This window comes from Oenanthe melanoleuca, chromosome 3 (assembly GCF_029582105.1).
Source record: "Oenanthe melanoleuca isolate GR-GAL-2019-014 chromosome 3, OMel1.0, whole genome shotgun sequence".
In the NCBI taxonomy this organism is placed as follows: domain Eukaryota; kingdom Metazoa; phylum Chordata; class Aves; order Passeriformes; family Muscicapidae; genus Oenanthe; species Oenanthe melanoleuca.
The window spans coordinates 87727805-87871983 of NC_079336.1; the positions used below are offsets into that span (position 1 = coordinate 87727805).

General features: G+C 40.6%; 3 protein-coding genes across 5 annotated transcripts in view; 1 reads left to right on the top strand and 2 right to left on the bottom strand.

Moving 5' to 3' along the window:
- Positions 1-18812: 18812 nt before the first annotated feature.
- On the bottom strand, positions 18813-77327 carry LPGAT1 (lysophosphatidylglycerol acyltransferase 1). Of its 3 annotated transcripts, none has more exons than XM_056486463.1 (9): positions 77247-77327; positions 76807-76960; positions 75711-75978; positions 49467-49585; positions 44669-44764; positions 42305-42578; positions 33636-33762; positions 26301-26407; positions 18813-22870 (listed from the first exon to the last, which is right to left on the bottom strand). In XM_056486463.1, the coding sequence occupies exons 3-9, from the start codon at positions 75946-75948 to the stop codon at positions 22719-22721; spliced, it is 1113 nt and encodes a 370-aa protein (XP_056342438.1). In that variant the 5' UTR covers positions 75949-75978; positions 76807-76960; positions 77247-77327; the 3' UTR covers positions 18813-22718. The 3 variants fall into 3 exon arrangements, with proteins under 3 accessions (XP_056342438.1, XP_056342437.1, XP_056342439.1); XM_056486462.1 differs by lacking the exon at positions 77247-77327 and adding an exon at positions 77123-77206; XM_056486464.1 differs by lacking the exon at positions 77247-77327 and adding an exon at positions 77056-77085.
- A 21184-nt stretch (positions 77328-98511) lies between these two features.
- On the bottom strand, positions 98512-122117 carry INTS7 (integrator complex subunit 7). The gene is made up of 20 exons (XM_056486461.1): positions 122001-122117; positions 121754-121883; positions 120754-120900; positions 118154-118291; positions 117631-117677; positions 116933-117132; positions 115755-115877; positions 113150-113267; positions 112087-112221; positions 111519-111616; positions 110631-110870; positions 109828-109965; positions 108934-109140; positions 105275-105469; positions 104397-104500; positions 103948-104016; positions 102768-102900; positions 101503-101601; positions 100486-100671; positions 98512-99605 (listed from the first exon to the last, which is right to left on the bottom strand). The coding sequence occupies exons 1-20, from the start codon at positions 122089-122091 to the stop codon at positions 99318-99320; spliced, it is 2886 nt and encodes a 961-aa protein (XP_056342436.1). The 5' UTR covers positions 122092-122117; the 3' UTR covers positions 98512-99317.
- A 149-nt stretch (positions 122118-122266) lies between these two features.
- The window catches only part of DTL (denticleless E3 ubiquitin protein ligase homolog), a 22153-nt gene continuing 240 nt past the window's right edge, over positions 122267-144179 (top strand). The window contains exons 1-15 of the mRNA XM_056488273.1: positions 122267-122347; positions 122510-122635; positions 123465-123563; positions 123891-123952; positions 124043-124163; positions 124625-124690; positions 125785-125900; positions 126571-126644; positions 127570-127673; positions 128539-128643; positions 130763-130875; positions 134328-134417; positions 136176-136314; positions 139206-140071; positions 141513-144179. The exon at positions 141513-144179 is cut by the window's right edge and continues 240 nt beyond it. Coding sequence (XP_056344248.1) covers positions 122302-122347; positions 122510-122635; positions 123465-123563; positions 123891-123952; positions 124043-124163; positions 124625-124690; positions 125785-125900; positions 126571-126644; positions 127570-127673; positions 128539-128643; positions 130763-130875; positions 134328-134417; positions 136176-136314; positions 139206-140071; positions 141513-141581 — 2196 coding nt within the window. The 5' untranslated portion in view covers positions 122267-122301 and the 3' untranslated portion in view covers positions 141582-144179. The remainder of the gene's footprint in view (positions 122348-122509; positions 122636-123464; positions 123564-123890; positions 123953-124042; positions 124164-124624; positions 124691-125784; positions 125901-126570; positions 126645-127569; positions 127674-128538; positions 128644-130762; positions 130876-134327; positions 134418-136175; positions 136315-139205; positions 140072-141512) is intronic.

Consider the following 144179-nt stretch of genomic DNA (forward strand, 5'->3'; position numbering starts at 1 on the left):
GTCACTGAAGCTGTTCCTATCATGTTCAAAGGGGAGCTATTCTGGCACTCAGCAAATCCAGCAACAGAAAACGTCCAAAGCTACCTGGAAGTATCTGGGACCAGAGGGAGAATGTGCTGCATGGAAGATCTCTACTCAAGACTTTCCAGGGGAATTACCTGTCAGTTGGATTATTTGCCTTTAGTCCTGTGACAGCCCATAGAGGCTAAAAAAGTCACTGCAATACAGGGTAGTTCTGTATTTTTATCTGGCTGTCTTTTGTCTGGCTTTCCTGGAAAGGCTGGACTACAGAAGCACCTCAGAGTGCTTTAGGAAAATGGCCAGTAGGAACCAGAACTCAGTTGCAGGTTATGGCTGTGCTTCACTTGTCTATGCACAGAGTGGACCTTCAAACAAAGCAAGGGCACCTATAAAATGAGCAGGACTGCCTAAAGAGGCTAAATGCATCAGGAATGACTCTTGTCATTCAAGGCTTAATGTTTGAGAGAGCGTTATGTCAGAATGATATCTGGTTGTTACACCACGTTCCAAACCCACTGCTGAGGATGACTGGGAAACATGAAAAGCAGTTCTGGTCTGGCTGACTGTGCCTTGAGCCAGCAGCACTCTGGGGTATGAACAACCACTTGTTGATAGTTTTGGTCTCATGGTGCTTGCCAAGGCTTTTCCTAAAGGACACCACAGATCTTCCTGTGTCGGACAAACTCCACAGAAGGCCCCTTCTGCAGTTTGCAGGGATACATGACTGCCACTCCATCAGAAGTTGGTTTGATGGGAACTGTGGTTATTGTCACAACCCAAGCTCTTTCCTACAAGGCACTACAGCTTACTCAGAGAGGGCACAGCAAAAAGCTTTTGCAAGACTCTTAAGATATCACTTTTTCCAGGGTAGTAATTTCTGAAAGCTTCTACAAAGCACAAGGAAGGAAGGAAGGAAGGGGAAATTCCTTGGGGGAATTTCTTCCCATTTATGTAGTTTTATTGCTGGAAAAATTGGTAAGTATTTATTTTATCAGGATTATTTTGTGGCCTGGCAGAGTCCCTTTAAATGCTGGCAGAAATTCTTCATTGCCCTTGTGTCTGCCACCTCCAAAATACTCATCAGTAACTGCAGGTACCTATCAGCTATTACACAACCATCTGTGCAGATTTAGATTGTTGCTTTTTGGGTTTTTTTTCTTACACAGTCCATCCTTTTGGAAAAACATAAAGGGACAAAATGTTACAGTGATGCTACACAATCGGGTGAACCATAGTGAGTAGCTACAGTATACATGAAACAGTTTAGGGTAATGGCTGCTGACACCTCAGGCAGTTCACAGTCCCCAAATCTGCAGAACTAGAGTGATAACAATTATTGTGGTATGTGACAAACAAATGCTTAAATCCATTGAGAACTGCTCTTTCTGAATGTGAAATCTGATTTCTGTGATACCTCATTCAGTTTTGGAGGGGCTGAAGCTCAGAGTCTGAAACTATTTTGCTTCCATCTTTGTTATTTCAGTATCATCTTCAATTTATCGTGAATCCTGGAAATTGGTAATAAAAATCCAGATTGGAATTAATTTTATTGATCACATTGATCAGTAATTGTCATCTCCTTTTCTACTTAAAAACAGAAAGAAAACATTTCTTGTATTGTTGGGTAAAACGAATTTCAAACACCCTGATTATTTCTGTCTTTCTATTAGAAGCTTATCTCATAATTAAAAAGGATGAAGAGACATAACAGACTCTGCGAATCAAAATTAAAGAGCAGTCACACAGATCACTGATGAATTAAAGCAGAAGAAATAGGGGGATTCTGTAGAAAATAGATGCAGAGTTTCAGGGAGAAAAAGATGCAACCCTGATGTAGGTTTGCAATGTGAGCTAAAAATAACATTTTTGTGGTCACATGCATGTTTAGTTAATTAGATCATTTGATTCACAGAATATTAGTTTGAATAAATACTGGGCTCCAGAGCTCTCTGGAGCTCATTCCCTTTTGTCCTTAGGGAAGTACCCACATGGTGTAATCCTAGTGAAGACAGCAGCTTTGCCTGGGTCCCTGGGGCATGGTGCTCATCCCTCAGCACACATGAGTGCATGAAGTCCCTTGCTGCCTGCCATCCTGAGAATCTGCTAATTCAATTTCCCAGCGAGTTCCAGCATTCTCTCTGATCCTGTAAGTCCTGAGAGTTCAGGGAGTTAATGTGTTCTCTGCAAGAGGTGATTATTGTATTAATTAGTCATGCTCCAAAGCCTTTTATGGATAAGACTGAAGCGTCTAAAAGTCAGAAGTTACAATGCCATCTCCTAGAACTATGTGTAAGTGACCCCACAAATAAAATCTTCACTGGGATTGCTCGGGAAAAGCAATTCTCCCTCTGGCCACAGGGAGCCACACGGCCACCGCTGTGAGCCCAGGGAAGAAAGCGAGGGAGAGGACAAATCTGTCGAGTCTGTAAAGTCTCTGCCAGAGGAGCTTGCAGCAGGGGTTGTTCTCTCCTTGAGATTACCCCACCAGTTACGCCTGTTTTCTCACCAGCACCTGCTGGGATCTTGCACTGTTGTTAGCCTGGAACACAGAATGCATGGATGGCAAAATACTTGTACACAAACAGAGTAATTAGTGCAGACTGTTATGTAACTTCTAAGTTCCTTTTGGACTGTAATTTTAAGGTCACTTTGCAAGATGGATAACGACCATTAACCTGTGAAGCCTTAAGTGACAACAGCAGTTGCTTGACCCCAGAGAATAATCCAGGCTTTGTGTGATCACCCCAAGTATACAACTCTTAAACATTTAATTCTCTCTACTGTGCCAGTAGCATTCTCATCAGTATCATCACAGATCAGAAGGCCTGGTCATTATTCCACACTCCATACATCTAAGATAGTTCAGGAATTAATGTACAGGTCTAGTAGCACTCAGCTTCATTGTGTTTTCTAGACAAGAGTGTCACATTCAACTCCCTCAGCACCCTCAGTTTCTTTCTCAAGATCTCTACTTGGCTCATAGAGACACACTTGCACTGCACATTCCCAGTGTCTCCTTCAATGTATTTCCACAAAATTTCAATTTGGTAAGCCTGGAGATTCAAGAAAAGCTCCTGTAGGTCTTTTCTTGTGAGGGAAGGAAAAAAAATTAAATGAACCAGCAACTTAACAGAAAAGCATCCAGGGAATTATTTAGGTCCACTGAGGAATCAGTTTCCCTTGTTTTAAGCCTGTCCTTATATTTTCCTTTCTCTAGATACAGTTCGATGCACTACAAAGGTAGAAACAAACTTATTTGGGGATTTAAATTGTAACTAGGCATCTAAATAGACAATCTTTCATTTATTCAGGTCCTTAACACTCGTTGTCATGAAATCTCGCTTATCAGAGTGTGTAAACATAATTTGATGAGATATTGCCCAGTAGTTCAAATGTTGAGATTGGTTTGGACTAGAAGGTCTGCTGCACTGAGTCTCACCATGCCAGATTAGAGGAGTGCTGATAATGCCATGGGCTTGCCTGGTGTCACATGCCAAGTTAACTGTTGATCCAGAAACTGAGCCTGCTAATGCTGAATTTCAGCCTGTTCCATCTGCTGTCCTTTGCTGCTCTCAAGTCAGAAGTTTAGCTGCTTGGAGGTGCAGATTTGGCCTGTGAAATCAAATTACATTGTCTCAGTCCAAATGTAGCCTCAACTCCAAACATCCCCAGCTTTCTCTGGGAGCTGATACTTCCTAAATGAAGAACTCCCTCTGTTTCCTATATCTAGTGGAGATAAAGTGCATGGAGCAAGGACTATTCCTTGGAGGACCTTAGAAATGCTCTCTGACCAAATGATATTTGACATTTCCTTTGCCACTCTTCAAGGTTCCTCAGAGGGCTGAGCTACTCTCATTTCTGCCACAGAGGCAATGCCACCATTTAACTTCCCTCAAGCTAAACAGCGTATGATGGGCAACAATTCAGAATTAATTTGACAGTAATGGAGTTGACAACTATTCCTGTGAGGTATTTCTGTTGTGAACATTGTCATCCTGTCCTTATTTCACACAACCCCACATCCCCCCCTCAAATTTTGGTGTTGCAAGGAATCTCTGAGCAGCAAACAACCCCATACACAATGCACCCACATATACCCTGCTGTCCAGGCACAGCAGCAACTTTGGACTTGGCTTCTTTGGAGACAGCAGCTTTATCTTGGAGGTCCCAAACAGCCCCATCAGCAAGGGGCTTCCAAGTACATAACACACACATGTCCATGGGAAGGGGCAATTCCTCCTAAACAGGAGTTAGGCCTAGAATCATAAACTAATTTTGGCTGAAATGAATTTGTGGAACTCATGAGGTCCAACACCGTTCTAAAATCCTAGAATATCTTAGGCAAAAATGCCTATTCTTTTCTTTCTGGCTCTCTTTCTAATTCAAATGCCCAAAAGATACTGGTAGTGGAAAGATGCATTCTGTGTACATGACTAGAAAAAACAGTGCAGGTTAAATTTAAAATATGCGCAGTTCCTTTCTTTCTAACACAGGTATCAATGCAGAATGAAATGCACTGAGGCCAATATAATTATAAAAACAGACACAGTGACTACAGTCACTACCCAATATCAGAGTGGATCCTCTCCCTATCTGCAGTGATTTGCTGTATTAACACCCACATTGTAATTTAGGTCTTGCAACCCTGAGAATGAGGGCAAAGTCCTGAAATAATGAATGGCATAGGGTGAAGAAAACTGAGCAGCAGTCTCTTTATACTGCCCTCAACTTCTCTTGCCATTTCTCCAATGAAATGTGATTTCAGCCTGCCTTGTGGGAGCTTGGCTCGTGCCATGCTGAGAGCTGCAGTCCCCCCAGCCTGCAGCACTTACCCACAGGAAACACAGCACAGAACTGCTCCAGGCTCACTGCCAGTGATTTGGACAAGGCTTTTCCTTGATCCCAACCTGCTGCACATTATGAGTTTGTGCCCTTCCTGTGGAGAGCCAGGCTAAAGACAGATCCTGGAGCTGCTCACTGAAGAAACCCAAACATGGCAAAAATGCCAAGATGTGTGAGGATAGATATTGCAAGCAAGGACAGGTTCCCATCCAGCTGATGAAAGAAATTTCCTTAACTTTTAATGTCTCAGCAACTGAATTTGTAAAATCAGAACTTAGTTATCTACCAAGTATTAACATGAAGAAGTCTCAGCTCCATTCAGGTCAACAGGAGCCTCTTCTCTGACTTTACTCTGAATAGCTGGTGTTATTTTAGTAACTAGCCCGGTATCACAGCAACTATCATAAAAATATATCATGTATGACAGTCAGGTTTATGATTTGTACCAGCATGATACTTGGAAAGCTTTGGGAAACAAGATGATTCCAGGAGAGTCCTGTAAATGTAATTTCTACAAGAATAACAACACTGCCTACTTGGTCTAATCTCATAAACAATGTTTGCCAGTTCCAGGTAGCAAATATCTCAGTAAGCTCAAACAGAACACAGTCAAGTCCTTCCTTTACTTTAAACACAGACAACAGGAACATCAGTTTTCCCACATGCTGCTGATAAAAATGGGGTGGTTTGTTTTTCCTGAAACCCTCCCTGTTGGTTTCCTGTGTGGCCATGGGCAAGGCAGGCACAGGGGCTGTGTCACTTCTGCTTCTCTGGAATGAAATGAGCTCTGCTCCCAACTTCTCAGGTAATGATGAAGATTTTTATCTTTTGATGAGCTGCAGCATAGAAGAGGAAGATGCTTTCATTATTAATATTCTCATACATTTATCCTGTAGTAATTTATTGCACAAGCCAAGAATTATTCCTCGAAGAAGTGTAGAAGATAAATCCTCTCGAGCTGTTCTATGAGTGACAGAGCCTGGGAATGCTGGATTCCTACAGATTTGTGTTCTTTGTCTCCTGAACTCAGCTTCCTTCTCCCTTAATAGCAGCTCTGGGTGTGGAGAGCTGCAGTCACCACAGCCGTCACAGACTGGCCAGCTGACCAGGTCAAAAAAAAAAGCCTGTATTCTGCCCACTTTTATTCTCACATGGGGGTCGTTAAGCTGGGAAGTCTGCTCATTACTGGTATTATTTTTTTTCAGTAAAAAGCCTTCTTAGGATCACACTTGCAGGATTTAAATGAAGCCCAGGATGGACAGTAGGCCTGAAGTCTGTGGGGCAGAGTAACAACAGAGGAATCAACCACAAAAATCTTCTTTTAGGAAACTGGGCATGTTTCTCCCACCCCTCATGTGTGGGATGGAAATGCAATATTAAGCCTCCCAGACAACCCTCTGTTTCATGGCAATAAAGTGCAATACAATTAGCTTAGGGCATTTTCGTGTTTTAAAGAAAGATAGTTTCCCTACCTTGTCACAACAGGGTTAAATCCTTTTTCATGATCTAGATAACCATTCAACAATCTTATATCTTAATATAACCATTTTAGATTTTCACACTATACAAACTATATATCTACAAACTTCTTGGTTTGGGGATAATTCTTATAGCACATTTTAATAAAATTGCTAGTATGATGGAGCGAATAGAGACTGTAATTTTGTCTAACATTTCAGAAGGGAAAATGTCACATCTGGATAAACTACATTTCTAATGTCATGAAAATATAAAGTATTGACCCTAATTCTAAAGCTGTCCTTTTTACAATTGAATTTAGCTTTTTGGCCTTAAGATCAGTATTCCATTAAGTCACAGGCTGATGAAAGTTGTGTAGGTAATAGGAGCAGTCTGCTCTTTGGCCTGGCTAACTGCAGACAGTCCAAATAGTTATTTTAATACATCTTATTCTGTTAGGAGAATTACAGTGTCATTCATTTGTGCTTACAGCACTAACACTAGCAAGGTTGTAGGTAAGCTCAGTTTTTATTTGAGTGTGGTTTTACCTAAGCTAACAAGAGCACCCAGGAAAGCTGACAGGTTGGTGTGAGGACACCAACTATGTTGCAACTACATGGATATGACTCAACCAAGATTGAATGAGAAGACTGTATATTTTCTTGTTCAGTCCAGAAAATACAGTTCTTTTCCCAAAAAGCCTTCCCTAATGTCTTTAAAGGAAAAACATACTACATAATTATGTGACTCCTAATTAACAAGAGCTGGCTCTGAGTCCTTCTGTTTAAGATATGCTGGCCTGCACAGCTCTAAACTGACAGCTTTAACTCAGTATCTTCAGTAAGGGTGTGACCATGAGCTCTGTGCTTCTCAGTGGTTCAGATCACTGACTCTGCACAGTCCCTGTGATATCCATCAATCCTGTCTCCTGGTGGCTCACACAGACAGCTTAGTCAGCTCCATGAAAGGTTTCATTTTCTAAATGAAAAATTCAGATGAAGACTGCTGCTGTCTGTGATTCAGCTGCCTTTGAAAAATAGCAATGTCCTCTAATATTCATTGTTTGAATAGTGTTGGTGTACTGGATTGATAATCAAAGTAAAATCAATTGTAATTTTGGCTGCAAATACGGTCTCTGTGATTAGATGATCTGAGGACACGATTTGTGGGTGTATGGGACATCCAGAAGAAAAGAGGAAGCTTAGAAGACATACCACAAAGTGCCGGACCCCAATTTAAACCTCATTTGAAGTGGATTTGTTAGTCCTGTGTTTGTGAGGTTAAAGTCATGTTGGTCACATCCAGTGGGAAATGCTGATCCATTACCTAACCTCTGTAGTTTCACTTTAGACAGATCACAGAATTTGGTGTCTCTTTGATCCCACCACAAGCTAATTCAGCATATTGTACTGGCAGAAAATAGCTAGTTTTGGTGTGAGTGGGCATAAGGTTTGTGTCAGTGCTATTCAGTGCAGAACACAAAAGCACAGGGAGGCAAAGTGACTTGGTAGGCCAGAGGGGAACAGCTTCCAAAGCTTTTCCAATGCCAGTCCAGTAGAGTGACCACAAGGCTTCATGTGTTTCTTAAAATATTGGAATGGCCTCCAACATTTCAGTGTCAAAATCAATAGCATTCTGATGAACTGGGACATTCATTTTCTTCTCCCTCCCCCCTTCCCACATTTTTAATCTCTTTCTCTCTGCCGGTAAACTAAATTTGTTTCGAGGTTTCAGACAAATTTGGAACATTTTAGCTTTTCATTTTAATTAGTAGACACGAGAGGACCTGACCCCTTTTATAATAACTGGAAGGGTTGAATAATCAAAGCCTGAGTAGTCAAGGTCAAAATATATTTCTTAATGTACATCTTACAGTTCTCTAATACCAACACCACAGATGTTAATCTACAAAATCCTTAGAACCCAAATATTTGGTTTTTCTCTATGAACAAATTAAGACACAGTTTTTTAATTGAAAATTATTAATGTCACAGTTGCCTAACACTGCATGTAGCAGCAGTGCATCTGCTTGTGTTTGAGTCTGTTCACATCAGCAATAATACTTAGGATAAAGCTGCTTCTGTCTTTAATACAGGATCTGTAATGTCACAGGAGGTTCAGTGTCAGCACCACAAGCACAATTACATAATGATGCATCACCCACAGCATCTATTGGTGTGCATTTGTCAACAAGGACGAGAGGCATATGCTTAGAGGCATCAATGTCCCTGTTAACACATTGCATCAGAGGTATGAGCAGACATCCCTGTGGAAATGGTCCCAGGAGCAGGTAGCCTGGGTTTATTAAGGCTTAATTGTTCTCATTCTTCCTGAAAGTAAGAATGAAATCATCTCTGCTTGGTTATGCTAACCTGTTTTCAAAGCTTGATACAGCTTGTCAGAACAGGCTATTTCACCATTATAAAAACTCTGAACTCAGAGTGCTACTCCTGCAGCAATGGATTAAGGAAAGAAAAGGAGAAATTGGCCTACACACAGAGCTACACAGCATCACCAGTTCAATGCTTACAACACTATAGCTGGTGCACTTGGAGGCCTAGGAGGAAGCTAAATGAGTGTGCTTGCACATGCCTGAGCCAATTAACTAAACCATGGCAAGCCTGTGTGTAAGTACACATCATCTTTTCCAGCCCTAATGATTCTATGATAATTACTTCTACCAAGCTGCTTCCTATGTCTAACATTCAAAATATCTGCTTCAGCCAAGTAATTCTTCAGCTTTTGGACAGAACATCCTAGAAGTAAGGTGCTTATATCAGAAAAGAATAAAAGGCAGGAAGAGACAAATTGTAATAAAAATACTGAGTCCCCTAACAAGGAACTGTTCAGAAAAGGGCAGGGTGGGGCATTTAATTGCTGCTGAATGTACCACCAGCCCCCATCAGGGTGAGTGCTGAGTACTTGTCCCGTAACTTCATTTTCAGTGGCAAGCTCACCAGAGCCTTGTCCTGAAGTCTGTTTCTTTCACTGAACTTTCCTTCCCCTCCTGTATCTGTTTGGAAACCTCCCTGGGCAGTGCTGTGAGATCTAATAAGCAGTTACTCAGCCCTCTGCTACCTTGGTTCTTGGCCTGGTGTTTTCACGCAGACTGGAATCAGAGCCTGTCCAAATCCATAAGACACACTCTGGATGGAACATCTGAGGGCAGAACACCTGCCTACACTTTTTAATGTGGTGGTCACCACTGGCAGAGAAACTGAGAAGTGCAGAAGGTAAGCTCTGCATCTGCCACAAATAAATCAAGAAATGACCATGAAGTAAGACTCCAGTGCTCCCATCCTTTGGGAAGCCTGGGAGAGGCTACACCAGACACTGCAGTGCTGCAGGTAGGAGAGGCACTGCTATGAGCAGGTAGCTCCAGAGGCTGCTTTCCATGGACTGCATGCAGCACTAGGAACTGACTCAGGTTGTGTTTTAAACACTACCCAGCAATGTAGACATGACTGGGTTTGAGATTGTGCTTGAGCAGTTCTCTTCTGCAGGGTATCTCGCTCCAGTGAGGAAATCATCTGGCCCAGCTGTAGCTTCAGGAATTTACTTATATAAAAGTATAAGAATTCATGTTTTATAAAGCTGGAAAAAAAGATTCTCTAGTACAGTGCAGAAATATAATGCATCCCTCTCATCATATTTATTCATCACTATAAATACCACTTCTCTTTTTAATTTTGACACATATGCACTTACTGCCTTTTCTTTCCACTTTTGTCTAAATATTAAAGCAAATTTCAATGTCTAAATATCTTTCTAAGTGTTTCCTGTAGGTCTGTAACTCAGCTGAACAGAAGCACCTTCCACCCTCTTTTATTTTCTGTGTTTTAGGGTACAGTCCTGAGATAAGTAAGAGAGCTTTCCCATCATTTGAGGCTTAAGTGTGAGCCATTACTCAGCTGAAAATCCAGATGGAATGTTGTCATCAGAGTTCTTACCCAGCTTTGGGACAACAGGTGAGCAGGGAAAGAGGCTGAGAAGAGAACAGCATCTCACTGACTATTTAGCCAAAACATTTATTGTAAAATATCTCAGTCACTGCTTGAGCAGAAGCTCATGATTCCACAGATCCTGGCCTGAGAAATTCCTATTTGGGGCAGCACAGCAAGTGATACCAAAGATAAACGAGTGCCACAGAAGCCCAGGCCTTCTTAGTAAATTTCTTTGATATCAGTTTATCAAACACCTGATACCTTCCAGGGATCTAGGAGGATACAGCATGATTAGTAACCTGCTGCATCACCACAGAAAACTGAGGACAGCAACCAGTTTGACAGATCTTACATAACAAACAAGCCAGGTCCAAAAATCTCAGCACAGATGTAATAATCCTCTTATTGATATATCTTCTTTTGGAGGGGATGAAGGACTCTTAACATTTCAGTACTGGGAACTCCCCTGGTGATGCAAGTTGGAGGAAAGAGAGTGTCCTGAAGGACTGAGGTAGCTGAACCTCTGCAGAACCACAGCAGGAGAGGTAACACTGTCCAGCTGCACCACCAGACAAAGAGGCACTGAGCAACCCAGGTGCAGCAGGTGCCTATGGGGTGTTGAGAAATGTTCTCCAGCCTTCAAGTGGAAATTAGATACAGCACAGTTCTCTCTAGCTGTGGCAGATAATTTCTGGAAGGATTTTGCATTTGGGATGTGTTCAACAGATTTATCATCTTAAGGAAACTGGGCCTGTGCAATTCTTTGTGGCAAATCCTTAAACTGCAAAGAACAAAAAAAGTGAGCAGCCTAAAGTCTTGTATAAGCTGAAACATTCATTTTATCCTTTACATTAAACTTTCGTTTCTCCAGGTACTCTTAAACTTGTTTTCAACCTAAAACAGGATCCTGGGCATGAAATAGCAATCCAAAAGTTAAATTGCCCAGTGACTTTTAGTACCATGACAATTTACTTGACTAACAGCAGCACAATTTAAATCAGCCCCAAGTTAAGTTTTTCTGACATTCATACCACATTCTGATATAGGAAAAATCCTGTTCTATGCCCTATCTGAAAAGGTATTATCTAAAAAATTCTAAATTACCAACTGTTAATACAAATTCCTACAAGATACTGTGATTCACCCTACCTTCTCAGTTAAGGTGAATCACCAGAAAATATTTTGTCCACGCAATGTTTGTATTACAAATTGTTCAACCAGCTCATATAGCATAGCAAGGTGCACTTCATTATCTTTTCAGCTCTCTGGAAAATGTGCTGGAATACAGAGACCTACCAGAGTGTGCCAGTTTGTTGAATTACATATCCAAGGAGATGGTATGCTCATGAGATCCAGTCATCCTAAAAATACACATGGCTCTGCTCAGGTGGAGATAAAAGCAGTGGTGAAAAGTGTGAGAAGTTTTACTGCGGTTTGTAAGGACAAGAGAAGAGTCACACTTTACTTTCCTGAACCCCGTGCCTACCTACTCAGCCTGACTGGGCTGCAGGTTCCAGGCTAGGCTGCATTTAGGGGCAGCCCAGTGGGGCTTCCTATCCCCAGACTTTTCTGATTTAATGATGCTTTAAATGCCATGTGTCCCCTTTCCCATCTCCCAAGGTGTAGAAAGTTGTTTTGACTTTCCCACTGATTTGATTTTGTCTGCCTGCAGCATTGCAGCAATGCAAATGTCTTCCTGGCAAGGAGGAGACCCCACCTTTGATGTTTGATTTAACTACCAGCAGCCAGTGCACAAGGCAGGAAAGAGAGTAAGCAAATCCCAGCCTTTGCATACACAGAACATATAATTCACATAAGCATGTAAGTCAACTCCTACTCCTTAGGGAAAGGAGTTTTCCTTATGGAAACCCTGCCCAAACAGCTCCTTTTTGCTGTTTTTTTCCCCCCTTTTAAAAGGTTTAGCCTTCTTAGCCTTCAATGGCAGATGATGCAGCAATTAGAAGAAAAAAGTCTGATAAAACACTAGCAAAATGTCTCTCCCTCCTGACTTGCAAACACCAAAGTGTTAAAAAAATTAAATAATAAGTTTTGTCATACTAATTACTGAGGTGGGTGCCAGACTTATACTTTACCTTGTCACTGTAACACATACAAGTAAGGGTTATTGCCCTAACCTGGAGACTTCCATGCAGTGCTCTAGGTAAGAAATGTTTTGTTCCTGCAGTTTTGATAATTTAGCTGCAGCTCTGGCCTGTCTTACTGTGCAGCTTATTCCTGATTCATCTTCTGAGCTTACAAAATACCAGATAAAAATAGATTATTGTTCTATCTAAATTCCCATAATCCTTGTGCTCATTAAAAATAAAGTCATGTAACTGTTCTTAGTCAGGATTGCACTAATTAGTACAACTGGCACTTCTGACCTTGTGATTTCTACCCTTAATACACTCAGGTTGGCTGTGCTGCCTGCATTAACATACCCAGCATATATAATACCTCCTTACACAACAAAGTGCTGCAAAGAGAAATGCAAACCAGAAGATAAAGGTCAGGAGCCTGTATGGAGTTTCTCCACATCCTTATCCTTTGGCTTCACTGAATATTTTTGTATTTATTTCCATATAACAAATTAGAAATTCACAAATAAAAATCAGGGGCCAACTTTTCATAGATGCATTAGGAGTTAGGGCAGCTCCCCAAAGTGCTCTTGATCAGTGGCTCTGGATCAGGTTAGCAGTTTGTTGGTTTCTGTAACAGCTCCTAGGATCTCAAAAATTTCAGGGAGATACCAGCACAAGCTTATTAAACTTGACGTCATTTGACCGGGTTTTTTTTTAAATTATTTTTAAAAGAAAGATTAATATGAAGGAAGCAACTTCCCTGTTCTCACTTTACTTAGGGAACAGCTTTATCTTTTTAGTCTTCTTCACTGTGCAATAAAATTAAATGTGGATATTTTTGTGTAGGAAATTAAAAACTGTTGGCAGCAGATTTTTGTTCTGTAGCTGCTAACTTATTTATTGTTTGATTTATATGTGTCACTGGAGTCAGGAAATTACTAATCCATTAATAAATCTAATCCGCTCACCATCAAGCTGTATGGATAAGTATTTAAATAAATTATACTGATAGGACAATCAATTCTCTGAATGTTGTAATAAAAAGCAGAAGGAACTTAACTATGCAGGTGATGGATCTACCACAATGAGAACAGAAATTTAAATTGTTCAGAGAAATACTCAGTTGTAGTAGAATGACAGAGGATATAAAAGCAGGAAAGGTAGAGGGAATAAGCTACATCAGGGTTTGGGGGTTTTTAAAAATTTCTCATAACACAAGAGGAAAGGAAGAACCAATGCAAACCTAGAAGATTTATAAAGAATGAAGCTTTTTCTGAAAAAAAGTGGACTTCTGATAGAGTTTCCAAGTGGCTGCAGGACTCATTAACCTTCCCAAGCTCAAAAACCATCAGGTCTACAAAATAAAACCAAAAACTAAACCAACAAACCCTGACAGTGAGGAGGTAAACTAAAAGCAAAACAAAACAGGGATGTAAATTTCAGTGAGCCAGGCCATAAGCCAGTTTCTAGTGGAAGGGTTAGGAAGAAAATTTCTATATATAGCAAGGTTATTTGGTGCTTATCCACTCCAGGGATCCTTTCAGTTTTCTCTGAGGCACTTGTCCTGGCTGTTCTGGGTGTGAAGATAATGGCTCAGACATATCTGGGGCCTGATTCTCTATGCAGCTCCAATCATCTGTGCTTATATAAGAAAGGAAGACGTTTTAATAGTTACTCCACAGATACAAATGATTAATCTGAAAAATTAGCATTGTATCTATTGCTGTTTCTTGCAGAATTGGGGTTTGTAAGGCTGGAGGAGAAAACAGAAGTGTTGCATTGAGAAGGTAAAAGCATAGAAAAAGAATTTGCAATCTAGCTGCCAATAAAGTTCTAAGTTTCACAGACGTTTGGGCCAAAGCCCATGAATTATTTAGTCTTGTTACCTGCATAATGTAGGTCACAACCTCCCTCTGTAATTAGGCTAAACATTACCTACTTCTATTTCAGCTCTGTAATAAAACATTTAAGGCAACAGTTCTGATTTCAGGACTTGAGGGATGGAGAGCTGAACACATGCCCAAGCTGGGGCTTTCCCTCCCTTCCTCATCCTGAGCTCAGCTCATTAGATTCTGCATAGAACTGCTGCTTCTTCAGACTTCTTTTTTCCAGCCTGGAGTCCATGACTGACAGCACCTTGCACAGTGGTATTTTACTTAACTCTTGGAGAAGCTAAGCAGACAAGTTTTCCTTAGTTCTCTAAGTTTTCCCAGATTAACTTTGTAGCTTTAATTGTTTCTGCTTGGGGTCTTTCTTTTAGATGTTGTGTTGGTGCAGCTTCACTTTGTGTGTGTAAGGCTTATTCAATGATTAATTCTAAAAATCAATCTTGACCTAGATCCTTCTCTCAGCACAGCAGAGAGACTTGGCTAAAGGCCTCACTGGAGCAGGTGTTAGAGGCAACCTTTGGTGACTGTTCTCACCTGCAGGTGCTTCTGCCCACTTAGCAAATCCTTAGCTGCCTGTTCTGAACTTCAGGGATCAGCTGTGGTACAAACACAGAATATCAAACTGCATCTTGTGAGTATTTCCCTAGGGGAATAGCTGGAGTAAGAAAACCAGTGACAGTGGAATCAACACTTAATATTGGAATGAACAGAAGTGAGAGAAAATTTTTTTTACAGAAATTAATCCAGTGCTACCTAAGTAACATTGCTTCAGCAAATATTACTGCAGGTCTATGGGCAATTAACAGAGCTTAGTTTTAAGACTCTACTAAATATGAAATATTATTCACACCTGTTTTTGTCATCAGTTTTGGATTAGGAATTTCCTGGAAAAGCAACCCCACCCACCTTACAGGATACAAGGTTCAGCTCTGAAGGCTCTTAAAATTGCTTGTCAGGTGGGGTCCTGTAAATCATTTGGCCATGGCCTAACAGAGCAGAGCATGGCACATAAAATGTTCCACTGGTCTTGCCAGCTGCAAGAGAGTATTTAGTCAGAGCAATGGCAAAAAAACCCAACAAAAAACAAACAAAACAACCAAACAGCCAAACAAATAAAACCCCAAACCAGAAACAAACCAAACCCAAAACCAAAAAGCAAATTAAACCATCAGTTCTGTTCTAACAGATTCAAAGTTTGGCATTTTCAGTGCAGGAAAATCACCATCTCATTCAGTGGAGGGAGTTTTCTCTTTCAGGATGCCTGACATCTTGTGCACTTCAAGGTGCAGCCCCTACCTAACAGATCTAGGTTTCTTCCCTTCAGATCCTTGTGTCTGCCTAAGAGAAATGCAGAGAGAAGGGAACACAAGAACAATATCAGAAATATCTTCAGTGTTGCCAAATGCAACAAAGAGGGAGTAGAAAACCCAACAGCTTCACTTTGGGGTAACACAGTGCCAGGCTCTTCCCTTCCATCTTGCTTTGCCGCTTTGAGTCAATATTCAGTATCTGGTCTCACTAATGTTGCAAAGGGAAGTCCTACTACCCTCTGCTCCTTCTTGCTCAAAGGGTCAAATCTGCCCTTTTATTTACTTCTATGTATTTATTTACAGCAGAAATGCAGCCTTCAGTTGCCAGAATCTCTCAACTCTTGTGTTCTGGGATAATTTCTCTTCCTGGGAGACATCCATTCCTTGTGGCTAGATGACCTTCCTTTTGCTCAGAATCAAACATACACTGCACTGACTTGGACCATTCAGCACCTTGTCCTTGTAAGTAGCAAATTGGTTATAAAAAAATGTGATTTCATATAATTTATGAAAATATTGTACACAGTTGAACAGATCTGCAGAATTATACTAGCCAACTTCAAATGAAAAATTTCCTCTCCAAAGGTAATTCAGTATAAATTGACCTTTTGGGTTTTCTCCATCAGGTTCTCAAGTGAGATTATAAAAAAGCAACTCTATTGTATAATGAGCCACATTTGCCATCTGATTTAGTCCTGTAAGTTTTGTTGAGCAGGACCAGTGCTGATTTTTCCCAAAGCCACACAGGAGAGCTCTACCGAGGTTACTTTATTATTTACTCTTTGTATAGACCCAGAGTTTGATCCCTTTCACAACACCTACTTTTTTGGAACTTCCAGTTTCCCAAGGTAAACTTAAAAATCTGCACATCACCATCCAGCAAGCTCCTTGCCACCTTTAATCCACTATCTATCTGTTCTTATCAGCCTTTAATACTTACACAGTCATGCCATTTACAATGATTTATTTTTAAGCAAAAATATTGGCAGCCTTTATTCAGCTGTACCATATCCCAACACTAGCTGCTCTGAAATTCCTGATGCACCACATCTCCAAGCCCACGGAGAATCTTGGTCAAGCCTGGTACAAAACCAGATTGACACTGGAATGCAAAACCGACCCAAGAGACTTCTTCCTTATTCCACTGGGAGCCCAAGGACATATGGGAAGATTAAGTAAAGTTGAACAGATTCTAGCTATAGAAAGCTATAACAAGAAAACATCTTTTTTTCTCTCCCTCAAGAGATACCTTTTCTTTGCCTTTGATATCTGCAGCACGCAATACCTGCCCACCTCAGCTGCCTGGTTTTTTACCTGTAGCCTTTTATGATTTTTCACAGGATGAATTTTTTTTTTTAAAATCAAAACAGAAATGGGTTTTTGTAAACCTGAGTTAGTACACATGACATTCACACACCTTTTTTATTTGCTGTTTCAGCTGAAATTAGAAGTCTTCAAAATGAAGAGCATCCTTTCAGAAAAGCTGAAAGTTACCAGAACAGCAAAAATACAATTGAGTCCTGAGAGATAAAAATTTATTTATCTGATCAGCATGTCATGATATGGTCACAACTCATACAGCTGACATTCTCATAGCCAAGAGAGATGTTTTTTCTTTTTAAAAATACATTTTTCTTTCCAGCAGGAAGGATTTTTTTTAAACAAACATTTCATACTAGGCAGGAATTAAAAACAATGGCTTTTTCAATATGACAACACAGCTGGTAAGCACTGGATCCCCCACCAGTGTCTTAATATTCAGATTTCAAGTTTTCCCCCCCACTCCCCAATTCCCCCACCCCTGACAGAAAACCACCACACAGAAAAACAAGACAAAACCCAGATGGGAAACAAAGAGGTAGACGGCACTACAACCACGGTGCTGTTTTGGGAATTGTGCGAGATGTCTCATGTAAGGAGTTCCTTTTCCCTTCCTTAGACATTGCAGGACTGGGCCCCAGCAGAACTCAAGAGGTGCCAGGGCCACAGAATGACTGGGGCTGTCCCACCTGGCATTACTCTGCCCAGCTGGAGCTGCTTAAGAACAGATCCCCCTTCAGAACTGTACAGACCTCGCAATGACGACAGCCTGGCTCCCAACCAGGCTGCAGTCACATTCTTGCAGGAGGCCAGCCCGGGTCAAGGGGGCTCAGGTTCTGCTCTTGGCACGCCCTCAGCTCTCAGAAACTTCGAGAAGACTCAGTGCCACAGTGACTTGCAGAGGAACCCTGCAGCCTGGGCACTGGCACAGCTTCTAGTGGGTGCTGGAGCGAGTGAGGGCTGCAGAAGCTGCTGTCCCCTGTTCCCTCTCCCCTCCTGCTCCACTCCTCCTCCTGCCACTTCTGGCACTGAAACGTTTGTCTCTGTCCTTCCTAATAAGCAATGTTATCTATCACAAATTAACACTGCAGCTGTACAGTGAACCAAAGCGTTATTTTACTATTTGCTGTGTTTATGGTAAACACAGTAAAGGCTGTGTAACCATTAGTTATAAGCACAATAAATACAACCATCAAAGAAAATTTCCTTCTCTGTTAAGGATCAGAAGCATATTAAATAATCTTGAAAAAAAAGCAACTCTATTTTTGACATAGAAAAAAAAACAAACCAAAAACAACTCCCAAAAACAGACCAGGGAAAAGAAACAGAAATGCTGCTTCTGGTATCTGTCTACCTTTCTGAAAAACATCTTGGCTGCTGGAAAGATTTTATTTAAAAAGAAAAAAAAAAGAAAGAAAAAGAAAGAAAGAAGAAAGAAAAAAAAAAAAAAAAAAAAAAAAAGAAAAAAAAAAAAAAAAAGTAGAAATAAATTCAGCAAAAAAATTCCAAACATGACCAGCCCTTCACAAAACCACTGACAGTCACTCCAGGCTTCCACATCCACGAAACACAAATGCAGGTAACAGAGAAGGGAAGGAGAAAACTGGAGGTGAAGATAACTGCTATAAAAAAGCCCCTGTTCATTATACAATATGAACATCATGGTGAAGTCATTGTAAGGAACTAACTCATCTTAATAGGACAGTTGTTCAGTGAATAATTACTTCATTATCTCATGATAAAATAAAAGGTCTAACTTTAAAATGCATAGAATCCTTCCAATGACTTCTATCACAGCCAGGCAGTCTACAGCTTTTACAGAAAAAGTAGAGCTGCTCAGAAGCATTTCTAATGTATGCAGACATTTTAAACCACAATATGGTTTCCATTTTGCTCTTCCCACTGTTGCTTTGTATTTTTTAAAAGAACTGTAAAAACTATCAAATATGCAATTTTGCAAAATAACCCTTTATTTCATATGGCTCCATTATTTCCAAAAAATACAGAACCCCAGATGTATAATTATTTTGTGTGATTGTATCAGATCACCACAAAATCTCCAGCTGACTGTCAAGAGAATGCATCCAACCCTGGGCTCGTGATTTGGAAATCCCAGTTTTAGGTACCTTTGGTCCCAAAATTTATGTCAAGGCAAAGCGGAGCAGTTGAATCCTGTCACACACAGTGATCGGTATCTGTTATTATCTTGTACAAACAGGTGAGAAAAGTTAACAGCACTTTATGGCAGTGTCACACAAAGAAAATCATCTGCATCATCTGCAAACCAAGTGAACGAGGAACAGTACCACAGTGATCGCTTTATTTTTACTGCAAGAAGATGCACCTTATTTGTGATGCTGGGGGAGAAGGGAGAAGGAAGCTTTTAATTTTCCAGGAAAGCAAGGTAAACTGAAATTTCACTTTTCAACATCTGGTGACAGCAACTTTAAAAAAAGAGGAGAAAGAAAAGAATGAGAAAAAGAGACACCACAGTTGCAAGACAACAGAACCACACATGGAACCCAAGTGAGACTGAAGTGATGGCACGCTCACCCCAGGACACTGAAGAAACTGCTTGGCGTGGATGGGCAGGTGCTCTTCACATCGTGGGATTCACAGAGCAGCAAAGCTAAACCGTGAGGACTGACAAAACTTCAACTGTAACAACTTCTTTGTGAACAATTAAACATAGAAACCTAGAGATGTTTTGTGGGCAACCCTGGCAGAGAACCATCTTTGTTCTTATTATTCACAATGCACTCAAATTGCTCTGTTCTCCCTTCTGTGTGCAACAGCTTTCAGAACTTTTTGGTGAGTTTTTCTTTTTGATAATTTTACACATTTTTCCACTGTTTTTCCCCAAATATAAATTCAATGTGATACTAATTTGTGATCAACTGTATGGTTCATTAACATCACTTTCTATCAAAACACATTTTGAAGTCTCCAGAGGAGGCAACCCATGGATGGTGCAGCAAAATGCCCACTACATCCAGAACTGCCAGAAGGTAGAACCGAACTGCAGCCAACAGGAATTCATGTTTTACAGACTCACCTGCTAAGCTCCAGACAGTCTGGACCAGCATGGTATTTTTAACACTGAATTTCCTACATGTTGTATCCATTTTACATTTTTCCCTTTGCTATTTCATGAAACAGCATCCAGGATCATGCTGGGAGGGTCCTTTGGAGTTGCTTTCCCATGGTTTCTATTCTGGTGTCACCCACAGCAACTCGGCCGTACGGAGCCACGGTGTCAGGCGCCCCTCGCATGTCCCAGTGCAGGCAGGAGAGAAGCCTGGGACCTGACACTATTTCCTCACCCTACTGAAACCACAACCAGTGCTTGGAAACAAACATCTTGCAAGAGAAAGAACTACAGAAGAACAAAGTGAAAATGAACAGGACCAGATCAATCAAACGCTTGTCTGCAACATTATTGCGCAGTGCTAATTTCTTGAGGCAGCACGTGAACGCTTGCTATTGACTGCAACCCACTGGGAAAAGAAAATAAAAATACCGCATTTAACAAAACAAGATGCTCTTACATGGAGTTCACAGGGTCTATAAGGAACAATCTCCTGATGTGAGTAACTGCTGTGCAATCTGCTTATATAAATTTCCCTTTTTTCATAAGTCCAGTTTGTCCTAGCTCAAAATAAAATGAGCTGTACTCTGGGCATCTCTATGGTTCTGATCAAACTACATGGGGGAGGACAGCACTGAGTAGCTTGCCACTTGCCTTTTGCAGCTATAAGAGTCATTCCCACATTCAGCAGAAACAACCACTTAGAACAGTGCTAGGCTGCCCCAACACCTCCCTGTCAAACGGCAGATTAAATACATTCATTCCATCAGCTGAACTTTAGCAAGAGCAACATGAAATAAAAAATAACTCCACGGGGTCCCTCTCTATCATGGCATACCTGCCTCTTTTTAATGGTTACACCAGAATTCAGGTGCAGAGATGGTATTTATAAACAGTATCTTGCCTCAGACATGAAGCTATTGGCTACCACTGTACTTTGCCTCCAGCCCCCTGTGGAGTCAGGGAGGGAACACACACTTCAGGGGACCTTACCATGGTGTATCATTTTGCATCCATCCCCACTGAGCAACCACTGCTGCATGGGGCGGTGCAGGGATGGCATATTTGACAAGGTATTTTTCCACAAAGTCAGAGAAACTGGCACTGCTTTGTGTTTTGGTACGCTCTTTGTTCCCCCCCCCAAAAGGGAACACTGGCAAGGTTTTGTATTCTGCACACCACCTCCTGTGATTCATGTAGCAGCAGAGGGAGACAGAAGGGGAATCAATATTGCTAGCTCAGAGCCAAAACTACTGAGGGCTTACTTTGTTCTCAACAAAATTACTCTGTAAAAGGCAGTATGCCAACATCTGAAGTTCTGGCTACCCTGCCTGTATTTAGAGAGATTAGTTTTATTTTAGGAACAGTTCTCACAAATCTGTGCATAATCACATAAACACAATGCCAGCCAGACCTGCCAGAAGTACAGCTGTACATCAACATCCTTTCAAAAGAATCCTGCCCTACACATCTGAAAGTGTCTTCTGTTCTCATCTGCCCTTCAGTTCAACCCACCCTTCTTCCAGTAAGATTTTAGTGGTGAGCTAATTAATACTGTCCTCCATGTAGTTATTCAGAATATTTACCATACTTATTTTTTCAGTAGTATCTTCCTACAGACTTATGATAGCAATTAGACCTATTTTTTCTTTTTATGAAACTAGTTTCTTCTATTACTCCTTATCAAAACGTTAAGATGGTTGGCATTGAATTAAACTCTCCCACAAGTATATTTAGCACTCTTGCAACTAGCGGGGAGAAAAAGGCCTCTATAAACCACTCCAAGGTCACCTTGGTTGGACTGCAGTATACAAAATACAAAGGTGGCTAAAAATCATCAGCAGCACCAGCAGACCTTCAGAAACAGCTAGAATTGCTCTGCCTTTCAAGGCATAACAAACAAAGCTTCCCTCTGTTCTCTAAGTTTTATGTCTTTCCTTCACTGACTTTTCATCTTTGAAAGTGCATTTTCAAAACTGATGATGAGGGTTGAGCTGCATTCTGAACTAAAAGGGAATTTAACTGAGTGACTTCGTATTTTCCAAGTTTTCCTATAACACGAGACACTGGTAGCACATGGAACTCGGAGAGCTGATGGCCAGACCACAGCAGGGATGGTCTGATTCATCCCATGTGGACAGCTTTGAATCACACTGTGATGCTGCAATGCTTGTCTGAGGACCAGTTCCTCACAGGACAGACCTGACACTGGATCTTATTTGGGTGTTGGGTTTAGATCAATGTGTCTGGTACAACAACTGCTGACTGTGTAGCCACAGAGACACCTCCACCAGCTCTGTCGAGGATCTCTGACTCCAGCACAATGAGCTGCAATAAAGTACACGTTGTGCAAATGAGGAATCTCTACCACACCAATGCTGTACACACTACTGAAGACACAAGTTGCTGAATTTTCTGAGCTCTAACTACAATGCCAAGAAATACTTGTGGTGACAAAGCTTTCTTGTCACAGACATTCTTCTACGGTGGTTGTACGATTGCACCTTTTGTCCAAATGCTGAATTTGCTTAAGTGTGGGTGAGAGTATACATTTTTAAAAATACAGACAATTCTTAAAATAATACATCATCAGGTCACTATGTTACTGATCTTCACTTTTAGTGGAGTTTAAAATTCCCCCAATGAGAGGTAAAAGTCCATCCAGTATTTTCCTTTACTCTTGAATATTCACATTTGCACATACAACATGATACTCTTTTGCAAGAGCCTGGATTCCCATTGTGTCCTCAGGTCCCATTCCACTTTTAAAATAGGCAATGGTACAAATACTGAAAGAGGCAGTACCACATCCCTCCTGACAAAAATGCAAATGATTGTATGGCAACCAGCCACAGGTTACTGAGGGTCATCTCCCGAGAAATTGCTTTTGTCTGACCCTTGGGTGGTGGAAAAGCTCCTGCAAGAGAAAAGAAAACACATTTAATGCTTTGCACAGGAATGACAGCCTTAATGCACAATTCTTTAGCACCACTGCTTGTCCCAGCAATGGTGCTCACACACAACTGGGTACTCCTCTATGCTCTAATGCTGTCAAATTTATGAAAGATTCTCCAGAAGCCTTCAAGAAAATAAAAAAAACCTCAAACCAAAACACAATCCCTTATCTTAATTAATAAGAACATTTTTAATTTCCTTATAAACTTTAAGCATAACCCTGAAAGCATTCCTTAGAAGCTGCTATCACTGTACTCAACCTTTGCAGAGAGATCCAACTGTCAACTAAGTTTTGTGTTGTTTTGGAAGTTTTATTAGTATCTCCATGATCAAATTGAATGGATTCCATATTAAACTCTACAGTTGCTTGGTGGTGATACTGTATACAGTGAAGAAGCAACACACATACATTCTTGAGGTTCCTCTTGAAAATGTAAATACACACACACACACTTTCTTTAAAGAACAGTTTCCACATATTGTTTGAACACTCAGTCATACTAAGGAAACATTATAATTTGCCATGGAGTTTTCCAGAAATTCTTTACTGACACCCTTGCTTAGATGGGAAAGATTAGAAGAGATTCATCTGACCACAAAATCTCATTTTTCCATGCTTTGACTTTTTCTGACTTGCAACACTAAATTAAATGTGCCTGAATACATCACAGCTTTATGATTATAGGCAAACTATTTGCATATATTTACATCAGCATATTAAATCATCTGTTACACTGTACTGAGAAGCACAATGAGTTGATGACACAAAGCACTTCTGTTTTTTAATCCTGAGCAGGTGATATAAAACTTTGAATATACCAGAAGATGATGTACTTGCTGCAGCATTATGGAGTCTCAACTTCTCTCAGAAGAACATGAAATTAATGATTCAAAGAGTAAAGATGCAGCAATGTCGATTTTTAATCTTAGGAACCACACAATTTGGGCAATTAGATACCATCAGCAGCTTATCTCTGTGCAATCACTGGAAGAACTGCAATCAAGCATTTGAGACAAAGCCTTTCTTCCTGCATGAATGCTCTTAATTAAAAAAAAAAAAAAAGCTTAAAACACCCTTGATGAGCTCTATCCACCTCTCCCTGATAGGTATTTCACACTTGGGCAGATTTGCCACATCATTATTCCCCAGTAACTCACAGCTAAGCTTCTATCTGTCCACTCTACATTGGATTTGCTCTTCCTTGGCCCATCTGTTTTTCTGTACCAACACTGACCTCTGGTTTAAATACCTTTCCTTTTTCCCTGGTAGGTACAGAGAGCTGTCTCCTCCCCCTCTCCCAAGCCATCTTTGACGCTTCCCTCTACAGGCTGAGACAAGCAAAGTACTTTTGGCTCTCCTTCACAGAAACAACTCCAATTTCCTCTTAATCTTAACTCAGATTATCTGTCCCTCTTCCCAGTTCAATTTATATTCTTTGACAGGGATGATGGACCTGCATGGAGCATTTCCAGATGAGATTTCAGATCTGGTTCAACAAAGAATGCTTCCATAGCATTAGGGATGCCATTCCTTACTTTTTTCTCACCTCACACCACTTGACTTCTGAGCACAGAGAATGAGGAGCACAATGACTTCAGTATGCCATCACTCATTTCCAGCTGCTCCTAGTTTGTGGTTGGGGTTTTTTCCTTAATTGGTCCCTGAGTGTTTTTGTCCTGCTAAATGAAATCTCACTTGTGTTACTGTGGGCTTCAAGGTTATTGTGCAGAGTTCAGACAAATCAAGAACTTGCCAATACAAGTTTTCCACTAACTGCCTAAAATAGGAGTCTGTCACCTACCAGATATTAAACTTGAAATGGTTTTAATTTTATAAATGAAGTGCATAAAATGTACCTGTAAAAAATTAGTTTCATGTCAAATTTTAGGCATACTTTTCTTTTGGTCTGATTTCCAGAGGTGTAATATCACAGGTTTTCCCCAGATGATTTGAGTTCTTGACACTTAAGAATACAGCAAAATGGAGAAAGATGCTCTGGGCTTTGTTTCTTTCTCTTCCCAAATATAAATAAGCCAAGAAAATGTATTCTTACCACCGACACTGTCAATGCAAACATTTAAAGCTTCATGCAGCATTAAATGTTACTCCAGCTTTATGAAATAAGCTTTATTAAGAGAGAGAAACTCCTAAGCAGTGTGTATTGTAAAATAATATAATGATGATAATGATAACAGTAGGAATGATTAATAATAATAGAAACAGCCCTGAATCTTAAAACCACACCCACTTGTGATGATGACCAGATGAGTAAAAGCTGGCTCTTGAGCAGCCTCAGGGATTCCCCTCACCCCTAAGCCAACCTCAGGGCCTTTCCAAGGGGTTTCCAAAAACTGCAGCAGCACATTTTCAGCAGGCCAACTAAAGCAACGCCAGCAAGTTCTCAGAAAGTATAAATGGCAGTAACTTTAAATTATGCTAATTTATGCCTAATAAGGTCCTATGTCAAAGCATTTACATTTAAAATATGTCTTTATTAATTCATACTGATTGCACTGGCAAATTATTACCAATTATCCTATTTTGGAAGTGCATTTTAATGAATAAATCTGATTATATTAATTATACACTCAGAAATTCTGGACTAGTCAGATTTTCTGGGTAGAACTTATTTCAATAGCATAAAATAATGGCACAAAATCAGGAATTCTTTACAATCTATTTGCTACACTTGTATTTTTAAATATCTTCACAAAGTTCTTTGTCTAATAATGTCCAATATATGCATTTGGATGTGATTTATACAGCAGAATCTGAACTTCGCCATCAATGATGGCTGAGTGACAGCAACATTTCATAAAATGAAATTCAACTCTGGGTTGTTAAAGAATTCTATTAATCTCTTTAAGCACTTGGATTGATAAATTAAGCACTCAAAACTAAATTAAAGCAGCCTTTGCAATAAATCATCTCTCAGAAGAAGCACCTTCATTTAACACAATCACCCAGAACACTAAACTCAGCTGATTTGAGACACTGAACACTTCCCATCAACAGCTGTGATGCACAGGGCTGTGCATCACGGCTCCAGAGACTGTGTGCCATGTAATCCTCACAGGTCCTTCCAACCATACTTTCAATCATGGATCTTTGCCAAGAAATCCCATAGCAGTATGCTGCAGAGCTGAACTGTGTGTTATTCTTTTCACAGCTTCCAAACACTGCCCTAATTCTAATGTTGCCCAGGTAATTTACCTTTCCTAGATAATTCTTTAGTCACACTTTTTGCCACATAAAAAGCAGTAAAACCAGCAATAATTGTATCTCCTATACCCATGTGAAGAATGCTTACATATTCTTACACCATTCTGAGATCCTTGTAAGGAAAGGATCCTTAGCAAAGCACAGCTCTCTTTGCTGGGTATCACCCTACCTGTTTCATAGAAATGTGTCAAGAGGTCCTCCTTTTCAATGAACCGTTGATAGAGCCAGTTTGTGAGAGCTTCAGGCTCTGCAGGTACATCCTTCACTGGAAAAATCCTATTAGAGAAACACAAATTGAGCCTAGTAAATGCATTCTGCATGTGGAGAACAAAACTCTTCTGTCCCAGCCCACCATGAAACAGAGCGAACAAGACTTTTGTATAAATCTAACTACATGATTTTCACTCTCTCCAGGTCACAGATCACAGAGGCATTAAGCATACAAGACTGGGAAACTCTAGGCTGCCATCCAGAACCACACAGAAAACACTGGCATCATCTCCATCAAATGCTGCACTACAGCTTTTGGTAAAAGTTACTAAGGCACTGTTTTTTGCGTTGGTTTTTTTTGTGGTTTTTTGTGGTTTTGTGGTTTTTTGTTTTGTTTTGTTTTGTTAAATAAAAAATAAATACCACCACACTGTATTACTATCCCTAAAAAGACAAACCAAGCAGGAATGAAAGAAAGAAAAAAATGAGAAAGTTCATTCACAGCTTTGAAGAAACAATTCAGCAAGCAGAAGACACATAATGACATCACTAAGCACCAAAAGGTCTTCCACATCCCAGAAAACAAGCCCTCTGTGCTTTTCAAAGGATGCTGGCAGCTTTGTCTGAAATTTCTAAGGCATGTTTTACACCAAAAACTGACCTGTACTCAAATACTGCTAGCCCTATTTTAAGGACACCAGTGGAAGAATTGCTAGTATTTTGGTACTTCTATGCTGAATATTACGTCTGCTTAGAAAAACAGACACTTCAGGCAGAATTCACTGTAGTACACACACCCTGAAACTCCCAAATAACCCACCATACCTTGTTGGATTACTTTCAAAATAGAATTTCCAATCTTAATGTAACTGTGAAACCTCCTCAGCAGACCCTCAGTGCCTTTTGATATATACAAGAACTCACACATCTACTGTGTTGCAGGCAGGCCAATGCAGAAGAGATTTGTGTATCAGGCTAACCTGAAAAATTCACATGCTCACATGCAAGGCCTTTACTGTAGGTTTCTCTTTCCAGGTGGGCTCCCACTTAGCCTCTCATTTACACCATGCTTCTATTTTCATTAGTGGATTTTCATTTCATTTTCAATACAGTCTTAACTGATCATACTGCAAAGAATTGGAAGTAACACTACAATCATCTGGGCAGTCTCTAGACTGGGAAAGTCAGAATAAGAAAATAAGGCACTTCTGAAGAATGCTTTTGTTCCTGTTACAGTTTTCAACATCTTTGCCAGCTTTGTTCATTTGTCCTTCTTCCTTTCAGTCTGATGCATGAAAAAAAAGCTGTAAGTGGTGGAGTCAAGCAGCAAAGCATTGCTCTAAGGAGTGAATTACACATCACAGTGCTTTGGCATAGAGACAACTTCAATACAAGGAGATGAACAACTTTATTTACATGCTATGGTATCAACATGAACTCAGTATCTCTGTGGCATTTGGAGTAATTCTACCTACATCTGCCTGGCACTGTGGAGGTCTCCATGCTCCAGTAAAGGCAGTCTTGGTAACCAGAAATTAGCAACTGCTATCTCAGATAAAACAGAGTTTGAAGGAAAGTCTTTGGCCAAAGACAAATGTTATGAAATGGTGCTTCAGTAAGCAGCTCAGGTTTCCAGCCTGAATATTAAGAACAAAGACAAACAATAAAGAACTCTTTTATCTTGCAGCCCAGATGCTGTACAGCAGGTTAAAATTAAACCACGTAGCAGCAAGTAAAAAACACACCCACAGAGCAAGGACCATTTTGTTGAGGGTGGAACACTAAGAAAGACTTACTCTGTGTCCCCAAATGCAACTGAGCTGCCAAGCACTATTTTTACTCTCTTCTGCCTATCTGCTGTGAAGAGATAAAAGGCTCAGCAACTGAATATTGTGTTTCACAGAGTATTTTTGAAGGACAGATGCTTGCTTACGCAGGTTTTCAGAGGGTTCACAACTAAGAGAACGTGTGTTGCCGCAGGACAGAAGTGTAGGGTTACCTGGCTTCACATGGTCTCCATTGTAGACTGTAAGATAATCTTCACCTCTGCCTTCACTTCTCCCTGACCTAATGGGTAACAGCTCTGTTCTGTCAAGAACATTCTCCCTAGTCTGAAAACATCACAGGATCTTGCAAGATACCCATTAGAAACAATTTCTGAGCTGGCACTTTGATGGAGCAGTGAAGTAGCACAGGTGATACTGGCACTATGAGAGACTAATGGAACCACTGCACACCACTTCTCTGCTTGAATCCATCCAGTCTCTTGTGTGGATCAATACTGCCAGAATGCTTCAATCTCTGGATATAAACTCTGCTGCTTAGAAGTCTGAGAAGCAGTCACTGCTACATCCAGTTTGAACAAATATTAACAGACTGAAGAACAACTGGTTTTCAAGAAATGCTGCACTGCTGCCACAACTTAGCAATAGCAAGTGCTAGTGTATTTAGAAGCATTTTCAAATGTATTTTTAGATTATGCAGAGTTATTTTTACCAGCAGAACATTCTTACTAATGACTGATTTAAATTAGAGATTAAATATTAAAAAAAAAAAAAAAAATCCTCAAACTCTGGAAAGAAGCCCTATCTGTACTCAATAAGGCAAAGCTAAACCTCCCTATATTTAAACTAAACATACTGCTAATGCCATGGTTCTCTGCCCATCAGATGGCTCAGCTGGCATCTGTGTTTTAAAAGAACACTCTCTTGAAGGAGACTGGGTTCAGAAAGGTGAGTGAGCAAGTCTGCTATTACAAAACTCCCCATACAGGCAATCCAAAACAGCAGCAGAGAGCCATTGCTCCAATGGGAGCAGGGTCATCTCCAACCACTGGATGCTGGCATCTGCCAGGTCCAGCATTAATAGATGCAGAAAACATTTCTTTATTTTCAGTGAGATATGTAAACAGGTGTCCATGTGGTCAGGCATCACCTTTGCTCTACCCCACCTTTGGGTATGCAGGATCAGGAACGCCTTTAGAGGCAAACAGTTTGCTCATCTCCTCAAGAAAATAAAATATCACACAGAACTGCCAAGGCAAGGAGTAGGGTTAACATGTAACACCTGAAGCTCCTGGAGTCTCTGGGGCACCTGGATCTTTCTATCTTTTCGGAAAAACTGACCTCACATTGCATTAAAGTAATAGCATCTTTGTTCCCGGTGTGGCAAACAAGGAATTTAATAGGACTGGTAAGAACTTGGCCAGAAAATTCAAGCAGAATGGAAATACCTTTTTTCCTGCTCATCACAGGAACAGCTGATTTTCTGTCCCCGGGAAAAGTGGGGAAGGGGCTAAAAGCAATGGCAGCACAGGCTGCACTCTGGGAAGTGAAAAGCAGTGATGGAAATAAGGACACAGTTCAGTGGGAATCTGGGAAGAATCCTTTTCCAGTAATGAAGCATTACCCTCCAGCTGGAGGTGCCTCCTGGCAGCTGCACAGTGACAACAGCTGCAGGACACTCAGGTACCTGACTAAGGGACGGCGACTTCTTAAACCACTACAGAGATTTGTCTATGTCCCAAATCAGATTATATTAGAATAAATGACAGTCCAGGAAAGAAGAAAGGATTTTAAAAAACAGGAGATGTAATTGCCAAACACAGGCTGGCATATGTGAGAATAAGCCACTGATACTGTTTCTCAGAAGACACCAAAGGATTTTCAGAAATACAACATATTTAGAAACATTTATCTCATTTAAGTGGGTCTCACTGGAAAAACAAACTCTGATTCTCTGTTTAAATTCTGAAGTTCATGGCTACCACTTTAAGTACTGAATGTCTTTTATCCCCTGCCTTACCCTGAATTGAAGTTCTGTATTACTCGCTACTCCATATAAGTCATGATATTATTTACTGCTTCAATGGCTCTAAATAAATCCAGGACAGTGGAGGCTGTTGGTAGATGTCAGGCATGACCAAAAATAAGTTACTTGCGTAAAAATGTGCATTAAAATACACTGCCAAACGGGATGCCCTTCTGCAACATTCATTCAGCAGCCACAATGCATTTCATCTTATTTATAGCTCGCAGCCTGGCTTATTTCAATAAATCTGTATCAATGCAGACACAAAAATAGAACTTCCTCAGCAGCTGAAAGCTCGTTTCAGCAGCAGCACAGCACGAAGCTGGTAGGGAGAAGGAAGGTGACAGAGCTGGGAGCAGCCTGTGTGGCACTTCATGCACGGCCAGCCCTGCGTCAGCACTGACTGGGGCTGGCTCTGACGTCAGGGCTGCTGCACTACGGGCACTGTCACACAGCCCAGCACTCAAGGGCATCACCCTGCAAGGAAACCAAGGCAAAACACCCAGCCTCACACCATTCCTGACTGAGGGATGCTGAGCACAGCCAACTTCACAGACAGGGTGTTTTGTATTTGCAAGTCTCAGGTTTTGCCAGCAGAACTGCAGCACCCGAGAAATTACTGCTGGAGAAACACCAAGCCAATCAGACTAAACAAGTGCCTGGTCTAAAAGAAAAGAAACAAACCCCAAACTCGACTCATGGCACCAAACTACCCAGCTTACTTCTGCTGAGTGGAATTGTAGCCAGACTGGATTTACAGTCAACACACCACACAATGACCCAAGCATAAACCTAAACCTTTGAGAAAAGCAAACAAACCTTTCCAACAGACTCATCACAAGGCAGGTCTTAGAGTGATGCCTCTTGTCTGACATGCCTTGACATGGATTGACATCTCCCACAAAAATCCCAGTGCCATTTGGCCTGGAAGTTCATTAGATACTTCCTTGAGTCTTATATTTCAGAGAACAAACTGAGTTTTGCAGCGCTTTCCAGTAAGTGAGACAGGTCAGTCAGGGCCACAAAAGTATTCAACAGATGGGTAAAATTCTTACACCTTGTGTTTTTAGATTCAAACTTGGTAACTGTTCTTTTTTCTAGGGAAGTTTCTTTTGACATTCCGAGGAAAATCAGGCCACAGCTTAGCCTAATTATGAACTTCTGAAAATTGTGTCATTTGTACTGAAAATTTAAGTTTGAAAAGCAAGGTTCGACTCATTATCAAAATTGAGCTTTCAAAAAAAATAAGATTACTGGATTAAACCAAGCTTTCTCTGCCATTTCCACCAGCTACAAAAGCACCTAAAATTGATAACGTAAGGCTTCTTGCTGTGTTCTCTTCTGTTGCTCTCTGAGCAGGATGAAAAAGAAATAATCCTGCAGCAAAGACCCAGACTATGAGAAAAGAAAACCATCAGATTTGGAAGTCTGTAAGGCAGAAAGAGACAGGTGGTGATCAAGGGGCACAGCAGAAGGGACTGACTGAGCCACCAGAACAAAAGCAGCTCTGCAGTCTCTTCTGCTCCAGTTTGAGTGGCACAGAAAATGTTCCTTTTCCCCCCACTGCTGTCATACATCAATACCTCTCTCTGGACTACTCTAAAAGGGAATAAGCATGTTTAAATCCTGGTTCTTCTTTCATATAGCACAGATGGCATCTGGACGAAACTATTCTTTGCTTTTTCCAAAGGGGTGCTTCTCCCCCCACCCCCCATAATTCAGTTAAAAGAAATGACATAAGATACTATTGTGCTCTCTTCCCAATTATTTAAAAATTACCCTTAAAATTTATATCTTGGGAGGTAACATTTGGAAATTCTAAATTACAAAAAAATGAGCAAGATTTTATTGCACTAAAGTGAAGTATAATACCAATGCAGACAGACTTGATGTACATTTGAAGAAAATTACAGAGGGCATTCATGTGCCAACTTGCACCCATCTCACAGTGCAGGTGCCATGTGCCTCAAGAACTACCAGGACTGGCAGTCAGACTGAACTCCAGCCAAACCCAACTCACTCTGGTCTCATTTCAGAGCCATCACACCCCATGCTCAGCCAGGCCAAGGTGCTGCATGACTTTCCATCTGGGACACACTTCAACTGCTTTTACTGGGTCAGCCACGACAAATAGAGTTTATTAAAAACATACACGAAGTAGTCAAAGAGAGAAGCTTGCCCCTGTCTAAACCAGTGACTTAGACCCTCTGGAAGAAAATAACAAACTTACACCCAAAAGTAAATAATTTCAAATATTTTTCTTAGAATTTCAGCACTACAAGAACTTAAACATTCAAGCTCAGTGCAAAAAAGGTTGCATCATATTTATGCTTATGATCAAAACTAGCTCTGAATATACACTGAGAAGCAGGAAATGAATTCAACTTACGTTAACTTTCTCTTGTTTTTAAATAAAGCATTTTTGGAAATACTTTTCAGAAGAATTCTAAATACACTCAACTTGCAATCATCCCAGAGATCAGAGAGAGTACTAAAGTGACCTGAATAAAGCACAATAGATATAATGCTATCTTATATAAATCAGGGTGCAAGCATGTTCACCTTCAGGGAAACTTGGAAGGCAGCTTTCTATAAAAAGTAAGGACAGATTTAAACAGGGCTGTGGAAAGGAGCTCCAGTGAGCAGCCTGTACTCTGCATCACACAACACTGACACAGCAGTGATGATGGAGAAGGTCATTCCCATTTAAACTGCCACCCAGGGGATCCACACAAGGATACCTGAAAGCTTTCTGTAAAAGTCTAAAAGCTCTCCAAATCATCAAGAGGGAGTATGACAAAATAATGTGATTTGGGGATAAAATGTAACAACTTATTTAATATAGGGAAAGTGTTAAAATACTCCTGGAGATTTCAGACTTGCAGTTCACTGTAAACTAAAAGCAGAATGCAACTTCTCTCTCCATCAGTTTAGGTCTTGAGACAAAGAACTGCTGAGGAGAAAAACTTTAATAGTCTCCTATCCCAGCTGTCTATGAGAGTTCCAACTTTTTCCAGCTGCTTGTTCCAGTTGCTTTGCTCAACTACTTAAAGTATTCTTAGAGTTAAAAAGCTGGCATTTCTGTGTCAGAAAGTTAAATATAATATTTTATTAGGAAATCTGTTTATTTAACAACAGGGATTTTTAATTAGTTGTCATCACCAAAAAACAAAATTAAAAAAAATTTCAAGTTGGGTTTACCTGCACCTTAACATTAAAGTGAAAAAGATGACCTAGCCTTCAGATATATTCCCCACTACTCTATTCAACCACAGGACATTAGTCCAAAACTTAAATGTAGTCCAAAACTTAAGATACAGAATAGTCACTGAAATTTTAAAAAAAAGATGTACTGTGTTTAAATGAGTTGCTCACCTACGTGGGGCACAAAAAACCCCATTGCTACTGATTTCCCTTACCCTGCAATGACATAACTGATTTGTGAATACTTGAGTTCAGTGTAAGGAGCAGGTTTATTTCCTACCTGTAATGTACATGTGTCACTGTTGGTTGTCGGTAGCCAAGAATCCAGGTTTGGATGTCTATAGGTTCAGCTTTGGGATATGCAATGGTTGTATCTATCACCCACTGGAGGCCTTTGGATTTGCTCTCTAGGAACAAAAAGAAAATTCCATGTCACTTATTTGAGAGTTATTCAAATTTTACATTACTTCATGAGGTATGAGGCACAAATAAGACCATCAAAAATCAAATCCAGATTTTATTACAGAGCACAGAAATATTCTTACAAACTTCAGCTAGACCTAGATTTTATTTCATAGTTATTTTTGTTGTTCTTAGGTACCATGGTACACAGAATAGAACAAGTTCCCTCACCAAGTTTGAATACAGTCACAGGACATCTTTGCCCCAAGGCCAGGTGCTTCCCCCCATTCACCAAAAGGAAAAATCCCAAAATAAACATTCAAGCTCCTTGGTCTGCACTTCAAGAACATTTGTACCTGAGCCTTTCTAAAAGATCACTGATGGAGCAACAGCCATGCAGATCCCTCAAAGGCTCTTAAAAATGTGAGTTGCAGGATGAAGAGGAAAGATTCCACTTTCAGGGTGTACTCAGAATAAGAAAGCAAGAAACAGAAGCTGGTCAGTTTTCACAGTGGGGAAGATACTGCACCCACAAGATTCCAGGAGAGGCTGACACTTGCTCATATGCTGCTCAGCTCACTTAGAAACTGAAAAAAGGATCAAAGGAGGTAAAATATTTGCTATTAAGATGAGTCAAGAGAATCAGATCTGTGGGTCCCTTCCAACTCAGAATATTCCATGACTCTGTATAAAATCTGAATAAAGGTTACAACCAGCAACAGTCCAGGTCATAAATCAACCTAGCCATGAACCCTCTCTGGCATGTCGTCAATTCACAGGTTTGCAGCAGATCTGTAGAGCAAACCAAGAAGGAAGGGCACCTTGCCAAGATGGCACTTTGAGTTTAGCCTGTCCATTTTCTATCTGTTCTGGAGCTGTCTTGTGTTTGAGGTCACATTATGCCCAGGCCAGCAGAGCAGTGCCCACTTACTTCTTGAGACACCAGAACAACAATATGCTCATACCACATCAGGCAGTATCTTAAAGGATTTAAAAAGCTGACTAGCAGAAACAGCAACCTGTGGGCAAGAGCATGTAAGAAGTGTTAGTTTTTAGTACAATACTCTTCAAGCCTGAAGCCAAAAGAGCTACAAAAGAAATGTAACAGAGGCTCACTGGAACACCGTCAGCACTAAGAACATGTACAGGGATTGACTGTTCACCATCCTTCCCAATACAAGAACAGGCACTCAAAATTCAGCCAAGAGGAAAAGTTTTCATAGCAAACAGAAAAATGATTCTTTGTGCAGGGGGGGTGGGAAACACTATAGGGAATCTCCTGCTAAAGGATGTCAAAGATGCCAAGAGGATCAAGAGGAAACTGAGTAAGCACATGGAGGGTTAACTAACCAGGCAAAAATCCCCACTGGCATGGGAAACCCACCACACAGGAAACTGTCAGAAGCTTGAAGAATATGTGGGAGAAGTATGATGCTTATTTGCTGTGTTCACACTCTTCCTCTGGAGTCATGGACAAGATGTTGGGCTAGACAGATGTGTGGCCTTGCCCAGAGTGGCCACTCTAGTTTTACAAAGTATCTACCACAAACCTGAAGAAGTCTGCAGCACTCAGTCTGAGCAGCACCCTGAAAGCCACAGTTACTGACTCCAGCTAGAATGTACTGGCTTGCAAGTTTCTACCTGCATTTAATTCCACTGAATTTGCATTTTATTTAATTAAGTGTGAAAATTACAGTAATGCTACCACATGTATCTATCAATTATTTTAACAAGCAGACAGTGTTTTCTTGGTTCTGCTCATCAGTGGAGCTGTACTGCTTCATTACAAATGCACCTCTCCAAAAGGGCTGGGCAGCATTTCCTAAAATTCAAATTATGAGTCCTTAGCAGCATACAACATGCTACTCCAAAACCTGACCCAGAGCAAGCAGCATAGGTCAAGTTGAAACATTCAATGTTACCTTCTGGAAATACAGTATTTTAAACGCCTGACAGACATGTGAAATGATAACTGGAGGCTGCAGGCTTGCCAGCATCATGACAGAGTGCTTGTCAAGTCTCTCTTAAGAAAAGCACTAACTACAGAGTGCTTCATTTTAAAAGTAGCAATGAATCAGAGAAGAGCCAATATGAAATTAATATTAAATCAACAGAAGTATTAATTTAGAAAAAGATTTTGAAACAAAGTCATTCAAGTTATTATTTTCCCAGATGCAAAGCAAGAATGGAAAAAGACAAGTAAATTGCCAAAGTTAAATTGCCTAAGTGAGTAAGCAACAAAGATCATTAATTGCAATTAAAAAGTGCCAGATGAATATGGGCACATTTTCTTATTATTTACAGTAAAGTGTTTCAAAATAATTTATTCAATATTTAGCTGTATTTAAAGCTGTTCTTTCAGTGGATAATGGTTTGCACTTCATTAAGGGAAGACTCCTGCAGTTCTCTGCTGTGCTGATTTCCTACCTTCTGCTTTTGGGGAGAGAGCTGCTGCAGCACTGGATTCCTCAGTCCAGCTCCAAACTCATCTCTAACCCTTTATAGGGCAGGGTGACCAGCCCACCAGAAACCCCAGGCCAGGAAAAAAACATTCTGACAGTAACATCAGCCTCTACAGACCTCCTTTAGAGCAAGAAGGTGTTATTGCAGCTACCTCCACGTGCTCACAAGTCACAGTATTTGTGCATACTCTGGTTTAAAATAAGCCTTGCATAATCACCCAAGATATTTGACTACATCACCAAGGATTTAGGAAAATTAATTTTGAAATACATAATGGTAATTTTTTTTTTTTTTGGGGGGGGGGGGGGTGTAGTTTATACTATGTTGCAACCTGCTCATAAGCAAATTTATTTTAAAGCCCAGGAGTTCTGACAGATTCTGAAAATGGAAAAGAAACTGACAACTGCACAAAACACAAAGGAGTGGCACCTAAATATCTCCAAGGATGTTGCTTTCAGGTGTCAGCAGACCTTTAACCAAGAATAAACCCTATTATTTTTAAAATGGAGCACATTAACAGGAGCTCAAACCAAAGACTGCTGCTTTAGCTATACCATGGTGTGAATGTCAGTTCTGGCATTTGCACCTGAGAAATCGGGGAGCTGCACATACCTGTGCTCAAGAACTCCTCTCACCCAGCTTGGCTTGGCCAACTCAGCCACACCTTTCTGACAGCCAAACTCTTCCAACTTTCTACCTACCATTAAAAGACACTCTTATCTTTTATTTCTAGTACTTGCTGGAAGACTGAGCAGCCTGACTGTCAGAGACTTGAGCAGAAGAAGCTGCTGCAGAGGCTGTACTTAAGCTGATCTCTCCAACCACTGGTTTTTTTCCTGTGGTTTCAGTCTGCTTGCCACTTCCAGCACAGATAGAAGATATGGATTTCTCAAACTGCTTAAAAATGTTAAGAGTCTGATTCTTTTTAAATAGCACATAAACATTCTGAATGTGCCCACAGGCACCTGGCCTACACAAGAGCACTCAAACCACTCAGCAGTGATGTACCTTAGTGTGAATGGTACATACTTTCCTTATGAGTGCTAAGACAAAACTTAACAATCACATGGAACAACAGCTTTCTGACCTAGACAAACAAAAAAAAAAAAAAAAAAAAAATTCAACAGCTTCCTAACTTGCTCGTTGTTTGGAGTTTTGGAGTTTTTTTTCTCCCAAATCATCAGAAGAGGCAAATCTTCACAACTATTTTCTTTACTGTGAACTCAGTGATATTAAGTTGCTCCCTATTTATTCAAGAAACAAGTCATCATCAGAGTCTTCAAGGTTCTCGAGCTGTCATTCTCTGAAGTCCTTTCACAGCAAATACTTGAGTGTCTACAATCACAAATTTGTGGAGGTTCAGAGCTTCTCTTCATTCCCCCTCTCCGTCCTCCCTGGGGTTGCCTATTTCCTGGGGTCAACTCATGCTAAACACCAGTCCAGATGACGTACAGAACCCCACCAGCAGACTGTCAGTGCCTGCTGCTGAGAAAAAGAACAAGTCAAACCACTGAGAAAAAAACAAATAGATTTCAGCAGGAAATCTTGTCTCCAGCTGAGCTCTGGATGGTGTCCCACTGCCAGACTGGATTCAGAGTGGGAAAGAATGCACCAGCCAGGTGTGCACCTGAGGGCTACAGCTTGCACTTGAAAAAAAAAGTATTTGCTAGTGTTCACCAGTATTCAGGTGTGGCTTCCTGAACACTTGCACTGCTCTGAATGCAGCCAAAGAGGCTCTTGGCTCTCCCTGCACAGCAATCTGCTCTTGTCCCTTGTTCTCTACTTGTCCTTGTGTGATCAAATGGATCACTGACCCTAGAATTAAGTTTTTTCTCCAAAGATTAACTCTCAGACTGAACATCTTACTCATCACTCCAAGATCTTGATGCAACAAACCACCAGGAACAAAACAAGAAGCCTTTTTTCCCGGGGGGAAGAAAAAACAACCATCAAAAGCTTTCTCACATGTTATTCAAGTCACATTCCTCATGTAACAGTGAATCAAAAGGTTTGATTTTTTTTAAAAAATCAATTATGATGTTCAATGTACAACCCAGCAGAACGGAAAATTTAATTTCCCTGAGAAACAGTATCAGAACTGAAGGTACTCTGCTGCATTTGAAAACAGTAAGGTAAGATTTCAGTATGGCTCTAACTAAGCTCATAGCAGTCTCTTACCAGACAAAAAATTACTGCATGATAAAAGAAAACAACTTAAAAAACACATTAGAGCAAGTTTGATCAAAAATAAGCTCTGGAATGTGCATCTTTGAAGAACAGTAACTCCAAATACCTTTGAATTGTCAGTTTTTGGCATTTTGAACATTTTGATAGTTCTAGAACTCACAAAATCAATTCTTATCAACTGAAGAAACAGTGCATTTGCAACCATGTAGAAGACTAAGCGTTGTGCTAAAAAAATTCAAAAAACTGTAAAATACTCCTGTGAACACACACCTGGGTCACTACAGGGCTAGGGTGATGATGGCTATTCATCAAGTATTTTTATCCTGCCCCTATTTCTATTCTGCACTAAAGCCTTCTTCTGGAATGCAGGTGCTGGCAGCAGTGCTGGCCCATCTGTCCCATCTGGAGGCTTTCATCAGACACCAGAAGTACCTTAAACTCTCTTTTCAGGGACAGGCAACACTTAGCTACATTCTCTCCACTATTTAGCTTCAACAGTGATCATGCTATCGAATGACTGTACTACCTTCCCTGTGTTTTTCCACCCTTCTATTAATTTAGGAACACAGTGACATAATTTTGTTAAACAGGAGTTACAAAAGGCAGCAAAGGCAAAAAGTATTTCAGTAGCTTAATTTAATATTTACCAGCAGTAAGATCAATGAAGGCTGGTACTTGAGTTTTTAAATATGAAAGAAAACTGTTAGGAGAAAAAAAATTAAGACAATAGAGGCTACTTATCCTGGAAATGCCACTGATAAAGAACTGATCATTTTAATACAAGAATTATCAAAAAGTATTAATTGTCTAGCTCACGAACATTTGTTCTTCCTGTCACTCTAGAGAGGAAGAATCAGCTACTAAACTGTGGGAAGTTCATTACTACTATAAAAATAAAACTGAAAAGGGGATTGGATATTAAGAATACCAGTATCATAACTAAGACTAATGAATTTTTGGGGTGGTTACTGAACCTTGCACTTCTCAACATAAACTTACCTCTACCAAAAGGATGCCATAAATCAGATTAGAGACCTTATAGCAGGACAGATGATGCAGCACTGAGCTACAATTAGCCCAATTCTTGAACTAGGACTTGAAGGCCACAGCTTCAGTGACATGTGACAGAAATGCCAGCTGGGCTGAGGAGCTGGAGCATGACACAATCAAACAACTGTATCTGCTAGGTTTGTGTCAAACTGTGATAACAGTATACTAAGGATGAACCATCTTTTATTATAGTTGCCTTTGTCATCTTTTCTTTCACCCAGTTTTACACATCACTGTAGCTGAGAGAGCAGAATGGTATCAAATTTACAATGGTATAAAAGCTACAAGGATCATTTAAAATGAATTAAGTACTAATAAAATTACAGCAGTCAAGAACAGAACTGTGTATCATGACTCAACATTAAAATAGCTACCCAGGAAACTCAACAGGACATATTTTTTTATGAGAACTCTTAATTTATAAACCAATTTAACCAAAATCATGTAGGAGAGGAAGGTGAATTCCCATGAGTATCAATAAAGCTTGGTGGAAGCAAAAAGAAGACAGGGAGAATAATAAATAATGGAGCAGAAAGCTTATTATAGTAAGCTGAATAATCTGGCAACCCTGGACTCCAGGAACACTGTTAAGACAGTACAGAGCACAAGAAGTGCTGCAGATGAAAAATGTGTCCAGGAAACCGTGAAGTTCAAGTGTGATGTTTCTGATAAAGAAACCACTTCCCAAGCAGAGTCCTAATGTACAAAAGGTTTATAGGCAGTCTCTATGCAAGCCACTGGCAAAACCTTTACTTTATGCACTTCACCTGGCTCTGGCACCCACAGCTCAACAATGGTCACCTGAACAGGAGGGAAGCTTGATTTCACTGACATGGGTTTGTCATGTGATTAAAAAAAGGGAAAAGACAGAAGAGATTAAAACTAAAGATATTCACTAACTTTCTTAGACTTCTAACTTTACAATATAACCATAGCAATTTATACTACTATATTTCATTCAACTGAACATTTTCTGACATGGCAAGAGACCAGTAAAAGCATTAAGAAAGCAACAGATTAGAGGAAGAATCTTTTATACAAGATACAAACCAAGAACTAAAATTCATACATCTCTGAAAGGGAAGTTTTACAATGCTAGAAACAGTTTTGTGCATAAAATGCCTCAGTGTCACTATTATAAAATACTACTTTTTCCTAGCATGTAAAATTTACTTGCACTGGTCTTTTCCATCCTTTTTAGTACATTTTTAAGCCCATTACTATGAAAGAGTGACAGCTAAACCCACGCATTTCATTCCTATTTTTTCCCAATTATCCTTCCTTGAGTAGGATGGACAATATGGTTTCATTTTATTTCTGAGAGAATTCCTTTATTTTAGTACCCAGTTAGATCAACTACTATAAAATGCTCGTTTCACTACAGTCTGAATGATGCCACTCAAGGAGGAAAAAAAAAAAAAGGAAGCCAGGTTTGATGTTCAGCTAGGCTGGTGGCAACCTAAGAATAGGAAAATATAAAATTGGTATTTGACAAGTACTTTTGGTCTCCCTCCAGAACCAGACAACTTAAATTAATTTGAGGAACTTCTTACTCTTCATACCTTTTTAAGACAGCAAGAAATAGAACATGAACAGGCCAAACTTTTCTTCTCAAAAACCCCAAACTTTTTAACAAGAACTGGAGTATTCAGTTTCTCTCTTTTAAACCAAAATGTTTTATGACAACATCTTCAGCCTTTCTTTTCTGAATGTAGCCTGACAGGAAACACCCTGATGCATTCCACAGCTTGATTTTTCAGCTCATTTTAAATCCTACCTTCACTTCTGCAAGAACATCATCTCAATTTATTTCCAATGTTGACAAGAATAACTTCAAAACTAATAATATGGAAGCAATTTCTGTACAAGGGTTCTTGCTAACCCTGAGATTTGAACTTCAGGCAGAAAATAATCCAAAGTCCTCTGCATACGTGGCCTCATTAGTAAGGATCTTTGTATCAAACTGCTAAATGATTATCAAAATTTGGCTGTGGAAACACCAGCACCACCCATCAATAAACTATGACAACCCCACAATCCATTGTTTCTATAATAAGTAACAGAAATCCACAAGGAAGTTAAGAAAGACCTAACCCTGCTCTTGAACATGCCAAGAAGTTAATTTTAAAAACTGAGAGACTAAAGCACCACGTCCCATAACTACAGACATTATTTATATTCTAGCTATACCCTCCCCTACAACCAAGGCATCCCAGAAAAATATTGCTGCAGGAATATTCTTATTCTCTTGTAACTCTTCTGACATGACAACCAAAACAATCCTTCAAATCTAGTGATCAATGGCAGCTAACTCCAGCAACAATGGGGACAGGCAACACAAAGATCTGTACAGAACAGAAGAACTTGAACTCAGTGGAAAATAGTTCAAAAAAAGCAATATATATATATATATATACAGGAGTGGATGCAAAGAAACTTTTAAAGCCTGGAATAAAAATATGAACATAGCTAGCATATTCCAGAAATACTTTTACTATAGTTCCATGCTGTCACTAACCAGGGCAAACCATCAATCTTGCTGAAAGGAGTAGATCACCTTCGTGCTCACCCTGGGTGTCTACACCAGTATCTGCTTCTCCCATCATGTGAGCCAAGCCAAGCACTCAGGCAGATATGCCACAGACTAAACTAAATTAAAACTAAGGTGGGCTTTTTTGTCTCAACACCAAAAATAAAGTTAGCAGAATTATAACTAATTACGAAAACATTTATATAAGATACATTATAAATGCATTTGACATTTGAAGAGACCAATTCTACACAACGTTTCTCTTAAATCTTTGACATTTAATTTGCTTTGTACCCATATAGTGAAGTGATCTTTACCTTTTCTCACAGCATCTCCACCTGATGGAGTTCCATTTTCTTGTGGCGCTACAAGCGTTTTCAGAATTACTTGTGTTGCCCCAATTCTTGGCAGGGTGACATGTTTAAGAAATGGCAAATTGTTTTTCTTGGCATATGCCTGGCTTGTTTCTCTTCTTTTCCTAAGAAAGCCACCCTCTGGAAATAAAACAATCCATTTCCGATTGCGGCTCCTGTAATATTTTTCTAGATGTTCTTTGAGTAACACAAGCTGCTGGTCACGGTGTGTTCTCCCCTGTAAGGATAAAACATTATCTAAATAAAATGATTGCTTAAAAGTGGTAACATCAAACATAATTATTATATTTCTAAGGTTTCTCTTTTTTCAGAGATAAAAGTAAGCCCCTGAGAAATAAAAAGCAATGTTTTCCTTCAAGTACCTACTGCAGGCCTACAGACCAGGCTTCAGGACATTAACCACAGACCTCACTCAGACCTGCACTGCTCCACTGACTCACCCATTTCTTCTCTTTGATGCACTAGGACAACTTCTTCACTTAAGAACAGTAAGATACATCCTTAATTACTGCAGAAATATCTTCAGGAACAATCTTTCCTCTTCCCATCTCTGCATGCACCAAGCTACCAAATTTTCAAAGGAATGTCTTTACATTAATTAGCATTTTTAAGTGCTACAAAGCGACTTTGTCAAATCACTCAAAAGACATAGGAGGGTAAATTTAAAGCTCTCCTCAGCAGAGGTGATTTCAATTCTCTGAAATGTCTACAAAAATGCCACAGACATTGCACTATTTGGTGGTTAGCTGGGTTTTTTTTGGGCAGAGGAAGGAAGAGAGAAAGGGTGGGGTGGAATAAAAGATTATTTTACGAAAGGTGAGTTTTGTGAAAGTGCTTCAATGTTTAAGTCTCACTATTGCAATTACTTCCGACTTACCACATGACAGGGAAGGAAAAGGCTCTGCCTGCTCATATTAATGCAATTATAAAGCAATATAAAGTTCTCAGTTAAGCCAGTCCTTTCTTATCAGACCCCAGGACTCCAGGATAGCATAGTAGTTAAGGAAAGGGCAAAGAACAATAACCATCCAAATATTACTAGAGCCTTTCTAGAGTTAGGCAAAGGACCATTACTCACCCACATGAAGTATTCTGCCACACCCAAAGGCTAACAGCCCAGAAACATATTATTTTCAACTGGCTTATCTTTAGACTCACAATGACATCATTTTATCTGTGATGCTGTCTATGTCAGCCACTTTACAAAAATGAGGAAAAGCCTTAGTTTTTGCAGCTCAGTGATGGTTTGGTTTGGTGACTGGAATTGCAACCCCACATTCAGAAATCCTAACAAACAAGGTGACAGCCCTTGCCCACCTCAAAATGTGCATACTGTAAATTCTACCTATTGGAACAGATTTATATTTTACAAAGCATCCAACCCTGTTCCTTCCATCCATCCTCTCACAATACACAGTTGTGTGCCTCTAGAGACTTTTGCTTTATCTAATTTTGCCTGATATTTTTCTAACTACTGCTAGTGAGAAATCTCACTTCAGCTGTGTACTGCTGTGATTAGGCATTTCTTTATTTCATTCTGAGTGAATTAACTTCTTTCCTGCAATGTGAAAATTCATTAATTCTCTCTGTCCCTCCACACATTTCATCTCCAGGAATACGGAGAGAAAAGAAACGTGAATGATGAATACTGCAGTTCACAAAACTGGCAACAGGTTCATGCTTTTCATCGACCTCTTGAGTTTCTGCTTTGAGAGTGCAGCTTGATCAACATCCACCAACCAACAAAAAATCCTACCCAAACTGTATGAAATAATTAATATTTGAGATGCTGAGCTCAACAGACATTCTTCCCTACTGCTCTAATAATAATTAACCATCAAGAATCAATTAATTACTATTTACACAGGTTCATCACCTCCTTAAATTGATCCACTACTATGGCACCATCAAAAGGGAGAGTCCTGCCTTTCCTAATCTGAAATTCTGCAACGAGAACAGTGACCTAACCAGACAGACTCTGCATGGCTTCAATGTCATTAAGAAAAGCTGAGAGGTGCCCTTAGAAACAGAGATAAAAAGGACTGCCCATGTATTTTGCTTGTACACCTCTCTCATAATAGGCTCCCTTCACAACTGGACTTCATAATCATTTGTTTCTATGCAAAAAAATAAAAATAGCTTGGAAAATAAAGTAGCTTCAGAACAAAGACCTGCCCAAATAGACACTTTACAGCATTGTTATTTCGTTGTGCAAATCAACCAGGAGGTAATAAGTTTAAGTCTCATAACACCATAATGTTCCAAATATAAGGATAAATCAAAGCACTGTTACATGTTTCCACTTACCTGTCTTATAAAGAAGTCTCCATGGATCAGAGACACAATGCCAAAGTTTGTATACTTAAAAATATGATCCATCAGCCACATCATCTGACGGACAACCTGAAAAGTAAAAACAAATTCTTTAAATTAGTGAATTATCAAGTGCAGAATGAATTATGTATATACTGGTCACATTCTTGTCACTCTTACAACAGCAATAAAACTAGCAAATAAATAGAATAAGGTCCTTTACGCCCAAAATATAAAGCAGCACAGGTGCTATGCTTCTCCCCCGAGAGTAGGATTAAATAGCTGCCTTCTTGTTATGTAACATACAGTTCTACAATATTAGCCATGGCAGAGCAGCCACATGTATCTCTCAGAATTTAACCAAATCCTGCTGCTTGTCCTAGTCAAGCAGGACAGTGGGAAGGCATAAACAGAGGTTGAACCCATCGACTCACTTGACCATTACTTCTTACAAGACAGTGAAGGCAGCTACTTTACCTGTTCAGTCCTTTGGGAATTAAAATAGGAGAATTACTCCCATCAAAGCAAGCAACAGAAGGGAAAAGCTTCTTTTCTCACAAGGTCTTTTTCCTCTATCTCTCCTACATGTAGTTTTTGAGAGGGGTAGGAAATGGTTCTCCAAAACTTGAAAATCCAGTGTTTCTTACATGCTCCCAATCCTAGGCTAGGCTGCCTTTTCCCTGTGTTATGAGGCCACATCACAACTGATACCAGTTCAGTGAACCTGAAGTCATGTAGGACAGTACTCTTCCATTTACCACTATCAAAAAAGAATATGAAGAACTGTGACATTTCCCTGGTGGTCAGATGATCATTCAAGCACCTTCTGCTTTGCATCTTTCTCACGCACTTTTGAGGCAAACAAAAGAAAGCAGCCTAAGAAATAAAGATAACATGCTAGTATCCCTTCCTGTCTGCCAGTGGTATTTCTTACTAGACACTACACATCCAAAGGACCAAAGGCACACTATGCATTTGTAAGTGACAAAAGAAAAATTAGTTCCTAGATACAATTCCTTACTTGAGACTAGTACTGGTGAAATTGTTTATCCTACAGCTATCTCCAGGCTTGTGTCAAACAAAAGTGAGGATCTTAAAGCCAAATTATTCTCTGCAGACATTATCATTCTTTCCATTTCAGTAAACTAAAAAGCTTTATGGAAAAAAAAAAAAAAAACAAGAAAGAAAAGGTGTGCCCTAAGGACAAGAGCTAAAAAAAGCATCACTCAGAGCATCACTCTTCAAGGCACTACAATAAGCTCATGCCCACGCAACACCCAAAGGTGACAGGCTGGTGTGGGGAACCACATCCTTTGATAAAAACATCACCAAAATCTCACTAATGATGACTTAGCCTGCAGCAGTACTCAGGCCTGCCAATGTTCATCTACTGCTTTGGCATTTTGACAACTACAGCTCTATTGTATCAAGCAGAAGTTAAACCAACATAGGCTGTTTTACTGGAGGAGATAAGCAAGCTTAACACACTGCTTTTCCGGAAAGAAAATGTGTCTTTTGAGGAGTCAACACTAGTCCCAGATGTTCTATGGCAATCCTGGATGAGGAACTCTTGCCTAGCAGTGCTACTGCTTCTCCCCTACCACACCACTTGATACTTTTTATTTACTTGATCACTGCTTTTCTGTCTGAAGTCCATCTAACCTTGTTTTAGTTGACACAGGGCTTCTAACTAGCATCCCTGAGCTTCCTCAGTCTTTCTGAAGAGTGATGAGATTTTATCAAAGGTAAGTGTGACACGCAAATTCTAACTAAGACACACACAGTCTGCTGTGTGTGTGCTGCAAAGAGAAACTTCAGAGCCCAGTGATCATAAATCTGCCTGTAAGCCTAAGCAATGGGGTAAGAAAGAGAAAGTATTTTTATGTATGAATTATTATATACACATACTAACACACCAAATCAAAATAGCAGTTCAAAGAATAGGGCACAGTTATCTTGTCTGCAATCAAAAGGCAAACGACATTAATGGATATTCATTTTATTTTGCTACCAAGGGCAGAATAGAGGACATTGCAAAATTTTGTTGGTAACTCATCTATGTAGTGACTCCTCTATTTAGCACCCTCAGGAACGAAACAACACTTAAGAGATAAGCTTATTATCACTTGCATTTCAAGGAGGTTTAAAGAAAGACATTCAGAAGTGTTATGAACACAAATTCATAGTTGTTGATGGCTTCAAAGAGCTTCTGGATGACACTTCAGGTTCTTTATCCTTCATGCTTCCTGGTTAAGTAAGTTCAGAAGCTAGAAAAAGCTTTTATCAACTATATAAAAAAACCTAGATGCCTCCTACTCACAGACTCCCTTTCACTTCAGTCTACACAGATTTCATAAAGCAACATGGATAGACTGATTTTCATGTTTCAAGCATCTCTAACTTAACAATGAAACATGAGAAAGCACGACTTGAAAACTGCAGGCAAACCACTGCAAGCTGCACTTTTGTCTCCACTGCACACTTCCTGGCACTGCTTTCTGTTCCAAATCAGAAAAAAATCCCAATATTTATCAGTCCTAATCCAGTCAGAAAGCAATAATAGCAGCATTTTAACCTACTTCTTTTTGTTAACCACATAGCCTTCAATATTTATGAGACCACAAGTTACTGGGTATTTTTAACTCTTACTTTCCCAAAAAATTGGAACAATTTCTCAAACTTTAATGAAAGTCTAATTAGGTCACTTCTGGTTCACCTGAAACTTCGCTGTTTGGCTTGTATTATGGTATAAAGTATTAGTCAAGCAATGCCAATCCAGTCCTTCCACTGAAATTCTAATTTTTAGCTAAAGTTCCACTTCTCTAATAAGGGATCATTTTTCTCTTATTCATGTAAGTGAATCTAAAAAACCAGAAATATCTCAGCACATGTATTTTATCTTACTGCTTCGTGAGATTAAATTTACTTAAAACAGACAAGCCACACTCTCACTTCTATATAAGTATTTATAAAATGCTAGAAATAAATACCATCATGGTTCCTGACACCACCCTTGGGAAACACTGTCAAGTTGCAAGACTGTCTCATGAGTTTGCCTCGCTACACAGAAAAATCCAGAACTTTAAAGTGAACACTTCTGATGTTTAAACTTTTTTTTTTTTTTTTTTTAAAGCAGCATTAAACTCTAAGCACTTGCAGATGGCATCTGTTTTTTGTCTGTACTGGCTGGCAGAAGCAAGCAAAAGTTCTGGACTGGCACAAGCTTAACCCTCCTAAGCAACAACAAAAAATCTTTACAATTACAATCTTGCTGACAGATGAGTACCAAGCTTGTGAAGGACTCCATGTAAAGTTTAACCTGGATTTAAGGAAAGCTGACTAATTTAAGTATTTGCATACTATATAATGATTATTTTTTGACAGGTAGGCTTATTTTTTTTCCTCCAGTACTTTCACAGTCAAACAAAGTAAAGACTCTTTAGAAATGCAAAGCATGCTATTTAAAAGCACCTGATCCAGCAAGTTCTAGCAAAGATAAACTATCCTGATCTTTCTCATTATTTTCAACCACTTGTACTACTCATGCTGTATTCTGAGCAAATATTGAAGCTCATACTGTTTTATTTCTTTATTAACTAAAAACATCAAAGCCATACTAAGCTCTGGACATGTACATTCCAAGAGTACATGTACATTCCATGACTGCAACTACTTAAGGGAAAAAACAATGATTTTAGGGATTTTCTGCTTTTCTGAAAACATGCAAACTTCATCATTTCCATGAAGATTATTTGTGATCTCAATGTCTTCCTCCATTTTTAGCATCTCCTACATTCACTTACAAAGAAAGGAAAGTCTTTGCTCCATCTTGAGTAGCATTTTCATACTTTGTGAGGCTGGGTTGTTTAAATGGTTTTTTTATTGTTTGAGTTTTTTTAAATCAGCTTTGCTGTCATAAGTAAGATCTAGAAAATTTTCTAAAAAAATGGTAAATCACTGATAAAGGTAACCGTACCTGTAACTATAGTAATTTGCACTAAGAAAAACAGTGTTACAAATTGTGCAGATGGAACAAAAAGCAGTTCTTACTTCTTCGGAGTATGATGAAGGAAACAACACTAAGATACTTCAAGAAAGAAGACAACACTAAGACAGATACAGCTGATGCATTTTTTCAGCTTGACAGGTATGCCTCCCACCTTTGTAGCCTAATCATGCACACATGTCCTTCTTCCTAATTTGTACATAAATTTGATCTCGTTTAGATCCTATGCTCTGGTTTCCACTCCTTCAATATGAATTTTTTGAACAACAATGCATGAAACAATTAACATTAGTTACACCTCTCACCAGGAAGTGCTTAAGGGCTTGTGAAATAAGAGCTCAAGCCATTTTGACCTTAGCTGGTGGCTTAACTTTGGCATGCCCTCACTCCTACCAAAATCCTATACACAGCTTGCTTTAACTTTGAGAATTCCATGCTGCAATGAAGTTATAACCAAGAAGCTAGACCTGTGTTGGTCTGAAAATTTGGCTTGAGTTGCACAAAGGCATGAGGTGAGTACATTATTACTGTGAGGAGATCTGCTTCCCCTTTGCACTAACTGTGGATGCACAGTGATTCAGCTCACACCTGACCTTCTCCAAGGACAGCATTCAGGGTCTGTACCTGCTCCAAGCTACTGGCTGTCACACTGGCCCAAATCCAAACAGAAAGCTCCCAGCTGAGATGATCTGGTGGACTGGCACCTCAAAGTGAGCCACTAGGGCTGAGCAGTCCCAGGGAACCCAGCACACAGAGCAGCCACCCCCTGCCCCAGACGTAGCCTACCGTGCCTTTATCCTGAAGGCACATCATCAGAGTGCAGACGTCACCCGTCGCTTGGTGGTTCACCAGCACCATGGCTTCATCTTCTGACACTGCTTTAACATCATCACCCCATTCCACTACTATTAGAAATAAAATAAAGGTACATTTAATAATGAGCACATGGAAATTTTTCTTATCAACAAAAGAAAACAAAACAACCCCATACCCAGGTTATAATCACAAAGAAATCTAAATGCTACATGTCAATTGAAATTGGCACATAGCATAAGGCAGGAATATTAGCAAGACTGTTTTTCCAAGCAGGGGGTATTCCAGCTTAGTTTGAAATTGCATGCGCAGAGTAAGAACAAAACAAAAATACTCTACCAGAACACGTGCACAGAGATTGATCTTTTTGTGTCATTACACCATTCTATATTTAGGGTCTGAAAATTATATAAGCTTTTTGACCCAGCTTTCGTATTCATCTATCTCACCTCATTAGATGAAAAAGAAAATTATATTGTCAACAGTGGGTTTTGTTGGCTGTTCTTGTTTGTTTTTATTAAACTTAGCAAGTTTTTTTCATTTCTACACTCACTATTATTATTCTACTCCAGTAAAAGCAAAACAAAAAAACTGTACTTGGATCATTAGGTTTAAAATGCTATGTTAAACAAACTCATTTGTTCCCATCTAAATGAGTTAGCTATAGGCAAGGAAGTGGGTTCAGAAAATGCTGCTCAGATAACAAATCTGTTAGTTAATATTCTGTAGACCAGATGCTCCAGTGGCAAGAATGATGTCAGAAGGAAGATACAGTTGTTTATCATCCAACACACTGACCATCAAAACCATGCCGAGATAAGAAGAGGGTTTAAAATTGATAGTTCCATCATCATAAAGTAACTAAGCGGAGAAAGAGAAGATTGCCTCCCAAAGATGGATGGGAAACTAGGAAAAGTGTGCTGTAAATTAAAGACTAGAATATGTCTAATGCTGCTACTGGGGCAAAGAGGCAAGTGAGTACAGTCTGTCTTTCTTCAGTGAGAGGGAAGGACACTACAGTGCAGGGTAAAGGAAGAAGGCAGAGGAGCTCTATGAAGTTCCAAAAGAAAAGCAAGATGCCTGTGCATATAAGATATAGCTTTTTCTGTGTTTGTTCCATACCAAAAGTGGTTCCTACTGGCTATTATTTTCAGTTCTGACAGCAAAGGAAATATTTCACCTGTACTACTAACTTTTGTACTGCTAGAAGTTCTTCAGGCAATGAAAAAACTCTTGGCACAGGCCAATTATTTCACTACCTGTCTTTTTATAGAAGGTTTACTGATGCGAAGGTAATAGGCTACACACTGAAGACAAGAAACAATAATCCATGAATAGCTTCCCTGTCCTTGAAGAAATCATTTAGCATCACACTTCTGAAAACTGCCTCTTTATTACTTTCTAACAGCTCCAAAATTAATATCAAATTGAGACTTGAACACAAAATAAAAAAATAAAATGCTTTATTTGATCACAAGTAGATAAAAATCAGCCTAGAGATATGAAGGTGAAGAGGACTACTCATTCCATTATGTTCAATCTCCTTTCCTTTCCCCAGGAAAGCTAAGCACAGATCTTCCCTTATTTTTTTCACCATGAACTTGGAAGATCTTCTTTATCCTTCCTCCTCACTATGCAAATTCCCTGCGATGCCCTAACTCCATGAAAGTTGGGAAATGCTTGGCACTGCATCATAGTTGATTGCACACCTTCCTTATCAAGTATTTCACATCTCACTATGGCAGCATCTCACAGAGCAAAAGACTAAGATGAAATGAGAATTGTTTTAAAGGGAAATGAATCAACCACATACTGACTTTGAAATTATTACTTCAGTGTTTCTATTAAACAGCCAATATACAATAGTCTTACTGAACTATGGCTTTCTAAAAGTAGTAAAAACAAAGTACTAAATATATCAAGTATCTACAAAATCACTTTTCTCACAAGTAGCTAATTGTTTCCAAATAAAACTACTTGATTTCTAGATCACTCAGAGAAAAGAAATGCATTCCTTTACTACAGATATTTCTTTGGAACACAGCAATTTAATACTAATAATTTAAACTGTAAAATACAGTTCTACGCAGTTCTTCACAGAACTGTAGAACTGTAGAAGATCTCTTAAAAAATGATTCAGAGATCTAACTTTACAATGGATTAAAATAAAGTTCATGACTGAAAAATACAAGCCATGAGAAGCAGCATACAACTGGAAACAACTAAAAAGCACTCATGAAGCTTAATTTGCTATTAAAAAATACATTTTTAACACAGTAGGTGAAGACGAATGTCTGACTTTGGAACTTTGAGACAGGCCCAGTCAAAAAATACGGGGGAAAAAAAACCTTTTCTTGTTACTGATTTTACCTACTGCTGTTAAATACAAGAGGGTATAAAACAAACAAGCAGCTCACAATGCACCAAGAGGTTTCAGCTGAGAAGAAAAAGGTGGGCTCTGTGATCCCACTCCAAATGCAAGGTGAAGAAAAATGAAGTTGCATTTAATGCTTCAACTGATTTGCTCCACTCATTTTATCTATCAACCAGCCAGGCTAACAGCTTAACTTCTGTGGCTCAGCTGACAGGTAGTGGGTTATTAAATCCCAGTGTATCAGCTCTAGCTTCTTCTGTTCTCCCCTCTGTCATTCCTCCTCAGGCAATCAGGCTGTCTCTTGTGCTTAATAACGCTTTATGGTCAATTGATTGACCTGATTATCAAGGAGAAAACAATCACTTGGTGCAAGTCCATCCAAGAGCATTCCTAGACTGAAAAGAGAACAGCAAGCCACAAAATTGTGCAGAAAAAACACTGCCCTTACTGCAGTTTTTTTAAAGAAGAAAAAACCCAAACCCTCAAGTCTCTAGAATTTGAAGTTCACGGTGTCCCTTGAAACTCAGTAGGGGGAAAAAATACTTGTCTTCAATTCCCTCTCCACACAAAGGAGAACCTTTTCCTTTAAGAAATACTTGCACTGTTACATTCCTACACTTCAGTTAGAAACATAGAAATCAAAACCTCAGCTGCATGGCAGGAGAACCAACAACACTGCTTTGCTCCACTTTAAGAAGACAAAAAATAGCCCAAAGAGAAGTATTTGTCACTCGGGGGTCTGAGATCCAGCAAAGTTTCCTCCACAGCTTCTTTCTATTGCCAGAGCACGTTTTCTAAAGACAGCAGTTCTGTGTCTACAGCCTGACAATAGCCAGATTTCTGCAAATGCAGTTTAACATAGTAAAATAACATAAAGAAAGAGCAGGAAATAATTTTAATGTGGCAAGACAGAAATTACTTGGCTGTACGAGAGACTTCACTTGTGACTTCAAGTTATGAGCAAAAGGCTTCACCAGAAAAGGATGAGGACAAGTTTACTTGCAATTACATGAACCCCAAGACAGAAATATTTATCCTTCTCTCATAATAAGAAGTCCAAGATGTAGAACATCAAGAAAATATTTCATCTAATGAGCTGCAGACAGCTTTTTACGAGCTAGTCCTCATAGAGCTTAAAGAAGAGAACAAAAGCAACAAATTTTTTTCCATATTTTTACTGAACTATTACTAGCTGTTGAGAGTTCTCAGAACACTTGGCTACTTTGCAATCATATCTTTAATGTAACTGTCTGCATGCAAGTAATGCTATGAATAAATATTCAAGCACTTCAATTACAGTATGTCACTAGGTTGAGGAAAGGACTACTAACCTAAGAATTCATTAGATTTATTTCATTTATTTATTTTATAGTTTTGAATATACCTGGAAGAATAGCAGTCTACTGGTCTGTGCAACTGCCCAGATATTAATATGAACAACTACATTTTGAATACTGCATTTTAAAACTTTAAAAATGCTCTGAAATTTTCAGCATCTCTTCTTTGTTATAATCAGTAGTTTCACTACAGTGTGTACCCTAAGAATTGGCATAGATCTCCTTGGCCTCATAACGACTTAAGTCCTAATTTACTATTTCAAAAGGCACAGCATTTTAAAAAACTGACATTTCATAGCAAGGTCAGGGAATTGACCTTAAGAATTCTAATCACAACTACTGAAACACAAATCACCTAAAACTTACAGTATATGTAAACGTGATTGATTTGGATATTCACTTTATTTAGACCCGAGTCCACACAATATTCACACCTTTCTCTAGAAATTGCGAGAAGTTAAGAACTTCCACTCCAGAACTTTCCACAGAATCACAGAATGGATGAGGCTGGAAGGCACCACAGTGGCTCATGCAGCCCAACCTCCCTGCTCAAGCAGGATCATCCCAGAGCACACAGCACAGGATTGCACCCACACAGTACATGGGTATTTCCAGTGAGGGAGACTCCACAACCTCTCTGGGCAATCTGTTACAGTGCTTGTCACTGCACAGTAAGGAAATTCTTCCTCAGATTCAGGCGGAAATTCCTGTGCATCATTTTCTGCCCACTGCCTCTTGTCATATTGCCAAGCAGAAGAAGAGCCTGGTCCACCCTCCGACATCTCCCTTCAGACATTTAAGTAGATTGATGAGGCTCCCTCTCAGCCACCTCTCTTATCTTTTCCTCCTCAGAGAGATGCTCCAGCCCCTGCATCATCTTTGCAGACCTCCACTGGACCAGCTCCAGCAGCTCCACATCTCTCTTGTACTAAGGAGCCCAGCACTGTACACAGCACTCCAGATGTGAGCAGAATTGAGAGGCAGGATCATCACCCTCAACCTGCTGGCAATGCTTTCCTAATGCACCCCAGGACACTGCTGGCCTGCCTGGCACAAGGCACTGCTGGCCCAAGGACAGCTTCTTGTCCAGCAGGGCCCCCAGGTCATTCTTGAAAGAGCTGCTTTCCAGCAGGTCAGCTCCCAGACTGTGCTGCTGGTGCACAGGGTTATTCCTCCCCAGGTACAGGACCCTGCCTTTTCAGACCCAGTCTTAGTTTATTTTCCCTTCTGATCACTTGCATCCATGTCACAAGACTTCATGAAAATTTGTTTCAAGAAGTTGCAGACTGGCAGCTCTTAGACCTGATCACCTTTAGTCAATCGCTTGGAAACCTTAGCAACAAATAAAGAGCATTACTGAGGAACAGCCTTCCTCAAAAGCCACCTTGCTATCTAGCAGAAAGAATGTTATTGTTAGGCATTCAGCAGTGACTAATGCTTGACAACCAGGTTTCTATGTTTTAAACATTTCCCCTCTTACTCAAGCATTTATGTCTGGCAAGTTGCAATCCTGCTTTACTGTTATTCATAAATGACCCGTCAAAGCATGTTTCAACTGGAGTAACCATGTACAGTTGTTCAACTCATTTGTCTCTCCTTAATAGATGGGATTCTTTGATAGCTGTCATTACAAAATGCCAAACTGATGCCAGAGGTTAAACACTACTTGGATGTTTTTAACCTTTCACAAAAAGGTTAAGGTATTTATCTCTGGGAATTGGTTGTCTACAGTGAAAAAAACCAAAAACAAACAATAGATTAAGCTAATTATCATACAGTTAGTCTTTTACACTTATTAGGTATGCATTTTAGGGTCAGAAGATATTTAAAAACACCTCCATTAAATCAGATGTACTACTGGAAAGAGAAAAATAGCTCTTCCTATCCCACCCATTCCTTCCAAAATTCCTACTGAGAAGGAAGACTTCATATCTTGTTTTTAATAGCACACAAGAGGTACAGATGATGAATAAAAATACAGCACAGAAAAGGAGGGAAAGAATACACATACAATGTCATATCTCATTAAACATGGCTTCACTTAACGTACTGTCCTTCTTCTACTAAAGAATGTACCCTTCCTAACAGAAGTATTGTTGATTTCAAGGCTATCACAACATCCGTATCTTTAGGTTGTAAACATGTAATTTCAAACCAGATTTTGCTAACAAAAAGAGCATCCTTTACAGAAAACTTGATTCAGAATTTTATGATGATAAAGGGGAAAATTGCTGGTGCAGTCAGTTTATTTCCATGAAAGCACTTGAAATAGAAAATTCAGGGTAGGAGCAGCATCTGGGGAAAGGAAGGCTGCAAATGAAGGGATGCTATTCCTACAATATATGTTAATAAACCAAGGCTGGGTTTAAGATGTCTCAGTCACCATCTTTGTTTTCTTGAGACCAACAGTTTTGCACATCTCTATGCTTCATTGTACAAAACAACAAGCATTTGTTTTTTTGCTCCCAGTTCTTCTTAGCTTCCATTCCCTGCTTCTGCAGTTTAAAGTCAGATCTGCTTCGTAGACAAGAGTACTTTAGTAGTATTTATCCCCTAAGTCAACCCACCCTCTTACTTCAATTAATCAATAGTCAGAAGTATTAAAAACAGGAGACAATTACAACAGAGATGCCCTGGTTCTGTCATCACCTTTCTAACCAACCCAAGAAGCTAAAGCATGGCAGTTTCTTTTGGAAATAGGCTCTAGTAATGACTGCTTTTGAAGACTGACATAATTTTCCTGGAGTGCACATTCAAGATCTCATGGGTACAGTTTACTTGAGTTCTATAATTCACTGGCACAAGAGATGACGCTTGTGGCTGAAGAGAGGACTCCTTTTACCCATACGTGAATAAGAATCAATAATCAGCAAAACCTTAGCTCACCTCCAAGGAAGCAAACTTCTTCCAAGGATTTAAGTAGGCAATACCATTTCAAGAGCTTCAGCGTTTTGCAGTTGTATTAGGCAAGCAGTTTACATGATGAGAAAACTTTTAAAATTAACAAATATGGTCAGAATGCACAAGCTATGATCACAGCAGATATTTAAGGAAGAGCTCCAATATATCTTAAGCATTACAAGGACACATCTTGCACAGGACATACCCTCCACATTTTCTGGAGGTCTCAGTTATTTTATGCTGCTCCCACAACACTGCTTGAAATGTAGAGGCACTCAAGTCCCGCAGCTCATAGTTTTGATCATCCAGATTGGAAGTCCAGCTGCAGATGGTGGTTCCTACTCCCAAGGAGTAGTACAAGCCACTGTGTTCGTAGCCACACAGGTAAATGGGAACTGTGAGATGTGAAGATTGCCATTGATGTCAGCTTTCATGACTACAGTGATGATGAACTGTAGCAGCTGAGAAGGAACTCCACTCTCTGTTTTGCTGCTTCTATTCTTAGAAAAGCAACTGCAAGACTGAAGAAGGAGATGGAGTGCTGAAATCCTTTTGAAGCAGCTCACGCTCATGAGTCAGAGCACTCGCAGAAGGAGCAGGCTGAACAGCACATTCCTCCCCAGTGACAGATAAAATACATTAACCACCCAGAAGAACATCAATGCATTCATGAACTAATATCCTGATGCTCTAAAACCGTACGTACTGCAGATGTTATAATGGCCAGGAGGAAAAAAAAGTTTGTTTGAAGTCTAGAAGACAAAGCAAAACAGTGGGGTAGTCTGGCAAGTTTTTCTCACCATTAAAGAATATTTCAAAATAAAAGATCAGCACAAGTAAAGATTATTAAGGGATACAGCAATCAAATGATCACACCTAAAGGTTGAAAATTATTGTGACAAACTTTAAAGTATGCACACAAGAAATTACCTATTTAGAAGCACACTATCACCAAGGTCCTAAAAAGGCAGCTGAACCTGAGCCAAGAGTAAACACACTTCAGATTAACTGCCACCACTTCAACTTATGTGCAAAGCTGACATCCTGTACCATTTTTGATATTTCCAGTTACAGTGTGGAAAGAAATAATGTCAACCTATGTTCAAAAATGTTTATTTCCAACATGAAACAAAGACTAAATTTACAGGACAGTCTAGAGATTTCCATAAACCAAAAAGAAGGATGTAAGCTGAAGATGAACTTTTGCCTTCTCCTGGTCAAAAGCCACTGGGGATGACCAAAAAGTTGCAACACTGTAAGTGACAGAAGCAAAGAACCATATTTTCATAAAACAATTATCTAAGAGATTCTGAATACAAGGATCGCAGGTAAGTTGTTACATAGTAGAAAGACAAAATTTGCAGCTTACTAAGACTGCACAATGGAAGGAAACCTCATTTAACAATCACCGACCACAAGACCTATAAGTATGAAAAATATGTTCCATAGAATTTTGGTCCAGAGATACTTTATTCCTCCTTAAAGAGAAAGTATAGATTTGAAAATTTTAAGTGACAAGCAAGACATACGATTTTTTTTAACCACTCTGCAGTTTGTGATTCAAGTCCAAGGTCAGAGACAATGATGGAAACACCCCAGACCATCTCTCATCACAGAGGTCAGCACTTGCTTAACTAGACCTGTTGCCAGAGAAGGCTGTGGGTCCTCTATTTTGGTCTCTTTATCCACAAGAATAATTTTAACAAGTGAAAAAGGATTCTCACCAATTAAGCACATGACTTTAAATACTGAATCCACATAATACTCTCCTTTATTTTACAATGCAAGTGTCAAAATTTCAGGGTTTCACCCATAACACTGATGTCTACTTTTAACAAGAGGCAAATTTTACGTTGGACTGCCCTAAGCTGGTATCTTAGAAGTCCTTTTCAGTGCACTGTATATTGAAACTACAGTAATTTAACTATGGTTACAATGCAAAACATATCGTAATCTAAAAGAAAACAGTATCTGTAGGGCTGCTTTATGAAAAACAGCCTGGCTTTTCTAGAATTAAAAAGAAAAGTTACTTTTACAGCAGCAATTCTGGACTACAACACCACCACAACATTTCCAGCATGCTTTTTTACAAAAGGTTAAATACTACAGAGGAGCATGAGAAGAGGAAAGAATGTTGGTTTTCTCTAGTAAAAAAAACATACCAGTGCTGCTGGGTAAGGAAAATATGCTACAAATACAAAGCTTCCCATTATTGTTGCCCTTATCACCCTTTCAAGTAAATAACAGTACCCAGCAGGTTGCTACAGTACTTTATCCATACTCATCTGTCTCATCACTACTGCTGTGCCACTAAGCAAGCAGGAACAGAGCTGACAAACAGGGTCTGACTCAGCAAACACCAACAGGCAGGAAAAAAAGTGCTACAGTGCTTTTGTCTCAATTTTCCCTTTAAAAACTCCTGTTATCTTATAAAAAATACCCATCTGCTATGTGAGCTGGAGAACTTTTTCCCTCCTGGATTCAAGTCAGAAAATACCACGACTTCATGCTCAGTATGTAAAGTGGGGGGAAGAGGCAAGAAGCAGGATATTTGGAATGATGGTGCTTGTCTTCCCGAGCAAACACTTGTGTGATGGAGCCCTGCTTTCCCAGGGATGGCTGAACACCTGCCTGCCATGGGGAAGTGGAGAAAGACTTCCTTGTTTTGCTCTGCTTGTGTGCCCAGCTTTTGCTCTCCCTATTAAACTGCCTTTGCTTCAACCCATGGGTTTTCTTACTTTTACTTTCAATTCTCTGCCAGATCCTGCTCAGGGGGGAGCAACCCAGCAGCTGTGTGGGGCTTGGGGGGTGGCTAGGGTTAACACACAACAAAGGGCCACTCAGATGATTAAGGGACCAGAGCAACTTTCATAGGAGAGGCTGAGGGAACTGGGACTGTTCAGCCTGAAGAACAAAAGGCTTTAGAGGGAAAATCGTACCCATGTGTCAGTACCTGGCAGGGGCACAGAGAGAGGTGTAAAGATGATTTAGCCAGACTCCTCCCTGCAGTGTCCAGTGACAGCCTGAGAGGTAATAGGGACAAATAAAAAAATAAAGGATATCCCACTTCAACACAAGAAAAAAAAAAAAACAAAACATTTTTACTATAGTATGTTTCTAGGTTGCATAATGAGGTTGTGAAATGTCCATCCTTGAAGCCGTTCAAATCTTGACAGGACATGAACCTGTGCAACTTGTTCTAGCTGACCCTGCTTTGAGCTATACGATGAGCTATATGATCCTCAGAAGTACTTTCCAACCTAAACAATTCTGACAGCCTGACACTAGGAAGAAAAACAGTGTTAACAGAACTCTCTTAGTGGATATGTATACAGCTACAACAAAACCTACAACTTCATCCTGCAGCATGAGAAGGAACAGCCTTTACAATCACAAAGCACATGTTCAAATAAAAACTGGCAATGTTTTTCTGTCTTACTGCTGCAGACCTGCAGTAAAGACATAAATCTGAAATACAGTTCAAATCTTAATATGAAAGAAGCAGAGTATGATTCATCTGGAATCATCAAACAGGTAAAAAAGTAGAATCAACCCCAGAAGCTTGAGGCAACAATGCATTTAGCCTGAATAAGTCATTGTGTTCACTGCTAGGAAGTCCTGATATCTTCATCTGAAGATCTTAATTTACATATTTTTATCTTTAACTATATTATGGAAAAGTGAACTCCTCTATTGAAGCTTCTGTTTCTGCATGACAAACATAACACATGTAAGCAGTGAGAGTGAAACTGAGCTACTTTAAGTTACTCAAACACCAAGATATTCAAATTACTACTTAATACTCAGATACAGAATAGTGATACCTACTCAAACACAAAACTTAAGGGTAATAACAAGAAAACAAAAAACCCCAACAGGTAAAGTAGGAAGGCCCCAATTATTTCCCTTATTATCTTCATCTAAGGTATTTATCTTAGTTGCTCTTACACTTGAGAAGCAGAAGAGAGTCACTGCAACATCATGGGACAACCTGTGCTGGTGGACAAAAAAAAAAAAACAAACTAGAAGGGGCAAGACAGCACAATCAGGGCTATCAGAAGATGGCATGATGGGGCAGCAAGCACCAGTTGAATCAGGATGAATCCTTACTGTGGTTTGCTATGCTGAAGACCTGCTGGGCAAGTCTGGTTGGCTGAACAAGAAAAGCATAACCAGTACGAGTCACCCAGGTCACCTTCAAATTTGCTGTGAACTTCTTTTTGAAACAAACTTGTTAGGCATGTTGTGATCTCTAAAACACAGCAAGTGTGGAGTTTTGTTCTTGTAAAGAACACATTTAGAACATGATAAAAACCTGCAACCTCCCCATTCCTTTTTGTAAGCTTTATGCTCTAGAGAGCATTAAACATCCTTGGTACAAAATTTTTGTAGCCATGTCACAGAGTCTACAGAGCCACTATTAAAGCAGGGACAGGGTGACAGCTGCTTAAATTTTAGTGGATTTTGGATTTGTCTGTGGAAAGCAAATAGAAGAAAATATTTTCTCCCTAATAGAGCAGTCTGAAAACACACCCTCTGTCACAGTTAAAGTACTTCATCCTAGCAATAACCTGAGCTGTCTTTGCAGAATCAACTGACTAGACAGTAGAAATTACCCAGAGGCAGAACCAAAAACTACAATACCATTAGTACAGTTTCCTTTTGAGTCACTAGCAATGGTATGCATTACTAATTTGATCCTGCTGCTTGTCTTTCCAGATGTGAAACTCCCTGTGATGCCAAAAAGACTCATTCATAAAGTACTTCACTTGCCTCAATTGTTAAGGTGGCACAAAAAGTACAGCTAACACATCATACAGATTTAAAAAGCTTTTTAAAAGCTTTTTTTAGATACAGGACTAAAGCAGTCAGACAAAGCCCAGTCAGGTTCCAGGGGAGACAATGCCCAGAGAAGAGAGCCAAGGGTTTTGGCCATAAAGCAAAGGGACACATTTCAGATTGTGTCATCAACACCAAAAAACAGTATATCCAAACTAAATGTGTGAAAAATCCCATTAGGATAATGGTCTGTGCAGAACAAATGACTCGTGAAATTGCAGGCCTGCTTCCTCCAGAGAGAGGACTCTCTTTCAAAGTGGAGGAAAGGCTGAAATCTGCTCTGCAGCCTCAGCTGTTCACTCTGAGAATCCTGATGTAAACTGGTCAGCCTAGAACAAGCTGGCCAAAACCAATAATCAACAAGTCACCATACAGGAACACAGCACTCCCACAGCTCCCACTCAAATGTTCAGCTGCTTCTGCAGAGGTGCATACTTCAGGACTCTGTTAGGGATCAAATTTTCTTCTTTGTGTAACATATATGGGGTCTGCACTGTGTAGTCCAGAATAATATAAATAATGGGGAAACTGGACAAAGACTCACTGCACTTGCAAGGAAAAAGCAAGGCTTTAAATAAATAATTGGGGAAAATCTGTAATTAAAAAAAAAAATCTGTTTCAAGAAGAAAATAAAACATGAGCAGAGTCTCATGGCTATAAAGAAATAAAGATAAGAATCATAGATAGGCAAATAGGTGGATGCAATCCACACTAGATTTTCCTGCTTTGAAGTGGACAGATTCGAGTCCTGGTTGCAATACATAAGACTTGAAGGAATTTATTACAGAAATTTTAAGTATATTCACTGATAACTATTGAAGTGCTCAATATCAAATCCTGATAAAAACTACATAAAAATTTTCATTGTTACTTAAGAGGAAGCAACAACCTCTACCACAAAGTTCTGCAAAATAGGTGGCTTACTCCTGGGGGTGGGGGGGGGGGGAGAAGAACTGAGGTTATTTTGAAAGCAACAGTTCCAGCCATACAGAAATTTCTGCTTTCAATTAATCTAGATCCTCCAGTCAGCCCAGCTGAAAGTAGGGCTTTAAAGAGCAAGTAGCTGGTGGCAGACAGCAATGAAACTGCCCAGGAAGAGATGGCCATTTCCTCTCCTTTTATGATTTGCAGATTGCAAGCTTCCAATATAATAACAAGGAAACCAGGGCATCTTGATACTTTTCAGACTGTTTTCCCAAAAAACACCGCTGCAGAAATAATATGACATATGTAGCATATGTCCCAAGCCATGCTATACCAAGTCTTTCTGGGGCAGCAGAACTCAGCCAATTTTATTTATTACATACTGCAAGAGGGACTGGAGAGGGTAGCCAGCAATGAAAAGACACTCACTATAAGTCTCACTGACATTTTTCACAGAAAGTTTTAAGTTACTGTATGATTTAGGACCACAAACTTTTCAGAGCACTACACATGAGGCACTTTGAGGTAAAAGGCAAAATGCAGAAAATTGTCACTGGGTTGCAAGAAGAGAGAAAGCAATTTATCATAGGAAACTGATAAAATACAGCTACTGTAGAGCACTTATATAATAGTTAGGACCAGGTGCAGGCAAGGGCTACAGCAAGAGGGTTCACATCAAGAAAAGCTGCCAGAGTGACAACAGTTAAGGACTAAGACCATGCTTTTCAAAATCTAAGCTATGTTAAAAAAAACCTAATTACAATACTAAGCAAGGAAACCATTTTGTCAGTGCTCAAATCAGCTGGGCTCAGAAAAACATGGTATTTCATACATCCTTTAAACAAGTCATATTGATTAAATACAAACAAACTAAACCAGATCTTTATCTGCTTTTCCTCCTCAGGGAAGCAAACTGCATGGCTTTAATCACTGGCTGAAGGTTCAAATCAAGAAAACAATACTATTACCGGAAGTCAAGATTCTAACTGTAGTAAGACCACTCCTATATCCCAGTTCTGATCATTACCTTCTGTTTACCTAAACCAAGCTGACACCTTGCAGTTATCTCTTCATATTCTTCAGTTTTTGCATTAGTTACCTCAGCAAGACATGATGATGCCTTGTTATACAGCTGATGTTTTTCAGCCCAGCTCACTGTCCAGTAAAAATAATCACCACACAAAAGTAGTGCCAGATGTATTTGGAAAACCCTTTACTTTTAATTTCCTTAATAGGTTAAATAGCCTACATGGGAAAGGCAAAAGGCCCTTCTGTGCATTTATTTGTTGTCTCCTTACAGTGACCTCAGAACTGAGGAGCTTGTCTCCACTTGAAGGACACTGACCATTAAATCTTTACAACTTAGTCAAGTCTGGACAGAACAAAACAGCTACTGAGCGCCTGAATGATCACACAAGCACTGAGAATGCAGATGTAGCATAATCTGAAAATCAATATCCTCAAGCCATAAAACTGGCTACTAATCAACAGCTGCAGCATTACTCTCTTCTCCACCCACACAACCCTGTGCCATCCTCCAGTGTGGCCATATAGTACAGAACACACTCAGGCACTGGACATTCTCCAGCTGCAGAATGGAGGGGGACACTTAAAAACAAAAGCCCTGCAAAGAATCAAAAAATAACTGGATACAGATGCAAGAAAGAAGGATAAACCTTTTAAGAGAAGCTTTAAATGTTTCCACCATTATGTTTCAAGGACTTTAAAAAACTTCTCATTCATGCTAAAAATAACAGTCTATAGAACAAGAAAGTTGTAACATGAACAAGAACTGAGAAAACACTGTCCCTTGGATTTGTTAGATACCAGGTTAATTTTGTCAAAATAATGGATTTTATAAAGGCTGTGAGAAATGATGTACAGTTACCACAAATGTAATGAAACAATCTAATCATAAACCAATTAGAAGCTAACGATGCAAACAAATGTAATAGCAAATTCCTATATTTAGTTTTATGTTTCTGCTTATGCAAATTCCATTATTAAAACAAGAGGCCACAGTAAGATTGAAAAGCATGCTGGAATGTGTATGACACCAATTCTAGCTGGGAACTTAAATATTACTTCTGTTGGTATGACGCAACAAATGATTCAAGAGAACAAAACCTCTTATTACATTTGCCCCAGGTTATCCTATACCAGTTCAGCAACTTTTAAGAATTATGTGTGTGGCCAGGTTTCAGGTTGACAGTAAGCAGAAGTCCATCATAATATCAGAAGTAACACTTTTAATGGCATAGTCAGGCTATCACAAATTAAGTAATTAGCAGGAAAAAACAGACTGTCTCATTGCATTATTCTAGCTGATGTACCTCAATGCAGCAGCAGAAAGTTTACTGTTCCTAAATTTACAAAAAGTTTAGCTCTCTGGCATCTGCTACTATTACAAAACAAATAATCCTCTTACACCTGCTGACAACTGCAAGAAGTACCTTGGATTTGTGGCAGATACTACTTGGAACTTCAGTAGTACTTTTTGCTAACATAAAATGGTCATTCTCTAGAAACAAATTTATTCAAATGTTCTGAGTGGATGAATCCAATACCTATCCTTGGAGCACAGACCAGTAATGCACCTTTCAATGAAATACCCAGGCTCAAATTGTGAAATATGCTGCTGAAATGACAGTAATTGAGGCTTCTCTTTCTCCCTCTCTTTTCACTCCTTGCATTAAAAAAGAATTGCACAGCTCAAATAAAAAGGCAAGTTTCTATAGATTTGGAACAAATGGTGAAAATGACAGCAGAGAAATGTTGGGGAATAAAAAAAGAAGAAGAACAGACTTCAAAGTACTTTAATTAAAAACTACTTTAGTGCAGAGCAGTTTCTCTGCAAAGCACACCCACAAAGGGATTGAACAACAGAGTTGTGAAAGAGACTGTGGAAAGGGGCTTCTCCATTTCAAATATAGAAGGGTGCCACAAAGGAAAGAAGAAATGATGACTTTCAAACTTCTACTTTACAATTAAATGATTAATGTGAATACTCCTAAGTCTGTCAGTAGCAATGGGCACTGTAAGCACTTTAAATGCAACGTGTGCATTGGCTTAGTCTACTCCTGAAACTCTTGCCTAAAGTCTTACAAATTACTTTTTCTTCAAACTAGGCAAAAAATAAAAATAAAAAATAATTTAAAAAAATTTGTCAGGCTACAGAAGTCTAGCACTCCCACAGAGTAAGAGTTTTGGTCAATATCATTCAAACATTGAATTCTACCTATCCAACCAAATCCTCCATACTTTGCTCAAAGAAACTGCCTCAGGTCAAACCCAGTGAGTGACCAGACAGACAGACTTACCACAAGGGTAGTAATGGGACTGGAAAAGAAGGTAGGAGGCCACCTGCTAGGGTTCCTTCCCACAGCAGCCACCCAAAATAACCCTTTGCCTTCCTACACTGATGCACAGTGACACCACTCATGGTTACATGAACTCAGCTCTGCATTTTAAAGTTCAGGAGGGTGTTAAATCAGAAAACTTAAGCAATAAATGAAAAAAAAAAAAAAAAAAGGTATATTTCAGTATTTCCTCCCTCTGAAAGAAAGGATGAACAGAAGTGCTCCTCCAGCCTACAGAAATCTTGTCAAACTCCAGAGCCCAAGACAGGCATCAAATGATCTTGAGTGTTTCAAAGTGTGTTAACCAAGACAGCAGAATTACCTGGGCAAAGACCTTGCTGTTGTCCCATTCCCTTCCCCTGTTACTACATTAGAAGTCAAAAATACTAGGTTTGAGATAGAAACAGAAGAGTTACAAATACAAAAAATATTCATCTGTTCATTTTTGTCATCCACTCCATGCAAGAGGTTTAACAGACATTTGTATTAACCATGCCTGCACCTGGAAACATTTTTACAAATGTAAACTGAGCCTCAGAGGTCCTTCATTCTCTATTAATGTATACACAGGCTATGGTTCTATTTATTTCCAAGTAATGCTGTTGACAGGAGCAACAACAACTGAATTTCATGCCAGAGACAACCACAGGAAATAAAAATGGGTAAGAAAGAAGAATGTATTTGGAAAGCAAACTGGCAGCTATTGGAGTTGGAGATTTGCCAGGCCATCCATATATATTTATGCATATCAAATGAGGACAGGTTCAGATATAAAACTCAAAAGGCCACACTTCTAATGTGATGCCTTCAAGGTGGTGGAACAGTGGTACAGAACCCTTCTTGACAGACTCTCATGCTGCTTACAACCCACACCATTGCTCTCTCTCAGGTTTTCCCAAAAATAATCAAATATACCTTGACCATTTCTACATGTCCCTGGGTCAGATTCACAACCGATTTTTTATTTGACTCTGACCTGCCTACAGTAATTTGAGCATCACTGCTCCTTCTTGAGAATTTGATGTTGTTTTAAGAGGAAATTAACACTACCCTAGTCAAAATCAGGATGGAGTTTCAGTCACGTTGATGTCCTTCCAGTCCTCTTTTTAGGAGGCTACATGAACTTCTGTTTAATATAGGGTAGAAGGTATTAAAAGCTCAATATATTAAGTTTTTTACCAGTTAGCCTTTTTCCTAATATTAAGAGTAAAGAGTTTTCTGCATATGCCTTTTGGATCTAAAAGACTGTGATAAGCAAGGTATATTAAACCCCACAGGGAAGGATGCTGCTTCCAGCACCATCTGCCACTGCCAGGTTAATGTGTTGCTCCAGAAGCACAAGTAACAAATGCTGATTTCCCAAAAACCCACTGTCTAACCTCCTTCTCCCCAACAGGATGGACAAGATATGCTGGCACTGTGGCAAACCCTGAATCACTGATGCACTGTTTGAACAAGCAGCAGATGTCAAACAAGACATACAATGGCTGAGTCTGCCTGCACTACCCTCAGCTGAGGCACAAACTTGGGTCTCTCTCCTCCACTCAGCTGTCAATTTTCACACAACTCATGAGAACACAATTATGCCTGAAATCAGAACCATCTGGTCAATTGCAAACAGATTTGCAAGGAAGCAAATCAGAAGTGTGGGAGAGGTGAGAGAAAGAATAGCTGTTAAACAAGTAGCTTAATCTCATCAGGAAACTATACTTAAACATGGTCTCATTTATCTACATGGGTAATAAATACCCAAGTCATAAAATTACATTAAAATAGTGTTTGATGGCCCACCTTAAACACCACACTCAACATAACTGATGATTAAATTAACCAAAAGTATGTGTTCTTAATACTGATGGGGTTTTCTCTCCCCCAGTTCTGGCAAGCAAACACAGACACTATGAACTTTTCACAGAAACTCTACGTGCTTGTAACTACAGGATACTAGAAAACTAACTAAACAAAATTTTAAGAGAAGTCAGGCAAAGTCTTCCCTTTTGCCACCAAAAAACCCCCAGATCCACAAGCACTCCTGTCACTGCCCTAAAGAGTCAACTTTCCTGAACCCATGTCCTCCCAAACAGCAGCAGCTCTGTCTCTTGGTCTTAGGACACCATTTCTATTTTTAGTTCCATGAGAAGCAGTAATAAAGCTATTAATCTTTCCCCTTTTACTTAAATTACAAAACTGAGGTGAGTCTCTAAGCTATGAGCTATGAAACTCCTTAAAAATGGCTAATTCCTTCCCCTTTAGAACAGTAACATTTAAACAAAAAGTTTTATGGTTATGTTGTATGAATCAAAGGAAGTAACACCATTGGTGTTATCTGGTAAAGCATTTGTGAAAAGGTATAATGGAAGTATTTAAGAAAAAAATTAAATATAACCTCCAGGTACTGCTGTCTTATTAAATCTCATAGACTTGCAATGTTCCACCTTTTAATGGAGAGACTAAAAATTCCCTTCTCTCCTTTACACAGAGTCAAGGAGATTGAATCTTCTCTATTCTGCCCAGAAAATGGAGTCACTGAGTTGTCCAATTTGGTTCTACTTTGAGTTCAGCTGTGAGTGAAATAGTTCTGGTTTGATTTCAGCCTGGACTAATGAGGCTGATGACCTTCTTAGAGAGAGGTCTTAATTCTTGAATAGCTTTAGAACAACTGTGACAAAACTACTAAACTGTGAAGGTGAACCTCTGATATTTTTTTAGTATTATTCGCCATTCTGTTCTTTATATATTTTATAACAGAAGGTATAGTTGTTCATTGGGATGAAACTTTCCCTAAGCTCTCCACCATGATACTCATCTATTTCCTAAACTGCTACTTTACTTTAATGTTTATTACTTTATATTGTTCAACACCAAACAACTTCTGCATTGTGTTGGCTATTCATGCAGCTTAAGTACCTTTGAAGCTTTCTACAATTGTCTCTGTAGCTGACAAATTGAAATTACAGTACATAGTACATACAAAACTTTAGAGAAACCTCATTCATTCAACAGAACCACTGGTCTCCTTATTCCTTTATGAACTGTTTTCAGTTTATCCTAGTTCTTTCTTCTCACCCTAAGCTTAGTTTTCTTCTCAAAAAGAATTTGGCAGAAGACACTTTTCCAGTCTAAACGATATGAACCAGTTAAGAAAATGGTAAGAAAAGATGAAGAAGTCTACTCAGTAACATTCACATACTAAAGCCCTATCCTGCATAGGACTGCTCTCTTGAATTGAGGCCATAAGCAGTAGTCAAAAAATACACCAAAGCTGGTGCTGCCACCAAAAGATGAATTTCCTTCCTCTTTGTCTTTGCTGTTTGTCCCTACCTTCTCTCACCACACCCACAAATGGAACTGGGTTAGGGACTTCTACATCACCCAGCAAAAAAAGGGGTGGATGGGTAGTTTTAGCGTGGGCCAGAGCTGGCTGTGACCCAGATCCCCACACATCATTAAATATCTGACCAATAAAACTGAAACAGTGGTAGGATGAGTCTGAAAGGCTGGGACTGGCTCTCTTCTGTGGCACTCCCTGCTTGAAATGCTTTGTGGGGGGAAAGAACAGCCTCATACACAGAATCCCTTATTGGTGTCATGGAACATTTTTGGGAATGCAAACATATTAACCCTATTTATTTCAGTGAGTGCACACACAAGCAGCTGGACCATTATCTGAGCTGTGCTGGCTGCAAGAGCAGTGCAATTCTGTGCCTGTGCAATCATGCATTTGACATGTCATCTTAAGCATCAGAGTTTACATCCCACTCCAACATGAGCAGATTACATATCTTGGAGCTGTACTTTGGCTCAGTTCACATCGGATAGTTATACCACTAAGATTATATTCCATAAAGGATTTACTAACTACCCTGTCTAATTAAGGTTGCACAACTCTTCCATTTTTCAGCATCTTAAAACCTTGCCAAGCTAACCTTTGGCAAGATTTTTCTGTCCCTCTCACACACGACAGAAAAAGGTAAAGTGATACATTCTGTTAATTTGTTTGAGCCTCATTCTAAAAAAGTAATTTACCCAGAACAAAACTTCAGAGAAAATAAATTTTCTTCTCCACATGAAATATTCATTTTTTTTCTCCAGGTTTCTTGAAAAGCTCTAAAACTTCCATGCTTTAGAACAGTTACATTAAATGAGATTTAGAAATTGCATCTTTGACAAAAAGGCATAATCTCTGACACATTCCAATACACATGATGACACTCAAGTAGAAAAAAATTTCACCACAAAGAATCTGTGGAAAAAGTATTTAACTCTCTGAGATTTTGCTTGTCTAAATCAGTGTTGGACAAAAGCTTTCCTGTAATTATTTCACAAGGTTCCTAAAATCATGGAAAAGAACAGGAAAAGGTAAAGAGAACAGAGACACATCTCTCAGGTATTCTTAGCTTTCAGTAATAAAGAGAGCAGTAAGAAGACTAATATGAACAGATATGCTAAAAACAAAGGTCCAGATGAACTAAGGGGGAGATAAAAACACATGCTAAAAATAGCAAACTCAGCCATAAGGAGGAATGGAATCCAGAATTCCTAAAACTTCATTTTTCTTTGACTCTGAGCATACAAGATAATTTAGAAGCATTCCACAGCCATTGCTGGACTTAAAATTATAGAATTACACCCTTCTGTATATGCATTCATCAATAATTTCACCTTTACTATGCTTTGGTAGGCTTGCAATAGTTCTTGTATTATCCAGAGCAGGTGAAACACGGAACACAGACTAACCTGCTCTAAAAAAGGAAAAAAAAAAAAAAAATAAACCAAAACAAAAAAAAAAAAAAAAAAAAAAAAGGAAAATAAACAAAACAATCAAAAATTTAAAAGGACTTAAATAGCAACAAACAAGAAAAACAATAGTGTATGTTTTTTCTCTAAGCTTTGTGTCAGGAGGCAGCAGCATTCTGAAAAAAAAGCAACTCAGAGAATATTTCATTATCTAATCTTTTGGAATGACCCTTTACAGTGAAATGATACAATAAAAAATGAATTATAAGCTTTACTGCTTTTGACACATTAGATTACATTTGCTGGCATTAGATGAACTATACAAAGAAGTATGGCAATTCTAACCCATGCCTCCAAAAGGAGATATGGGGATTTCCTGATGTGATTTCTCATGCCATTAGAAAAGGACAAGGGTCTTTGGACAGCACTCTGTAAAGACACATCACATGTACACTGAAGTTGACACCAAGTTCACTGCACACCTTCCCTCTCTTACGCAAAGCTGCGCTGGCCCTTTGCTCTGAGGCCATGTTGGAAACAGCTCCAGTGTCCCCAGCTCACTCAACTCTCTGACCTTCTCTTATCAAGACAGCTCAAAAGATAAACACAAACTTCCTCTTACAAGCAGCAAAATGAATGCAAAGAGTCCTGTTTGATCTCAGCATAACCTACACACCAGGCAAAGCTTCACTTAAGTCAGAGATTGCCTAGAAACTCAACGTACGCCCACAGCACAAACCAGAAGTTTATCCGCGGTACCCAAATCTACTGAGTCACATCAGGTATTTTTTTGCACATTCTAAGAAAACATGAACAAGAACAATTTTCCTTCTTCATTTTCATACACTGCCTGACCTCAAAAACAGAAGTTGTTTCCCCATGCTTCTCCCTGCCCAGTCCTTAGAGTAATGACCAGACCCAAAAAGCAAAATACTGCCAGTGAAAAACCATACTGTAGGAACTGAGGAGAATAGAACCAATGGCAGGGTTAGAGGCATAGATAGGCCTCCTGAAATAACACTGCCTGCCTTATATGGGACAAAGAATTTACTTTATCTCATCTGCTATCCTTCAGCTTCTGCTGCACTTCCTGCCCGAGGAGAGGGGCCAACCTGTCACCAGAAGTTGCACAGACAGCAAATGTTGTCTGCACCAAGGAAGTGTTGTCACAGCAACTCCACCTGTATCTTTTACAGCTCTGGAAGACAAAAATATTTGCATTCTTAGAAGACTAGAGGAATTAAGGCTGTTGACTGACAAAATGGAAAAACGATTTTGCATTAGAAGGAAAAAAAAAAAAAGGTATGACTGCTGAAAAAGTTATAGAGCAGTCACATCCTAATCACATGTATAAATCAGCCAATAAAAGCTAAATCACTTGGGAGGAGAGGAGATGGGGACAATTAAAAAATCAAAATCTTGATCTCAGCTTTTCTTTCCTTGGCTGAACAGAGAAGGAAAGAGAAATTCTCCTCACTTGACAAAACCTGACAATTCTTATAGACACTCTTTAAAATTAGTCACCATCCTGGCTGACACACAACAGTAACACCATAGGACTGGTGCACTTTTAATTAAGCACTGCATCATTATACCAACAAGCATAGTCAAGGCACTAAGAGCTTTTAGTGTATGGTAACAGGTGTATTACACTTTTCCACCTGCTCACAGCCCACTGACCTACCCAAAACTCTGTGTATGTCACTGAGAGGCTGAAACACAAGGTTTTGTCAAGGTGTCCTCCTTGCTGCTGCAGTATGAAATACTCCAGGCACAGCTTTGCAGAAACCCCCTCCCCAGGTGCAGACAAGCCTGCAGAGCCCAGGGCCTCTCTGCCCTGGTGCTGAGAGCAGAGCTGATGATTGCTGCAGCCAGAGGCACGGGCTGGGCACAAGCACCACGTCCTACAGTGGGACAGAGCTGCCTGGAGTACAGCATCAGCACCCTGAGTGTCAGCACTGCACTGCCAGCTGATTGCTCTGCTGGCCTAGAGACTCCTCACTGCAATACTGCAACAGCCCCATCACAGGCTCCCACTGACTCCTACACTCAGACAGCAGGAGAGGCAACAAAACAGTTTGTTTATGTGCAATTAAGTGAGCAAGCTTCTCTCCAGCAGTCCTATTTTTGGTGATTTGATTAGGTACACAGATATTACACTTAGTCTGCAATACTTGACTAAAGAAGATGCAACCTGTAAAATGACTGCTTTAAAACCAGTTTTGTAAGTGAGCAAAAGGTCATCAGAAATTCACCACCACAGATAAGCTCCATCTCCCTCCCATCTACTGCACTATTTAGTGCTGTCTGGTGTACTCATATGTTAAATGACAAATTATAGCACAGGGGAAAAGGTACTTGCCAACAAAGGATCAAGCACTCTTGAGTTTGCTTTTTTTAGAATGCATCTTCCAACAAACGGAGGAAAATATTTTGAAGTATTATTCAAAGGTGCCTTTCAAATCACACTAATATTCAGATTCCAAGTGCCTTGGCTGAACAGCTCCTACAAGAGCAATGCATTTATAAAAAAACAGTCCTTACAAAAAGAAAATTTAAAAGAGTTATAAGAAAGCCTTTCTAAAATCATATAAAAATAAAATAACATTACTAGACTGTCTGTACACTCTTCATAAAAAGATACTCAGTTTTCATTTTTGTAAGAAACCCTACGGAGCTCAAGGGAACAACAGAGATATTTATCATGCTCTGCCCTTTAAAAATCAAAGTAGACCAATTATGCACAAGTTCTCTCTCATACTTGCATCTTAAGAAGAAAAAGATTAGGGAGAGGAGAGTGACCTTTACAATTTCTCTGCCTAGTCCTTTCTTTACTTTGCTTGTCCAGTCATATGCTATCTCTTTACATAATATCAAGTGCATCTACAAACAGAAACACCTACATTTATCAAAAAGCACAGATTAGAGCTACTGATACAGACACAGAACAGGTAATTTCTGTACAAAATCCTCTATGATCCTAACAAAAACCCCCAAGTTTCGACAGAAGAGAGGAAGAAAAGGGCAGACATAGTTGTGGAGTTCTTCCTCAGCTCTTCCAGCTATATTCAATAAAATATACCAACAATTATGCAACAGCAGCAAAGCCCAGAAGGATAAGCTAGCACTCACCATATTCTCTTCACTTGCTGTCGAGCTTTCTCCTACACATTACACACAAATTACGGGAGCAAAAAAAATCCGCCCTGAATCTATTCTGCAGGCTGAGTTTAAGTCACTAATTACAAATGATTTATGTCACTTCTTACCCAAGAAATGACCCAAGCTTGGAAAGGGAAAAAATAAATAAACTAAAGAAATAAAATGTACTTGCAACACAACTGAAGCAGACCACTCCCTCTAATTAAAAGGTAAGTAAACTTATTTATCTGGTTACTCTCTTAGAGACGAAGAAACCAGCAACAAAACCCTTCACGTGCTACTCTGCTACTCAAAAGAAAACACTTTAATCTTTTTAATGAACCCATGCATACCTACTATCTTGTATTTACTTTTGCAATGATAGAACATACTGAAGCCTACCTTTGACTTAGTTTTTTGGAATTTAAAACAGAAGAATTCCGGAGAAACGTCTCTTTCAGACACACCACTGAAAGTCCTGGACACCAACTCTATTAAAACAGTATTTCAGCTCTGAGTTAGTTATGTCATACTGTATAAAAAACAGGGGACCTAGTGGCAGCTTTTTTATGAATCTATTAATATGAAAAAAGACACACAGATTACCCTCTCTGCTTATGCTGAAGCCAGATTGAGACACTTCCCAGGTTTGTTCTGCAAGTGGTAGTGAGGTTAAAGAAAGGACAAAGAAATAAGCTGTTCTTGCTAATTAATATAATTTCAGTATAAAATAATTTAACACTTTCATGTCAAATAGAATGCATTTAAACTAAACTCTAATACAGGCATTTGCTCAAAATCCTCCCCAAAAGCCATGCTTCACAGGGAAAAGCAAAAAGAAGGGCCTCCTTACCCGTACACCATCCCATAAAACACTTCTGAATAGCAGTTGTAAATACTTCAAACAAATACACTATGACATTTCAAGACTGTAAAAGAAATTATTTCAGTTTGTCAAGATACATCAGCAACACCAACAAAGAGATGCTTCAGGAAGACTCTAGGATATGCAGATCATGCTAAGACCACCTTCCAAGCAATAGGCAAAAGAAACCACACAGTTCTGCAGTCAGCAGTAAAACTACCCTGAGGAAACAGATTTCAAAAATCGTCATGGGACAATGAATTTTAACCAGCATATTCAGTACACACAATGAATCCTCGGGGTCATGAACTGTATGACTTTAACACCACCATTATGTCCATAAACTTTCCCATTTCCAATTAATAATACACAAGACACCTTGAAAGTCAATCCCTCCTTCTGGAAGGCCTTTGTACTTTATGACATAAAGCAGACTTTTACAAGTGTACCTGCCACTGCAAACACTATGTGGACTTCTTTTAATGAGCAAACATATAAAAAGGTTTTTAAACAGCGTATCTGGATAAGCTTGAGCTGTACCAGGCAAGGCAGTTTTGAAGCAGTGCAACGTTGCAACAGTTCTAGCCCGACAGATCAGAGTCTAGCTTGCTGCTGCTGCTGCCACCATCTCCTCAGGAAGAACGGGAAGCTCACCTAGAATATCCACAGAAACCTTGTGCATCTTGGAAAGGCACACGACAGGGTACCAAAAGCCACACTGGCACAGAGGCGTCAGCTCTCGTTGCCTAACAAGACTCCGTCTGGGTCAACACTGACTTTCTGACTAATCAGGAGTCTGACCAGACTCCAGAGCTGTGTGCTGCCATTCCTTGTTTTTCTTGTTTACACAAGACCTGCAGATGCAGCCTGGGCAGAAGAGAAGGAAAGAACTTTAGGAGGGCTGCTCATACTTTGCACTCAGATTCATTTCTTCCCTTTCTAAAGCACGTACAAAGAACGGATGGCTGCTTTTTTGCACAAAGTGCAGTAGCCAGGATGAAAGTCAGTGCATTCGAGGACAAGACCAGAGCCTTCCTTAATATTTCAGTTCAGTCCATCACCTTGATGAGCCTATGAATACTAAACGAGCAAAAACAAGTTCAGAAATAACCACAAAGCAAGCATGCAGAGGGAAAAACCCCACAGATACTGTAATTAGCTCTGCTAACAGTAAATGAAGAGTCATACGGTTGAGAAATATTCCGTATCACTACTTGAATGAAAGAGGTTCCCTCTGTTTTCCTCCACTCTGAGACGGCAGAAAAGACAGTCGCTGTTGCAAGGAATAGAAGACCTACTCTTCTGACAAGAGCTTTGTGTCAAGCCTCTTTGCCTTGTCTCCTGATATTTCTAAGGGAATATGATTTAAAGATGCACATGCTTAATACAATAAAAGTTTAGCTCTACCAGCTACATGCACAGTATAAATCAACTCTCTTTAGAAGAAATGTATGTTTTTCATGAAACACTATAATAACATGATCAAGATACTAAGAAGTATTATTTCCCATTTTACTAGGACAAAATATTGAATGCAAAACACTTAAAACATTTAAAGTTTCTAGCTATTATTTAAAAAATGTTTCAGTACACAGCATCTCAACCCAAAAACACATCTGTGTAAGACACCTGAAAGAACATCCTGCATATTTACTACATTCAAATATTCCCCTATACATCCCCTTATGAAAACAGTTTTTTTACATATTAGTATGTTTTAAATTAATAAGACTTTCTTACCTGTGTATCCTGCCCACCAGCCCCAGGAAGCCACCATAGCTAAAAGCCATTTAAACAACACTCCTTCGATATACCAGAAGCTTTTACTGTCCAATATTCGGAGAGGCTGCAGCACAATTAAATACAAGACGTAGGACGGAATAGCAACCAGGTTATTGGCGACCATAAAAGCGAACCTGAGGAGTGCTTTCAGGCAGGTATAGCCCACCCTCCGGGCCTGCTCTAGAGTCACGGCCATGCTCTTCGCAGCGGAGGGCTCGGGACCGTCCTGCGGGCAGAGGAGAACAAGGTGGCACAGGGGACAGCCGAAACAAGGTGGCACAGGTAGCGATCCCCGAGCGGGGACAGCCGAAACAGGGTGGCACAGGTAGCGATCCCCGAGCGGGGACAGCCAAAACAGGGTGGCACAGGTAGCGATCCCCGAGCGGGGACAGCCAAAACAGGGTGGCACAGGTAGTGCTCCCCGAGCGGGGACAGCCGAAACAAGGTGGCACAGGTAGTGCTCCCCGAAGGGGACAGCCAAAACAGGGTGGCACAGGTAGTGCTCCCCGAGCGGGGACAGCCGAAACAAGGTGGCACAGGTAGTGCTCCCGGAGAGGGGACAGCTAAAACAGGGTGGCACAGGCAGTGCTCCCGGAGAGGGGACAGCCAAAACAGGGTGGCACAGGTAGTGCTCCCCGAGAGGGGACAGCCAAAACAGGGTGGCACAGGCAGTGCTCCCGGAGAGGGGACAGCTAAAACAAAGTGGCACAGGCAGAGATCCCCGAGAGGGTGAGGCGCCAGCACAGCCCCAGCCGCGGCCCCAGCCCGCTCCGCCTCGGCCGTGAGTCACCGGGCAGGCAGCGACCCCCGCCCCGGCGGCATGAGGGCTCCGGCGGCGCCGCTCCGCGCCCGGGCTCCCGGGGCCGCCTGCCCGCACTCCCGGCGGGGCACACACGCGTGCTCCCGGCCGCTCTCCATCTCCCCCTCCCCGGAAAGGCGGTGGGCGCTCCGGCGGCTGCCGGCGGCCTCTCGCCCGCCCCGGCGCGGCTGACAGCAGCCCGGGCCCGCGGGGCGGGCAGGCAGCGGGCGGCGGCGGCCCGGCCGCGGGACTCACCTCCGGCGGGGCGGCGGAGCGGCGGCGGAAGCGGCGGGGCTGGGGGAGCTGGGCCCGGCGGCGGCGGTCTCGGCTGGCGGCGGAGGCTGGCGGCGGCTCATGGACCCGGAGGTGGCTGGCCCGGCCGCGGCAGCGCTGCTCGCCCTGCGGCTCCCTGCGGAGGGAGAGAGAGAGAGGGGGGCGGGCGGCGTGAGCGCGGGGGAGGCGGGAGCGGCGGGCCGGGCGGGCAGGCGCAGACCGCGGGTTCACCTCGGTTCTCCCGCGCCCGCGGCCGGGCCTGGCACGCTTCGCTTTCCCTTCCCCTCCCTTCTCTTACCCTTCCCCTCCCTGCCGGCTCGGCGCTCCGCGGGCGGGACCGCGCCGAGCCCCGGCCCCGCAAGAGCAGGCGGTGCCGCGGGCGGGGGGAGGACCCTGCACCTGCCGGGGGCGGGGGTTCGTACCTCGGCACCGCCGCCGCCTCCGAGCCCCCGACGCGGGTTCATGCCGGGCACCGGGGCCGCGCTCCCCGCCCCCGCCGCGTCCGCCGTGACCGCCCGGCAGCGGGGCTGGCGCTGCAGCGAGCGCCGCCCCCCCGGGCAGCGCGCAGCTCCCGCACCTCCCGCGCTCTCACACACACAGACAGACAGACAGACACGCAGGCAGACACGCAGAGACACCGGGATGGATGCCGGAGCGCAGCCCTCCCCGCCTCAGCGCACCCCGGGCCGGCCCGCGGCCATCCGCGCCCCGCTGCCCTCAGGGCTTCTGAGCCCGTCCCGAGCCGGGCGGGCCGACACTGGCCTCAAGTCGTGTCAAGGGAGGTGTAAAATGGATATTGGGAAAGGGCTCTTCACCCAGAGGGTGGTTGGCCACCGGAACAGGCTCCTCAGGGAAGATGGTCACAGCACCAGGCTGGTGAAACTCAGGAGCGTTTGGACAATGCTGTCAGGCACAGGGTGTGACTCTGGGGTGTCCTGTGCAGGGCCGGGAGCTGGACTCGATGGCTCCTGTGCATCCCGCAGGACTGTGGGTGTGTGACCAGGGAGCTGCATGGCTCAGCCCCACGACTCCCCCTCGCCCTTGTTTTTTTTTAAAGTTAGGCAATCGGGGAAGGGAGAAGAGGGTGCTGCCGCAGGTTCCCTCAGCACTGCCACAAAGACCCTTTGGGCCCAGACAGCAGCAGTGCATTTTGTCTTGTTCTTGTAGTCTTAAGTTCATTGTGTGTGCTTTTTATAGATCACCTTCTCCAATTTTCCTCCTTCTCTATCATCCCACCACAGCAGCCACAAACATCATCTACCTCCAAACCAGCTCTGTGATGGTCACCAACCTGCAGAGACCCCTGACCCCAGCACAGAAGCAGCTCAGCCCAGAGACTTCACAGCCGCACCCAGAGAACCTGCACATTTACTAAACCACTCCAGGGTGAGGATTCTTTGCCTTCCATGTAACTGCATTGTCCCTTGTGGCAATGCAGGACTGTTGCCTCTTGTCTGTTCGCTGTGCCTGTCAGACACAGGTGTGCTCCTGTCTTCTCTGGAACCGCTGAAGTGGCGATGGAGGAGCACTGCCAGACCTCCTTCAGCCCTCTCTGGCCTCACCAGGCTGTTCTCTCTGCTTACTCGACCTCTTAGAACACTTACACTGAGCAGAATGGCTTTGCAAGTGATTTTAACTGCACTTGTGTTCTTAAGGAAGAGCAGTAGGCGAAACCACCTTAACAAGAAGACATGCTAGAAAGTCTTTTGTGCTGAAAAGAGAAAAATAAATGTTCAGATTGTAATATGTGGACTGAAATACATATCGCTTTCACATACTAACCATGCCATGTGTAAAGCTAGACTACTGTTTCCTAGACAATGAGACTTCAGAGATGACTGTACCATCAACAAAATTAAATCCCAACCTCTATTCCAGGAAGCAAACAAAGTTGTTATTGCAGATAAATTTAATTTGAGAACTTAAAAATGCAAACAACCAAATAATACCATCATGTTCTATTTGAGCAAAACAAAACAACACTAAACTTCTGACCTTTTTGACAAAAAGGACACATCTTGCATAAGTGTTCCCAAGTCTGGGTGGTTTTTTGCCTGTGCTATTTTCATTCCTAGGTTAAACATGACAGTTGTGCTCAGTAATCATTATGCTGTTAGCTTGAGCCATTCTGAAGTGCTACCAGCATTAGTAGAACTTGAGTTTTATGTTGGTTTGGGTTTTTTTTTCCCATATATTTCATACAAACAACTCGGGGTATACACTTGAAGTTATTCTCAGCAAAATTTTGCTCCAAAATCCTCAGGTAGAAGGACAATTTTTAGGCTGTAATTAAGGATACATATTATTTTTTTACATCCAACAGCAAAATGAAGCTTAATTTATGTATCTTTCCAAGATTAAAAATATTAATTCTAATGAATTTTTAGAAAATTTTATGTATATTAATCTTATTCACAATGCAGAGTTTGGAACACTGTTCTGAAATCTGATGCATCCAGTGAGGGACTGCAGAAATGATGTTAGACCAGTAATGAATTAGGCAATTTATCCTGCAGAAAGGAATTGCACATGGGGAAGCAGCTGCACAAAGCATTCATTCTTTGTCAGTGACTGCCTTAGAGTTTAGGAAGCTGTGGTTTAGCATTCTGCTGAATGAGCTTGTAGCAAAGACCCACCCCTATTCCTCATTTCCTGGCCTTCCCATGGACAATCCAGGACCCAGGAAGCAAGCACAATGAAATAACCCTACTGCTGCTGAGAAGCCAGCTGTGCCACCCAGTCTGAGCCTCTGAAGAATCCTCTCTAGTACAAAGTTGCATGTGTGCCATTACTGCAAACAAAAAGGAGGAGACAACTAAAAGCAGCAGTTTTTTATTAGGTCAATAACTCTGAAGCCCAGAAATATCTCAAATTATTTTTTGTTTCGATTTTAAGAAAATAAATTCTGATTTCTGGAAGCCATTCCTCAATCTCTGAGCTTCATGAGCTTTCATTAGATATAGTTTGTCTTTTTGCTACCATAAATGCAAAAAAAGGGCAAAGTATTAATATAAGCAGCTCTCACTTAATGGCCTTTTTCATAATTTCTCTAAAGTTTACATGTTTTTTGACTGTATAACTCCCCTATAACTTCCTCTTTTCAGCCTCACAGAAATGCTGACAGGGATGTCACTATTGATCATTGTAAAAGTGCATTTTAATATTCTTAGCTACAGATATGAACGCTGGTAAAATTTGGTGATTAACCAATGTCAGTGACTGCTGGAGCAGATAAGTAAGTATTGAAGTTGTCTCGCACTTACCTTCATAAAAACACACAGACCAAAAACACAGATGAAGGTTAGGCTTATTCCTGCCAGAAAGAAGGGAAAGTACATTAGAGGTGTGAATGTGACACAGTAATAAACAAACATCTGTTATTTTTGGCTACTTTAACGAGTTATCCTAGGAGTACACAGGTTACTGCATAGGCTGGATCTGAACACTGCATCTGGCTGCGTGATTCCAGTCAGGAGTCAGTCGTAAATTCCTCAAAAGCCTTGAGGAATTTCATGAGGAAGTAACGTTCCTCATGCCTGGGTACACTTCCAGAAGTGATTAAGCCACTGTCATTGTCATACTCTGCCCTTCAATGGCACATCTTTGCATCCCAGCTTTGCATCCCAGCAGTTAGAACTGCCTGCAAGCGAAGCTGCAAGGAGGAAATGCAGCTCAGACATCCAAGCAGTCCACGAGTCACAGCCACAGTGGAATCCAGGCTTGCAGCTGTAAACATCAGCTAGCTGAAGGATTGCTTTCTGGAGTTAGGAAACAGCAAGTCTTGGAATGTTTTTGAACCTTAGTCTGGGTCAAAGATTGGCAAATCAAAAGCTGCTCATTTGTCACGACCAGATTCAATCAGTTCTCTCTGCTTGCTGGCATTGTAGGAAACTGATGCTGCCATGCCATATGGTTGGAGAAAAAGGTTAGGAGGATGCACTTGTGTGCTGATGGCAGTAAACACAAAATGGCCTTTACAAATCATAAGCTCTGTCATACACGGAGCAAGGACAAGAAACTAAATTTTCTGAGAAATCTTGGAAATACTATAGAATAGAAAACAACTGCTTCCAGCCTCTCAGAAAAAAACAACTGGCTATTTGGGGAATTATATAAAATTTTATTTAAAAAAAGAGCATGATAGAAAACATGAAAGTAGACTAAACTGCCATGTGGAACTACAGAGATGGGAATGTGTAGAGCACAGGCTGCTGGAAGATGCATCATAGGAAATAGGGAATATACTCAGGGGAGCATAAATACAGAAAGCATCTCAAGTGAATTAAGTAGTTAGCATTAGATTTGGAAAAAAAAAAAGCATCAAGAACCTGTGTTTGCTATAATCTGCAATAAAGAAAGGGGGAAAAAAAGATAAACACCAAAACACAAAAGGAAGGAAGTTTTAGGATCTGGAAAAAGGAATTACATTTAACCTTCAATTCATAGCTGCTTTACAGCGTTGAATATCCCAGTGTGAAGGATTTTTGCATTACTGTCTTCAGAACACTTAAGATTTTCATTACAACAGTTAAACCTCCAAAATACTCTGTAACAGTAGGTTCTACTCTGTAGAAACCTCTGTAAGAGAAGCAAAATAATTTCAATTCTCCAAATGAATTCTTAAATTTAAAGGACAGTATTAGTTACTCCATCTCCTCCAGCTGCACCTCACGAGAAACCATGCTTCTCAAAATCCCTTGAAGTTAGTGGCAAGCTGATCTCATGTTCTTTCTCCTAGTCATCCAACAGCAGACATGCTTTTATAAAGATCTATTTTCAGTAATCTTTCAGACACACAAGTTCCTTTTGGAGGCTCGCCTTCATTTATCATACACAAAACGTAAAACCCAGGCCACTTGCCTTTTGTCATTTCTCTCCAGGAAGTAAATGTTATCAGCCTATTTGACCTTTTGGTCAAAGATGCTTTTGTCTGCAACTTTAATTTTTTTAAGGACACTTCAGGGTAACATGAAGCAGAAGTTAAAAAGGAAGTAAATTGTGGCATTGACTTTAACACTTGTAACATTCCTGAATTTATTTAAAAAGGCTTTGACTGAGCTGCTGAATCTCAGCCCCCTGACAAGTTCCCTTCCCTTGTTTGCAACTCCAGATCTCTTCACCAAGATCAGCCAGCTGCAGCCTTGCCAGTTCCCTTGGCTCTAGCATACAGGGTTGTCATTTTTGCTCATTTTCTCTAATATTTAAACCCTTGGATGAAAGGCTAAGTTTTTGCACGTTAAAAAATTATATTTCAGGCTCATGATAAATGCACGCTTTTCTTCTTCTTTCTACTAGTTTGAGTTGACATCAGATCTTAGACAGTGCTTGTTTAACAAGACTGCAGGATGCCAAGTTAAGGTCTTGAATTGTTTTAGGGCCATTTTTTTATCACTAGTAAAAGCGATAAGAGTGTAAAAGAGACCGAACAAAATGTATTTTTTCCTGAGTGAATAAAAAGTAGGATTCAAGTAGCAGCATTTGACCTGAAATAGGTTTTGGTTGCTGTTGCTGTTTGTTTTTTATTGACCAGGAATCATTAAATATTATGCAAGTTGTATTGTTACATAGCTCTTTAAGTTAGTATTTCATTCCAAAAATTTTGTAAGCCTAAATGAGACCAAGTAAACATTTTATAACCAGGCATTATTGCATTTGTAATTTTGCCCAAGGGACTTTTATACAGTTAGACACAGACAGAAGAAGAAACTCTGGCTCCAGTGAGGCAACTCCAATACAATGCTTGAAGCTCTGTCCAACAAAAATTAAAAAATAAAGTTTGTCACACAGCTTCTGGGGTGTTCTCAGAGCAAACCAAGGCATAGCCAAGGAGGCTGTGCAACAGGGAAGACACAGCTACGCAAAATCAGTGTAAAAAAATATCAGTGTACAAAAATACTGGGAAGGGAGAGGACAACTCACGTCTAATGCTGGGGCTGGCTATGGTCCCATCACTCCATCTGCTAAGTCCTGCATCAAATTGGGTCTTTATGCAGTGAGATTGTCAAGAATGTATACCGCATCCTCCCTGCTCTCCATTTCAGATGGAGCCCAGCTAGTGGATTGCTGCTGCTCAATTTAATTGGCCAGCACTGTTGGGCTTTCTCTATGGGAAGCCATTTTTGTCCCATTTAATACCTGATTTTTATTTATCATGTGCCTTCCAATTGCTTGCTGAGTCCAAGGCAGTGTCAGAATAGGTTTACTGGGTAGGTCACATAAAAAGTGATAGTTCATAAACTTTTTCAGGTAGAGATTATGCTCTAATGTTTAGAAGTACTCTGTTATTTAGGATTTGTCAAGGGTTTGTTTGTTACTATTTTTGGAAGCATTTTCTTCCTTTGTGGCACAAAAGCAATATGATAAGCAGCATCTGTACTACTGCCACCTCAAAGAACCTAAAGAGACTCTAAGTATAAGCTACAGAGGGGGACAAAGCCATATAATGCTTCACTGACGGGTATACTGATCTCCCAAAAGGATTTGGTACATTAATATCTGAATATACTTATTCTTTCTACAGCATAACAGGAGCAAATCAAGGCATTTTGGAGCTGATTAAGTACAGTACAGTCATCTTGTTCATGACCTTCACCATTTGTAAGACAGGCAAAAATCAGAATATCTCACATTTGAACAACTTGCCAGCTAGTCAAGACTACCAGAAGGTAAGGCAGCTATAGCCATCCCTTTCTTCTACCAGCTGATGCAAATTTCATGATTTTCCACTTAGGCAGAGCTTGTTAACCTTCACACTGCCACTCTTGGATTTTCCATTTCAATCTGTTTTACATAAGATGTACACGTCACATTTATAATTTTTTAGGTTACTCTTGGTCCAGCATATGAGGAATATAAGGCCTCTTATTGCAGCTACATGTTCTGCAACTCTTATGCAGACCTGGTAAGGTTACTCATAATGTATTTCACAGTTGGCCAAATCAATATAATCTTAAAAACCAGAGAGGTGTTCCTGCTGTTACAATGCCTTTTCATACCTAATAAAGTCTCCATACAACCCCTGTAATTGTGAGCTGAATAATTCAGGTGTTTTGAGGTGTCTGATTTCTCATTAAAGCTAAACTGAGGACTTTGACAGAGGCCTCTTATTAAAGATGGGTAACAGATACAGCACAATGCAACCAGGTGGTCAGTGAGCAACATTTGCTTCCACTTGCTGCTGTATGGAATGTGTTTCTGCCATGCTCTGTGTGTCAGTCAATGGGAGCTGACGTAGAGCACAATAAAGCTGGGTTCTCATCTCAGTTACATGGGTGTTTTTTTCACCCCACTGACACTACGGTCACCAAGGTAAGTTTGAACTGAGGGTTTGCTTTTGATTTTTGTGGCATCTTGTTTTGTCTTGGTTTGTTGGCTTTTTTGAAAGAAAGGACCTCTAGAGTTACTCCAGCTAATTAATCTTTAACCTCTTTGTTAGCTTGGTTATGAAATCTTTTTTCCATAACATTGATTTAATTCAGTCCCATCTACAGAATCTTATTACTTCAGGCAATGATATCATGCTGATTATATATAAGCTTGCACTTTGCAAGATTTTTTTGTAAGCCCATTAACTTTGCATAAGGAAGCGTGGAATAAACATGGAGATGAAGCTACCTTTAGGCAGATGGGACTCCTAATATTTTATAGTTACCACACTTTTTTGTGATTAGCCATTTAAAAGTATATATATAGAAAAAACAGGAATTTGACTGCCCTGAATTAATCTCTAATATTTTTCTCCATTTGTACTGGCAAACTAAGCACTACACTGTATGGCCCTGATCATAAAGTTCATAAGTTGCACAAAGATCAGATGAAACTCTTATTTTCATTCAAGTTCACTTCAAGTCAGCATTTACCAGACTGACCTACTTGGGTTTTGGTAAACTCTTAACACCAAGCCAGTGTTTGTAGATCAAACAATAAATACAAGAGAACTAAATAAATACTTATCACTGTTATTAAATGTGATTATCACACTTAAATTGCTAGAGAACAGCTTGTTACAAAATTAAAGAGTTATTCACACTATTTTATCTTTCTTATATTTGTTGAATTCTATAGCCTTTCAATCTAAAATTAATATTGATGTTTCAGGAAAGTGGTTTTCAAGTTCAAAAAGAAAGTAAAGAGTCCAGTGTAACAACGACAGCTGCCTTTGTGGGGGAGTCTGTTTGTCCATGTGCTGAATTCCAGTGAATTTCAAACAGCACTGGTCAAAGTGCAAAGATCCATCCTGTTTGAGCTGACTGAAGACCTGGGAACAAACTAATCGGCTCTGATCCAAGGTCCACTGTTGCATTTCCAGAAAGCAGGTATTGTAAAATAAATACCATCATTGAAATCTGATCAGGACAGAGGTCTATTTAAAAACTCATCTTCCCTCCCCTGGTTTAGCACAGCATGCAACCTCCTTGTCTTATGATGCCATATGCAGCTTTGCAAATGTTTTGCTGAGCTTCCTTGGGACTGTTTAACTTGGTTACCCAAAGAAGGTCATGAACACATCCATGTTGCAAGCTGCTTATGTGGTTTTTGCACAAGCTCAAGCTGACTGAAGAAATAATGTAACACTGAGAAATCCAAAATGAGAAGTCACACCATAATTTGCATTCAAACTACCCACATCCTCTGCAGCCTTGATACCTGGCTGAAAAACGCTGTTGCTGTCTCTACTGAATGAAGAATACTGATGTCCACTGTTAACAGCAATTAACCATTTCTTTGGGAAAACTTCAGTTAAAGATACTGTTGGCACTGGTCAATGAGTAATCATTAATTAAAGTAGACAATACTATGAGTTAGGCATTAAAAGGTATAATGTTTTGGATTTGTTTCCTCCAGGGAAAGATCATGGAATCACAGAATGGCTTTGACAGGAAGGGACCTTAAAAATCAATCAGTCCAACCCCCTCTGCTCTGTGCAGGGACACCTTTGACTAGACCACACTGCTCAAAGCCCCATCCAACCTGGCCTTGAACACTTCCAGGGATGGGACATCCACAGCTTCTCTGGGCAACCTGTGCCAGTGCCTCAACATTATCACAGTAAAGAATTTCTTCCTACTATCTCATCTAAACCTACTCTCAGTTTGAATCCATTCCCCCTTCTCCTGTCACTACATGCCCTTGTTAAAAGCCCCTCTCCATCGTTCTCGTAGGCTCCCTTCAGGTACTGCAAGGCCACAATTTGGTCTTAACTGAAGCCTTCTTTTTTCCATAGATGCAGGAGAAGGCTGTATTCCAGAAAATCCTTATACATCTTACCTGTAGTTTCATATTATCATCCTAAGCCAGGGGCAGGCCCAATGTTCTTAGGAGAAGGGAGGAGGCACCATACCCTGTCCTATGATTTGCATTAAGAATAAAGCCTCTTCCTCTCCTCCCCACAGCCAATCCAAACCACTTTATCCTGATTTACAGCAGCCAACAGCACAGACTTAAGCAACAGTCATCAGTCAAAGAGAAATTTTCATCTACATGATAGTAATGCTGTTATATATATTTTTACCACAGACATCCAAGACCAGTTTCCTTAAGTCGGTGCCACAGCATAAACGTGTTTGTAAGGGACAATTACTCCCTATTTTCATGCCACAGAGTCAAGTGCTGCCCAAAAGCTCCATAGGTTGGCATGTGCAGTAAGAGCTGGAAATTGTTCTTCCTGAAATACCACAATTGTTTATCATTAGTGCTATTGATGCATTTTAACTTAATAAAATGTTGTAAAATCCATTACACCATTGTTAACTGTGGCTAAGAAAAGCAATCCTAATGGCATGGATGAATCCAGCCAGACCACAAGGGATTACATAGTTTGATTTGTTCAGCCTAAGTCTCTTAAAAAAAAGGCAGAAGAAAACTAAAGTAAGATTTCAAAATTATACAGTTTCCTAATGATCAGATATAACTGTAATACTATTTTTGTAATACTATGTATTTAGGAAAAGAAATATTGAAGAAAGCAAAAACAGAAACTCCCTTTGTCAAACAGAAGTGATGCAAGTGGAAGATTCAACCATCTTTCAACCATCTGCTTAGCTCTTATCCCTTTTTCTTCTGATATAGAAATATCAGTAGTCCGAGTTTTACTGAGCTCCTCTGGAGCCATAGGCCCCCTTGTTGATCCAATGTGGCCCAGGCTGAGGCTGATTGACCTACCAGTGTTTTATGCTTCATCTCACAGTCTCAAATGCAAATTTCTCTAAGGTCCCAGCTTTCACCTCCCTGCTCTACAGCCCCAAGGTTTCTAATGGAAGCTGGAGGCTCTGAGCAGGACACTCACTATGTTGTTCAGGTGGGGATCCATCCCCAGTTTTGGGTGCTGAAAAATGGCATTAAATGCAGTTTTGAGATTGATAAATGAAGTCTCATTATTGGTAGAACCTAGATCTTTCCACTTGCTTCCACTTACAATTGTCAAGACTGACAGACATCAGTGGAAGCCACTATAACTAGATTTGGGGAAGGAGAAGACAGAAGAGGCTGATGTGCTAAGGTTCTGAAAAATTATCAAACAAGATGTGCCTTGTGTTAATGCCCAATGATACATCACAGCAAATTCAGTATCATAGAACCATAACTGCTTATCACACTTAGCTGTGAGAATGGTGTACTGACTTAATTGAGGTCAAGAATTAATTGCATGTCTTTCAGATAACACTTCTAAATGGCAGCATCTGTCTGAAGAGAAGACATTAATTCAAACCTTTTAGGCTAAACATTTACAGAGAAGCAGAAAGTCCCAGTTAGAGTAAGAAGGGGAAAAAGTAAGTAAAATGTTATCTTGTCATAAAATGTGTCTTGATTGGCAAACTGTAAGTATGGATCAAAGCAGCAATATGCTGGAGAAAGAGCTAGATACAGCAGAGTGTAGGCTTGAGTATTTAACCTACTATTTAATGTTCTCTTCTCTGTACTTGTGTATTCCAAGGAACTTGCCTCCCAAACCCAACCTTGCATCTTCTTTTCCATTGTTAATACTTAGTGATGACTGAGTTAGATTCTTACCAAGGCAAAGCTACCAAATATGAACACAAAAATAAACAACAGTTGAAGAACAAATTATGTTGCATTTGTGACAGCTTGTCAGTAAGGGTTCTCAAGCTTGACTGGTGAAGAAACAGGACATACCATGGGGTGGTACTTGAATTCCAGACTGTCTTGGTGCCTGAGATTACCAGCTGATAACCTAGCAGGGAGCAGCCCTGGCCAGGGCAAAGTCTCATTCATGAGCATCTCCAGGAGCATCTATCATGCCCAGTGATAAGCTCTTTCTTTTCCTGAAGGCAGGGAGGAATGGAAGCAGAGGCTTGACACCTCCTAGTTCCACACCAGCTATTGCTGTCTCAGGTTGGGGTGGAGGCCAGTAATTTGGAGTATGTAAATTATATTGCACATTCCACTCCCTACAACACACACTCTTATTGTGGTAACTTCTTTCTCCAAGTGGAGGTAGTATAGGAGTTGTTACATTCCTTAAATATTGATCATCTCTCCCCTAAGGATGTGGTGCACATTAAAAAACAAACAACACCCCCAGCCAACCTACCCCAAACCTAAATCAACATCAGTCATTAGATGAGTGCACAAAAACATTCCCTGGGCTCAGTTCTCCTAGACAGCAGCAGCAGCATCTAAGTCTGCGAGCAAACGTGAATTACACGTGTCCAAATCTACAGCAGAAAGGCTCACATTCCAGGTGAGGAATCTCTGCCATTCATTATGCTGCCAGACACCTTCACACTTTCTCCTGGCCACTAAGTTTTCCCTGTGAAAGGTGAGCAAGGAAGGGAGCAGCCCTGAGACATGGGCAGGCAGAGGCTGCCACTGACTGTAAAGCAGCCAAGATGATCTGTACTGCTGCCCCACCACACACATGCACAGCATTGCCCAGCTCATTCTGCTCCTCCTCCTCTCTGACAGAAACTCATAAGCATCACAACTTTTGCAAAGATAACTTCAGGGAGTTACAGAAAGAATCACAAGGTACATTTGGAAGGACTGGGTGCAAGCACTGCAGTGCAGGATGACCTGTTAGAAGCTGTGGATTATGTCTTGAGGAGATGGATGAAAAATGAAGACACAACTGAGTAGAATCCAGTTGTGAATTTGCAGAATCCAGGCAATAAATTGCAGGGAAAAAAAGTTGATCAAGATTGCTCAAATACATTATGTAATACACTCTGAAGAAGCCTTAACCATTGCAAAAAGGAAGATTTGCAAATCACTACTGTAACCAACACACCCAGGAGCAGTCATTCTTCACCAGTATTTGCCAGAGGCCTTAGAAAACACCACTACTTGACTGTATGATCAAAACAAAAAGATAAAAACATTGACTTGCAACTTTAATCTTGCAATGCTGCAACTCAAGAGATCAGCAGCTGCCAAAACCCTACAGAATCTGGTCGCTATCTTTAAAACCAGATGAAAAATGAGATATCCCTACAAAATAAATGGATTAACATTCTGTTCCAGTAGAAAAGCAATGAGTATCACAGAAAAACTCTCTGTACCCTTGTTCACAGAAGCTCTTCACCCCGTGAGCTGTGTTGCTGAGATCCTACCCAGCCTGTAACAGCTGATTGAGTTCACATCGAATTTCAGCTGAACTGTTATAAAAATCCTGCAGGGTTTCCACAGAAGGTCATCACAATGTATGCAAATGCATGATGAAAGGATATAAATGAACATAAAGATAAACAATATGAATTCCTGATTAAAAATAGTTCAGCTGAACCTAGGTATTATATAAACACCAAAGATGACTTTTTATAATCTGATCATGCTAGTCAGTGACTTCATTATGCAGGGAAACATGAGCTGGAATACTCAGATTTTTCAGTGCATTCTACAGTTTCACATATAGGGCCATTTGCATGCATTCAGTTCCAGGCAAAGTCCACTGCTAAATACATCTGTTGTCTGCAAACAGAGCTCAACAGGGCTGCCTATATAAACACAAAAAATTGAATTTTGAATCTGTGATACAATGCATGTAAAATCTAGCTATTGCTACCAGCTGGATTTAAAGGAATGCTCATGGACACGGTTCTTGTTTTAGCAATTCGGAAGCACTAATACTGTTAAATTAGGCCTAATCATCAAGAACATTTAAATCAGTCTTTAATCAGTAGAGCTTCATTACTTAACATGTGCTATTTGAGTGCATTTATTAAATGCACTGTTAGTATTTCCCCCTCCTCAAAACTCAAATACCTCGAGATCTTGTTCAGATTCTCTTTCAGAATTAACCTTTAATCTTTGCTGTTACAGAAGTGTAAGTTTGTCCAGTTTCTCTTATCTTCCACCCTCCTTCAGAGTCACAGTTGCTTACACATGCACAAATACTTTAAAGGCTTATATTCCTGAAGATACAAAGCTTTCATGCATCTCCAAAATACTTTAGTAAGTGGAATGTCCGTGCAACTGCAGCTCCTTCTACTCCTAGGTAGCCAAAATGATTAAAGAAACTAATTAAATAATTAATCACAAGTAGCATTCTTTGTAATGACTGGATTCTTTTGCCATTGCCTGGATAACACAGATAAATATTTTACTGTATCAGGTTGTTTGTCTTGCCAGGCTTGTAATTGAAGTGGCCTGGAATTTTAATATTTTAGAGAGGCACAAATGAGTCATGGTCTCAACTGCCTGTGCTGAGCATGAATTATGCACCTCATTTTAACAGCAGTCCAACACAGAACTATGGCAGAGATCCTGGGTCCTGTATCAACCCTCCTACAGCATAAACAGGGATTTGTCCTACATTAAAGGAAACTTTTGTTTACATTCCGTTTAGAAAATCAGTTCCTGTGAATGGCTTGTGAATCCATGTAGACTGTTGAGTAATCAAACCACTGGTGAACAAATTATATCTCAGGCAGCACAGCTGTAGATTGCTGCTCTCTTGCTGGACAAAGTCCTTTCCACCTCTGCCTGTCAGCTTTTCATTATCAACACCACAGCTAGAACTAAGAATGGGTACAAATGAATCACTGCCCAAACAGCTGAACTGCAGTGACTAACTCAGAATCCACAGCTTCTCTACAACACTGGTCAAAGTCTTCCTGAAGGAAAGATAAAGAACAAAATGATTTATGTTTTTATTCACATGTCATCTCAGTGTTTCTATACTCTAGTGTACTAAGTAAATAACATTATTATTTGTAATTATTTCTGTGAGCAGAACCAGAGGATGCTGGGGTTTTTTATCTCTTCCAAAGGGTGGAGATGAGGAAACAAAACAGGTGATAATTACAGTGATAAATTTTTAAATTGCTAATTTGCCATCAACTTTTGTCAACTGCAAGTCACACAAGTGCTGCCCAAGTCCCACCCACAGGATAAAGTGGCAGCCAGTTGACTTGTAAAACCACTGTTAAATTCCTGTGCTGATAATCCTTTATTCCTTCAATAACAAAACGTCAGGCACAGCCCAGCAAGACTGGGCATTTGAAGGTCAAACCAAAACTCACTGAATTGCCTAACAATACTGTTGGAAGGACAGATTTTACTGAGCATTTGGCCCTTTTTAAATTTATTTTTTTTAAGCCACACTTTCTGGAGTCATATATTGAAAGTAAAAATGAGGAATGAGATTAGGCTAAACATGATTTATGGCTATCATGATTGTAGAGAAGCAGCTGAAAGTAAAAGCTCAAGAGATTAAAAGTGGCATTTTTCAAATTTATTCAGATTGCATAGCAGAGTATTTGAGGTGGTCAATGCCAACTTTTCCCTGGGCTGCCTTGGAGCTGCTGGAAATGGTCAAAGATTTATAGCAGGAAGAGGATGTCAAGCTCCCAGCAGTTTTTCATAGCAGAGAATATTTTCATCTCTGCCAGGAGGAGATAAGTGGTCACACACAGGTGAGAACTCAGGAATCAGAAAACTCACATCACAGGTGAACAGGGGCTGACTTGGCAGTGGATGTCCAAAACCAGCACAGCCTGTAAGTGCTGTTATTAGCCATGACTGGAAGGGCAGTGCCCAGAAAGCACAAAGAGCAGCAGAAAGGCACCTCTCAGGTGATTAGACAGGCATCACAGAGGGCTCTCCCATCTGTCTTCTCACAGCAAGAGCCCACTGTATTTGTACTACAGAGCAGGCTTCACTGAAAATTTTAAGTTCCATATCCCCTGGGTAAGCTGTTTTCTGGTGAGGTAGTGTTTACACATACTCAGTGAATCATCAACATTCCCATCTGCCATTTGGTACACTCACATCACTAAAGGGCAGACCTGAACATGAGCACCTGATCTGCGACAGCGTTTTTTGTTGAAAAAAGGTTCAATTAAAAAAATAAAAAAGAGATTTATCAGCATCCCATTTAAAAATATTTTTTCTCAAAAGCATTAATTACCTTTTAAGTTCTGCACTGGTTTTGTTATCTTGCCAAATTGAACTACTGGAAGCATTGCAACACAGTTAAGAGTCATGGAGGTTGTGTCCTTCTTTTTCCTATACAAAAAGAAAAAATATCCCTCCACAAAACAGAACAATATTTTGTATGACCACAGTGAATTCCTAAAACTCTGAACAACAAAACAAAGAATTAGGTGCCTGGGGGGTTGTTGTTATCTGGTTTTGTTTTGTTTTAAATAGGAAAACCAACACAATTGGGTGCTTTTTTTAGGGTCAGGCTGAAATACCAGAAATAAAACTAAACATACAGCCTTCAAGCTGTTCTTCTGGTTCATCTTTATTGCCAAAAATAATCTTTATTTCATCTTTTATTTAATATTTTTTATGAAAATCAGTGTATATTTTTGTTCTTGATTACACATGCTAACAGAAATACAAATTCTCCAGTGGATCTATGATGTGGCTTGTACTATCCAGATACAGTCAGGATTAACACTCTCAGAAATTTCTACCCAACTCACGAAGACTTAAACCCTTACAACAGGAGAAACAAGGAAATCTCCTGCATCTCTCTCACAAAGCACAGAAAGCTGTCAGGCAAACCTTTTCCTCTGCAAGGGTGAAAATCCACATCAATTCACTACTGGTGACAGATAAAGGAAATAAAATATTAGAGTTTGTACATTGGAGGGAGGACCAGCTCACTGCTTACATATATCAGCTTCACTGATGACTAGCAATAATTAGCCTAATTAATTACAATTGCTTTTGCTCCTCCCTTGTGGAATGGGGGAGAGACCTTCTGAAGAGGTCAGAGATCTTTTGTTAATTGCTACAACTCCTGAAATTTCCTCTGTGACTGAAGTGGGTGACCAGCTCTGAGGCGTCTCCATCCACTTCACTCAACAATCTGGTTTGGACACTGTCATTTGCACAGACCAATTTCTGCAAACGTGTACCTATGAAATAGTGCCAATGGATTTCAGGCTAAGGGATAAAAGGCTAGCTTTAGCCAGAATTTTTAAGTGTTCATGTAGGAATACCACTGGTATAAACTGCAATATGTGAAATCAGACCTCTGATTTGTGAAACAAGGCGAGTCAGAAGCTGTCATCGCTCACCATTGTGAATTTTTGCCCACATGCATTGCTGGCAAATCAGGACGTATTCAAGCATGCCTCACCTGCTGCAGAGCAGAGACTGACACTCACACAGGCTTGGCCCCAGCCACTGCTCCAAAGGGCATTCCTTCCTTCCCTCCCTTCTGTGGCTTCACTCACTCGTGGGCAGTGACTCAGAGCAGGCAGGAAGGCTGGGAACTCCTGCAGTGCCCTCTGCCCTCTGCAGCTGCCCCTGCAGAAAAGCCACGGTCCACCTGCACATGAACACACAGCTTCCTCCAGACTCGTGTTAAATACAGAAATACACTGCAGGTGCACAGTCAGCCAGTCCAGCAGTTCACTAGTACCTCCAGGATACACCACATGTCTTCCCCAGCACCTTTCTGGTACTGACTGCACTGACCAAGTCACTCTATAGCCAGGCAAAACAAACCAGCTGAAGAAGCACTCAAGCCAACTGGAACTGTTCTAAGGTATAAACTCATTATCTGATCCAAAGAGCAAAGTTGGAGTCAGGAATAAGCACAAGAGTCCCTTTTCAGCACTGCCACACACCTAGAGGGTATCAAGTGAAGCACGAAACTGTACCCTGAAGATTCACCCACCATGTTTGGCAGAGTCCATCCATCCACATCACACTCAGTTTATATTTATCCCAGTCTCTTCCAGCTCAACTGCTGCTCCTTGGGTTTTCTCCATAGTTAGCTCTGTGTTAAGCACGGACAGCTCTTAATTTCACATTAGCTGCATTCCTAAATTTAGAGCTTCTAGGAAGCAAGGAAGGGCTCTATAAAATGGATTGCCAGCAAGCCACATACTTAAACTGTTGAGCAAAGGTATTTTAAATCAGCCAACCCACACAAGTCTCTTATTTTATCCTGTCCTCCTTGGAGCTTTGTAGTCATTGATACCCATTTAAAAAACCTTCCAAACAAGGTTTACTTTTAGTAATCAAAGTTTAAAAAGACTTCTGGAGAACTCCACAATTATATCTGAGGGAATGTGAACATAAGACTCCTTACCTATAGGGAAAAAGAAAAAGGATGATTTTTAAGACTGTGAAGTGGCAATGGCCTAAGTTTTTTATTTCTACAGTAAAACAGTTTCAGTATCTCCTTGACTGCTCTACTGGGTGACTGGTTCAGGTTTAACAAAAAAAAAAAAAAAAAAAAAAAAAAAAAATCAGCTTTTTACTACAGTTAAGTGTCCAGTAGACTAAAGTGTTTAAGGCATTGTTATAGGCTCTTCCTAACTGCAGAATGACTTTTCTCTCAAAATTCACTGAATGCTTCTTTTACCTTGTCTAAGATCCTTGGATCAGGAGGCTGAGGCTAAGTGTAAATTTGATTAACATACAACCAAGCTGTCCTTAATTTTGACAGCATCACTTGGAGGTGGGCAAGCAAGAGATAAAGACTTTATCCTAAAAGCAAATAACAACACAAAGAAATGCTTTCCATTTCTCAGCTGACAATCAGCAGGGTAGAGCAACTTTCTGAAGTGCAGACCTGGGATGACTGCTCACTGAAATGCAGCCATCTGCTACTTCAGGAGTGAGTTTGAGCAGCTGCTGTTGGCAGGGAGATGTTCCTTGGAGCACAAACAACTCAGGAACTATCAGGGGTCACTAAAATAGGCTTGTTTCCTGGTGACAGAAAACAGCACCTGGCTTAGGGATTCACAGGGGGAGAGGGTAACTGTAACACTGCATAACACGCCTTGCTAGAAAAGCATGTAACACTCAGTTTTCCTTTGATTTCAAGAAGTGCTTTTGTCTCAGTCACTCTCTGTGCTCTGGAGGTGAAAATGCCAAGGTTCTGGGTAAGCTGGTTTTGCTTAGCATCTCAGGTTGCGTCCTTGGAGGCACCCATGTGTGTGAAGCAAGAGCAGTTCCCATAGTGCTGGGCACAGAACTGCAGCAGTCAAGCAGAGAGAACTTCCAGTTCTTGGGCTTTACTTAACTCAGAACTGCTTTCGGAGCTGGCAGGGCTCCTAAGTCCCCCCCTCTACCCTCTATTTCCCCCCTGCCGTCTTGGTTTGCACAGTGCAGACACCTGAGTACACCTGCACTGCCACAAAAGGAACAGATTGTTCAGGGAAGATGCTGTTAGGAACTAAAAGGACATGTGTGTAAATATGCTGACTAAAGACACAGCAAGCACTTTAGGCAAACAGAAAGACAACAAACCAGAAAAGAAATGAAGCTAATCTGAAGGCAATATGCCTCAATATTGTGTGTATGAGATCTCTCTTTCTCTATATGCTTATACACACACACTGAATATCACTCACAGGATATTTTAGGAATGCAACAAATTCCTTCAAATCCTATAAATTCTTTCAGTAGGTTGGTGGGGTTTTTAACTCAAGTTGTGGTATCACTAAGTACAATAATTCTTAACAAGTTTATGCCTATGTTTAAAGAACCATTGAACTTGGTTCTAGACCTGTGCAAATACACTTTCACAGGATTTAAGTCAAAATATATCCCCTATCAAATACAAAAACTTCAGCTGTATTAAGGCACATCAGTCCTTGGGTAAAATGAGGGCATAGCCAATGACAAAAAAAACAGGAAAGGAAGTGTAAGATTCCCTGAATACCCACGATGAGTGCAACTTTGGCAATCACTTCTGAAATACACTTGAACGACCTTAGCAGGAGATTACACTCCAAATTCCAGAGGAAGGCAGAATTTGACAGCGGACATTCCTTCCCTGCCCTGCATTCAGTTCCACATTGCCTGGAGCAAGGGATCAGCCAGGAATCCAGAAATTACACTTTCTGGACACATGCCTGAGCACATGTTCACAGGAATATGAGTAGCAAGTACTTCCGAGAGTAACACCATCTGTGGAGAAGTCAGGTCAAATTATAGAGCCTAAGCACCAAAAACTATTGTCTTAATACTGAACTGCACCTCCAGTCATCTTCATTCAGTCACCTCCTGCTCAGCCCAACAATTTATCCAAGCTATTTGAAAGCATATCTCAATAATTAGGAACAGATCATGACGTAGCTGCCTGCATAAGCCCTTCTCTTTGAATTCTTAGCAGCTGTCTCAGGACCAAAGTCTAGCCACTGAATGTTTTCTTTCTTCTGCCAGTAAATGAAACAGATCTGAATTGTCTTCCATTATCAGTGTGCAGCTATGCACAGTAATCAAGTTACTGCTTTGTTTACTGAGAAATACTAAGGAGATTTAAGTTGGGTCCCAATCTTAGAAGTGCTTTCCAAAATCTTTGTTGCACATCTTCAAGTACAGGCACCAGAATCTGAATGCAAGACTCAAAGAAGAATAACCTCTTTTCTTCCACTAAAAGTCAAGGATCACATTCACTGCTGATAGCTCCAACAGCAGCTTTCTGTATATTGCTTTAACACCCTTCCTCACTTCTCTTCAGGTATTTTGATACATTGTTTGCCATAAAATCCATGCTTTGACAGGTGTATTTTTCAGCGTATTAGGAATAAAAATACACCATGTTAGAAAACAAACACACACACACAAAAAATAACCTCACTACAAATCCAACAAAACATAAAACACTGTGCTAAAATGAAAGGAGAATTTACTAGTAAGTCCAGGGCCTTTCCTGATCAGCCCACAAATATAACTAACCTGCAAATGGGTCAGCATGAGAAACTCTTCAGTTTGTTAGAAATACAGGTATTTGTACAGCAAGCCACCTTCCTATATAAGCTAATTTCTAATAAGTAGCAATTGCAATTTTCCTCCCCCTGCAATCTCCCATACCTAACATTCAGATTCTCAGGCTTAAATTATTATTTGCTTGGCTTTAAAACTGATAAAAGTTCTTGGAGTTCTAGAGGCCTCTCAGATCAGGCGAGCAGATGTGTTTAAAGAAGGAACATTTTTTTCAGCTGTAGTAGGGTTAATCTCTCCAGCTCACAGACAGTTAAGCCTCAGGCCAGAGCAGGGCTTTCCCTGGATAAGGCTGGATTTTTTCCTCCTAGGCTTCTCCTAAGTTTAGCTGTGCACTCTGAACATCACATGACTTATAAGAAAAGTTTGTTCCCCAGTGTGGAAATGTCTTGTAATATCTGAGTTGTTTTGGAATGGCACCATCAAAGGTTTCCACCAACATATTGGTCAATAACAAGAAACACACATTCATTGTGCAGGAGAAAAATAATTGTTTGACCTCTATATCTCTTTTTTTTTTTTTACATTAAAATACAGAGGGTTTTGTGGTAAAGACACTGATCTATGGCTTTAATGAAAAACCCAACTGACCACAAGGAGTTCAGCTCTTCAGTCTGACAGAGGGCATACATAACAGCAGGTCAATCACCTCTTTCTGGACCATCTACCTAGATGTAGTTACAGGTACCTGTATGCATGTGTGCACACACCACTGCATGTACATACACACAGAAGTGGGACAGAAACACCACTTTGCTCAGTCAGCTTGAAAGGCAGTGGCACTTTGTGTCTCCTGCTCAAAAAGAAAATAATTTAAGGAGGATGCTGCTCAACTTTTCACCAGTTTTGTGTCTTCTGTTTCAACCTTGCATCCCAATTAAAATTTTTAGTTAGGATTACAGCCTGACCAATACGACATCTAGCATCATCACTTCCAGTTTAGGATTGGTTTGTTTTTTTTTTTGGATAGTCTCAAGCCAAGAGGAACTACTATGGGAAAACACAGCAAAAAATTCTTCATCCTGCTATGCAAAAGAAGCCTCAGTTACATCAATTCATTATCATATTTGCTGTACTTGAAGCAAGCAAAATCTGTAAACTCCACTCAGTTCTAAAATGAAATCAGATTGAAGAAATAACAGTATAATGGGAATTTGCTGAGAAGATAACAATACAAAAATTCTGCTCCATTGAGAGGGATTAACAAACTGAAGTATGCAAGAAGTGCCATCCTTCCTCCCCCTCACTCAAGTGGGTCCTACTTTCCTACAGAGTGATAAGCAGAGACTATTTATGAACACCAGGTGAAGGTCATGTTATGTGATCTACTGCCTGTGAGTCTGGATACAGTTCAGCCTTTTCTATCAAAAAGGAAGTGTGAAAATTATATACAAAGCAGTATATTTCCAAAATTCTACAATTGGCAAATTTCTATTTCAAGTTATCTTGTAAAATTAACAATTAAGCTTAGCAAGTTGGTCAAAGAATACATAAGTTTACAAAGTTTTGGTATTTTAAAAAACAAAGCCGTTAACTTGCAAGCTGTCATTCATTTTAATTTCCCCTTAAAAAAAGCAAATAAAACCCCCCAACAAACCTAAAGGCTTCAGAAATACAGATGCGTGAAAATTTTAAAACAACATGGTAATATCTTCCATACCATCTAAGACAGTGATATTCCCACCTGCAAAACTCTGCTCCCTTGCAAGAATCCCCAGATATCAACCCCTCAAGCATTCTCCTTCCTCTGCAGTGACTTGGTATCACAAGTGAAGTTTTTTTCTTTCAGCTGCATGCATTAAGTAGTGCTGATGAATTTTAATAACATACATGTACCAGCCAAATACTGGAACTTGCTATTAAAGTGTCAGAAAAATAATCTCTGGATATTCCTGCCAATTCCTTCACATTAAAAGATACACACTTGGCATGACACTCATTTCTGTACAACCAGCCAAAGTGAAGTGTTTCCCAGTGTCCTGTAAGCCTGACATTAGAACCTATGTGCTTCAAAAAACAACTGCATGGAAAGTACGAGCCAACAAACTCTTAGTGTCCCCTGCTATTGTAGTTTGTGGAGCCTGCTGGAACAGGGCTGTAAACAGAAGTTAGAGATCAGGTAGAAGTTCTTATAGTAAGAGCACAACTCTGAATTTTAACAGCTGCCTCTGCTGAATCAAGTTCAAATTTACCCCAGATAATTTAAAAAGCAACAAAACAGCATCTGAGACTTTCTATGAGAAGGATACAATAAAAAGTCTTTTAAAAATACAAAAAAAAAAGTGTCCAAGAAAAGCTTTAACACCAGTTGACCAGGACAGAGTCACTCCTGGGAGTCAAAAGCGTGAGTAGGCAGTTCTCTGCTGCTGCTGCTGGGATGGAGGCTGGCCTTGCTGCTGCTGGAGGCGAACCTGCTGAGAGTACGGGTCCTCCAGAGACTTCACAAAAATTGTTGTTTTAGGCCCAGTTTTCCAGACAATACCATTTGAGTCTATCACAGAGGACTCCACGGTGATGTTGTGGGTGCCAAGGATCACAAAGTTTAACAGGAACTGAGTGCTGAAGTAGTCGTTGTGTGGTTCCACCCTCTGCTCCATTTCATTGGTCATGCTGTCAATAGGAATCTGAAAACACAGATGGGAGGTTAAAACACCATTTTACATAAACCTACCAAAAATAAGTTTTCAGTTCTCCACTTGAGGGAGAAGGGAGAAAAAGGAAAAATCTGTCCTCAATTTTCCTAAACCAATACATGTGCATAATTGAGGCAGCTTGACAAGCTAACAAGTCTTCTTCTACCCAAGGTTCTACTTTTCCACAGAGTCAAACATCTCACTCTTCCTAGTCTTGTGCTTTTACAAGCCATTGACTTTCTCCTATTCCCCCTCAAAAAACTCCAAACAACAAAACTAACAAAAACCCAAACCCAAAACCCACCAAAACAGGCCTTTCACTAAGTATCTGTTAGCAGAACCTAAACCTCAGGCATGCAATCTTTGATAAAACTGTTGACTTAAGTTTAATATGTGTTTTCTCAGATGCTATTTGATTTTGACAGTCTGTCCCCACAATTTCCACAAACAAAACAAAAGAACCTGAAAATAACTGTAAAAAATTATAGAAACTATATGGCAGAGAATAATCTTACTCCTGGCTTGTTTGTTTTTTTCTCTGTGGAGTTTCATATAATGTAAAACTAGGCTGAGTTTTCCTCATCTCAGGCAGATTCCTAATGACTTGTTCTGAGCATCCCAAAGCCTCTTTGTTTGGAAGAAGAGCTGTTACAAAAAGGTATTGACATACTCCAGACTTAAAAATCCCAGATGCCCTCCACAAGTTATGCTTGGCTCTGGTCAGTGCCTGAATGTCAACTGGCAGGAGTGAAAGGATTACAAAACCACCCATTTATCTCATAGTGGAAATTCTGCTAGCCAGAGTCAAACAAAAGAACAGCAAAACACAGCACAAAAGGTTAAGAGCCTCCTGGCTCTGTTCTATCCACACCTTATAGTCTTGTCCAGATTTGCTCTGCAGCACTGAAGAGACATTGAGACAGACAGATTGGATTTTCCGGAAAAGGCCCGGTTTAGATCCGTGCTGAACCACTCCTTCCACCTTGAGGGCCAGCTGCTGGTTGTTCTGTACTGCTATAGGCTCTGCTGGGTTCCTTGGAGATGGGGATAGAGCAAGCTGGAACACAAGTAAACAGATCAAAATGGAATTATAAGCCTCCAGAAAAGCAAAATTCAAGGATGAAACGAGGACACCTTCTTATAGAAAAATTTCCAAAGAGAGGTTGGGTAGGAAAACCAGCAAATGGGAACATATACATTATCAGACTCATTACTATATTAATTAATAAAAACCATCAGCAATACCAGATATTATCTTTGTATCAGTTTCATTTACTTAATTTCTTCAAAAGATGTGGAAAAAAATCTTCCATAGAATAACCACAAGTATATTAAGTTGAACAAAGAAGTAAAATGCAAGAAGAATAAATATTTAAAAACTTAAGGCTTCCACTTTTACCAGAAAAAAGGAGCACTTGAGTAAAACATAAAAAAACCAAACATGACCATAGTAATATATAGTCATTCTTAGTCAGTGAGCTGATATATAGGACAATTTTCTTCAAAGATAGTGAACACTGCTTTTTAAAGGATAAGGAAAAAGAAACAATACGAATCTATAAAAGCTGCCCTCCCAGGACCAGAATTATTTAGCTTTGCAGACTCAGTATCTACAAAAATTCCAGCTACATTTTGTCTTTAAGGCTTAGCAATCAAAGAACTGAATTACACTTGCTTAAGTGACAGTCTAGTGGTTCTGAACAACCATACATACTTGCTAGTCAAGTTACTCCTAACATATTAACCCCAATGCTGTTTGCAGTTATGTATCTTCACTAAAACTCCTTAAGCTTTATGCCTTCAATACAGGCAAAGCATAGGAGTACTTTTCTCATGAAGTAAAGTGTTTCTAAAGAGAAATTTGAGGCCATATTTGAGCAGTACTTACCTTAATACTTGTAGACTGCAACTTTTGGAAGAAGTACCTTTGAAATGAAAGGGGCACCTTCAATAAGGCAATGACAGCATTGCACAGACAGGCTGTATGCTGCAAGAAACAAGAGCCAAAACAACTGAGAAAAAATATTATACGTGACACAGGAAAGAGACATGTACTTGAGGTGAGGTACTGAAACAGCAGGAATTTCCACTTTAAGTTCAAAAATATATATTAATACAGTCAGAATTACAGCCACTAAAATGACAGTGACTACATTTAGCCTCTCTGTTTATGTTATGCCCCTTACTGAAGGAGGTGTTCTGCTCTGGAAAAAACAAGGAGGCCAAGCAAAAGAAAAATACAAATCCTTCCAATCTTAGTGTTAGAATTGGCAGAGCAGGATCTGCTTGAAACACTCATACACAAAAACTCTCAAAAAACAACTCCCCTCCAAGCAAAAAGACTGGCATCTATCACAACTTAATGCAATAATTGAGTTTTAAGCCTCTTGTCTACTCCTTTTCCTGCTGCACCATGCCTCTGGCTCAAATGAACACAAGCAGTGCCACTGAAGTCACCAATTAAGTTTACAGGGTTTACCTTTGCTGTGGTTTACATGATTTACTCTTTGATTCTATTTGGAATTGGTAAGGACTGTTGGATTTAGAAACAGGGCAAATAGATGCCAGCCATGACAAACAAACTACTTTGTTCCCACTACCATGCACTCCAGCTTTATGATGTTCATGAGCAGTAAGAGCCAAAGCCAGCAGCCCTGTAAAGGAGAGTGTTATCAGCTCACTGTTTGCACTGAGCACACTGCAGGCTGTGCTCTCTGATGACCTGCACTGATAAGAGAAATGCTGCACTCACACAGCACAGTGCTCAGGGACCAAAGCTGGGCTGCTGTGTGGGAGCAGGAGAATTCCTTCTCAGCAAGAATATGAGGAGAATGTGTTTGCATGTGAGTGTGGTGAGGAGTCTGACAGAGACTGACAGTACTTGTAGTTACCTTATCAGCATCTGCTGTGCTCTTACAATGGGAATTTTAAAAAGATTTATTTTTAATCAGACCACTAAGGTTACCACTAAGATGTTTTAGCAAAATGGTTCTTGAAGTATTTTTAAACAAGTGTGTCTCTGTAGAGACCATTTGTATCAGTAATGTTAAGAAACTGAGAATGCTTCCCAGTATCTTGCCAACCACAGATACATGGAGTTCTGGGGTTTTGGACCCTTTCTCTACACAATATACATTTAAAACTGTTACTTGCCAAGTAAGACACAGGAGCATACTTCCTGTTGAGGGATTCCACTTCCTCTAGTACGTGATTAAACACAGACATCATTCTTCTTTCATATTCACTTTCAACATGAGCTGTTCCATTTGAGCTATATTCCTGGAAACTAAAAAAAAACCAAAACTTTTCATTATGTCTAACTTTCTTCATTGTAACCTGGAAGACACATGACCAAACAGACATGACAAGACATTACAACATGAAATCCATTAAGAAATGTCTTTCAAACTGCTTACTCTGTTTTAAAAATTATTTTTCCACTATTATACTTGCCCTTTACATTTAAATCTTTCTTAACTACCGCTTACTCACCACTTCTTGTCCCCACCCTCTCAGCTGAAGCAGTGACAGGTCTAACACACTCAGCACACTTACTTCCCCTGGCCTTTATTTAACCCTGCAGAGTTTATAACAGTAGTGAAAATTTCACAACACAAAGTAAGAATGCCAGTCAGGATTAAAACTAAATCTTGAAGTTTATAATCTCCTCCTTTGAACAGAATAGACACCCAGCTTCATACAAATTTGACTAATACACCTTCTAAGCAATGCTTAATTCATAATAAGTACTACAGTCACTTAGGATGTTCACTTTTATTATCAGTTATAAAATCATTGAGAGATTTTATCCACAGTATTTTCCATTTAATGTCAGCCTGGGAGTTTTAAACAGTGATTCAATTCATCAGTACTTCAACACTGTTTTCTAGTGGATTTAAGTTCACTGCTAGAGAAAGAGCCAGAGGTGATGGCTTTATATTAAAAATTTGAACTAATTTAGTGCATGTATTTTCACAACTCCGAAGGAAGCTAAGGTGCACTTATAAGTGCAAACAACAGGTATGGGATCTAACACACAATGACACAAATTAAAATAAGTGGCTAAAGGAGAGCTTAAAAGTTCAAGGCTATATTTAAGATAAGTCCAGTAAAGTGCTCTCAAGACCAAAATCAGTATGAAATGCAGAACCCAAAAGAGAGTCCCCAATCTGCCAGGTACAGCATAGCAGCAACAGATCCTCAAGCCTGCCCAGAATATAATTAGAAAGGTCTTCTGAGAAACTTTTTGAACAGTCCTTGAATTCCTAGGTTTAAAGCTCCAAGGATTTATTAATAAGCAGAAAAGGAGTATGCAGTTAACCATCAAACCTACCTTGCAGATTCTGGATCCAAAATCAGAGCTTCTATTGCATGAGAAATCAACAGGCAGCTCTGCTGTTGTCTGATATTAATACTAAGGAGTTACAAGACTTTCAAAGTTGGCACCTAAAGCAAGAAATGCAGTGTATTCAGTGGCACTTTTCCTTGCTTCTGTGAAGTAATCAACAGTCATTACTCATTTATTGAACAAAGAGCAAGAACTGTGAAAATACCAAGTTATATGCTGCTCCAATGTTTGTGTCGTAAGTTGTTTATCAAGTATTTCCAAACAATGATATGGTAATATTTATTTTCAAATAGGTTTTAAGCAATTGACAACTAATTTTTATGTTATTAACTTCCAAAATTACTTCATGGCAGTCTTCACAGAAAAGAGGATTCGTATGCTTCCCATGCTGCCCACATGAGAAGTGGACAAACTCTAGGATTTTTAAAGGATACAGTTCTACATTCCTTAGAGTTGCTGAGTCTGCATCAAAAGATGACTGATACAGATCTCCATACCGTGTAGCCAGGTTTCGGAATTCCTCCATTGAGTGTTTCATCTGCAGAGACAATGTTACTAAGCAAAAACACAAAGCAAAGTAAAACAAACAAAACCCCACACATCCAGAAAACCACTACACTGTAACATACAACACTGAAGGAATAAGGTGGCATATTGGAGAAAAATTTATAAAGCTCTTGCTTCCTCACTCAGAGAAAGATTACCAAAGTGGCATACTGTTATCCACACATTAAACAGGTATTTTTCCTGCACCAACAAAATCTCCTTGGGTTAAAAACAAAGCAAAAGAAAAAAACTCCATCAACAACCTCCTCCATGCCCTACAGTAAATCAAACTGCTCTGTCTTTTCAATCATCACCCACTGGTTCCTTCTGGCAGACTACATGGATTTAGAAGCAAACCTCCTTGGTGCTTTGTACAGTACCAAGGCAGTCAGCAGCTCTCAGCAAAAGCAGCTGCAGAATCATCCTCAGGTATATATATATTCTTCCTTAGTGGACTCAGTGTCTGAGCTGTTTCAAAGCAAGGTGTGAAAAGCCTTGCTGCAAGTTTGAGTGTACCAAGGGACTTGCTACGTGCATATCCTTGGAAGATGTGCATGACCAGAGGAGAAAACACACATGCACACTCAGCTTCAAAACACGGCCTGCTACAGGCAGCTGTTTTCAGAGCTACAAGTGAAAACCAAAGTCCATGATTCAACAAAACCCACTTCAGAAGTACTTTTAATGTCAGATATTTTTGCTGAGAAGCAAAATTCATAGCAGAGTCACAAACATAACTGCACAAGAGTGGAACGGGAGCACATGCCTGGTTGGAGATGCGTCCACACCTCTGGAGATCATTTCCTGATGTCATAGCAATAGTTGTGGCAATAGCTGGGGGTGGACTTGTTTTTAGGCTGTTGCAGGTACAAATAAGTTGAGAAAAAGCTTGCAGAAGGTCAATCCTGAGTTTCACAAATCCACACTGAAAGCTCAGAGGATTAAGTGGTGTACTAGCAGCCTGAAACACAGTAATAGGAATGTTGGCAAATTAGGTCAGAAGCAAAAATGATAAAATTACACTGCAGTGCCACTGAACAGTCTCATCAGAAAACTGAATCCTTAAGTTCAATTCTAAAAGCTGTTTTTTTCAAACTACATTTAACAGGCTTGCACAATTTCAATCATACTAAATATAAATGACATAGAAGTTACATAATTACTAAGTCATATTCCAAGCATGTCACCCTTGTAACAATGTCACTTAAGCTGTTAAAATACTGTTAGGGCACCTATTTCCTCTTTTTCCCAAGACAACCCTTCCAAGGGCTAGGCTTCAAATGACATTAGGCCAGATAGTCTTTACCATAAGAAAAAGTACACTGAATTAGATGGCAAACAAGAAACACAAGGACTGAAAAAGTAATTCTCTTCATCAACCAGAAGAGAAAGAACTGGCTGAAGTTACCCACAACTAGAGGAAGGAGTGATTTTTTTGGAACTGTGAAATGGATGGGAACACTATGAAGGCACTGAACCTTGCATTTGATGAAGGCAAGAGACACGGTCTAGTGTCTCTAAACAACAGAATTCCAGGAGGGTAGACAAGCTGCTGTTGTTCAGAAAATACAGTTCTATGAAGCTTTGCTCCCTAAGAACTTGTAGAGTATCTGTGACAGCTTAGGACATCCAGGAGGGGGTGAACTGCAGTACTAAAGGTTTGATGTACTTGTTAAGCAAAAATCCATTACTTATTTTTCTTAAACTGTTGGATTTTGAAAAGAACAACCCCTCTCCAAAAATAAAGCAGCATTGGTACTTTTTCTTAGACTCATACCTATCTTCCCCATAGCTTCTTATTCCTCACCAGGTCATTTCTCAAAACAAGAAGTTATAATCTATCCCAAAACCTAACTTACAACCATTTCTTTGCTGGCAGGAAACCAGCTGAGTGGTTTCTCACAAAGCATCACATCATCTGAGAATTGGCCAACTATTGACTAAAGTGAGGAAACATCAGCCCATTGCAACCAGTTTAAACTACTGAACTAGATTTCAACTGAAATAATAAAACTATTTCATATTTAAACCATCAGGTCTCTCTTATCTATCACTTTGATTTTCCTTCTCCAAGGGTACAAAAAAAATCCCTTTTTAACTGGAATTGTTCAGTTTCTTTTGCAAGGATAGTTTCAGAAAACCCTCTGTGGAAGAGGGCTACACTGCACTGTAATTACTGTACAGAGACTACATGCTTTTAAAGAGCAGAGTAATCATACCAGAAAATCTAGACATTTTTAGTTGCACAAATTGGACTTGATTGTGGAAATACAAGCTTGTCTCATTAATACTGCAATTTACCTTATCTGTCATGGCAAATAAATGAGTTACAATTCTTTTTGGAAGTGACAGAAATATTTTTTGGTTCAGCCAAGTTCTCTGAACACCACCACTTGCTATTGACATATTTGGAATTGGTGCTACTTAACCTATGGCTGTGTAAGTGATTTGTTCAAGTTTTGTATCTTCTTTAGATTACCAGTAGTGAAAAATAAACCCAGTGCTTCCAATGAGGCACATGATCTGTGCCAGAAAGAGCAGGACCTATTCAAAACCTTTGCTAACTCTACAACCAAGCACACAGCAAGACAGATGGGGACTGTGGTCAATATGCTTCCTGACAAGTCCCTGTTTTCCCACAGGGAGAATCTCTTATCCAAAAAGCAGAGGGATTCAAGTGCACTAACTCCCATGAAAGAACACTCTGCAGTACAAGACAGTTTTATGCATATCAAGGAGGAATTGAGAAATTTTCCGACAAGGCGCCATCTGAATATTTCATCGTTGCTAAACTGGGCTGGCTGAACATCTGCAAGAGATTTACTGACACTGTTTTGCAGCTACAAAGTGGAGCAGCTACACAAGGCTCATCACATGCACCACTGGTCTGTGGTACCAGCAGTGCTGAGTCATGCTCTGCACTGAAACAGCAGCAACAGGAAAGCTCAAGTCAGAAAGAAGAGAGCAAAAGCCTTCAGCAGCAAGGCTGTAACATGCATTTCATGACACTTTGCTCCCCTTGGAGAGGCTGAGTTCTATAGACAAGCAGTGAGTGGCTCCTTTTACAGCTGATACACTCCAGCATGACTAGGAAATTGTCCAGAGTGATGCAACAAGTCAGCAACAAGCAGCAGTAAAACCCAGTTTCCTCCCCTCTAACCTACACAACCTGTACTTACTCCTCTGGACGAGAATCATTCATAAGGAGGGCACTGCATCCAAAAAAGCACTATGTCCAACAGGAACTTAAATCAGCAGAAGAGAAGAAGACAGGAATCCTTCAACAGAAAAAAACCTCCAAACTCCACAAAAGGGGTAATTAAATTACTGGATTACAGTATGGCCTACTTAAGCAAGTTATTTTCCTGCCTATATTAAATATTAACACCTAATTAGATGAGGTCCTCCTCTCAGTGTCTTCTCGATGTTGGAGAAATCTTGAAGTGTTGAATTAAAAGCCTTATTCACTCAGCCAACAGTTCAAGACAAACACTTCAGGAAAGATGGTTCTTTCAGAGGACAAAAGTAGAAATTTATGTCATTTCAGCTTATTCAGGGACATTTTATTAATAAATAGTAGTATCTGAACTTTATTAAATGCTAATATCTGAATTGTCTTGACCCTAACTGTCCAGTAACTAAAAGAACAAAGCAGCTTTACTGAAAAGGCATACAGAAAACTATATGTAAAGCTTTTTTCACAGAAACTAAAATATGAAAGAAATTTTTGTGTGAGGCTGGATCATCTTTGCTTAAGAAGCAACTTTACAGTAGGAACTGAAGGTCCCTAATTATTAATGCTTTTTTTTTGTTTATGTTCACAGACATCACACAGCTTCTTGGCATTTTTACAATTTCAGAGAAGCAGAAAGTATTTGCATAAAAGCAGGTTGGATTTGATGAAACTGAATGCCTTCCCTCTTCTTACTAGCTTGCTGTTTGGATTCCATGAGATCACATTGTCAAATAGAAGGCAACATGAACTCAGCAGGAGGGAGGAAGACCATTGAATCCTTCTCTATGTTTCAAGAAGACAGCAGCCAATTTAAGCCAATTCAGGCCAATTCCCAGGCTTAACTATTACAATAGCTTTTATTCACCCAAAGCAAGGAGTGGAAAATTGTAAGTACTGTAACTTTAATTAAACAAGATCTGTCACATTTCATATGATCTGCTCAAGTCAGGAAATGAGGGGTGGAGAGAGAAGAAAAAGCAAAGAGAAATCTAGCTAATCACACTTGGCTGAGTTACAGGATCTTTTCTCTCAAGATGCGGTGTGTTACAACTGAGATGCCTGCACAGGAGAAGCAAACAGAGCCTGGCAGATGCCAGACATACTTCAGAACTTTTCAGAGAGCTAAGAACAGAACACAAGAAGCCATGCTGCAGCCCCCAGAAACATCACCCCTGGAGCTGTGTGCTGACCGTCAGTGATGCTATTCCCTTGTGGTAGGATTTTAAGGCTTCGGCAATGCAGGAGAGCGCGGAGCTGTAGTTGTCCTCCTGCAGGCCTGTCAGGCACTGCTCTGCATGGGAGAACTCCTTCAGGCTGTTCAGCCAGAAGTAGAAGTGCTCTGAAGCCACTTGGGTCAGCAGGCTCTGGTACAGTTCTCTGGCCATGTCATGGTTGCCCTGTAATGACAAGAATGTTTCTGAAAGGGGATGTGAAAGGAGGCTGGGGATTTCTACAAAGCTTACACAAATCAGGAAAGAGGAACATCTCCAGAATGACTCACAGCTTAAAAACAGAAACAGTGAAACTTTTTCCAATTATTTGATTGTGGCAATCCTAACAATAAATAAAAGCACAAGTGCTTACTTTATAAAAATATCAGCCTGTAAAAAAGTATTGCAATTATTTATACAAAATAATTCAAAAAGATGAGAAAAAAACCACGGGAATTTACCTCATCATCTCATACTAGGGTTTCTAACCCCAACTGTGAATTTACTGAAGGGAAAAGGGGAACAGTACATTTTTCTTCCTTTCTTCACACTGAAGAAAGAGAACCATACATCAGGATGACCTTCACATTCTGAAGAGCAGTCAGACAATAAAGATGTGCTCAAGGAAGTGCCAGGACACCACTTACTTCCTTCTCAAATACTTCAAAAGCACAAGGGAGAAAAACATTTTGATGGGATGAGTATCCCAAATGATATATATCTGAATCTGCATTCCCAGGAATTAGCAGGGAAAGTGATTCTTTTTCTCCCCCCATGTTCTACAATCTTCCTTACTCCCTTATCCAGTTCAAAGAAATCCCTGGCATTCCTTCAATCACAGCAAACCATTTTTCTCCAGGTATTTTCACTTACCATCCTGGAAGCCTGCCTGGCTATCCTGTAGGCTGTCCATCCATTGGAGGCATTCTCAAGCTGCTGTTTGATAACAGTTTTGATTTCTGTGGACAAAGCTTTCTGACTGGAAACAAATATCACTGTGGCAAGAGAAACCTAGTAGAGAGTGGAGGAATGGGGAAGAAAGTTTTATTTCAGTAACTAAAGAAAAAAAAATAATCCTGTTTTATTTTGGGCTCAAAACTACATAGAAGATTACATATATATATTTTAACTGTGAAACTTCTCAAATATCTTTTAAATAGTTACAGCAATCCAAGTATTTCTTGTAGATAAAAGTAACTGTCATTTAAAGAATCTCTATTCTGCCTTTTAACTAAAATATTTCAAATGCTCCAAATAAATTAACAGAAAGCTTCTAATTCTTTTTTAAAATTCAAATTCTTTTCCAAGTAGATGTGAAAGGATTTATCTCTCTTACAGATATTAAGCCACTTGCCTCAGAGCACCCTATATATATGGAGCTAGCTGCCATTTGGCCTTTAACCACTACTTTAGAGATACCCCAATAATTTCAATAGCCAGCTTTGCCTAAGCAGTGCCATCTGCTGGAAAATCTAATGGAATGCACTACATAGTATCATCTAGGAGATATTTCTACACTGAACACTGACATATAGAGTCAGAAGTCAGAACAAAATTGAAAATAGTGGCTACAGACTGGCACATCAACATGGACACCTAACAAATATCTTAGCTGCCTTTTAAAATACAATCCATTCACTAAATACACAGACTTCATCCATCACGGGAAGTCTTACCAGGAGTTCCTGCTTTTTATCTGTGGCAGATTGTCCAATTAATTTATAGAGGTCCATCAGGTCTCCTAGCATCCCATCTGCCAAGACAGGCAGCTGCATGGCAATGGCTGCCAGGCAGTGGCACATGAGGATCCTGGCATTGTCCTGGGCACTGTGCAGCTGCGCCAGCAGGGATTCCACCACGGACTGGCTCAGGTGAGGGCGGCACTTCACCAGCTTCACCATGCAAGTCAGTGTGATCTGCAACCCACACAATCCACAGGAACCATCAGCACAATGTCTTCAAAACCAAAAGAGCCAGGCACACTGACTGAGCTCAAAGCAGGACTGCAGAAACACAGATCTGGTAATTTCAGAACTATGTATTCTACAGAAGATGAGATTTTTCTAAGAGCCCAAGCCTTTTTCCCCAAGCTACCAAAACACATCACAAATTCAAGAAATTCAGTAGTATCAAACACCACCAGCCTTTAAAGTAAAATTACTGATAGTTTCTGAAATAGGAAAATAAGAATAATCATTTTTATAAATGTTGTGGTCATGTATGCTGCATCTCCATCTCCAAAAAGCAAGCTCTCTCCAAGATTCTCTTTGTCCTCCAGAGACACCTCCATCCAATGTTCATGTTTCATTACAGCTGCTCCTCTGAGAGGAATGCACTCTGCCACCTGCAACAATCCTCTTATCCTAGAGCAGAGAGCAGTTGTACTATAGCTATGCTCAGCTTCTCTACTGCTCTGAACTCTGATTATGGGCAAACCAGAAAAATCTTCTTTTCCCTGCAGTCTGTTATGCTTCCACCAGAAGGGATCTGGTGCACACCAGCCACTCTGTTATACAAGCTGTTATAGCTTACAGCTGTGAAGGGGAAAACAACAGGAATGTCACCTTTAAGGTTGCCTGAGCTCCTGGGGTGTCATCTTGACTACAGAGAACAAGAAGAGCTTCTAAGCCAAAAACTGCATCTTGCTCCAAAGGCAGAAGATCTACAAAAAGAAAAAGAGTTAGTTTGTTCTCTGACCTGCCATTCTGTGTCTTGGGTAACTATTCAGCAGCCACACTGACACTTGCAAAGCATGCATAAATCTTCTAGATTTATAGAGCTAAGACTTCTAAATGCCCTGTTATTATTTTGCAACAGACTTTGTGCAAAGGGCTTTCAAAGGTTGACCAACAATTCACTAGTCTTACAGCAAAGGTAAAACAAGCATTCATTTAGCTCGAGTTCTATTGCACACGGTAATTTTCTCTAAATGAGACAAAAATGGAACCATCCCAACCATTCATAACACCATACAGAGTATTCCCTGCTAGACTACAGTCCCCAATCTCCCTGACCAGCATGAGGGATCAGACAGATTTACAGCCAGGTTCACAGACAGGACGAGTTAATACGTGTTAAGTGCATAAGCCTGACTGTAAACAGAGCCACTTCCCTGCCCTTGTTTCCCCTCACCTTTTTCCTGGCAAGAGGCTGATATATTGGTCAGAATTCTCACTCCATGGGCTGCAATGCCACGGTTATTATGGTAACAGCACTCCTGTGCTAGTTTTACCAAATCAAATGACCTTGCAGTTGTAGTTGCTGCTCCTAAATAAAAGTTAAGGCAAATGGAACATAAAACTGCACAGTCCATAAAGATACCACAGATCTTTAAGTACATTTCTGCAAAACAATTATATTGATTTAGGGTTTTTTCTTGTATTTAAACAATAGGATGAAAATATTTTTCTCTCTTCAGACAAAACCAGAGACTCACTCATTCTTGAACAAAAGTTAGACACATGAGAAAGAACATTTGGACCTAAAGGCTGATGTTTCAGGACTTGGAGAAATATTGCCTTAAGAAATATTATGTCTGATTAAAAAAAGCTAGTGAGTCTATTAATTATTAAGCCATGCCAGAATGACTGAAGAGGAGGTACTATTTTTTTTCTATTTCTGCAGCCCCTAACACTCATTAGGGCAGTCTGGCTTTCAAGAAGAAAAAAAGAAAATAATGTGATCATAAATTTGAGAACAAGATACCTTGAATCACTTTAAAAAGTCTAGTCTTTTTCTACAATTTCTCAAGAATATTGTCACAAAGCAGAAAGGTTCAGCTGGTGCTGCTGTAGGTCAAGCCCACAAGGATGGAAGAGTAACATGCCAGCCCACTCTTACATCATGAAGCCTCCCTGCTACTCAAAAATTAGGCAAATCCATAGTTTCAAAGCACCTTAAGCAAAATGCAGGTCAGCCATTTGAAAGGCAATACACTTCTTGAAGACAACCTGAAGACCCAAAGGCAAAAATCTTTTTCATATACCACAGTACCCACAAAACAACAAAATCATCATTATTCATGACTAGAGTGCCCCATTTTAAGTTTATATACAATGAACATAGTCTCTCAGAGTTTTGAAGTTCAAAAATAGTTTTAGAAAATGCTACAAAATGCGTTTAGGTGAAACTGATCATTAGCAGAAAACCAAGCTATTCAAATACCAAAGGTAACCACCTAATCCAGTTTTCTTACCTGGAACACTGCTGAAGTACTGTTTAATGGCAATGGTCCCTGATAACGTGGAAAGAACAGATAACATGCCCATTTTCAAGCTGTCATAAGGAGTGTTAAGAGCAGATTCACAGAGTGCCTAAAAAACAGCAGGAAAAAATAACAGAGGTGAGAAGTCCTGAGAGCTATCTGTATGAAAAATTTTCCCACAGAAAATACTGTATTAAAATCAAACTCCTCAGCATCTGGTTTAAAGGACTGAAGATGTGGCTTGCAGAAAAGTGACAGTGGGTCCCATATGATAGAAAACATCAATTATAAGTCATTCATTAATTAAAAATCAGTGGCAAAAATGTTATCTGGTCTCATTGATCCAATACTATAAAAGATTTTAAGACAGTTTCAGGCATACTGATTATTTTCCATTATAACAATCTGCAAGGTTTTATATAAATATAAGCCTCTGAAAAGCAAGGTGTCAAGTGTCATTTCCTATAGCAGTAGTGTCCAACAGGAGTTAAGGTTCTTGGTAAATAAATTAAGGTGTATTTTATGTTTTAACTCATTTGTAGAATTCCTGTCTTGCTTTTGTGCCTTTTGTCAGATCTGATCAAGAGACTTATCGCATTTAGATTTGAATAACTCTTAAAATGCACAACACTGCCCACAATTTACTCATTCACCGATTTTAGATACTTTTTTTAGTCAACAGGAGGGACAGTAATATGGGACATAAATAGAAAATGTAAGTATATTCTGCATTAAGTGTGCCAAAACTGAATGACAAAGAGCCAGTAACAGAATTTAAAAAAAAAACCCAACACAGTTAGTTCCATAGAACATAAAATGTCTCCATGGTGTTCTTATCAGGTATATGCATTGTGTAAGGGTTAAATTCTAAATGTAGCTGTGATTTGTACCAATTAGTATTTTGCTAATCCACTGAATAGAATGGCATCAACAGACAGAGGAAGATCTAATGATTGGGGTAGAAAATGAGTCTTAATGTCTCCCAAGACTCTGATGTTTTACTGCAGTGCTATCAGATCAGCTCTCGGGGCATATCTGGAACAGTAACTGTGAAGACTGCCAGAAGCACAGAGGAATTAGCAGGATGGACTGCTCTAGGCAGCAACAGTTTCTGAAGCTGGTGTCTAGAAATCAGTGAAGTGTCCACAGTGCAGACCAAACTTTCCAACTGACCTACACAGACTTAAAATGCTGAAGAAACTAACCAATGTTTGTTGGTAAAATGTACAAAAGGCAGGCCCTGACATGGGAAAAGGAGGGTCTGTTCCAGTCCTTGTTGTATAAAAATAACTATGGAGAACAACTTCCCAACTCAAAATGTCAACTTTTTATTCCAGAAGTCAGAAAAACTCTTATTATTTCTGCATGCTATTCAGCAAGCAGTAGCAGGCTTCAGACAATTAGTTTTGTTTTCCCTAGACACTGGTTTAGTTCTGAGATCAGTGGAACTTTTTTCCTGTGCATTTCAACCATCAGGACACCCACTTTAGTTCAAAACACTACATGACCATGAAAGCCACATTACCAATGTCTCTCACTTTTACTGAGATATAGTCGTTATACTAACTAAATATAATGAGATACAGTAGCATTTTCTCTGCAAAAAAATACCATAATTCCATAAAATTCCTAAAAGGAAATAAATTTCTGGAGTTAACCCATTATGAAAATTAAAGCAGTTCACAAAAGCAAAAAGCTCTGCACACTCCAAATCATTATCTCCAAGAACTTGGGACAAAGCAGAACATGTTTTATTTCTCACATGATAGTTAACAAAAACCTGCATAGTTTTTCCTCCCAGCTGCCTCATGCTCCAACAGCACAGAACAAAAGTAGCTTCCAAGAGTAACAAAAGCAAAGAAAAAATGACCCAGGAAAAAGCAGAGCTGTAACCATGTGCCATAAAGTTATTGAAATATTTACTTTCCCAATAATTTAAACTGAAGTTATTTTCCACAGTCATTTCTATCAGAAAAAGGGAAAGGAGAAAAAAATTCAATGCAACTGTGATTGAAAGAAGGCAGCAGTAATATCTACAATCTAACACTGGTTTCCCCAAATAGCACAGGTGCACTATAAACACTTTCTCACTGATACAACAGGAGTCACAAGGCTACTATTAAAAAAACCCCATTAATTCTAAGAAATGAAATAAAAATTCCATTTGTTATTTCAAGTACACCTGCCTGGATGACATGTTTTGACAAATCCCAGAGGCTGTTTTGCTCCAGAGCACTGGTGTGTACTCAGTGTGGTAAGAGCAGTGTAAACATTCAGCTCTCATGTCTCTTACCTGAAATGGGTTTGTCAGATGGAAAACCTACTTCCTCACTGCACAAAGGCCTCCTACATGGCACATGCCTTCCCTCAGTAAAAATGCTTCAATTTTAATCCTTGAGCATCAACTTATCCAACTGAAGACATACTTCAACTGCTCATTAATACTTGGCTAGTCTGCTTGGCAGAGTAACCTAACTTAAGGATATGAAGATACAAGTTATTCCTTACTTTACCTCTCAAATTGCTCCTCTGAAAAGAATTCTTACAACCCCTTGGAAAGTTTCATAATAAACTTTAGCTTAAAAAACATACAGACCTGAATATTTTCTCTGCTCCATGTATGTGGTGTCTTGTTGGCCAACAACTTCAAATCCTGGATTGCAAGCCTCTTCACAGCCTTCCTGGGGTCGTTTTTCAAGTACTGCAGCAAAAGTTGGATCTGCAAGAAAATAAATTCATTGTTTAAGAGTGATGCTACTAGAAGGAAGTACTTTCAAAAGCACTCAGGATAAAATGTTGAGCACACTGAGCCAAAACTAATTTGAAAAAGTATGAACATGCCAGTCATGGTTTTAGTCTCCATCCCCACCCTGGCTACATCAGTTTTATGCAGTAATGGCTATTGTGCTGCAGAAATACAGCCTAAATCTCCATGTTTACTGCCATTAAAAAAAAAATAATAAAAGCAGCACATTAAGTGTTCTAATGCTGTTTCAGTAGACTTAGATTCAGCATCATCAGAAGCATCATCTGAAATACAGAAATGAGCCACAGCAGAGAGTTTCAGACAGATCAATGCTATTATCTAACAGTCACAGACACCAGCCCTGCATGGCTGTACAGGGCTAAAAGAAAGCAAATAGATTTTCATGAGTCCTTTACAAGGATTAGCTGGATGAGTCTCAAGTGTCACTGTGTCCAGATCTACTCTATAAATCACATCCATAAAGCTCATTATCAGAGTATTAAAAGAACTGTATTTTTCCATCACTGCTTTCCCATTACTTGGTTTACGGTCCTGAATTTAAGGAAAAGGTTGAAATTCCTCAAAGTTCTCCAAGAAATACACTTTAAATGCATTCTATACTATTGAAATATTCATGAAGGCAAAAAGGCACACCCACAACCCAAGACAATATACAGAAGTGCAAATTGAAGCCTGGTTTCCACAGGCAAGTTGAAGTCTTTTCAGAAAAAGTCAGGGTGTTTATTTTATTGCATGCTGATCTATCCTTGTTGATTGGAATCCCTGATTTAGAGAAAGACAAGTAATGAACTGTAAATAAGGTGGTGTGTTTGATAGTCACCTGGAAATGGAACCAGAAAAAGAAAAGGAACCAGAAAATATGAAAGCAGCAGCATTTTCAGGGTATTCTTCCTCAACAGTACACAGGAGCAACCTACCCAGCACAGCCATCACTGTTTATTTTGATCTGAGTGTTTTTAAAATGTACTTTGTACTACAAGAGGAAGGCATGCCTTGGGAAGAGTTACCTGCTTGGGAATGTCAACCAAAGAAGAAGCAGCAAGCAGAGTAAAAGTGTGCAGGGTGACAATGACCATCTTGGTGGAGGGGTAGGATGTCACCAGCTGCTGCAGCAGCTGCCGGGAGCTGGAGGCCAAGCTGGCATCATGGTGCATGTGCTGCAGAATGGGGATCAGCTTCAGCTTCAAGTCCACAGGTGTGGCCAAACCTGTAATAAGGAAAGAAGCACAGCCAGAGTTAGTCCTTGGGCTGCCTTTTTTTGGCAGTTGTGAGGCACAGAATATGTCTGGATTGCTACCACTGCTGAAAGCAGATTGTGCAAACAGCTGCATTGCCTTCAAATAATTCATGGTCTAGCTAGGTGTGAAATGACAGCACCATCAAGCATTTTCATGGTTGTTTGAGAAAGCTGCTCCTTGCTTCACTGCAGGTAATACACAAATTAACTCATCTGAAGCAACCTATGAGAGTCTATGGAAGTTTATTCATCACACTACAGATGGGCTTTTAATCTGTACCAAGCAAGTGCTTTGAAAACTTAAATTTGAGGAGGATTTAAGATAATCAGACAGATTACTGGTCAGCTAATTTAAAAACTGGAATCATCTGAGGCAACAGCATGATATCTAATACGTAAATATGAGTAATAAAGAATTTTCAGAGAAATTAAAGCTTTTCCTCTTTATCATTCAATATACACATGTACCTTGAATCATCTCACTGATTTTATTACAGATCCCAACAGCAAAATCCCTGTGGAGAAAAGAAAGTACCAAGAGAAATTAAAAATAAAAAATTAAGGAATTAAAACCTAAAAAAAAAATTCAACTGATCTACCAGACCCTGTGTTTTAACAATTAAAAATCACATCAAAGAGTGCCTGCCAAAACCTAAGTCTTTTCAGAACCACGCACACAGGCATAACCAAATGAGAAAATCAGAGCTTTCAAAAACTGATAAGCAGCACTACGTTTATCTAATATAATTTCTGTAAAATAATTCATGATTAAAGCTGCTAGTCCAATTCTCAATCTCATATTTATGAGCTTTCCATTTTAGAAAAAAAAATCTGCTGAACTTGCAGTTGGATTTCCTTACATTGTTATTGCACATAATTGTTTTGCTATAAAGGACAGCACAACAGAAAATAGTAAGGTTTCTGAATGTCAGTGTTAATGGAGTTTCCATTCTCTGTAATATCAAGAAAGAGAGAAAGAAAAAGTTCTTACTTAGACTGTGCAGAAAAGTTGGCAGCAGCAAATATAGCAGCTTCAACTTCCACATTATCATGGGAATCCAAACTCTGGCGGATACTGTGATGTGCATTCTTCCTTTCTGGAATGATAGAAGCCATGCTGCCCAACATCCTACAGAAGTAAATCACAGCAAAATCAGGAAGAACAGGGATCATGAAAAAATTATGAAGCCAAATAAAAATGCAAAAAGACCAGTTAAAAGGCCATGTTTATACAAATACATGCTCTTTCAAGACTGTTACAGAAATAAACAAGTGCTACAAGTAAGCATGTAATTAAATACATGTGGGTTGTGTCAGTGGTTTGATAAAAATTTAATTACATTTTGATATCTTTTAGCATGAAATTGGCACAGTGAGAAACTTACCAAAAACTCTTTTAAAATTAAGAGTTCACTATGGCATGATTTATTTCCAACATCTTTCACTGATGTAAGATAAGGTTATTAGTGAAAAAAGTGTAACACTTTTAGTGGAACTGCTAAAAAAGTAGCAAATCAACTTATACTTTGCTAAAAATATTTCAAAGATGCCTTTCAGGCATATTTAGCATAATCCAATTAAAAGAAGAATAAATGTAGCATTTATACTGATGGTAATTTTAGCAAGAGTTCGGTGGAAATATTTACATGGTTATCTAGCAATAAAATTCCACAGACGGTTTTGTTTAAGCAGCTCTTTGTTTCAACACTTTCTTCCTTATTGACACTATTCAAGGAGGACAAAAAAAAAAAAAAAATCAACAGAAGATTTTAAACTGAAACTGGTGAACCAACAGCTATTTTAGCATTTTATTTGATGTATCCTATAAATATATTAGTAATTTAAGTATTTTTGCAGATGATTTCTGGGACTTGTAGCAATCTGTGAAGATAAACCTCAATGCCAGTCAACAACTGCAATCTTATATTAGAACACTGAACAGGAAGTACAAGAAAACATGCAGACATATTGTATTTACAGATTTCTGAGACACCACGGCATGAAAGCATTATCTCAGATTATTATTATTGAAAGAAAAAAGAAATGGACATATGACCTAATCAATCAAAGCCCTGTTAATGCCTCCCATCTCCCAGTAGTGAAATCAGTAACAGCTCTAGATGGAGGTACAAAAAGAATGTAAAGAGAGAAAGAGAAGTGCTCTCTTCACACTCAAATTCACCTGCACAAGGGCTGGAAGATGCAATTAAGAGGGTCATGTTGGATACCATTAGTGACACAGACACCAAACCAGCAGGATAGTGACATGGAAGACAGATTAATTTTATTTGTTTTCCCACTTGACTCCCAGAAGTTCAAAGCAATCAGTAATATAACAGCATTTCCTTAAAAGTTACTGATCAGAGATCAACTAGCAATTCTAGCTAGGACAAGGCTCAGGTAAGTTTTGGTTACAAGTTAACAAAAGCTATTTTGCCACAAAAGGAAGCCCTTTCACTTGGTCTAACTGTATCCTAGGGGAGACACGATATATTGCATATAGCTACTCTCTGAGTTATGCATACAACAGATTCAGTTTTCTTCTCTGGTGTACACAAAGTTTCAACACTGCAAATTCTGTTTTGCCTGGGACCACCCACAAAATTCTAGCCATCATAAGTGGTTAATAACCAGTTCTTTTTATCACCATTCCTTCTCATTCATGCCTTCCAAAGACAGGTATCTTTGCTTTTAACTCTATGAGCAAAGTATAAAAAGCCTCCTTTATTTCACTCATAGAGTCACAGAATGGCCTGGGTTGGAAGGCACCTCAAAGACCAAACCCCTTGCCATGGGCAGGGACACTTTCCACTAGACCAGGCTGCTCAAAGCTTCATCCAACCTGGCCTTGAACACTTACATGGATGAGGCACCCATAACTTCTCTGGGCAACCTGTTCCAGTGCTCCACGACACTCATAATAAAGAATTTTTTTCCCAATATCTTAACTAAACCTACTCTTTAGTTTGAAGCCATTCCCCCTTGTCCTGTCACAACACACTCTTGTAAAAAGTCTCCCTCCATCGTTCTTGTAGGATCCTTTCAGGTACTGAATTGAGGTACAAAATTAGGGCACTCCAAAGCCTTTTCTTCTCCAGGCTGAACAATCCCAATTCCCTCAGCATTTTCTCACAGGACAGGTGCTTCATTCCCCTACTCATCTTGGTTGCCTCCTCTGGACTCCCTCCAGCAGGTCCATGTCCCTCCTGTGCTGAGGACCCCAGAGCTGGACACAGCACTGCAGGAGGGTCTCACCAGAGGGAGCAGAGAGGCAGAATCCCCGTCCTTTGCCTACTGCCCAGACTGGGTGCAGCCCAGGACACGTTTGGCTTTCTGGGCTGCCAGTGCACATGGCTGGGTCATGTCCAGCTTTTCATCCACCAGCACCCCCAAGTTCTGGGCAGGGCTGCTCTTAATCTGTTTATCCCCCAGCCTGGATTGATACCAGGGGCTTCCCTGGCTCAGATGCAACACCTCACACTTGGTCTTGTTATTTCAGTTGAGCACATTGATAGCTACCTACAGATTTGAAGTAAATCAGAACCATTAATCAGACTTAGAGTAAACCAGGACCATTAGTGCCATACATACCGCAGTGTAATAGCCCGAGCAACCGGATCGTTGCTGTGGATTACTGAGAAAACTCTCTTGACAAATTCATCCACATTCAGGATCTTCTCTAAGTGCTTCTCACTCTGCTGAGTGACTTTCAGCACACACAGCCTTAGGAAGTTGTTCCTATTAGAAAATACACGCATTTCTTTGTCAGGCTATTTTGCAAAATTCATGCACTTTAAATACTAAGTTATTTAACTACAGCTTTTGAGAGCAATTTAAAACAAGGAAATGTCTATGCTTTAGAAACATTCGAGTAGACTGATATATTAAAAAAAAGACTATTAATATATTATACATGCTTTATTTTCTGGTTCAGGTAGTGTCAAACTAAAACTCAACTCCAAAGAAATGAATCTGCTGACACTAGTGAGGAGGGGTGTAGGCAAATGCCTTTTTTGTGCACATATAGGGATCCAAATCTGCTGGAAAAACACATCCAAGACTAAAACAGAGAAGTCTAATTACCACTGCCAAGTGCTGTGCAAATTTATTTTCCTTCCAGAAGACAAGAGTGAAGATTCCATGACATCAACAATACACTTTTGAAAGATTTTAAAAAGCAGCTTTGATTCCATTAGATACAACACTTAGACAGCAGGCAGTTGAAAAAGCTATACTTCGAGCTTTGTTAGAGATTAAATTCTCACATGTGATCGCTCATCCATTTAGGAGTTATGATCTGAATGTGCTTATGGAGCAAAATTTACTCCAATGAACTTAAACCAGTCAGGGAGAGAAGACCCAAATGAAGACAGAGGGAAAGAACCGTGATTATCACTTATAGCCACTTAAGCTCATTAAAGAAGTGGAAAACAAGCTTCAATCAAGCACGATGGCAACAGACTGGGTACCACAGCGGTGCTGTCAGGCAAGCACGACATCCCGGACTCCAAAGCAGCGACACTCCAAGGCACGGCGCGTTCCCACGGACCAGGCTTGAATGAATGGGCAGGAGCAGACCGACAGTACTCACCCCACTCTGAAAACATCGGCCAGCTTTAGGAAAGCCGAGTTGATGAGAATGGGGAACGGGTACTTCTGGAAGAGCCTCGGAAAACGAACGACGGCTTCGCACTGCTCCCCGAGCTTGCCAGACCTGAGGCCTACAGGAGACAGCAGGAATTACTGCAGATACCTCCAGCCCCGCCTCGTGGATAAAGCGCTACCACGCAAAGCCCCCACCCCAGGCCGGCGACAGCACCGATCCCGCGCGGGCTCACCCTTGTCCAGCTCCATGAGGGCGGAGTTGGCGTCCAGCTCCTGCTCGCCATAGCCCGCGTCGGCCAGGAAGGACTTGGCGGTGGCCGCCATTGCTGCCGCCCGCGCCGCACATGCGCGGCCGCGGGAACCGGCGGCGGGTGCGGCGCGGAGGCCCCGCCCCCCCAGCAGCGCCGCCCAATCAGAGGAGGCGGGCGCGGCGCGGCGCCCTGGCCGCTGACCAATGAGGGCGCGCGGCGCGCTTGGCGGGCCGGTCGTTTGGCGGGAGCTGGCGCGCCGCGCGCCGGCCGTGTCCCCGTGGCCATGCTGTGCCGCGCGCTGCTCCGCCGCGCCGCCGCCGCGCCCGCCCGTGAGTACCGCGCCTTTCCTTCCTCCAGCACCGCGCCTTCCCCACTCCCTCCCGTCCCCACCCGTCCCCGGCCGCCTGCACAGCCGCGGCGGCCGCCTCGCGGCTCCTGGCGCCCGAGCCTGTGGTGTCTGAGGGGCTCACGGTCCGTCTGTCCCGTTGTAGGTCTGTCCTCAGCGCTTCCCCTGCAGCATCTCTTGGACAGCTACCAGTGCAGCCGAGAAGATGACTACCTGTCTTATGGGGAAACGGGAATGCCGGTCCCTCCTTTCGGCTGCACCTTTTCTACAGGTAGAGTCACCTCCTGAAAGGTCTTTTGGGCGGCCAGGGTATGGGTTTTGTTGTCAGCAGTTTATTGTTTTAAAGTGAGCTAGTAGCAGTGTGCTTGCTCCTACACGTGATAAACATCGGATCCTGGTGCTCCCAGATATGCTGATGGAAAGTGTTCCCTAAAAGAACCAACAGCAAATCATTGATTTCAATGCCCCTTTGTTTCATCTGTGTCTGTTTCAAGGTGTGTCCTCTTGGTGACAGTGTAAGACTACACAGGTGAAAAAGTGGGCTTTGTTCAAAATATATAAAAGCTATAATAGGGTGGAGAACACGAGGTGGAAATCAGAGGTGGATGGATGTCACCAGGTAGTTACACAAAGCATTTCCCCCTGATGGAGGAAAGAAGTAAGCAACGAAGCTCCTGAATCTTTAGGGGAAAACTTTTTCATTCATTGTACTCTAGTTTTGGAGTGAGATTTTACATTTCTTCTGAGATGGCTTCCTGCTTTTTGAAGTGAATCGTGGAAAATGCTGGAGGCTGTAGATGATAGGTACTTTAGATACAGAAAACTGTAACTGAAAACTATTATAGCTGGTGAAAGAGACATTATCTTTAAAGATGCTCTTGTAGCCATTTGATTGCCCATGTATTCCTGAACGGAACATCTAGAAAAAATGCTTGCCAGTATTTCTGTATTTCAACACTTAGGGTGCCATGTAAATGCTGTTTATTTCACAGCTTTATGTTTGCTGCATTCCTCTTTAAAGCATCTGTGGCCTTTCAAAATGAGCATGGGCATGATTATGGATTAGCTACATAATATAATATGCTTCTGTTTATTTTCAGCCCCGAATTTGGAGCACATCCTGGCAGTTGCAAATGAAGAAGGGTTTGTTAGACTGTATGACACTGAAGCACAGACCACCAGCAAGCTCATCTTTAGAGGTAAATGTTGTATAGAAGATGATTTTCATTTTCTATGACAAGTATGGGATTTGCTGGAATCAAAGAGAGCTTTTTGCAAGTCCTTAAAACACATTCTGTAGGCAGTACTTTATTCCTTTCACATACTTTGCTGAGTCTTCTTTACAAAGCAGCAGCATGAATGTACTCTTAAAACAGCAGTTGGAGATGAATTGTTCTGTGTTGTCTTTCTTGCCTAAGGCAAACTGTTGACAAGATTGTGATTTCAGTGTCTGATGTCATTTAGTCTTCTGCAAAATACCGTGCTGCAGTGCACTGAACTAATCTTGGCTTTTGTTTTCTTGTTAGAATGGCAGGCTCACTCAAACGCTGTATTTGACCTTGCCTGGGTGCCAGGGGAACACAGGATTGTAAGCATTCTTTTGCCATCTGATTTTTTTTTTAATGCTTTCACAACTGTGTACAGAAAATGACTGAAGCTTTTATTTTTCTCTCTGAAGGTCACTGCTTCAGGAGATCAGACAGCCAAGGTGTGGGATGTGAGAGCTGGCGAGCTTCTTGGTATATGCAAAGGTCATCAGTGTAGCCTCAAGTCAGTTGCTTTTTCTAGATTTGAGAAAGGTAAATGTTGATATTCCCTGTTGTCTGTTGTTTTTTTTTCCTTTTTCCCCTGGCAAAGTACTTTAAGGGCTGAAAAAGGGCTTTGGAAACTGATGGGTACCAGTAGCACAGGCCTGAGCTGTGACCCAGCCAGGAAAGTAAAACTGTCTTGTTGGAACTTGATGGTGTCCTGATGCTAAAATCTGCACATTTCTGATCTTGGGCAAAGACAGGTTAGGATATCTGCTTCCATAGCCAAGTGTGTGAATATGCTTTCCATAAGCTGGTTTCTCTAATGGGAGTAAGAAAAGAATAAGGGAACAAGTCAAAAAGTATGGCAAAACAATGACCTGAATTTTCTGGACTGGCATCCCAAGTGTTGGGACAGAAGAGCCAGTGGTACATAGATGGGCATTGTACTGCATTCAGTTAATTAAATGAATGCTTTTGGAAGCTAATTACACTTTTTTTTTTTTTCTCAGCTGTTTTCTGTACTGGAGGGAGAGATGGAAACATCATGGTTTGGGATACCAGGTGCAACAAGAAAGGTAAATAAACTTTCAAGTGTGTATCAAAAAAAGCTTGGTATCTCATGTAAAAGGACTGCTCAGATGCACTTGTTGGACTGATACTTTTGATTACAATATGGGCAGCAGAGGATTCTCAGATAACTGTACTGCTTTAGGTACTGTAAGAGGATGGAATAGGTATCTCTGCTACATATAATACATTTCTCCACTTTGCTGCAAATCTTCATCAAACCACAGGCTGGTTTGGTAATTCCCTATGTGTAGTTAAGGGGATGATCTTGTACAGAATGCATCCCTGTTAGGGCAACACAAAAGCTGATGAGATGGGAGAGATTGCTTAGGTCAGTGTCATCCAGAGGGGTGAAGAAAAGCTGGAAAGGCTCCTGGCAGACAGAAAGGAAAGCAGAAAGTGTAGAAAAAAGAGCTTGTGAGTGCTGGTAGCAACTGAGTATATTGTGGGAACACCTACTATAAATACAGTGTGAGCTCATTCTGCTCCTCTTTCTGTTTCCTGGGGCTTTTTTTCTCCAGCCCCTTCCCCTTATGCCTTTTCCCAGTTCCCTGCTCTGCCACAGCAGTTTCTTTGCCTGAACATGTCTTACTCTTCTATCTGTCCCAGGATCCCTGGCTTTTCAAACAGACAAGTAAAGACTCCACATGACTGAAATGGAAAGTGTACAAAAAAAAAAGTAGAAAAATTGTAGTAAGGCAGTACATTTCATAAAATAACAAATGGCCAAACAGAAAATTATAAAATAGTGGAAAAGCACTGGAAGTCTTCCAGTGAGTGCAGTTCTGCTTGGGATGAGGTGGGTTGAATGCTCCAGACCAGGATGCATGTGAAAAACAGACTGGAGGTAATGATTTCCAAAGGCAGCCAGCCTAGATCAGTTTTAGTTTCTTGTCCTTGCTACACTGACCTCTGTAGGTTTTGCACTGTGTTCTATTCACTGTTTTTGTATGTAAGTAATTTTTGTTTTCAGAATGCAGTAATGCTTTTAAAGGTTAACCTTAGCCACCTTTTAGGACTAATCCCAAGCTGATACCTTTTATTAAAGTGATAGCAAAATTGCATGTAAACTACTAATTGAGATGTCTTGGATTTCTTTCAGATGGCTTTTACAGGCAGGTGAACCAAATCACTGGAGCACACAATGTGGTTGACAAGCAGACTCCTTCCAAACCGAAGAAGAAGAGGCAGAACCTGAGAGGACTTGCTCCCTTGGTGGTGGGTATCTGGGCAACAACCAGAATGTCTCTTCTGGGGACAGTGTTATTCACAGAATTCTTCCTAAGTAAATACAGTAAGAAAAATGTGGCTTGTGTGTGGTAAATGCTTCCATTTATCTTTCAGAGGTAGGGTTTTATGTCATGGTCATTTGCTATGGTTAATTTTAGACATTGTTTAGTTGCCTTACAAACCAAGTGCCATAAAAGCCAATTTTGGGCAAATACTATGTGAATTTTTTTTTTATTTTTTTTTTTCCAGAAGGGTAAGGAATGGCCAGCATTTTCTTTGTGAGAGGGGAGATATAGAGAGTTGGGATTTTTTTCCATTTTTTTTTTTAACCCCCTTAATTTGATCAGACAAATTACTGCCTTACTGGAGTAAAACCTGATAATTTTTAATCTATTAAACCTTGTGATGAAGGCTGCTGTCTTATCTGTGTCCTGAAAGGTATAATCTCAAAGTGCTGCCCAAACACTTATCTCTCAGTGGCAATTTCACTGCTGGGAGTGTTCAAAGGATTGTTGTGTCCTAAATGACATCTGCTGTTTCTAGGTTCTGCTGCTTTGCTAGGGGGATGTTTTCCCTGCATTCACATGGCCTTGAACTAAGCAGTAAGATCTTGCTGACCTTAAAAGAAAATAAAGCTCTTTTTTCTTCTCTTTTTAAGGATTTCCAGCAGAGTGTAACTGTGGTTCTGCTTCAGGATGAGCATACTCTTATCTCTGCAGGAGCTGTTGATGGGTAAGGAGGAAGGATGCTTTCTTTCCTGTCTATTCTGTGTGTTCAGTGGCATAAAAAGATGGGCAGATTTTCTCTCTAAGATCACTCAGTGGCCAACAAGGCTACAGCAACTGCTAGGTGGAATCAACAGCTTTGCTGCTAGCTCGCATTGGCTTTACTTCCTTGCTGAGATTGCAGTACTGGACAAATTGTGATATGTGGTAAATGCTCATTTTAGTGTCTTAGCTGTGGGCCTGAATGAGAGCAATTCTTCTCTCTCTCTCTCTCTCTATTCTCATGGTCCTATGAGACCACACATAGACTATTGTTAGACAGCCTTTTTGGATGTGAATGGCTGGTCAGGGCCTGCATACATGTAGGCGTGCTTGAGAAAATGTTGCTTTGAGTTACAAAAGATGCATTCTCTCAGGTGCCAGATCCTTTGCAGCATCTTGGAGCTCGAGCAAACTGTCTTATTGATTGGCATGGAAATGATCCTCATGGACTCGATTCTTTAGCAGGTTCCATGTGGTCAGAGCCTTTCTGAGGCAGATAAGATTGACTCTCCTGCCTATGGTTCGTGACTGAGACTTGCTCCCAAAGAGCAAGTAAAAAAATTGGAAGACTTAATTTTTAAAACTACAAACTAGAACTACTCGTCAGAAGTATAAAGGCATCTTTCTATTTCCTTTTACTAGTGGAAGGAAGCTGGCTTCTAGGCTCTTGTTCTGTCTTGTGTGAGTTACAGAAGGCAGTGCTGCCTCCTCACCCATGGCCAGCAGAGCAATTGTTTGGCTTTCAGCACAGCTCAGCTCCTGCTCAGTTGTTGTCTCTTAGCACTGGATACTCAACCATGAGCAACCTGACTTCCTGTGCTCTTAAAAGGCTTTATCAGCATGGGAAGGGAAGTTTGGGAGCTGAAGGCACCGGTGCTTTTCTGTTGCAGCGTGATCAAGGTGTGGGACTTGCGCAGGAACTACACCGCTCTCCGTCAGGAGCCGCTGCCCGCCAGGTCCTTCTGCTACCCTGGGAGCAGCACTCGCAGGCTGGGTAAGGCACTGGGCACGGGTCTGCTGCAGTGCAGAGTGAATTTAAGAAGGACTGTCACTGACATTGCTTATCTTTATAGACAAATGTTGATCAGCAAACTCTGCAGGGTATTTTGATTGCCAATAATGAATTTTCAAGTTGAAGAGTGGCTGGACTTTTATATCACTGCAGAAACTTCAGCAGTGCATTTTCATAAACAGAGCTGAGGAACAGTAGAGCTCTTGATGAGGAATTTAGCTAGTCATTTTGATACATGAGCAAAATTCAGATTGAACTTTCTTTGCATTGTATCTTGCAAAGACTACAGACTGGACTGGATTTTTATGTTATTACCTCTTGAAACTGTTATCAAAAACAATAGCACACTTGTTCATGTTTCTCTGTCTTTGTACCTTTAATGCCTTACAATGCTCTGATGCAACACAGTTATTCCTGATTATTTGTCTGATCAATGTGGTAATGATCAGTCCCAGGAACATGAGGGAAATCCTCAGGGAGGTAGTTGTGAAATAATTTGCCTGCAGGTAAAGATTTTTCTTGAACCTGAATCACTAGCAAATCAGAGAATGGCTGGTTCTACAATTGGTTGTACCTGTTATCTGTTTGAAATCATCAAATAAATCACCTGCCTATTCTGAAGGTACAATTCCTTTCTAAATACCACCCTGAGTCCTCCTGAGAAAAGGTAGATGTTATTTTAGAAACATTTCTTCTTCAGCAAGTGCTCTGTCAAACATAGAAACTTTACCATGACAATCTCATACATGTTACAGATCCTTTCCAAATTCCGTTCTCTGGGCATTTCTTTGAGAATGTCTCTATTCCAAATTTTTTTCTTAAAAAGAACTTCTCTCTTTCTCTGTAGGGTATTCTAGCCTGGTTTTGGATTCCACTGGTGCTAATCTGTTTGCTAACTGCACTGATGACAGTATCTACATGTTCAATATGACAAGTTTAAGGACCACTCCAGGTAAGCATGATATCTGTGGAAATCTCTGCAGAAAGAATAGATGTTAGAGAGTGCAGAAAGGCAAGCTTGTCCCTCTGACACAGAGAGACAAGGACCAGGTTCAATGCTTGAAGGAAATCTATTCCATGCTCTTCTCTCTGAAGCTATGCAGGAGAGATCCACATTTTGTGTTAAGCCATCCACATAAAATTAATAACAGATAGTGGTTGACCCAGACAGGGACTGCTGGTAGTTTGCATGTTAGTTATCCAGTGAGGAATGGCTACTATCCAGCCTGAAGCAAGTTTGAATCTTCTGCTTACTGGCAGCCACTGATTTGTCAAACTGAATGAATCCACTGGAAGTCATCACCTGATAATTTCAGATATTTTAAGGTGCCTTTTCAATTTAACTTCAGCCACAGTTTCTGGAAAACAAGATCCCCAGCATATTGAGGTGCCTCAGCCTTTCAGATTCCTTCAGCTCTGCATCCGTGACCTTTACATGCACAAGATGGCCCTGAGCCTTTGGTGCACAAAGCTGTTTTGCTGTAGGCCAGTGGCAAAATTTGTGAGATGCGTTCCAGCCAGATGCATCATTTTTTTTCCACTGCCTTTTCTCAGTCTCTTAGTTAACTGAAATTAAATGAATTCAGACAGAATTCTGTCTGCTCTTCAGGGAGGCAGTCTGGTGGGTGGGAATGCTTCCAGAGTGGACAAGTGCTGTGAGTAGTAAACACTAATGGCTTGGTTGTTGAGGTTAACCTCGCCAGCTGCCCTGTGGGAATGGGCTGTCCCCTCGCAGCTTTTGACCCCCTCATGGAGGTCTTGCCTTGGCAAGGAGCGTCCCTTGCTCCGGCTGGCTGAGCTCCTGTGGTGCGGCTCTTGGAGCGCGGTTCCCGATGAGGGCAGCGCTGCCCGCCCTTGTGCCGCCTTCACGGTGCTGTGGCTGCTCCTGTGAGGGGGCTGCGGCTCTTGGAGCGCGGTTCCCGATGAGGGCAGCGCTGCCCGCCCTTGTGCCGCCCTCAGGGCGCTGAGGCTGCTCCTGTGAGGGGGCTGCGGCTCTTGGAGCGCGGTTCCCGATGAGGGCAGCGCTGCCCGCCCTTGTGCCGCCTTCACGGTGCTGTGGCTGCTCCTGCCCAGCGCTGAAAATCGCTCGGAATTTCCTAGCCAGGAAATCCTCCTGTGGTGCGGCCCTTGGAGCGCGGCTCCTGCAGAGGGCAGCGCTGCCCGCCCTTGTGCCGCCCTCACGGCGCTGAGGCTACTCCTGCCCAGCGCTGAAAATCGCTAGGAATTTCCTCGCCAGGAAATCCTCCTGTGGCAGCATTCGCTGCCTGCCTTGGCAAGGTTTAGTGGCCACAGCACTCAGCAAAAAAAAATTGAAGGGTGTTTTGGGGTTAGCAGCTCTTCAAAGGGCTCCATGCGTCCTCTTGGTCTGTGGGTCGTTCCTTTGTGAGAGGCACCGCTAAAACAGGGCTGGAGGAGGGATCCAGCCCAGCCTGGGCTTCCCTGGGGCTCTTGTGCTTTGTGCCCCATGAGAGGACAGGACATGGTGCAGCTGAGCACTCCAGATCCATGCTCTCCATGCTCAGCTCTCATGCCGGCTGGAGGCCCTTGTGGTAGGGGACGGTCGGCCATTGGGGTGGTGGTTTCAAATATTTTTAATATTTTAAATACAGGAGTGCATAACTGATGAAATGCAAGTTTTATTGATGAAATAAAGCTGCTGGCAGCGGGAGGAAGGAGCAGCCAGTTCCTTTGTTGCCACCTGTGTGGAAGAAGGCTCCTGCTGCAGGACTGGCAATGGCAGCTGAGGGAGGAAGAGACAGGGAACCTGAATCTGAACTGGAGTAGTGGGGCAGCCCAGGTGAGGGCTGAGCCTGCCTGTGATACGGGTCAGGCTAGAGCTTTAATGAAGCTGCCATTGGTTTGTTTGGGAAGCCTGAAGGGCTCTAGTTGAATAATAAAAACTTCCTGCTGCCAGAGCCCCAGAGCAAGGGAGCAGTGCAACCACTTTCTCCAGAGGATATGTGGCTAGGCAGGAAAAGCCTGTAAGATCAGCCTTCCTTGCACAACTGACTCCAGGGCTATGCACTGAGTGGGGCTTCTACTTAATTTTTTATTTTATTTTCTCTACACAGTGGCTGTTTTCAGTGGACACCAAAATTCAACCTTTTACATCAAATCCAGCACCAGCCCAGATGACCAGTTCCTGGTCAGTGGCTCGAGCGACTGCAATGCGTACATCTGGAAGGTGAGGCAATGGCGGGAGACCCAAGCATGCAGTCTGGAGCTGCTTTTGCTTTTCATGTTCACATAGAGCGCTCCTTGCTTCCCAATCCTACCCTAGCTCCTGGCATGTTGTGCCTGGAGTGTCTATGTTGCTGTCAAGGCTTCATGTAATTGTTTAATGTAAAACAGAGCTAACCTCCTGCCATCAGTACATCTCTCATCACTGCTGCTTATTGCAAATTGTTGTTCTTAATCTGGTTTTAATGGGCATTAAAATCCTCTTTCAGTCCTGTTGATTCAGGCAGCTATGACAAGCAGGCAGACACTTCTCAGTTCATATTTAGCAATGGAGCACATTAGCAGAAACCTAAAAGTTTAATTGTGTTAAAGGGCGCTCTTTCCCTCCACCTTTCCCTTTTCCAGCTCCTGCTTCAGACATAACTTTTTTTCATACTTAATTTACAGTGGTTAAAGCTTTTGTATTATAGCAAGGGCTCAGCCAGAGCCTTCAGCAAAATTCCAAAGCACTGTCTGACAGCTGTGGGGCTTCGTCACTTAGCATCTTGCAGTGACATGTAGGAAATGTAATTGTCACCAAGATGGTAGCAGGCACCCCAGAAAAAGGCATGCTTCAAGTTCTATTCTTCGTGTTCCTCATATGGGAACAGAGTGGACTTACTGAAGTAGAATGGACAGAAACCACAAGTGACTGCCTATTTCAAGTTTGGGATAATTTTTAGGGAATGTTGACTTGTGTATCCATTTCACAATGAGTTTGAAAGTCAAGTACAAGCCTCTCAGAGGTGAGGGGTCAGCCTGCTGAGGTTGTAGTTTGGGCACATAGCCTCTTTAGTTTGGAGAACACTTAAAAGCAGCTGGGCTGCTCACTCAGTGGAGGCAGGAGTGGTAGCAGGACTGCTATGCCAAGTGGTGCCATTTTAACCTTCCTCGTGCTCTGCAAATTCAGCAAAAATGCCTGTGCAAACTTGAGTTGCACATTCTGCATTCCTGTGTTTTTATACTTTCTTGGAGCACAGGTTGGGACTCAATTGAGAGTATTCAAGGATGTCATTATATCTCAAAATTTAAGTATTTGAGCACATTTAAAGTGCATTAGTGTACAGAAGGCTTCTGTTGTTATCACATATGTGTGACAGATCATATTGCATATTTACAAAATAAATCATCAGATGATTACTTTTTATTTTAATACCATAGTCATATTAGAAGGTGGGACTTCAGTGCATTTGTCTCTTTCAATATCTGTCGCATTCAGAGGTTCTTAATTTAAATGTTGACAGATTTGACTCTGAAACTTATGTATCTTTTCATGGCTTGAGGATTTACTATGCTGTGAAAAAAACTTGTGGTTAGATGTTGCATGAGTAGTTAACAGGTAATGATGTAAGGACCTTCATGAAGAGCTCTTTGTGTATCTAGAGAGGAATAAAATGCAGAGGAAGACCTTTTCCACTTAGATGATTCCTTGGAGAAACTTTTGCAGCAGTGCTAAGTTTGTGTTTGGGTGAGAAACACTGTGGATAGAAGTTATTACTGATATGGATGCTGTTTCAGTCTGTTTTCATGTGTAAGTCACTTCCAGACAATGAGCACTTCCTTTATTGTGTTGAGTTTGGTTTTTCTTAAATTAGAAATTCATCACCATAAGATTATACAAGCTGAAGAGCAGAGAGGTTTTTCTGCACAAAGATGGTACCTAATTGAGTTACCTTGCTGGTAATAAAAAAATACTATTTGTAGACTTGTACTTCCATTGTTCTTTCAATCCTTTGATGTGGATCACTCCCAGGAAACCATATCAAGTTAGCTTTGGTGTGCCACACCCCTGGAATGGACGTGTTTCTGTATCATGTAGTGCACAAAACCATAGACACCATTTTATTCTGCATCTTGAAAATGGATGTAACAGCTGTTTCCAGTGAGGAGAGTAACTAAAAAAAGTCTCATTTCCTAGGTTTCTCTTTTTAACCTTGCCACAATAGGCCTCACTTCCCCAACAATATCCTGTCAATTCAGGCACAAAAAGCAGGCTGGGCTGTGGCTAATCCTGACTTAACACGTGCAGACTGGCTGACAGTCTTCTGCCACACACACTGGACACAGCCACAACTCTGCACTTTTCGTCCCAGTAATATAAATTGGCTATAGTTGATTTAATTTACACTACTATAGTGTAAAACCACTGTGTCCTGGAAAGAGTAATTCCCTTCCTCTGCTTTCCTTCCAGCAGTAAGTGGCTACTGGACCACTGTTTTGGCTGCTATGAATGTATAATAGCAAGACTGCTATTAACTGTAAGTGAAGGTGTTCTCTGCACCAAGATCTCCTGTTTATTCTCTAAACAGGGATTTAGTTTCCATGGCATTGCATGTTTTGGCAGTGAAGGGAATGCTCTGACCAAGACATTTAGTGGATATTTAGCCAAGTGATTGCCTCTATCATGCCAGGGGAAAAAAAGGGTCCTGTTTGTATCAGTTTTGCAGGCTGTTGTAGATGATTTACAAGAGAAAAATGCTTGTAAATCAGAAGCCTTCCCCAAAGTCTAGCATCTTCCTTTGAAACCTATATGTAATGTCTGCTCCTTTTCCCAGACAGTAAAGGATCTGTTCATTCCCTTAGTCATTTATGCAAATCCCCTTGATAAATCTCCCTTATAATGTCACATCAGTGATGGTGACTCACAGCTCCAGAAAGGATTGCCTGCTGAAAGCAAGCAAAACTTGGATAGTATCTCTGTGTGTTTTGTGTGTGTGTTTTTTCCTTTGAGCCACTTAATGTTGGCTTCAGCTCTGCCTGTCACTTACAGAAGCTGGAGTCCAAGATAAGTAGCAGTACTGTAGAAGAGGAGAAAGATTTTTATGAAGCATATGAGAGAAGTGGAGATCAGTTGAATGAATGTGAGTGATTTAGAGAGCTTTCCTATGAACCCTTAAGAGGGTCTCTGGTCCAGCTGATTGGTTGGAGAAGGAACAGGCACTTGGCAGTTGCACAGATGCCAGTTCTGAAGCCAGTGAAGGTTCATCTATGGAATTTTGTTGACAGTGGCTTCGTGTTTTTTAACAAACCATTGACCTGTTGCTGGGACATTGGTAAAATAGCAGCAGAATTTATTTGCCTACCCCAGTTCAAAATATGAGCCTCTCAACCTTTAAACATCTTATCTGAAACAGGTAGGGGTACTTTAAATGCTTGTGTCATGTTTTGGGCTGTCAGCTCTGGAGGCAGAATTCCTGTATGTAGCAGGAATTGAACAAGTGCTTCCATGAACTGCTGCTTAGGACTTCCTCAGTTGTTGCCTCATGATGACAGGCTGAGAGCATTTGATCTATGCATTTCATACAGGAAAGATGGGAAGTATCCACATGCTTCACAGGTGGGATATGGGGGGGGTTTTTGGAGATGTATATTAGGCTGTGTGCTTCTGACTGTTTGTTTTTCTGTTGAATTTTTAAGGTTTGTGAGCCCAGCCTTCCTCCACGGATACTCCTTGGTCACTCTCAGGAAGTTACCTCCATTGCTTGGTGTCCTTCAGACTTCACTAAGGTTTGTCTTCTGCAAAATGGTCTTTACCATGAAACAATAGATGAGATGTGACAGCATGTGCTTTTCAAAATGGCAGCTGTTGTTTTGGGAGGAAATTTTTAGTCAATCAGTGCTAAAATGTTCATTTAGGGTACAGTAATCTGACCTGTCATATTACCACAATGTATCAGAACTTTTTTATTATTTTCAGATACTTTAGTCTGAGAAGTCCTAAGAAATTACAAATCAGTACAGACCTCTCCTGAGGAGAGCTTGATGTTACCTATAAGAGACAAAACAATAAAATCATTTATCAGGGCTTTCATAAGCTAAAGGCTTGTTTTGTTGTTCCATATTCACATCTTCCTTTCCCTCTGACCATTGATACATCTGCTAGTCTTTTACAGAGTGGCAAGAAGTTTTGAATGTCCTTTAAAAAACATGGACTATTTTCATTGTGACCTCTTTTCAAAATCTGAACTGTTTTTGTGACAAAAAGAGCCTCCAGTGAAATTGGGTCAGTAGTTATGCACCAGGTGTCACTAAAAGGAAAACAACTGATGTAAAAAGTTGGTTCAAATGTTTGGCCTAGCTCAAAACTAGAAATAATCCTAAAAAATCCAGAACAGTGTCCTAATGATAGCCAGAGTTTCTTCCACCCCACTGTGTTAAAGAAGTCAGCTTCTTTCCCTAGCTTGCATTGTAGTACCAGTGCTTCAGAAATGCATTACAGTGTAGGAGGGTAGGAGTCTTGCAGGGAAACATTAGGAATTGTTCTAGTTGTGTAAGATGCACAATATGAGAACTGGCATTTCAGATGAAATCTGTGATGTAGAGGCAGCCCAGCATCCTCATCATGACTGGTTGGAAATGCAGACCAATTTGGCCTTTAAAATTGTTACTGACAGAGGGAAGAAATAGTCAGCCATTGTTCAGATGCCAAAGCATGAGGAAAAGTGGAAAATGTGGAGCTAAGACAGGTCAGGAAGCTGCTTGGTGCAATTTGAGAAGCAAGGTTGATTCAGTAGGGACAACGTTGGTGTGACAAAGGTTGGAGTAGAGACACTTTCCCCATTCAGATTGCTATGAACTTTCACCACAGCACTTTCTTTCTACTGATTCCCTGCTGAGTCACCAGCTAATCTACCTAAAGATAGCCATAAAATGTGGGCTAGATGGGTGCTGCTCCTTTGGTCGGGGTTCCAGAGACCTTTTTGGAGCGCGTGATGCTGCGGCAGGGCTCTAGAGTTGTGTCCCTGACAGAGTTGGGTTCTCTGCCAGATACTGCTGACATCTGACTCTGAAGAGATAGCACAGCTCATGCAACACCCACCCAATGTCACCTTCTCGGTGTGCTGCAAATGGTTGTCCCCAAGCAGAAGATGTCCTGAGCAACAGAGGCAGATTAAGGTGCAAGTGCCAAAAGGATCGTGGCTGCTTTTGTCTACTGAGGGATTGAAATCTCAAAATGTGCCATGACCTGAGCAGACCAGTGTCTCTTATGTAGCCATGTGAAGCAAATGGTTGGTGGTGACTGAGACTTCTACAGCAGAAAGACATGGATGCAGCAGCCTTGCCTGCTTTAGAGCGAATACTGCTGCCTGGTGCAGTAATGAAACAGAGGGTTATTTTCATTGTTTAATGGTCAGTCTGGTACCCCTTCAGCCAAGCTTCACCATCAGTCGTATTGGTGTGGTGTTGGGTGTAGCTGTTCCGTTCAGTCAGCCAGTGGCCCATAGGATGTGCCCTGGCTACTCTAACACACAAACTTATACTTAGATTGCCACATGCTCTGATGACAACACTGTGAGGATTTGGCGCTTACAACGTTGTCCTGAGGAAGAGAAATCGGTATCCAGAAAAGCCAACTTGGTGGGCTGGGTCACCCAGAAGAAACCACAAGAACTACATGGAGCAGGTAAGGCCCCTGAGCTATCTTGCTCTGTGACACAGCTGTTGAATTTTGTGTGTTCTCTGTACCAACAAAAGCCTTTCACTTGTCTTATTGGCCTTCTGAGGTTCTTCTCATATTAGGCAATTACTCATACAGCTAGACGAGCATTTCTAGTTGTGAATACTTCTGCCATCAACAGGACAAGCTGGCTGAAGTAGCTTACAAGTATGGCAAAGTCTGTATGGCCAGACTGCAAAGCAAATATTCATTGATACAGCTTGTTGGGCAGTCAGATCTTCAGTGGTTTTCAGCAGAGTTTGGTAATTGAACAGCCAAAGGAGACGTTACTGTAGCAACAACTCACCTTTTTTTCCCCCCCTATCAAATACTGAGACCATATGCTTTTTCCAGTTTGGTAGTTTACCCAGCAAAGCGCTGATAGCACATACAGAGCCTTGGAACTCTGAACTGTTTACTTCTGCCCACAGTTGAACTGTGCACAGATTTATTTCTCAGGTGCAGTTATCAGTACTGTCTCTCTCTCTCTTCAGCTTCAGTCAGTGAAGCTGACTCATATCATATACTCATTTCATATACTGCCAAATGAAATGCTGTGTAGTGAAAGTACTTATAACATGTAGACAATTGTGATGATTGTAATATCCCAGAATTAATAATCTATTCATGTGTTAAATCTAGTGAACAAATGCAATACCTTTCTACAAAGCCTGGGCACTCAGACAAGCTGTGCAGCATGCTCTGATCTAGCAAGCAGATGTGGGCTCTGTAGAGAAGGGAATCACTAAGCAGGTAGTACCCTAGACCAGAGCTAAGGAACCCTGATTGTAATAGTACTTTGATTTGTCTGCAACCTGCATTTTGTTGCAGTAGAGTAGGTGAAAGAAGTGCCCTCCCCCCAAACTGAAATGAGATGAGCTTCTCTGTAGGTTAGCACTGAAACTAAGAATACAATAGCTTCCCAGCAGCTGCTGCTGTGACTTCCTGCATTCCACCTATCTGTTCAAGCCACCCTCCAAATGAATTTCATCTTGGCTAACACACATAAAGGCTGAAGGTCTCCAAATCCCCCTAATGGGATAACATTACGTCTAACCTTTTGCCAGTGAGTAACTAGTCTAGCAGGAAGTTTGCAGGACAATAGGAGGGAGAGTGCCAGGTCTGGTCCATACTGGTAATTGTTCTGTGTGTGCACACACTCTTCCTCAGAGAGGGCTCAAAAATACCTTTGTGTCCTAGTTTCAGAAAAACAGAAGTAAGCATAGATCTAGACCAGAAACGTGAAATCTAAAGTATCTTATACGCTAAAACTTTACAAGTCAGGTTTGGGAATAATACCAGAAAAAATTACTTATTTCTTCTTGCTCTTGCTGCATTAAAGTAACACAGGAGGGAAGAGGAAGTACATAGACACTGCAAACACAACAGCAGGCTTCCTGCTGACCTTGGCTCTTTAATACTAAACATGTGAGTTAGAATACAGGAGTTATCTGCAGAGACTGATTCAGAGCTGGCAAGCAGACTATTATTTTGGACCTGCTGGGATGAATCTAGGTAGTTCCCCACCCATTTCTGTGGAACAAATTGTGAGATTGAGGTTGTGTATTGGTTGTTGACTTATATCATCAAGTGTAGCAAGCAGAGTTTCCTTTTCTTTGGCAATTACTTTTGTGGTTTGTTTAAGTTATTCTATTTTCTCTGTGGTTTTGTGTAACCAAATTTCTGGAGGAGGCCTGTGCATGGATAATTTGTGAATCTTAAATCTGGAGACTGATAATACCACTCTAGAAGATTTGTGGCAGAGAAGGTAGGAAACATCCAGAATAATCTGCTTTGGTGTGATGCACAGAGTAACTTAAGGCACCACCCCATTTAATTGCATCACCATGGGTTAGGTGAATGAGAAAGCAGGCAATCAACAAACCCACCAATGTGTTCTCTGTGGGACAGGGCTGGAAATAAAAAAACTTGGTAAAAAATTAAAATAACCCTCTCTAATATTGCTGCAGACTGAGATCCTTTCTGTGTATGATTCCCACTGTTGTTAGTGAGGTCCTTAGGCCCCTACCTATGGCTGGTATTTTCTGGGTGTTCAGAACTTCTGTTTTACTAGCAAGGGCATTTATATCTTGGCTAGTGAGCTCAAATGCTACTGTGAAATGCCTGTTTGGGAATAATTTCTTAAGAGATTTAATTTCCTCTGGAATTAAAGTTCTTGTTCAGGAGGTGAAGAATTTCTCACACTCTCCTGGGCATGGTAAATATCTACTGTCTCCATTCTAATATAGCATTGCAGAAAATGATCCAGCAAAAAGACAAGAGAAAGAAAGTACGTCCTTCACTTAAAAAAAAAAAAAAATCTTTAAAATATGCATCTCTCAACACCTGGCTTGGAGCATTATTCATGTGGTAGGGCATCACAGTGTGAGGATTCCTTGGTATTGTAATTAGCCTTGGGACCTGCTTACAGCACCTTTTCCTTCAGCTCAGATATGCAGCTGTTAAAGATGCGGGGCAGGTGGGGACCAGCCTTTTTGCCAGGCAGTGGTCTGGAAAAGCAAAATGCAAAGTTCCAGCAAGGCTAGATACACTTGGAAGATTCAAGATTTGTTCTGTCTGTTCATTTTGACTGTAGCTCATGTAAGGGCACTCACTACTGGAGGGATAGATGTCAGACATTATACAAATGTATTGCATTATACTTTATCAGTGCAATACAGGATTTTATAATGGACTTGTACCAGTTTAACCAAAATCAGAGGGATTTATACAACTTATGTCTGACTCACAGGGTCAGCACTGATTCATCTCCTGGTGGGAAGGGGTGTTTCTATAAAGACTGTCCTTAATTTGCTGTTCTGTGTTCCTCATCAGATTACTTATTTCTCCCCTCTCAGGGCCACCAGCCAGCCCACAGAGCACTCCTGCCAAGGCCCTGGCAGCGGGCAGTGCGTGCATTTCCTCCCCACGCCCCGCTGCCTGTGCTCCCGCTCACTCCGGAGACCTTCCGCTGTCCACCAGCACTCCCACGGTCGCTCTCAAAGCCACCACAGCCTCCACCCCAGCCAAGCCACCTGGAGCCAGCCCCTGTGCATCTCCCAGTCTGATCCCTTCCTCCAAAATGTCCATCAAACACTGGGTTACAAGGACTCCGTGCTCTTCTCCTCCACAAGTAGAGAAAAAGGCTCCTTCTCCCAGAAAAGCCCTGGCAGAAGTCACTCAAGTCACCCAGGGTCTCCTGGAAGCTGCTTGCCCTCCTCAAGTCCCACACTCTCAGTTGGAAAAGCGTGCCAAGAGAAGGCTTGACTGCAGCAAGGAGGCTGATACGGAGCAGAAGTGTCTGCAGGCCTGTAGCTGTGTGACTGAGCTGGACCATGCAACTAAGAAATCCAAGCTAAATTTATGTCACTTGGTTCCAGACCAGAAAGCCTCTGATGAAGACTCTCTCCGCCTGGCTGACTTGTGTAACGACCCTGAAGGCTCCAGCCACAGCCCAAAAGAGCCTTCCCTTTCTGGTAGCCATAGTAATCCATCAAGCAATCAAACCTCCCCCCATCTTTTCAGATCTCTGTGTGGGAAAGACACTGAGGTGGTAGATAAGGAGAACAGTTCTCCTGAAAGAAAGAATTGGTTGTCTGCTCTGGGAGAGAAGCTACGGACTGGCAGACCTGGCAGCCAGGGCACCTCAACCAGCCCCCTGTCTCCCTGCAGCCCTGGTGCCAAAAGACAGGAGTCTGTGGCAGTGGCCACTTCTCCAAAAACTGTAAGTAGATCAGCCAACAATGTTGTCATGAAATAATTTATCCCTAGCTGCAACTCTCCCTTGGAGAGGTTTGTTCCCTCCTGCTCAGACACAAAGAATTATATGATCCCTTTGACCATGGACAAAAGAGATGATTTCTGGCCTAATAAGCCAGATACATTAATGCTGTTATCTGCTAATCCCCTCCACGCAGGAACAGAATTTTTATGATGTGCCCTTCATTTTCAAGGGACTTAAGGCACACAGGAGCTCAGAGATCCTTGCAGCTCCCAGCTGGATGTTTGAAGGATGTAGCTGTCTTCTTAAATACAGCTCTACTCTGAGAGGCACAAAAATGCCAACAGCTTTCCTGGCAGATCTCCTGTTTATATGTTCACCATCACATCTGCCTGTTTATGTTACTGGAAAGCCACTTAAACATTGAAAGAAAGAGCTAAGTTCTCTTCCAGCTCGGGTAGCAAAAGAATTTGTTACCCATGTTAAAACTGTGGGGCATTACATAATGCCTTCAGTTCGTTCAGTGGAAAAGTAGAAGAAAACGAGAGGGCAGGATTTGACCTACATCATCCTACTTTTGGTGTACAGGAAACCTGGCACAGAGCTCATCCTAGGAGCTGAGATTAAAGTTAAGCTTATAAAGCAGCTAAAAATGAGGGCTTAACTAGGAAATTGAAATTACATTTTAAAAAACAAACCAAACTTGACTTGTCTCTGAAACTGGACTCCCAAGTGCTCTAGTGTCTTTGATTGAATTTTTTTTCAGTAAATGTTAGGTAAATTTTCAATAATCAAATTTTAGTTGTACTCTTGAGTATGTGATGCTAAAAGTTGTTGCCATCATTGAGGCTTATCTTATTTCTTACCTGATTTCATCCCTTCCAACACTTCTATCAGATGCAGCCTGGGCAAACCTCCAGTTGTGGAGTTAATCATAGCAGCTGGACTCTTCATGTTGTGGTTGTACCAAGAAATCTTGTGACAACCACTTGTGCATTATGCTCTATGTGTTTAAATGCAAGACAGAGAGATTTGCCCTGGAGAGAAAGTACTATAGAACTACGTTACCTGCTCGGGTTCAGATTTTGGGATGCTCCTGTGTTTTTCTCATAGCCTGAGGAAATGCCAGGAATACCCAACAGCATTCATTGAATTTGCTTTATCTTGGAAATCTGCAGCTCTCTTATCTGCTGTACAGTGCATATCTGCAGCTGGAGTGCATTTCTCTTGGCAGTAGGACAACCCTAGGATTCAGAGTTGCCTGTAGATAGTAAGCCTCTTATCTGTGAGGGAGATTGTAGTGAAGAGCCTTTCATTTACTCTCTCACTTGGGAAGCCGAGCAAACTGGAGCAATGATGGAGGGGAGCCTTTTGAGATTGCTGCAGCATATGAACTGTTAACCTAAGAATGTTTCATGTTGGTTTTGCTTTTATTTCCTGCTAGGCTGCAGCCACTTCAGTTTCCATGAGGAAGATCTGCACATACTTCCACAGAAAGCCACAGGAGGACTGAAACAGTGTGCGGCGGTTGCACCTGAGAGATGTGGACACCGAGGTATCAAGACCAGACTTAACAATGCTGACAACAATGCACCAGGATTACACAATTTGTTGTCAGGCCTTCCTAGACTTGAGGTTTTAGTCTTCCTGTTTTTAAAGCTGTTAGCAGTTGAAGTGAGCTGAGTGTATAAAATCTACACAATACTTACTCACGGTCTCTTTCTGACTTAGGGTATTTTTTTATAAACAAAGTATTTTTTACATGGCAACTGTTCTAGTCCAAACACAGCCACAGCTCTGCTGTGTATTGTTGACAGGCACATATAGCTTGTCAGTTTATGTTACTAATCTGCTGTTCAAACTGCCTCTACTTGAGTAGTGTGTAAATCACTACACCCTCCTGAAAAGTAAGTGTTGGAATGTGTGTACAGAAATTTACTGGAGGTACATCTGAGCCTCTTCATGCTGAATGGCATTTCTACAGTTATTCCTCTAGTACTGCAATGTCTGCCTGCTTCCAGCAGGAAGTTAGCAATGCATTAATTAAATATAAAAAATTTAAATAGCCCACATCCATCTGATGGTGACTATGGTATAAGAAGAGAAAGTTTAATCAAGTACATAATGCCTGTACTCCTCTTGCCATCCCCTTTCTTCTCCCACCCTGGAAACTACTGTATTTACCTACTTAGCTGCATCTTGAATCATTAGCACTGCAGCTTTCAAGACCAAAAGATTATCACTTCTCTGAAATAAAATGCTGGCAATGTGTGTTCAAAGAATTGACTTGATATATCCTAAATAGGCATCCCAGAACATTCCATTGCTGTCAGCTCTTACAGGTTCTGCCTGTAAAAAAGGCATTAATAACTGCTTAACATGCCTTTGTAACAGTTTTATAATGCAGTAGTTACAAAATAATACCTTGTAAATTGTGGGAGAGGCAACTGACCACATTTTCGAAAGCACTTCAGAGCATTTACTTATTAATATTAAATGCTTTGCCATTGTAAATTGTCCCCAGTGCTGATAGAACAAGCCCACTGAAATGAGATCACTGTCCTGCTGGCTAATGACACTATTCCTCAGCCATGCTTTCCCCAGGATCTTCTAGTAAAAGTAGGATCTTCTAGTAGAAGATCCCTATCTTATGCTGGAACCTTTACTCTGTTTTCTGCTGTAATAGTTCCCATGAACTTCTAAACCAATCAAGCCCTTTGAATCCCTTTATGTTTTTCCACTGCAGAAGAATTGAGGGGATATGATCCCACTAACTTATGTTTTCTATCTTAAATTTTAATCCCTACTTTACAGTAACATCAGAAAGTATAGTAGCTGAAAGAGATCAGAAGGAAACAAGCTGGTTCGGATCTTATGTGGTAGATTGTATTTTGCAAGGAAATAAATTACTTGAGAGAAAATGGCTTTTGTGAAAGATCTGTTATAGCAACAAAGCAAAAGGAAATGTGTAGTGTGCTTTTTTTAAGAAAAAAAAGAAAAGTAGTTACTATCATGTTGTGTCTTTTAGCAGAAGCTCTTGGGTACAGATAGGGGCCAGGACAGCTTTCCCTTGTTTGCTGAATTACAGGCCATCATCCTATTAATGCTTCAGGTGCATTCTTATAATTCTGGTTAAAAAAAGGATTTTTAAAAAGTGACTATCTGAATAGATCTAGTATCTTAGGCCCAACAGGAATATTAAAGAAAATCTGCTGGTTTAATTTTAACCTACTTCTGGATATTGAAGTAGATGGTAGAAGTAGAAACATAACCTAAAATAAGTAGGTTTGGGATTTTTTTCTGTCTTAATTATTATAGCAACTTTGTGGGGTACAGCCTGCCTTGCCTCAGGATTTTCATTCAGGATTTTTCCATGCAGTTTGTAAAAAACATTGCAGAATAAAGAGATATGAACCTTACGAAGTACATGAGAGTTGTCAGAAACTTCAGCGATAGGATTTTGTGTTTCTCCATTCTTTCACAGCATTTTCCTCTTCCAGAAATGTTCTGCAGCCAAACCATTATCTCCTGTATCTTGTAAATGTCTGCCTAGAGATGATATACACTAATGGCTTACCACTTGAATGAATAATATTCTGTGGACATTTGAGATTTTCCTCTTTCAGACAATACTTGTTTAGTGAAACAACTTGTTTTATGGAGCACCATGCATTTATTTTTTCATCTGAAGCTGGTGTCAATCTGATTCAGAGTCTAGGACAATTAGCTGAAACATGTTTTTCTATGTCCAACTGCCCTGACCTTATTGTAATAAAATCAAAATTGCAAAAGCATGGAAAAATTGCTGATACAAATTGTATGTCAGGTGGTTCAAGGTAACCAGTGTTGTCTTTACCTGAGAAACTTGATAAAATAAGCAGAATACTGCTTTCAATTGTTTTGGGCCACCAAACTATACCTCCAAATTTTCTTTCATTCTAAAGGATTTGCATAAACTCTGACCTCCATGTTTTATAATCAAATTAAGCCTTTTGAGGTACTATTCCCAAATCCTATATATGTATGAAAATCCCACCTTCAGTATCTTACAGGCTTTTCCAGGCAGTTGATAATGATTCTTGATGTCTTGTCTCTGTCCTCAGTGTTGACC

Excerpts from the sequence above, each read along its gene's own strand:
- LPGAT1 (XM_056486463.1), bottom strand. The coding sequence starts at position 75,948 with ATGGCCGTGACTCTAGAGCAGGCCCGGAGGGTGGGCTATACCTGCCTG. Across the intron at positions 49,586-75,710 it reads CTGGTGGGCAGGATACACAG|TAGTGGAATGGGGTGATGAT; the intron begins GTAAGAAAGTCT and ends TATTTCTAATAG. Across the intron at positions 44,765-49,466 it reads GCCTTCAGGATAAAGGCACG|GTTGTCCGTCAGATGATGTG; the intron begins GTAGGCTACGTC and ends TTTACTTTTCAG.
- INTS7 (XM_056486461.1), bottom strand. The coding sequence starts at position 122,091 with ATGGCGGCCACCGCCAAGTCCTTCCTGGCCGACGCGGGCTATGGCGAG. Across the intron at positions 121,884-122,000 it reads CCTCATGGAGCTGGACAAGG|GCCTCAGGTCTGGCAAGCTC; the intron begins GTGAGCCCGCGC and ends TGTCTCCTGTAG. Across the intron at positions 105,470-108,933 it reads AGGGAATAGCATCACTGACG|GCTGCTAGTACACCACTTAA; the intron begins GTCAGCACACAG and ends ACTGTGTTTCAG.